This window comes from Carassius carassius, chromosome 25 (genome assembly GCF_963082965.1).
Source record: "Carassius carassius chromosome 25, fCarCar2.1, whole genome shotgun sequence".
NCBI lineage: Eukaryota > Metazoa > Chordata > Actinopteri > Cypriniformes > Cyprinidae > Carassius > Carassius carassius.
Window position 1 is genome coordinate 20,251,970 of NC_081779.1, and position 119,055 is coordinate 20,371,024.

General features: G+C 39.0%; 6 protein-coding genes and 2 long non-coding RNA genes across 10 annotated transcripts; 2 read left to right on the forward strand and 6 right to left on the reverse strand.

Moving 5' to 3' along the window:
* Positions 1 to 705: 705 nt before the first annotated feature.
* LOC132104743 (homeobox protein MOX-2-like) lies at positions 706 to 7,988 on the reverse strand. Its single transcript, XM_059510295.1, has 3 exons — positions 7,181 to 7,988; positions 3,914 to 4,086; positions 706 to 1,390 (listed from the first exon to the last, which is right to left on the reverse strand). The coding sequence occupies exons 1-3, from the start codon at positions 7,668 to 7,670 to the stop codon at positions 1,169 to 1,171; spliced, it is 885 nt and encodes a 294-aa protein (XP_059366278.1). The 5' UTR covers positions 7,671 to 7,988; the 3' UTR covers positions 706 to 1,168.
* A 43,340-nt stretch (positions 7,989 to 51,328) lies between these two features.
* On the reverse strand, positions 51,329 to 52,718 carry LOC132104744 (sclerostin domain-containing protein 1-like). 2 transcript variants are annotated; one of them, XM_059510297.1, is made up of 3 exons: positions 52,638 to 52,718; positions 52,386 to 52,522; positions 51,329 to 51,923 (listed from the first exon to the last, which is right to left on the reverse strand). In XM_059510297.1, the coding sequence occupies exons 1-3, from the start codon at positions 52,646 to 52,648 to the stop codon at positions 51,511 to 51,513; spliced, it is 561 nt and encodes a 186-aa protein (XP_059366280.1). In that variant the 5' UTR covers positions 52,649 to 52,718; the 3' UTR covers positions 51,329 to 51,510. The 2 variants fall into 2 exon arrangements, with proteins under 2 accessions (XP_059366280.1, XP_059366279.1); XM_059510296.1 differs by lacking the exon at positions 52,638 to 52,718 and having other exon boundaries at positions 52,386 to 52,629.
* Positions 52,719 to 54,641: 1,923 nt separating this feature from the next.
* On the reverse strand, positions 54,642 to 55,297 carry LOC132104745 (uncharacterized). The gene is made up of 2 exons (XR_009423589.1): positions 55,124 to 55,297; positions 54,642 to 54,961 (listed from the first exon to the last, which is right to left on the reverse strand). It is a non-coding gene; the product is annotated as an uncharacterized LOC132104745 (long non-coding RNA).
* Positions 55,298 to 55,844: 547 nt separating this feature from the next.
* On the reverse strand, positions 55,845 to 57,460 carry LOC132104380 (uncharacterized). Its single transcript, XR_009423533.1, has 3 exons — positions 57,334 to 57,460; positions 56,727 to 56,857; positions 55,845 to 56,487 (listed from the first exon to the last, which is right to left on the reverse strand). It is a non-coding gene; the product is annotated as an uncharacterized LOC132104380 (long non-coding RNA).
* A 478-nt stretch (positions 57,461 to 57,938) lies between these two features.
* On the reverse strand, positions 57,939 to 59,526 carry LOC132104885 (ankyrin repeat and MYND domain-containing protein 2-like). Its single transcript, XM_059510402.1, has 3 exons — positions 59,349 to 59,526; positions 58,353 to 58,567; positions 57,939 to 57,948 (listed from the first exon to the last, which is right to left on the reverse strand). The coding sequence occupies exons 1-3, from the start codon at positions 59,373 to 59,375 to the stop codon at positions 57,939 to 57,941; spliced, it is 252 nt and encodes an 83-aa protein (XP_059366385.1). The 5' UTR covers positions 59,376 to 59,526.
* A 5,151-nt stretch (positions 59,527 to 64,677) lies between these two features.
* On the forward strand, positions 64,678 to 75,660 carry LOC132104381 (eIF5-mimic protein 1-like). 2 transcript variants are annotated; one of them, XM_059509813.1, is made up of 12 exons: positions 64,678 to 64,730; positions 67,107 to 67,177; positions 68,252 to 68,428; positions 71,378 to 71,481; positions 71,981 to 72,046; positions 72,168 to 72,303; positions 72,377 to 72,486; positions 72,673 to 72,843; positions 73,010 to 73,159; positions 74,849 to 74,984; positions 75,066 to 75,188; positions 75,275 to 75,660. In XM_059509813.1, exons 2-12 carry the CDS (start codon positions 67,114 to 67,116, stop codon positions 75,301 to 75,303), a joined length of 1,266 nt encoding a protein of 421 aa, XP_059365796.1. In that variant the 5' UTR covers positions 64,678 to 64,730; positions 67,107 to 67,113; the 3' UTR covers positions 75,304 to 75,660. The 2 variants fall into 2 exon arrangements, with proteins under 2 accessions (XP_059365796.1, XP_059365797.1); XM_059509814.1 differs by lacking the exon at positions 68,252 to 68,428.
* A 4,763-nt stretch (positions 75,661 to 80,423) lies between these two features.
* On the forward strand, positions 80,424 to 85,282 carry LOC132104382 (histone-binding protein RBBP4). Its single transcript, XM_059509815.1, has 12 exons — positions 80,424 to 80,637; positions 81,300 to 81,447; positions 82,172 to 82,317; positions 82,427 to 82,600; positions 82,969 to 83,084; positions 83,248 to 83,408; positions 83,549 to 83,675; positions 83,780 to 83,857; positions 83,941 to 84,017; positions 84,121 to 84,178; positions 84,306 to 84,416; positions 84,623 to 85,282. Exons 1-12 carry the CDS (start codon positions 80,622 to 80,624, stop codon positions 84,683 to 84,685), a joined length of 1,275 nt encoding a protein of 424 aa, XP_059365798.1. The 5' UTR covers positions 80,424 to 80,621; the 3' UTR covers positions 84,686 to 85,282.
* A 1,697-nt stretch (positions 85,283 to 86,979) lies between these two features.
* LOC132104383 (syncoilin-like) lies at positions 86,980 to 93,314 on the reverse strand. The gene is made up of 5 exons (XM_059509816.1): positions 92,937 to 93,314; positions 91,202 to 91,964; positions 90,082 to 90,501; positions 89,875 to 90,003; positions 86,980 to 87,341 (listed from the first exon to the last, which is right to left on the reverse strand). The coding sequence occupies exons 2-5, from the start codon at positions 91,949 to 91,951 to the stop codon at positions 87,288 to 87,290; spliced, it is 1,353 nt and encodes a 450-aa protein (XP_059365799.1). The 5' UTR covers positions 91,952 to 91,964; positions 92,937 to 93,314; the 3' UTR covers positions 86,980 to 87,287.
* Between the last annotated feature and the right edge of the window lie 25,741 nt (positions 93,315 to 119,055).

The following is a 119,055-nucleotide window of genomic DNA, read 5'->3' on the forward strand; positions in this document are numbered from 1 at the left end:
AAAAATATGCCATAGTGTCGCATTTATAAATATGAACACTCCCTTACAAACGTTTGGGGTCACTAAGATTTATTTATTTTTATTTATTTATTTATTTATTTATTATTGTTTTTGTTTTATTTTTTTAAATATAAATGCATACCTTTTTTCACTAATAATTAATTCAATTTATACCAAAAGTGACAGTAAAGACTTTTATAATGTTAGAAACGATACTGAAAATTCAGCTTTGCCATTACAGGAATAAATTACATTTTAAAATATATTAAGAATGGAAAACAGTTAATAATATATCATCATATAACTGTCTTTACTGTATTTTTGATCAAATAAAAAAGAGATTTCTTCAAAAATATTTGCAAAAATCTTACCAACGTTTTTGAAGTGTAGTGTAAAGTTTTTTAATCACTCCTCCTGTGATCATGGAACATTATTTCCAGTCCTTAAATACACAAGCCTTTGGCAAGGCAAGTGAAAAGATACCCATATGTTAGATTTGTATTTTATTATCCTTCTAAATTAAATGTTCATCAATATGCCAAGTAATTTCCAATCTGCTTCAATCCAAAGTACCAAAATTTCATAAAAATAAACAACAACAAAATGTCAGTCTAAAACTATTGTTTCATTATAATTTTTCAATTAATCTAAAAATAGGCTGCAATTAATGGCATCCTTTGTTTCTTAAAAAAAAAAAGACTAGGATAATCCTCATTCTGTGCTGTCACAGATTATGTCGTTGTGATTTTAATTAATGGTATTGTTATCTATGGTAAATCCGTGTCTAAATACAGTAGCAAACCGTTAGAGCAAAAATTAAAACAGTGCAAAGATCCTCTCAAAGGCACTCATGTGGAATGTTTACAACATTCAAACTTACATTTATTTACAATGTTAAAATCGGTTGAAATGCATATAGTCTCTTCAAAAATGTGGCCACTTTTAAACCCTTTTGACTATTATTTAGACTACTCTTCAAAGTTCGGTGCCACTGGGGGCTGAGCTCTGGTTTGCGACCCTGTTTGTTTCACAGTCCAAGAGTTAACCCTAACCACTCAGAATGAAATAACAAAAAGCGGCCCAGTACTAGTTGTTAAAAGCCTTCGGAGTACCAACATAGTTGATTCCTGAGGAAATAGGCAGAATGTGACCGGATGGAGTGTGGGCATCATAAATGCGCGTGCTCAGAGCTCTGGTCGCTGTCGTGACTGTCGTCCTCATTGCTGGGTGAACCGATGGGATGCTGTAGTCCAACCATGGGGGAGAACTCAGAAGGCAAGAGAGTGCCTTTCTTCACATTCACCAGTTCTTTCTCCCGCGCAGCGGCTCCCTGCTGACCTCCCTTCACTCGCTTCCACTTCATCCGTCTGTTCTGGAACCACACCTTTACCTGCAGGCAAGAGAAATACTTTTAAAGTACTCATATAAAGTATATAGAAAGCAAACGGTATGGATAATTTAATTTCAAATTTAAATTCAAGGTTATTTTTATTAGTTTATATATCTAGATTCTGAAATTCTACTTGTAAGAATAATTGTGAACAAATAAATGTTTTATACCATATTTCATTCAATTAAAAAACAAATGAATAAATAAGTGTTGTTTGCTTATTAGGAGAAATTTTTTTGGCAAAGCTATTATACAGTAGTCAATTACAATGTTTATGGGACATTATTGGTGTCTTAGCAACACAGGCGTGCAAGATCTGCTTCAGGGTAACTCAATGCCACTTTGTGGGAACGTGTGTTAGGGTGTGTGTTATGGCACTTTCCAAAAAGAGTTGTTTTGGCATGCAGACCCCCACTCTGAATCTACCATCATGCCCTCTGTATCACAACCCCTTTCAAACTGCACACGTGTATCAGATTGTATAAGCAACAGATTTAAAACTTCTACCAACACAGCACTCAGATCCCACACGCATTGACCACATACATAAGCCAACTAAAACACCTCATTTCATATGTTTTGTGGGTCCTTCCTATCTTCTTTTAATCTATAAAGCAACTGTGGATCTGGTGGACTTTTTCTTCTGGAGCAGATTGCTGGTAAGTTTGGTGGATCAGCAATATGATTGGCCCATTGGTTCTCTAGGCTATTTCCACCTGGTCAGTTATGTGCTGATGCAAAACTCCTGGTCGCACATTGGCCCAAGTTCCAGGTCCTGACTTGACACTTTGCTCTGTATTCGTGTCTCCGCTGGGATGATCAAGCTGCTGCCCAAACGGGTCGATCAGATCTGCACCAAGTGGCGGCGCCTCTCCCCCCACCTCTGGCTTGACAGGGGGATTATTTCAGGCTGAGAGAGTTATTTTAGGAAGCGCAGCGCAGGTATTTCAGAATGAGCTCTGAAATAAGTTGGCAGATTACCTTACATGACAAAAACATTTAGATGAAGTGTGATAATTTTTTTGCAATTATTTGGATTCATAACTACAGGATTTTATGTATCTGTGCATATTTCCCATTTCATTTATGTTATTTTCAAAACAGTAAGCATTTGTATACATATACAAAGTGTATGTGTGTGTGTGTGTGTGTGTGTGTATAAATATAAATATAAATAATACAGTGAAGGTGCACAGAAAGGGTTGATTTTCAGGCTTTGTTGTTTAAGGTCTGAGATCAACCCACGTCCACAGATTTATTGGATCTGTGCTGGGAGTTATTGGATTGGAAGCAATTGTGTGGAGGAGTAGCAAGGAGAAAGGGAAACAAAGCACAAAAATGCAAATCCTAAGTGGGTTGCATATACAGTAAAGCTTCTTTTTAGGTCAAGACTCAGCTGGAATGAATCAAAACTCTGGAATGGCTGTGTGGGATCGATCTATCTATCTATCTATCTATCTATCTATCTATCTATCTATCTATCTATCTATCTATCTATCTTTCTATCTATCTATCTATCTATCTATCTATCTATCTATCTATCTATCTATCTATCTATCTATCTATCTATCTATCTTTCTGTCTGTCTGTCTGTCTGTCTGTCTGTCTGTCTGTCTGTCTATCTACAGAACTTTTGTGACAAAGTGCCTCACCAACAGTGCATGTCTATGGGGCAAGTTGTCACAATGAAGTCTGCCATGAAACAGCTACTATTGTAAAATAGTAATAAAGTGTGAACAGTAAATTTATGAAATTGAAAAATGGCAAATTCTGATATTAATAAAATCAGCAGAAATTGCAATTAATACATTTCTTTCAATTTTTTTTTAAAAATAAAAATAAAAAAATACTCTAAATTTTATATAGCAACTGCGGTACTATACACCTCTGTTGCAACGAGCCCTAGTTTCCTAGTCTTATCTAATAAAAGTCATTCAAAAATGTTCTTCAATTCAAAGAGACCTATAGTATATACAGCACATAAAAAGTGTGTTCACACACATAAATAAAATATGAAGTATTTTGGAACCTGAGATTTAACATCATGGCTACAACTGACAGATTATCAGACTTCACTGTCATTATTCACATGATTCAATATGCATTTTTATTTACTGATTTTACTTATTTTTATTTTTATGTACTAGCAGTCCCTCCCTCAAGCCTAACAAATAGACTGGACCCCTCAACACAGAGCCCTGTGTAAAACACGTCACTCATTTTTAATGTTACATTTTTTTTCTAGTGAGCAGATACTGAAATATTTGGAGATTTATATCAATAAATGAGGTTTTTGTTATTTGTTGAACCCTACTAATATTAAATATTGCGTTTATCACTTTATACGACTTAATCACTTTTAGTGAAGTCAGCCTTTGCAAACCCTCACTTTTTTTTCTTTTTTTTTTTTTTTTTTTTTTTTTTTTTTTTTACAAGTCAAGCAAAGAAATATTTTCAAAGCCAATGGAAGTGCCAGTGCTATGTCTGTTGGTAACATGAAAACAGGCTCAGCATTGAACGTACTTGTCTCTCTGTGAGGTCAAGGTTGACAGCGATTTCGTAACGTCTAAGCCTTGTCAGATAGTTGTGGTGAGCAAATTCTGATTCCAGTTCTCGAATCTGTTCCTTGGTGAAGGCTGTGCGCTCCTTCCTAGGTTTACTGCTCGCGTCTGACTTATAGCTCCCATCCTGGGAATCTGAAATGAAAAACAGATCACTTTCCAGCCGCTGTAAATGCTCAGAAAAAGAGAGAAAGAAAAAAAAACATTAAGGGAAAGCAAGGGGGTGAAAAAATAAGATGGTGTGATAAACTGCAGGGCTCTGAAATAAAATAAACGAACAAAAATAAAAATGAAAGTGGAACAATTTGGCCTGCCAATCACCTTTTATTATGGCGATATGGCTCTGGTGTTTTAAGCAGGCGGAGAAGGGCCAAAGAACGGAGCACATGCTCTCAAATCTGGCCTGAATCAACAGGGCTTCGTTCACACTCTTCAACAATCAGATCCTTTTACTCTTCATTTTCCATACAAGTCTCCTTTAGCAAAAAACATGAAGCTTTCCCAAGAAACATTTCTGATTGGTCCAAAAATGATCAAATTGAACCTTAGCTGTATGTGTGTTGATTGAGGCTTGTTATAAAATATATAATAGTTAGAGTAATATATGAAGTTATTGTGCATCTATATTATTGATGTAAAATTAATCTGCATGAATAGGAATATATAGGTAAAAAAAAGTTTAATCTCATCATGTATTAGTTCATTTATTACTTTAAATACTACAGTTAAAAATAAACATTAACTTTGGTACTGACTAGCTTCTTTAAATGAACATTGAAACTGAATAGATTATGAGCAAAATATGTACATTTCAGGGCAAAAAATTTATTGTAATTTTTTTTTATTAATAATATGTTTTGTTTTTTTTGCCATGTTAGAATAGCAATTGGCTAAAGCAAACTAAATAGATAGTTTTCTTTAATGATAACAAATCACAGGTCACAACAGTGTATATGTGAACAGCAACCAATAACAGTTTTAACATTATTACACCGTTCCTTATAATTTTATGTACATTTTCTTTTAATATTTCTAATCTAAACTACTGTGAGTTTGAATTTCACATACAGCCCTTTTCTTTTCTACCCAACTAATTTTCAAATCTCAAAATGGTTCCTTTTTTATAATGTGACAAGCAGCGTAATGAAAACATCTTTTCTCAGATCATCAAATCTTTGAAGGAAAATAATATGTTTTCAATGAATATCCTTTGGCTTGCCATTCAGGGACGGGTGTGATTTAGATGTTGAATTTTTGGCTCCTTTGAAACCGGCATAAAAATACAACTGCTCTAGAAATCCAAGGTTTTTACAGAACACAAGATTATGAGCTTTGAAACTCATAATTTATATCTACGACACTTTTCAAAATAATCTTTAATCTGTTCAGCCTATAACTGCAATATCTCGTTATGTGACACGGCTATAAATGGAAACCACACTGGCTTTGATAACTGCCAACAGACTGCAGGAAACTGGATTTGGTATAAAGGCAAAGCAAGTGCCAACAGGAGCCTTCTGGAAATTTCTACCACCATTGGGTCTATTCATCAGTATGCCATCATGCCAGAAATTACAGGCATCTGGCTAAAAAGCCAGAGCATTTAGACCCCCTTCATGGTATGACTAAGCAAACAGAAAAAAATATATAACCTGGGTATTTCAGTTCAATCTACTGTAAAGGTGGAGAAAAAAAAGTGAACTCATCTTTTTAAAAACAGCAGTGACTTTTTTTTCCTGAAGACATTTTCTCTCTTCACAATTCCACTTTATACAGCAAGATCTGTTTGTTTGTGGAAAACAATACAGTTACATTTTCTGTGCAAATTTTAAATACTGTATGTCAGTGTCAAACCACTTAGATCACTAGGTGTGACATTTTCTATTGTTCTTGAAATATAAGGGTCACGTTTGATATAACAATTCTCCAGCTGCAGCTTTAACTGTTTTCCCCAGCCGTCAATAGTGTGTATGTGTTTGGGGGTATCAAAAGCGCAGCTGCGGGCAGTGTGAGCATTTAACGGCGGATTTCACCTGTGGTCTATTAAAGACCTGAGGGTAAATGCCAGAGTGACTTACACCTCTGAGACTGACGAGAGAAAGAAACAGGGCAGCCCGACAGCATCAGGCCCTGCCAGTAAAACACTACTGTGCCGTGTCTAGCCCATTCAGGATTTTAGTCCTACTTTTTGTTTAATGAACCTTAAATTTGTTCTCATATCAGGAAGCATTGTCAACCTGCTTTTGAACATATTTATAGCCACTGCTCAGTTTGATTTATTTGTAAAGTTTGCACATTCCTCTATACGGTTCATGGACAGATTAGAGTGATTTGTGTCTGTGTGGATTTGATCTAAACATTGTAAAGATTATTGACACTCTTTTGCTTACATCTTTTTTAGCAGAGGACAGTTGTATTAAATTAAGTAGTATGTAGTTAAATACACACTGAAAAAAAAAAAAAAAAAAAAACGCGGTAGGATTTTCTTTTCCACTCAGAAACTGCAAATAAATTTCACAGTTTACAAAGAAATAACAAGTAACACATTGAATTAAATGTGAAACTTTGAAGTAGAAAAACTGAAATAACTTCAGATTTGTTTTAATACAGTGCAGCAGAAATAAAATAAAATAGAATAAAAATCAAATAAAATCCAATTAGTACATATGAACCATTTTTGTTTAAATTGTCTTGATATGGACTAAACTTCATAAAAATCTTAATTGCTATTTGTAATTAAAATGTTAAAATAAAGTTTAATTCTTTGATAATTATTCCTATTTTAAATCATTTTATGTCCAGATTTAAAGGTACATTGATTATTGAATTCTTACTGAATATTGCACAATAAACTATTAAAATAAAACTAAAACATATATTAAACATATAATTTGGTGTATGGATGAATTTTACCTTAATATTTATTCAAATATATGATCACAATTAAACTCCAAATCTCAGTTCTGAGTCCAAATAGACAATACAACAAATATTATAAAAAAACATTCATTTTTGATTGATAAAAGTCTTTTACTTGTGCTATTATGAATAAATCTGATGAGAAATAAAAAAGAAAATATTCAGTTCTCGAGTCATGGAAAACACTTGAATTATTCATACTGTAATAATCACAATAAATAATCAACTATTCAAAGTTCAAAATCAAATACACACTGCCTTTTTTACTGAATGCATATTAACATGGAAGAAAATGTTTTGAGTCACATACCTGAACTGTCACTCTTTCCTTTGCTATTCCGTCGCTCCGGCTCAACAGGTGACATGGTCTGTCTCCCGTATTCTCCAGACACACACGACACCCCAGAAGGGTCACTTCCAGAGAGTGTTGGGTTACCCTCGCACAGGCCCTGCGAACCTGTTCCTCCTGCACTGCGCAGTTCTGGAGCCGCGGCATGAGGGTGCGGCAGGCAGAGGCCGTGGTGCTCACTGTCGATCGATGGCATCTGCGGCACGTGCCAGGAAGGCTGATGCTGCGAGTGGTGTAGATGCTGTGGAGCGGGATGAACTCTGACATGAGGTCCTCCGAAGCCACTCTCCTCCCCTGTGTAGCCGCAGGGCGGCGAGGGTCCCGGGAGGTCGGGGTAGGAGATGTGGTCAGAGCGACCATGCAGGGCCAGGGAGGACTGGTTGAATGCTGGGTGCAGGGCTTGGGACGGGGCATGCGGGCTCCGAAGGCATCCAAACAGAGAGTGATCCATGTCTCTTTAGTATCTACAAATCCACTTAACTCCGCGAACAGGAAACCAGGGAAGCCCCCAAAACACACAGCCTCACACCCGTGCTCACTGTAGTCCAGGAGTCAACGGCGAAAGGAAGAGGGAGCGGGCAGCGATGAAAGGCAAGGCCTCCGGTAATCCTGAGCATGCACCCCCGTTGCCAGGCCGAAAAAGAGGGTAAACACACACAGCCTGCAAGAGGAAGCTCGGGTGTCAGACGGGAGAGAGAGAGAGAGAAAGAGAGGGAAAGAGCCGCCTGGGCCCGACTGGATACAGCGCTTCTAGAGAAGTGGAGTTGGAGCGAGGAAACGAGGGAGGGGGGTTGAACGGAGGTGCTGGAGGAATGGATGTTATATATAGGGCGTAACATGAGAGGGAGGTTGGGTCGCAGGCTCCTCGCTACTGACCACATGCATACAATCTTCTTCCAGAACGGCAAGGTTCAATAAATCTGAGGCCAGCCAACTAGTTCTGGGCTCGTGAAAACTGGGGTACGATATTTTAGATCTGGGCTATCCGATCCCACAGACACTTTTTCTAAGAAATTAGTTGCATTAGCAGCCAGAAAGTGAGTGTGTAATGGATCGAAGGGGTTATGGGGGTCTTAGGGGTCTTAGGGGTGGGACGGGGAACGAGTGAGGGGTTATGGGGATCTATCCGGTGTCTATCTGTCTGCACAAAATCATCTACATTATCAGCATCATCTTGTAAAGTTATGGAATTCATTTGGAGTGTGGATAGGATCATTTTACAATAAAATGTCAGCACAAAAGCATATACAACAATATTTGACAGAACTGCTTAACTGCATGAGACAGAATAAGTTTGCATTGCTAAAAATGGCTTATATTTTAGATAAAATCTGTTAAAAGGACAATCATAAAAAGTGCAGTTGTATTTTGAATTAAATTCAATACAGACAGTCTGTCTACCCTGCAATATTACAGAAATATGTAACTAGTCCAAATGGCAAAGTGGACTTGCTGTTTCAGACATATAAAACGATGAGTGGATTTCTATAAAAGTAGACAGTGTTGCTGGTCACTTGCATAAAAAAATAAATAAATCCTTGAGAACACAGACGCTGTTCATTCTCATGTGTATTTCTCAGATGGAAAGCCATATTTCTCTCCCAGAATGCTCAGTGAAACCGAAAACTTGAAAGAGCATTTTTGCTCACAAATGTGTTTGGTTTTGAGCAAAGCATGAAAACTCATTAAATGACCTAAGCTGACAGTACAGGAAAAGTACATACATATATATATATATATATATATATATATAATGAACATGTTACAGAAAACAACAACAACTTTATTCACTTTTATTCAGTTTTCATACTGCAAAAATTCAGAACAATCAAATGAGTGTTATTGGTTGGAGGAGTAATTCATCCAACCCCCCCCCCCCCCCATGTTTTAATTTAACTTTATAGATTTCAACCACAATTAATTAACAACTCACAGCAATGCAGAGATCATAAAGGAACTCATTTCTTATGTAGTGGAAACTTGCTGAAGAAAGTGTTACTCATGAATGCACTGTAATTACAAAAATGCTGGCAAAGCAGAAAAAAAAAATTAATCTCCTTTCAATGTCTATTAAAGCTATTAAAATATAGTCTTGTGGCAAGTTCATTTTTTATCATTTCAGAATATTGTTTTGCAACTCTTCTCTATGATTAATTAGCTGTACATTTCATTAAAAATAAAAGGCATTGGAATTCTTTAGTGGATGAAAATAATACTTTTATCCCAGTTTTATTGAACCCAGTACTCACTTGGACTGGTAATTTAACACTTTTATGACTGGTGCAGCTCAGCTGGTCTAAAAATATAATAATAATACATAAAATCAAAAGTAGTTGTAGACTTTCCACACAGCAGTATTAGCTTGAAAAGGCAACAGTATTTTACACAACACAGACATTACCAGTTCTATTTTCAACCCAAACTTTGCGATTCCATAACTTATTCCTCTGTAGTTCAGAAATATTTACTGCTGTCAATCTTGTCCACACGTCCTTTACATTTAGCACTACCTCTAAATTTAGATAACTGTGGCAAACCGAACACGCACATGAGCCTGAACCCAGTGAGGAAATTGGGTTCATTTTGAGGTGAAATGACTTTAGCAGACCACCAAAATCCGATGTGGGTGTTGCCGCTCGGCTCAGAGCGACTGCTATGTCCAGTGGTCCTGTATCAAGCTTCAAAAGAAAATATAGTGTTTATTTAACAAATTAGGCCAATTAGTCGTTATGTAAAGTAATCTCCGAGAATGGCCCCTGGGTCTGTATTAATGTTCATATGGTTTCGGTTTTGCCTCAGACCCTGCGCCCCGAGGCCTCTGAGCAGTTATGTGAGTCTCCTGTCTTTCGTTCCTCGTTCTCTCCCTCGCTGCAGGTCCAAGGCCTATAATAGCTAACTGCTAATTTGACAGTTCCCTGGGGAGATGGGATTTTCTGCAGGTGAGTCCTCTCACCTGGTGGTCAATTGTTGAATGTGTGTGTGACACAAGGGTGAGCTTGTCTGACAGGCTAATGCTTATTAGAGTTTGCTGGATTTTGAAGAGGCCTCTCCAGTCTGTCGGAGTCAATCAGACATGTATGAGAGTAAAACCAGACAGATGGTTGTTAAGTCAGAGTGGCAATGCTTTCTGGGATTTTATTTTTGTTGTTTTGAAAGCAAACTGGAAGTCTGAGTGATAATAATTTAGTGATTCGCTGTTTCATATAGTCATTTGTACGGTAGTCTTTAAGATTGCATCAGTTTGTCATTCTATACATTATAATTTTTGTGTCACTCTGTTTGGTGCGTTTTTAAAACACATTCTATTTTTAAAAGGCCTCGTGACGTTCATTAGCTGAGTGGAAAAGTAGCTCAGAGATGAAACTAACTCTGGTATCTGTTAATGCCAGACCTCAGACAGACATTTCCAATAGGACACTTTAAGTGGCTTTAGTGTAATGTGCGCTGCTTTGTAATGAGAGGATGAAAGGAGTCGAAGGAGGAGGAAGTGATGCGTTTCATATTAACACATAAAGACTGAGAAACTATAGATTCTTCAGAAATCCCTGCTATGCTTGAGTCACTTTATGAGAAACTGTGTAGCAACTATACTGCTATTAAAAAATATATTTTCTTTTTGTGTATGATCCACCAAAATCCATTCTTAAAAACTTATTGTTAACACTGATATTATTTTTAGACATTGTATATATATTGTTTGTGTGTATATAAAATAATTTAATGTCTAAAATTAATGCTATTATAAGGTAGCGCTAAATCTTTAAATATTATTCAAACCCTCCAATCACAAATGCTAAATGGAGAAATTGGCAAAAATAAATAAATTAATTAATTAATCGCAAAAGAAAAAAAATCTTTAAATATTCACAGATATCAAATACGTATGCAACTGAGAATTATTTTTAAATGTTCATTTGAAATTAACATGATAAAATCATGTTATAATGATTTTTAAAAATCCCATTAATAGGACACATTAACAAAATGTAAATTTCAGTTATATTTTATGTGTATTTACATGACAGAAATTGTGACTTTATTTTATAACAGAAGGAATCATCTCTCAGAGGGTGCATACACTTAAATACCGTTGAATCTAGTGTTAACTTAAAAAATGAAGTTGAAATTAAAACAATTTCATAATTTAATGAAAAAACAAATGTTGGCATTACCTATTGATGACATAATGCTTTTTTTTTTTACATTACCATCTAATAATTTATTAACCAACCCATTTATTAAATAATTGGTTTACACTTTAGTTACCGAACTTCTTACTGAAGCATTTGCAATGGCCACTGTGCTACGATAATCACAATCTTAAATTAAAATGAAACATGAAAGAAAAAAATAACTTTAATGAAAAATATATATATATATCCAATCAGAGTTGATCTGAAACTCACTGTGTTTTAAAGAGCCTGAAACGCACATAACAGCTGAGGGTATATGTTTCCTTAGCCAGACTATCTGATTGAGTCTGTAGAGTCAATGGGTCTGCGCTCATGACACGAGCTGAGACTAATGCATTCCACTTCAGCGATGCCTTTTAAAACTGAATTTGTTTCTGGTGGCCGCAGAGAAGGAATTCTAGCATATGTAAGCAACTTAAAATGAAAAAAATGAACTCTGATTTACTTTGCCTATGGGTTTTGTATCACTATAACCTTTTTTTTTTTCATCTCCAAACTTTTTAGTCACAGAACTGATGCTAATGATTTTCAAACATGTGACTTTAACAGGCGCAATCTCAGAATTTTCTTTACTGGGATTCTGCTGCCATAGCATCGATCTCAGTTCAAGGCTATGTGCCTTGATCATTCTTGTTCATTACTAAAATACAGCCACCAGGACTCACATAGCAAACCATGAAAGACACATTACCTCACTTGCCTGTCAAAAATACTGCTAACTGTGAAGGACAATCACTGTCAAACTGCTGATTATTAGGCCTGGGGCTGTCATTAATATTTTTATCATAATTTGACATTAACTGTAAAAATGAAAAAAAAAAAGTTGTTTTTAAGAAGTCTTTAAGGCTACATTTATGTAGTCAAAAATAGAGTAAAAACTGAAATATTGTGAAATATTATTACTTTTCTTTATTATTTACCATTTTAACTATTGAACTATTCAATATTTTCTAGAACATATAATGTATTGCTGTTATTGTAAAGCTGATTTTCAGCATTATTACTCTAGTCTTCAATATGGAGGGTTTCCACCACTGAATAAAAAAAATAAAACAAAGTAATTGTGACCTTTTTATCTTGCAGTTTCTTGCAACTGGGTTTACATCGTGCAATTCTGACTTTTTTTCTCAGAATTGTGAATACTTGCGAGTTATACAGTCAGAATTGCATTATATAAACTCACAATTGTGACAAAAAAAATGTCATCTTGAATTTATATCTCATAATTTACATTTTATAACTTGCAATTATGAATTTGCATCTCACATTTCTGACTTTTTTATTAGATTTTTGTATTGTGTGATAAAAAGTCACAATATTATTTATTTATTTATTTATTCAGTTGAGGAAACAGGCTTCTATACTTTAGTGTCACGTGATCCCTCAAAAATTCTTCAAATATACTGCTCAAGAAACATTTTTTCTTATTATCAATTTTGAAAACAGTTGTGTTAAATATTATTTTGGAAACTTTGGAAACTGTGACACACTTCAAAATTCTTTGATTAATTTAAAGATCAAAAGAACAGCATTTATCCGAAATAGAAATGTAACATTAAAGGGATAGTTCACCCAAAAATGAAAATGTGATGTTTATCTGCTTACCCCCAGGGCATCCGAGATGCAGGTGACAGTTTCCTCAGTAGAACACAGACAAAGATTTTTAATCCAAACCGTTGCAGTCTGTCAGTCTTATAATGGATGTGGATGGGAATCACAGCTAGAACATACAATAAAAAAAAAAAAAAAAAAATACACAAACAAAATCTAAATTGAGATTATAGATATAGTGTCAATGGTCCTTTTTTAGAGATATGTGGCGGTAATGCACTTACAAGTCTGTGATCCACCGTAAAGCAAGAAGAAGAAGACACCTCACGCAGGCTGTGTTTTAAGGAGGCTCTCACAGTTCAGACAGTTCAGGCATTTTATTTTATTTTATTTTATTTTATTTTATTTTATAGCTGTGATTCCCATTCACTTCAATTATAAGACTGATAGACTGCAACGGTTTGAGTTAAAAATCTTGGTTTGTGTTCTACTGAGGAAACAAAGTCACCTGCATCTTGGATGCCCGGGGATAAGCAGATAAACATCACATTTTCATTTTTGATGAACTATCTCTTTAAAATGTCAATTTCCTGCATCCTTTGCTCAATTAAAAAAAAAATGTTTAATAAAAAAATTCAGGCAAATTAAATTAAATTAAATATTATTATTAAATAAAATAAATTAAGTTCCACAAAATGTTTCCGTTATGATGGTGTTATTGAGGCTCAAATTACAGGAAGCTAAAATATACTGTACTTTTACTGTGTGATTCATGTAAATTAATGGGGAAGCACTTTGGTTGTTATTCCTTTTACAGTCTCAGAAAATCCTTCAGCCTATAACAAATTTCTTGTCAAACTATTATTTATAAATATTTAACAAAGATAAACTGTTAAAATGTTTAAAACCAGAACAAAATGTCTCCCATGAAAATTGCTAATCTATTCGACACATTGACAAACTGATCATGTATCTCTAGTGAAAGAAAACTAGCAGGAGGTAACAACGACAGACGGTTTCCTCATCCAGCAACAAGTGTTTAAATGTTAAAGTTTTGGTAATCATGCCTTTTCAAACAGCGTACCAACATAAGCTGAATGCTTCATTCGTCCAGCTAATGACTGCTTGCATTTCTTTACCACATGTTCAGTTGTTCTGTAATCAGGCCGTAATTTACTATTTTAGCCCTCTGAGCACTAATTCTGTCGAAAGATTAAGTGTAAACATTATTTGCGGCTGGCACCATCCTTCTGCAGTGATGCTGGGGCCTGTAAATATGTGAGCTCTTAACAGAAAGCCACAATCACATTGCTGTGAATACACCATTTTCTTTGCTAATGAGCCGTGTCACACCACCATGCCATGTTTACGTGGAAAAGGGTTCACCTCTTGTGGTCGCTGATTAATCTGGAAGAAAAAAGAGGAAAGAGCAAACCACTAGTGTAACACACGCTCCATCTCTGTCTTTTTTTACACTGTATACAAACAGTCTCTATCTGCCATTGCCTTCTCCATACACTTTGTAAGAATCTGTCAATGCAAGTACAATTAGTTACAGACACAAACACACATGCTTACACCAGATAAAGCTAGATTAACCTGATGATCTGTTTACATGACAGAAATCTGAATAGCTGAACAGGAGAAAATCTACATGATGTTACATAAAACACTATATCACGTACGCTTTTTATGTCTGTTTTGTTTAAAAGCTTCAAAGAACGTCACACACAGTGGCGTGTCGGCAGTCAATGAATCACTATTTTTGAAAAAATCTTTCAAATGAATGAATGAATTACATTTTTTTTTTTATTTGCAGGATGTATGATCGCTCTTTTGGTAGTCTCTTGGGATATTTGTATACACATATTTTAATAAAGGATGTTGAATATGCTTTATATTATTGAATATCACATCTCTAGTTTTTTTTACTAATTGGTTGACTGGATGATTCAATGAATCACTTGAGAAGAAATGCAGAACATTTATATAACCAAGAAAAACATTTTAAAAATGTACATTTTGAACATTCCGAGAACATTCTGAAATAAAGAAGGGTATTTATAACTATAAAAATGTAATCTGCAGAAAAGTCAGTAAATTAATATGAACAAATCTTTTTGGTAAATTAATTCATGAAAATCATGTCGCTAAGATTAATTAAATTTCCAGCTAATCACATAGAATTTCTATTTATATAGAATATAATTCTTTTACATGCAAATAAACAAACAAACAAGCATTTTTGCAATATTAAAGCCATACATGGAATAGAATTACCTCTGAAAATGGGCTGGTTTTTGCATATACATAACGGCATAATTCACTGCACAGCCCCCAGTCAGAACACCTCAGACTTGATTTTGTGGTAGGCAAATATCATGATTTATACATAGATTTTTTTTTTTCACAGTGAAAAAGAAATAGCCCAAGCATGTAAATGGAAAATACAGAATTGTAATTCTGAAAATAATATGTCAATGATTTAGAAACCCCTCGCTGGCCCCTCCCTGTCAGAGCATATTTTTCATGCAGAGACTGAGGGCTAGATTTTATTACACATTTAATGAGACATTTGATTCATGTGCAATGAGGGGAGTACAGTTGTCTTGAGCCTTTAGGTCTGAAATATTCCAAAAAACATGTTTATAATTATGAATGAGGTTTCCTTTAATATTATAATCCAAAACATCATAAATGTTCTGAATTGCTTGAGCTCTAGAATTGCACCCAGACTGTAGCTCTAGGTTGCACAGCACTACCAAAGCCATTCATTTTCCCAGAGTGCAAATATTAAATTCATGATTGACATAATGCCGTTAATGATCCAGGGAGTCCCAACCAACAGAGCAAACAATCAAAAACACAGAACAACAAACTGGTTTGTCACTGATAATTTTTTACAAGGCAATGTAATTTTCCCCATAATCAAGTCCATGTCTACAAATATATCTCAGTGCCTAAATGTATCAGGTTTATGTGACCACAATTCCCCATGCTTCTTTATTCTTGGTTAAATCCAAAGCATGTCTATGTAAGTTTGCTTAGTGGACTTTTCAGTTGTGGATTTGACACTCAGGGCTGTATTTGTTGCACAATACTTTGTTAAATTTCTGTTAAATGCAGAACAAACATATAATTCACTGAACAAGTATATCCAACTTTCACTGAATTTTATTCCACTGAGGTATATTTAAACCTATGAGGGATGTGATGAAAAATACTCAGACAAAGCTGAGTCTAACAGCCAACACTGCTTACAACAAAATTTATTTACATTTTTTTTTTTACAGCTGGAGTGAATATAAGAATACGCCAGCCTCTGGCCCTATGATGTATCCACAGTTCAGTCTTAATTCTCCATCTCACAGTCCTTCTTTCTGGTCCATGGATAGTGGAAGCAGTAAAAATATGTTTGCTGAATACTGCTGCAGTGCTGTTATAAGCCTCAGAACCCACAGTCAGTTCACTCTTCTGAGAACAAACAATAGATTGTCATGATTGAACAACATCTGTTTAATAATTTAAGATGTTTAAACACTGCAAAAATGCTTGAAAACACTTTATTAACAGTGATACTACCAAAAAAAAAATATATATAAAAAAAACCTTTGAAACCTAACTGCTTCTTTGGAGGAGCTGGGTGGTTATATTTTGTTAAAGATAAACAGTACATTGAAAATAATTATAAGAATATTAATATACTAATAATATTAATAAATAATATACTTGAAAAAAAAATCTACACTTCATTTGAATAAGTGGTAAAAATATTAAAACTAAACCAAATAATAATAATAGTAAACTTAAACTAAAGGGTACAAAACTGTCACTGGGGCAGTGTGGCCAAAAACTTTTAATAATTAACATTTTTAAAAGTCCCTTATGCTCACCAAGGCGGCTTTATTTATTTATTTATAAAACACAGTAATAACAATAATATCAAGAAATACTATAGCAATTTAAAATTGCTGTTTTCTATTTAAATATTTTTAAATGTAATTTATTGTGATGTCAAAACTGGATTTTCAGCATTATTACTCCAGTATCCAGTGATCTTTCAGAAATCATTCTAATATGTTGATTTGATTCTCAATTATTATGATAGTTGATTATTAATAATAGTTCTTATCATCGATACTGAAAGCACTTTTTGCTGCTTAATATTTTGGGGTAAACTGTGATACTTTGATGAATAGAAAGTTCGTCGAGCAGCATTTATTTGAAATATAAATCTTTTGTAATATTATTAGTATCTTACTGTCACTTTTAATTAATCTTATAAATTCATATCCCAAACTTTTGGTAGCTTAAAACAGTTTCCATTAAAATATTAAAGCTGCAGTCGGTAACTTTTGACGCTCTAGCGGTTAATAAACAGAACTGCTTGCGTCTTGCGGAAGAACATTGTAGCCGGAGCTACTTCTCTCTGTTTATGTGTATAACGAATCACAAAGATACTGGGTTACTCTCGGTACCACCGAAGCAATCTAAAATAGTCCGAATATAAACACTTATTATAGGTGTATCCTAGTGATACAGGACAGGCTAAAAACAAGGTTTGGAAAATGGATTCATGGTGTACTCGCTTATTATATACATTTTGTAAATTTTGAAAACTGCAGCTTTAAACTGCAATAAACTGTTTTCAACATTGATAATAATAAGCAATGTTTCCTGAACAGCAAATCGGCATATTAGTATGATTTCTGGAGGATAATTCTTTCAAAAAAAATGTATTTATATAAACTTTTTTATTTTAATTTCATTTTATATTTTAAATATAATAGTAACTACATTATGTTTTATTATGGCCACCAGTGTAAATGCAAAAATTGCTTTTAGATTATATTCCACTCATATTCAGGGCACTTGTTTTAGTCATAGAATGTTACAGAATAATTTTTTAGCTAATACGGTGGTGCTGAATCCTGTGACATGATCAGAATAGATTCACACAAAAGACACTCACACACTGATACAGTCCTTCTTTCCTCCTACATGTCCTTAAATTTCTCCACAGCTTTCTCTCTTGGCTCTCCCCCCTCTCTCTCTCTCTCTCTCTCTCTCTCTCTCTCTCTCTCTGTTTCTCACTTTGCATGCTGTGGTAAATCTGGGAGGCCTTAGGCCTACTAGAAGCTTACTTGTGTCCCTCAACGGGCCTCTTTACCCAGTCTGTAATTAGACCTGGCCATACATACACACACACACACACACACACACACACACACACACAGAGAGAGAGTGAGCCAACTTCATATATCCAAATGTACCTCAAACCAGGATATGACATCAGTGTCTGTTAAAAAAAAAAAATACCTCAACCAAACAAAGCAAAGGCCTGGCATTTCTGTGATGTAGAAGAGAACAAATTCTGAGCCTATAGATTTATGGCACACGTCCCACCCCAGACATCTGTGGTAGAGCACACACAGCCTTGACAAGCTGCCCGTTGGCACCACAAGGTCAGCCTACTGTTAATCAACACTGCAGCAGTTAGACATCAATTACCGATACTGTGGATCATAGACGCTTGGTCAAGGTCAGGTTTGCAGGTATAATTAGTAGTATGATTCATTGTGAAGTGGGTTAGAAAGGTGGATATGGACAAATGATAAAACAAGAAATAAAGGTGTTTTACAGCAGATCTATCTAAATCGTAATGTCTAGTGGCAGTGAAATTTCTCAGAAACACACTGTAATCTGCTCTTGGAATGCCATTCATCTCACTAGCTGCCCCAAAGCCATATGGATGATGTTGTGGATTTGCAGCATATTTTTAATTTAATGATCTACATTGGTATTTGAGCTGTTTTGGCCTATTTTGTCTCATACTCCTCAGAATATTAATGAAGTCAAAAAATAAAACATCCCACTTTACAGTTGGTTAACGCTTATATGCAAAATCTAATTGATAAATTATTTTAATAAAATTTAAATAAACTAATAAAAATAAATAAAAATAATGCACATGCATAGTAGAATTTAAATAATGGCTAAAATGTTTGCCATTATTTAAAAAAAGAAAAGAATATTGTTTTCTAATTTAATTTAATTTGACCACACTGAGCTGGAAAACACTTCATTGCGTTTGTTTAGATTGCCACCTGCTGTTTAAACCGAACACTGCTTAAGTCTGAAACATATTGCAATAACTAAGTATCACGCCAGGTGTCACCCTTATGATATGACTCAAATTATGTCGGTCACCTTTGAGGGTTTGACCTGAAAACAGTGCCGTTAACTTAGAGAAGAAGGAAACATGGGGACAGAAATGTCCTAATGGCTTTGAATCAGACTTGCACCATGCCCCGATTCAACAAAGACCCCCCAAAACGGTAAATAAAATAAAAATGGTTTAGTGGGCACAATAATGTGCAAACAGTTAAAATTTTAAGTTTATGCTCTATGCCGACTGAAACTAATGAGGGTTTAAGTTCTCACTATTGTAGTTTCCGGAAGTACTATCCCCTAATGCAGAGCAAATTAGTCTGCCAAAGGTCCAGAAATATTTTGATTAAAATTCCTTAATGTGCCAGACATTGTGACCACTGATTGGCTCAAATGACAAATTAACCTACATTCACTCCGTGTTATATAATCATTTGTTTGAAAGTTTTCAATTTTTAGAACCTCTGATGATCTTAAATACACTGAAACCAAACCAGGGCTAATGCATTTGGGTCATTAAGCAGATAAATAAACAACAATACAATTACAATAAAATAAATAAATAAACAAATATATAAAAATGGCAAATTAGGCTATGACCAATCACATGCTATTTCCCACTTTATTTATTTATTTATTTATTTTTTGACCATAATTTTATTGACTATAGTAAAATGAATAATAATGTAGATTGGAACAATATCCAGCATTATGAATTAGAATGAACACATTTCTGGTTTGGTGTTGATGAAAGAGTGTTTGATCTTTACTGATGGAAGTATGAGGAAGAACTACACTAATTGATTGCATTATTCACTTATTAGAGATGATCATTTTATTGGGTTATTAGACAAACCCACACTAAGCTGTTCCAGGGAATATAAATAGCTTTAGTAAATAGCACTTAAACACACACAATGACTGTAGAAACACCCAGTGTGCTCACCTGTTATTGCTCGCACTTGTGAATTATTCCAAATGTTTGTGCAAAATGGTCTTCAGTTGCTAGGAGACATGCATTCCTAATTACATTAATTACATAGCAACGAAAATTTTTCCACAGTTCTGCTTTGATTTGACTGATGGCACATATCAATATATCAGCACAGAATAGAGATATCAAATATATAATTTGTACACCAATTAAGTGTGGCTTTCATTTATGTGCACATTTTAAATTAGTTGAAAAATGAGTTTTTATCCTTCTTTGACCCTTCAGACCACTGGAAAACTCCCTAGGGCCTAAGTACTATCTAGTTTAATACAATTAATACCACTAATACTAATACTAAGGATTACATAGTGATATTTAAAGATTTAAAGTTGAACACAACATGTTCATGCTCTTGGAAATGTAAAGGAATGTTTATTAAATAGCTCCATCACACTTGAGGTGTTGACAGTAACCATGACGGTTTTAAGGGCATGAAATATACAGTCTGTCTGGCAATGATAATGGAGCCCTCTCATTTTATATAGCCTTACATATAAGGATTGGAAGTGGATTTGATTCTGACGCAACCTTTGATATTAATTACTGAACTTGGTCAGAGCTGGCATACTTTATGTTTTTGCGTCATTGTGTTTTTACACAGTATTTGGAGAAGTCAGCTGTATAAAGAAACCCTGAGGAATAAACACAGTGAAACAACCACACACAACCTTGCTGGGGTGCATAGGCATATTGCAAAAAAAGTGTGCATTACTTTGCCAAAACATTTTACCAATTTATTTTCAGCAAAACAATGGAAAACAAAATCAACAATAAACAGCTGACTGAAGTAGATAAAAATAATTTAGCAATACATATACAAAATGGTCCACACTATGGGAATGGACCTCAAAAAACGACAACGAGCTCTGACCAAGTCTAGCAATTAACTAACAACAGACATCACCACCTTTATCCTGGTATCGGGACTGAGCATGCTCAGAAAACACTGCCATATTTAAGGACTTTGAACTTCAAGCACACCAAGAAGATCTAAAAGACAGATAACATGCTCAGAATGGAAGGTTTTTAATGTCAGATTTATTTATTTTCCACTAACTGTAACCAAAGAGACATGGACATGTTTGTTTTGAGTTTGAGGTGTTATTATAGTCAATTTGATTGGGGGAAAAAAAGGTTTGAGTTGTAAAGGACTTCCCAAATTATTGAACAACAAGTACTATTAAATAAAACTGAACAGAAAAAAACAGCTGCAGTTCAGTTGTGTTTATTTATTTATTCCCCACTTTATTTATAGAATTTTCCACAAATTACAAAATATCAAACACTTTTAAATACTGTTGTACATTTTAACATATGTGTTACAAACACGCCAGGTTCCACCTCCACACAATCTCAGCGCACACCCTCACCTGAAAATTAGATCGCCTCCACCTGCTCCTCATCACCCACTCATCAGCGCTGCACTACAAAAGCCACACACGCACTCGGTCATTGTCCGGTCACGTTCGCGACAAGATCATTCCTGTATGCTTACTATAAGGACTAACTCCTCTTCTACTCTCTCCAGAAGATTCTCTCCTACGAATCCAGTTCCCCGAAGTGTGCGTGTGTGTGGTTCCCCGTCCCTTCAAGAAGTCACAGCTTAACCTGCACGGATCCAAACTCCTCCTCACTTCCTGCTCCTCTGCTTGTGTCTTATAAAATACATATCTTCATCTGTTACCTCCTTAGCTTCCGGAGTGATCCGTAACAGATGACCGGACCAAGACCGACAGGCACAAGCATGAGGCTCACAGACCCATTCCGAGATCTGGTAGATGCACTCCGTCGAACACTCATGGCAGTCCCAGCATCTCCTCCACCAGCGAGCACTTCCGCCGACCCTGTCATCACTTCCTCACCTGCCGTGCACGCCATGCCCATGGCCAGGCCGGCGCCCTACTCTGGTTCGGCGGAGGAATGCAGCGGATTTCTCCTTCAGTGTTCACTGGTCCTGGAGATGCAACCGCACATGTATCCAACGGACCACTCTAAGGTAGCCTTTATCATTTCCCAATTACAAGGCAAAGCACTACTGTGGGCAGATTCACTCTGGACTAAAAATAACCCAGTTATCACCGGCAGGCCGTTAAGCAAGAAGTATGTACGTCATTGTGTTGGTCCCGTCTCCCTCAGAACTGGACTTCTGCACCATGAGGAGATCCATCTGCTGGTTCTGGAGGAATCCACCGCTGACGTTATCTTAGGGCGCCCATGGTTGGAGCAGCACAACCCTTTGATTTCCTGGAGAACCGGCGAGATCCTGAAGTGGGGCGAAGCCTGTTTCCAATCATGCATCTCCGGCTGTCCCATTCCTGTTGAGCACCCCCCTGAACCACTACCAGTCTACTCCACCTCTATCGAGAGCCCGATCGAGCACCAGTCTATCACCATTCCTCAATGCTACGCCCCCTTCAGCGACATCTTCTGCCCTAAGCCTGAGGGACTACCAGCTCTATCTCAAAACCGAGAAATGTTCCTTCCATCAACATTCCTTCCTTGGATACACCATCGACCGCAGTGGCATCCGGATGGACGAGGGGAAGGTGAGCGCAGTCAGGGACTGGCCCATTCCTACCACAATCAAGGAGCTGCAATGATTCCTGGGCTTTGCAAATTTCTATAGACGATTCATACACAATTTCAGTTCTATCACCAGCCCTCTTACCAACCTTCTCCGCCAAAAGCCCAAATCTCTCTCCTGGACTCAAACAGCCACAGAAGCCTTCCAAGCCCTCAAACAAGCCTTTACGACCGCCCCACTCCTAGTACACCCGGACCCCGATCGACCTTTCGTAGTGGAAGTGGACGCCTCAACCACCGGAGTGGAAACGGTCCTTTCCCAGCAGCAGGGGAATCCCAGTCGCCTCCATCCATGTGCCTTCTTCTCCCGGAAACTCAACCCGGCGGAGGTAAACTACGACATCGGGAATCGGGAATTGCTAGCCATTAAACTTGCCCTGGAGGAATGGAGGCATTGGCTAGAGGGAGCCCAACACCCATTTCAAGTACTAACTGACCACAAGATCCTTGAATATCTTCGAGCAGCTAAGAGACTCAACCCCAGACAGGCCCGCTGGGCGTTATTCTTCAGCCGCTTCCAGTTTACCATATATTACCTCCCAGGGGTAAAGAACGTTAAGGCTGAAGCTCTGTCTAGATGTTATGCTCCCGAAGAGAAAACAGAAGATCCTGTACCCATCCTCCCGGACGAGATCATCGTCGCTCCAATCACTTGGTCAGCCGAGACTCTTCCACCAGCCGAACCTCCTAATAATACCCCGCCGGGTTGCCCACCGGATCACCTTTACATCCCCAGGACACGGCGCACCCCACTCATCCACTCGACACATACATCACTTGGCACTGGCCTCGGATGTCAGAAGGTACGTGAGTGGATGTACCAGCTGCGCCATGTCCAAGAGCCCTCGCCACCTACCATCAGGCAAACTCCTTCCTCTGCCCATCCCTAACCGCCCGTGGTCACACCTAGGGGTGGATTTTATTTTATCGTGTCAGATCGAGGCCCCCAGTTCATCTCCCGGGTGTGGAGAGCATTCCATTCCCTCCTAGGTGTGGCCATCAGCCTCTCCTCTGGCTATCACCCCCAGTCAAACGGGCAGACGGAAAGGAAGGTCCAGGAGATCGGACGCTTCCTCCGTACCTTCTGCCACGGCCACCAGAACTCCTGGAACCAATTCCTGGGGTGGGCCGAGTACACACAAAACTACCTCCGTCAACCCACCACCGGACTCACCCCCTTCCAGTTTATACACGGCTACCAACCACCTCTGTTCACCTGGTCTGGAGAGCCCTCGGATGTCCCTGCCGTCAACTACTGGTTCCGGGAGAGCGAGAGGGTCTGGGACGCGGCTCATCACCAATTTCAGCGGGCACTTCGCAGACGCAGGACGACAGCCGACCTTCGCCAGTCTGAGGCTCCCCACTACCAGCCCGGTCAGAAGGTCTGGCTGTCCACCCGGGACATCCGCCTGCGTCTACCCTGCCGCAAGCTCAGTCCCAGATTCATTGGCCCATTCACCATCACCCAGCAGATAAATCCGGTCATGTATAAACTCCAGCTTCCTCCTGAGTACCGGATTCACCCCACATTCCATGTATCACTCCTTAAACCTCACCATCCTTCTGTTTCTCCCTCCACAGAACCTGGCGAGACGGATGCCCCCCCTCCTTTCCTCCTAGATGACGGTGCAGCTTATACAGTCAAGGACATCCTGGACTCCCGGCGGCGTGGTGGGCAACTGGAATATCTAGTGGACTGGGAAGGATACGGTCCAGAGGAACGTTACTGGGTCCCACGCAACGACATCTTGGATCCCGCCTTACTGGATACCTTCCATTCATCCCAATCGACCAGCTCCCAGGGGAAGAGGATGCCCACCACGTCGTCGGGGTCCCCGGCCCTCAGGAGCAGGCCATGGGGAGGGGGGTACTGTTACAAACACGCCAGGTTCCACCTCCACACAATCTCAGCGCACACCCTCACCTGAATATTAGATCGCCTCCACCTGCTCCTCATCAGCGCTGCACTACAAAAGCCACACACACTCACTCAGTCATTGTCCGGTCACGTTCGCGACAAGATCATTCCTGTATGCTTATTATAAGGACTAACTCCTCTTCTACTCTCTCCAAAAGATTCTCTCCTACGAATCCAGTTCCCCAAAGTGTGCGTGTGTGTGGTTCCCCGTCCATTCAAGAAGTCACAGCCTTACCTGCACGGATCCAAACTCCTTCTCACTCCTCACTTCCTGCTCCTCTGCTTGTGTCTTATAAAATAAACATCTTCATCTGTTACCTCCTCAGCTTCCCGAGTGATCCGTAACAATATGTAGAAAGAAAGAAAATAATCAGGGTGTTCAAGATGACTGGAACAATTATTGACCCCAAAAATATATATTATAAAATAATAATAATTAATATACCATAAGGAGTAGGTGGAGCAGATGACTTCCAATGCAGTAAAATCTAGCGTTTGGCCATTATTTAATTTTTTAAAGAGGACTTTACCTACATTAAAAAGAAGTACATAATTTTTTTAGAAGAGTGATCATTAATATTGTAATGTAACAGGATATACATGAGTGCAAACTGGATGTAAAGTTTTCAGACACTTACTTGCATGTTAATTGCAATTAAACAAAAATATACTTAAATGTAATTTCCATTTTATGTTGTGTTTTTTATATTTTTAGTACACATTTGTGATGAAGCAGCAATTTAGAACATTTAAAATATATAAACTTTAAATGTAATATTGAATAACCAACAGTTACAGTTAAAATTATAATCGAGCAGCCATGTGTTTAAGTATGTAAAATCATGTGCTTTATTATGTAAATCAACACATCAAAATAAGTGTACTTTTTAAAGCATGACTAAAACCAAAAGATTATTAAAACAATTTAAAGTAACAAAGTAACATTTTAATTAGACTTTATTAAAAAGTATAATACATTTTTTTTTCACAGACATGGAAATATCCAAATGATGTGTCATTGTTATTTTTTGGAAAATGTTTTATGGCTGGTCACAATTGTGACTGGTGGGCAGTGTTGGGAAGGTTACTTTGGAAATGTAATAGGTTACAGATTACAAGTTACCCTGTTTAAAATGTAATAGTAGTGTAACTTTTTCAATTACTTTATTAAAGTAATGTAACTAATTACTTTTGAGTTTTTTTTTATTACTTTTCTAAATTTGTGAAAATTAAAGAATAATAAATAAAAGCATATACATCAACTCAAATACAGTTATCTAATAAGCATGTGTCGTATTCTGTGTAATAAACTCCTGAAACATTGGTGTTTTTTTTAAACTGCTGTCTCTTTGTATATGATGATAGTTTTCTCAAAATAAGTAAAATGCACATGAAGTGACACAGAACAGTTCTAGAAATTATGTGCTCGTGTACTCCTATATTGAGGCAGCAGAGGTTGAAAACACTGCGAGCTTCAGTAGGCCTATGTGTAGTAAATGAAACCATGTCTTTGCCATTAATTTACAGGAGGGGCGGACTGGGAAAAAAATCAGACTGGAAAATTCTAACTCATACAAACAAATTCATGGACAAAACTATTTTTGGTATGGACCTGAGATAAAAAAAAAAGGTTTAAATCTTTAATTTGGGGACATGCTAAATAATTAAAAGTTCTCTCCTGAACTGCACCTTCACTTCCATTTTTCTCTTCAGTCTCTTTATTTTGCCCTGTTATCCATCTCTCTCATGACTTTAATACTCAAGATTGAACAAAACTATACTTTACAATACAATACTCTACAATACTGCAATATCTTTATAGAAAAATCCTGATACTGTACACGAGTCATGTTTTTCCCTTACAAAAATTGTCCATGCTTTTTTTTAGCCTATATACAATAACCTTGTTTTGTTTTGTTTTTTTCAAATGGATTTGTATTTATTTTTAAATAACTCAATTTGTAAAATCATTTTAAATTTTTGGTTACCACAGTTAAACAATAGTAACTATTTTCTCTGGATTTATAGTAATATATTAAAACGTTAATTTTCGTAAGGGTTGTGTTGTTGTCTGTTGTAGCTCCACCTAAACCTATAAAAAAAAATCTGATTGTTTTTCAGCTAAATTACTACTGTAACATTACTACAGATAATAATGATGTCCTTTTTATAGTATTTTGAGTGATGACTGATGAGCAACGTGCTGCTGCTTGATTAAATAAATAAAATTAAAAAAACTTGCATCTTTACAGATGAAACTGACCTGAAACCCTGAACAGGAGTTCTGCTTCTCTGCTCCAGCTGTCCACTGTATTCTCTCTCTCTCTCTCTCTCTCTCTCTCTCTCTCTCTCTCTCTCTCTCTCTCTCGCATTGATTACTCTGAGTCTGATCCAAACCGTTTGGCGGAGGCGCGGAGAGCGCGCGAGTCATGGCATGACTTATTAGAGATTTAATTATCAAATGGCGGATTCGCAAATGATCGCTTTAGTACATTCGGCAGGCAATTATACAATAATGATATTAAAATAGCGGGCAAAATTGGCTGCCAGGCCACCGGGAATTGTCCCGGTTCTCCCGGTGTCCAGTCCGCGCCGGATTTCCACAGACACGCAGAACGTGCAGGAGTCATATATTGCATTTTTGGGGCTTAATATTCACAGACACTAGTCCATGTCATGTTTTTATTCAAGTGTACTGACCTACTTTTGATTTAGTCATCCAAAATGTGGCATATTCCGTCCGCGTCAGGCATTCCGTTTTTATGACTGGATTCTACAAACTAGACTTGTGTTTCCGCATCCCGGAAATTATTAGGGCGGTATGTCTCAGAATAGTCAGTGCAATTTGGGAAAGAAATCAGTTAAATCTGTATGTGGATGTGTGTAAATATTCAAATGTAATCCACTTTGTAATCGTTCAAAATTTCATAAGTAACTGTAATTTAATTACTCATTTTTTCTTAGTAACTGTAACTAATTACAGTTACATTAATTTTGTAATTAAATTACGTAACGCCGTTACATGTAACTAGTTACTCCCCAACACTCCTGGTGGGATAATGTTTATACTGAATCAACATATTTCTGCATATTTTCAACATATTTTCTTCAATTCCTTTTCAAAAAGATAATTTTTTTACCATAGGAGGGCGGGCAAGCAAGCTATAGGTGTCTGGAAAATCTAACAAAATAATTCTGAGGGAAATTTTGAAATACACAGTCAGAAAAAAAAATTTATTTCCCTTTTTGTACGAGATGATTTAGAAAACAATATTTCTACCAGATGGTTCCCAAACCTTATTGAATGCTCCTTGACATGGACATTTGAAAATGATCAATATGATTTACAATTTTTTTTTAGAGCAAAGTGATTTAGTGTTCTCAAAGAGACAAAATCATATATGAGATCACTGACACTTTAAGAAAATAAAAATTGACAAAAGATCAGCCAAAGTGTCCTTGCAAATCTCTTCTCATCTGCTTCTAGGAAAGTAGTGGACCAAGACACAGAAATCCTATCCATGACCTCTGTGGGTAGCCACAGCTCTTGAAAAGAGGAGATCCAGCCAGGAGATCACATAGTGGTCACAAAGTGTGTACCAATCACATATAAACCACATGTAATCAAACACATATTTTCAGACCTTTCAGTTAAAGATTTGTTTTCAGAACGTTCCAAAATGCTTTGCCATGATTTCCTAATAATAAAGTTTGGAAATGATTATCTTCCCAGTCCATGACGTGCTGAGAACATTAAAAGCACATTTTATCTTAACAAACAAATTAGAAAACGACAAAGTACTACTGTATGTTTAATTAAAATACTACAAATAATGTAGAGTTTGGCTTTGAAATCCAAAAAAAAAAAATATATATATATATATACATACTGTGAATCTTTAAAACCATTCCCAACCTTTAAAAAAACATCTTAATTAAGTGTTAGGGTTCACTGCTATGGAGAGGTCACTGGGGCAGCTTTAGTTTCTGTCTGCATCCTTTCAGTGTGGATAGCAAGGGTGGGTGAGGTGAGTGGGTCAGTTGACCACAGATCCATCTGTAACCAGAGGCTCTTCTAACAGATCAGGTTTAAGGTGTTTTATCTTAACCATTTGACCAGCTAAAAGTGTCAGGCATGTAAACCACAGCTTTTCACTTCATGGTTCAAAAAGTTCAATGGTTCAATATCTATTCAAAAAGGCCTGGTATATATGGTTTTGACCTGGTATATAGATCTGTGGTCAACCAAGACACGTCACTGTTTACACCTGATAGTAACTTGCATCTCCTGTGACCACTTGTGAACAGATTTCTAAAGGATGGTCTCTGATTTCTTGACCACATGCATCACTCACTACACCAATATGTTATTTAAAGAGCAAGAAAGCAAGGTGCAAATCACGAAAAAAATAAATAAAATCAAGGCAATATTTTGCGCTGAATTCTTGATTATTTTTAAGTATCAAACAGAACTTTACAATCACAGTTTTTATTTATTTTAATAATTTATTATTATTAAGTCTATAGCGTTTTTAAAGGTTAATTTTTTTTTAAAACTAACTTTTTTAATTTGACAAAATGTGGCACTCAGATATAAAATATGCAAGACGCTGTGCAATGGTCAAAGTCAAGTCATGTCACCTTTATAGCGCTTTTAACAATACAGATTGTGTCAAAGCAACTGAAAAGCATTAAATAGGAAAATAGTGTGTCATTAATGCAAAAAGGTGGTTCATCATTGCATTCAGTGATGTCATCATCCAGCTCAGTTCAGTTTAAATAGTATCTGTGCAATCAAGTCGACGATATCGCTGGAAATTAAGTGTCCCCAACTAAGCAAGCCAGAGGCAACAGCGCTCTTGTCCCGGTGGCCGTCTATCAGACAAGGTCTTGACTGTGGATCTGTATCTGGGGCTCATCTAGTTGTCCTTGTCTCCGCTGACATTCAGAGCTGTAGAGGTCCTTTCTAGGTGCTGATCCATCATCTGAGCTGGAAACATACTGGATCTGTGTGACTGCAGTGACCATCTGATCTGGATACAGACTGGATCTGGTGGCTATGGCGACTTCAGAATAACAGAGAAACAGACTAATATTAGCGTAGATTCCATTTTTCTAATGATGTAGCAAGTACATTAATTAATGTAGCCTAAGAATCCTTTAATATTAGAAATGTGATCGTGTGTTATTTGTAAGCCAGGTTAAAGAGATGGGTCTTTAATCTAGATTTAAACTGACAGAGTGTGTCTGCCTCCCGAAAAATGTTTATTTCAGAGTATGGGAGCTAAATAGGAAAAGGATCTGATATTCTAGGCATGATCAAATTGCCTGAGTTTTGAGAACACAGCGAACATGGAGAACTATAGTGCAATAAGAGCTTGTTCAAATAATGAGGTGCTAAACCATTCAGGGCTTTATGTAAGGGCTTTTAAGTATGATTTGAACCATGCTAATGCACTTTCATTAATACCAGCAAAGTTTTCTAGTCTATACAAAAGAATGTTGTGGTCAATAGTGTCCAACGCAGCACTAAGATCCAATAGCATTAATAGAGAAATACAACCACGATCAGATGATAAGAGAAGGTCATTTGTTACTCTAACACATTTAGCAGGTTTACATGGAATTACAATAGAAAAGCAGAGCAGTGGAATGCAAAACAACAGTGTCTATGTAAACAGGCTCTAAGCCAGGCTTGTTTTAAACTACAGTAAACGTATTGAAAGCAACCAACAAATACGAAAACTCACAGAAAAGCACTTACCACAGGTTATCTCAAGTGAAAACAGCCTTTTTTCTGTTTTATAAATTTGCTAAAACAAGGTCGTGAAGAACATCTCTTGTGATGTTCATGCTCCAATTACATATGTGTTTATGAATGTGTTCATATTACAGCATGCTAGAAGACTTTGGCAAAGACTGCAAGATTTCATCCACTAAAATAACAATTTGATTGGATGATAAATCTGATAATCAGAAATTAGGATAAGTTTTTTTCCTATAGCAAAAAGTCTGCACATAGACAGAATCTGGGATAGAATGTGATTTAATATACATTGGTAAATCACAATGAAATAGAAAAGAACTTACTGATTTATTCTAAGACCTGTAACAGAAGGCATTGCTGGATTTCGAGAGTTCGCCACTGACATTAGGGATGTTCACTTTTACAGCAAACATAGAATGTTTTCCTAATGTTAGTTCATATTTTATTATTTTGGGAGGCATTTCCAAACATTCAAGAATGTTCTTTTTAGGTTTATTGTACAGAACCATAAACTAAATGGCCGGCCAAAATCCTGCCACCATCACTACCAAATACTAAAATCACAACTGTCAAGCCACAAGATGTCTTTACTGGCAGAGGGAAGAGCGACAGATTTCTCTCACCTCTAAAGAGCAAGTATGACAAAGCTTAATACCCGTTTTTACAAAAAAGAAAAAAGACAAAAAAAAAAAAGACAAAAAAAAGAAGCAAGAAAAGAGCCACAGTCTCTTTGTGGTGTGATCCCATTCAGGCAGGTTTCAGAATGTGATGCAATACAGAAAACCAAAGAAAGGCATGGCTCCAAACATGAGGTCACAGGCCGAGGAACAGTGGTATCATGTGGTTCCATACACACAGTGCTGACACATAATGCTTAATGAGGAACAAATAGTGCTGTTTTTTAACTGCATTTCCTCTCTTCCTGGATCAAATGTCTCCACCAACAAAAACAGTCTCGTGCATTTGCCTTGATGAGTAGTCTCATCATTACCCAAAATACAGAGGACCAGTGCATTTGAAGCACTTAAAAGCAGTCCATCAAAACAGTAAATAGACTTTAGCAATGACTGTGGGGCACCGTGACTGTACAATGGGAAGAGTACTTTTTTTACAAACAGATGTGCTACATAATGCCTGTTTTACTTTTACGATTATGCATTTACGATTACGATTATGCATTATGATTATATTAATAATGAATGAATATCAACAGTCTCAATGTGGCTAAAATTTACAGAATTGCCATTTGAGGGGTTTCGGGTTTTATTTTCGGGAAGGGGGGGAGGGGTTGCGTCTAATCATAGATCTGTGTCAGCTGAACTGCTCAGTCATGCGATTGAAGTTCAAGATGCTCACCAATAAGCATATCGTATCACAAATCAGATCCGAGGACTGGTTTGTCGCGATAGATCTCAAAAACGCATACATTCCACGTCTCCATCCTTCCCCAACACAGGAAGTTTCTGAGGTTACCAATATGGAGTACTTCTGTTCAGCCTTGCTCTCTCACCCCGCACATTTACAAAGTGTGTGGATGCTGCTCTGGCTCCACTGTGACTCCAGGGCAACCACATAATAAATTATATCAAGGATTGGCTGATTTTAGCTCAATCAGAGCAGATGGTGGTTCGACATCGAGATGTCGTTCTTAACCACATGGGGGAACTGGGTTTGAGACTGAACGCCAAGAAAAGTGTGCTTTCTCCTTTACCACCTATCTAGGTGTGATGTGGGATTCGACCACGATGCAGGCACATCTGTCCCCTGCTCGTATTGAGTCAAACCTCACCTCAGTCAAGAGAGTCAGAGAAGGCCAGTCACACACTGTCAAGTAGTTTCAGAGATTGCTGGGTCTGATGACAGCTGCGTCCAACGTGATACCTCTTGGCCCGCACATGAGGCCCCTACAGTGGCGGCTTAAGACCAAGGGATTTTCCCCAACTATTAAGGTCACGCGGTGATGCCTCTGTGCCTTAGACATGTGGAAGAAACCTTGGTTCTTGAATCAGAGCCCGGTCCTGGGATCTCCTTGTTGCCATGTAACGCTAGCAATGGATGTGTCCCTCACCTGCTGAGGTGTGGTCATGAGTGGCCACCCTGCCAGCGCTCTGTGGAGTGGTTGCATCTGACATGGCTTATCAATTGTCTGGAGATGCTGGCTGTGTATCAAGCATTAAAACTCTTCCTCCTAGACCTGAGAGGTCACCATGTGTTGGTGTGCACCAACAACACATCAGTGGTCTCTTGCATCAACTACCAGGGAGGTCTGTGTTCATGACCCTTGTACAAGCTGGCACACCAAATCCTTATGTGTTCTCAGGACAAACTTCTCTTACTCAGAGCAGTATACATTCCTGGATTTCTGAGGCCCAGGGAATGGATGCCCCGAAGTGGTGAAGCAGATATGGAGAGTTTTTGGCCAGGCTCAGGTGGACCTCTTTGCGACTCAGGAGACATTGCAATGTCCCCTCTGGTTCTCTCTAGTTTATCCAGCTCCCATGGGATGGCTATGGTGCAGACATGGCCCAGGCTTCGTCTGTATGATTTTCCCCCCGATCACTCTGCTCACGGAAGTTCTGGCGAGAGTATACCGGGACTGGGTTCGGCTGTTATTAGTAGCCCCATTCTGGCCGGGCTGAGTATGGTTCTCAAATCTGACCTAGCTCCTCAACGGCTCTCCATGGGAGATTCCAGTCAGGAGAGATCTACTCTCACAGGCGCTGGGTATTATAATTCACCCCCACCCAGAGTTGTGGAAACTGTCGGAGTGGTCCCTGAGGGGGCACAGCTCATAGCATCCAGTCTCTCAACCGAGGTTGTTGAGACCATCCTCCAATCCAGAGCTCCCTCAACGAGGAACTGAACACCATGAGGTGGAAACTCTTCACATCATGGTGCAGAGACCGCCAGCTTGACCCAGCTAACTGCCCAGTTTGTAAAGTTCTCGAGTTTTTACAAACCAGGTTCTCTGCAGGGTTGACCCATTCCACCTTAAAAGTTTATGTGGTGGCCATTGCGGCCTACCACGTCCCCCTTGTTGGCCAGTCAGTGTGCAGACACCCCCTAGTAACATGTTTCCCCGGGGGTGTGCTGGGGCTGAGGTCTCCAGTATGGTCCCGTGTTCCCCCGGGACTTGGTTGTGGTGTTAAAGACTCTCTGTAAAGCTCCATTCGAGCCAGTTCAGGAGATATCAGATCGTCATCAGACTATAAAGATTGCCTTCTTGTTGGCGATAACTTCTCTAAAGAGAGTCAGAGACCTTCAGGCCCTCTCAGTGGCCCCTACTCATCACGACTTTGCGCCGGCTGATTTTAGCTCAATCAGAGCAGATGGTGGTTCGACATCGAGATGTCGTTCTTGACCACATGGGGGAACTGGGTTTGAGACTGAACGCCAAGAAAAGTGTGCTTTCTCCTTTACCACCTATCTAGGTGTGATGTGAGATTCGACCACGATGCAGGCACATCTGTCCCCTGCTCGCATTGAGTCAAACCTCACCTCAGTCAAGAGAGTCAGAGAAGGCCAGTCACACACTGTCAAGTAGTTTCAGAGATTGCTGGGTCTGATGACAGCTGCGTCCAACGTGATACCTCTTGGCCCGCACATGAGGCCCCTACAGTGGCGGCTTAAGACCAAGGGATTTTCCCCAACTATTAAGGTCACGCGGTGATGCCTCTGTGCCTTAGACATGTGGAAGAAACCTTGGTTCTTGAATCAGAGCCCGGTCCTGGGATCTCCTTGTTGCGATGTAACGCTACCAATGGATGTGTCCCTCACCTGCTGAGGTGTGGTCATGAGTGGCCACCCTGCCAGCGCTCTGTGGAGTGGTTGCATCTGACATGGCTTATCAATTGTCTGGAGATGCTGGCTGTGTATCGAGCATTAAAACTCTTCCTCCTAGACCTGAGAGGTCACCATGTGTTGGTGTGCACCAACAACACATCAGTGGTCTCTTGCATCAACTACCAGGGAGGTCTGTGTTCATGACCCTTGTACAAGCTGGCACACCAAATCCTTATGTGTTCTCAGGACAAACTTCTCTTACTCAGAGCAGTATACATTCCTGGATATCTGAGGCCCAGGGAATGGATGCTTCACCCCGAAGTGGTGAAGCAGATATGGAGAGTTTTTGGCCAGGCTCAGGTGGACCTCTTTGCGACTCAGGAGACATTGCAATGTCCCCTCTGGTTCTCTCTAGTTTATCCAGCTCCCATGGGATGGCTATGGTGCAGACATGGCCCAGGCTTCGTCTGTATGATTTTCCCCCCGATCACTCTGCTCACGGAAGTTCTGGCAAGAGTATACCGGGACTGGGTTCGGCTGTTATTAGTAGCCCCATTCTGGCCGGGCTGAGTATGGTTCTCAAATCTGACCTAGCTCCTCAACGGCTCTCCATGGGAGATTCCAGTCAGGAGAGATCTACTCTCACAGGCGCTGGGTACTATAATTCACCCCCACCCAGAGTTGTGGAAACTGTGGGAGTGGTCCCTGAGGGGGCACAGCTCATAGCATCCAGTCTCTCAACCGAGGTTGTTGAGACCATCCTCCAATCCAGAGCTCCCTCAACGAGGAACTGTACACCATGAAGTGGAAACTCTTCACATCATGGTGCAGAGACCGCCAGCTTGACCCAGCTAACTGCCCAGTTTGTAAAGTTCTCGAGTTTTTACAAACCAGGTTCTCTGCAGGGTTGACCCATTCCACTTTAAAAGTTTATGTGGTGGCCATTGCGGCCTACCACGTCCCCCTTGTTGGCCAGTCAGTGTGCAGACACCCCCTAGTAACATGTTTCCCCGGGGGTGTGCTGGGGCTGAGGCCTCCAGTATGGTCCCGTGTTCCCCCGGGACTTGGTTGGGGTGTTAAAGACTCTCTGTAAAGTTCCATTCGAGCCAGTTCAGGAGATATCAGATCGTCATCAGACTATAAAGATTGCCTTCTTGTTGGCGATAACTTCTCTAAAGAGAGTCAGAGACCTTCAGGCCCTCTCAGTGGCCCCTACTCATCTCGACTTTGCGCCGGGTATGGCCAAAGCATTTTTATACCCTCAAGCAGGTTATGTTCCGAAGGTTCCCTCTGTCACACCACAACCAATAGTGCTGCAGGCTTTCTGTCCTCCTCCCTTCCGGGAGCCTGACCAGAAGAAGCTTAATTGTATTGCCGTGTTTCCACCGAAATTACCCGGAACATTTGTACCTGGAACTTTTTTCCCCAAGAACTTTTTCCCCCCAGACCTGTTGCTTCCTGTGTTTCCACCGCAGTGTAAAGTACCGGGAATATTAGGCAAATAGTCCTCGGTAGTTCGATCTTTGCTCATTCAACTCAGGAGTGAGGTCTCCGCGACGACGCGAATCCGGTAACTGTATATTTACAATAAAACAAATTATGATGTCAAATACCACTGCCTCCTTTCGTTTTCATTTAAACATAATAACTGTAACGGATATGCAGGTCATCGATTCATGGGTTCTGAACTAATGAATCATGGTTCGTTGAATCTAAAACAATGCAAACCCAAAGCTTGTAGATTTTGAATTCAGGCATATAAACCCAACTCTTTATAAGCTAAATGCCTGGCCTGGCGCCAGCCTGGCTGGATTTAAATTATTTACGACAAGACATTCCACAGTCACGTGCGAGCCTCAAAGGAGAAACGAAACACATTCCACAAGACTCACACACACATAAGCACACACACACAAACAAACTTTTCTTTATGCTCTTTATGTAAGTCCTTAATAATATGTATCTTGAATAGGTTTGTGTTGCATAAAATGATTAATCCTTGTTATGCGAGGATTATAAATTGCTGATTTGTAAATGGGAAATGTTTCTCCTAATTTTAATGTTCTCAAATAGAATCATGAGTTGTAACCCTACCCCCTTAGCAGGTCGTAAAACTTTATGACCTAACAAACAGGACAGGAAAAAGCCAGCTCACTGGCACCTTTTCTCAATGTATTCTAAATGTATTAAGTATTGCTTTTTGGTGCATTAGATGTTTTCCATAATCAAAAATTGGAGTATCTACAATTTTATCGTGTGTTAATCTTTAAATGTGTGTAATTCTGCATATGAATGTAACGTCATGTTTCTATCAGTTATATATGTAATTTTTGGTATCTTTGGAATTGTCATGTTGTGACCCAACTATCCACCTATATGGAAGGTGTGTAAAATGTATTAATCTGGAATTACAAACTTGTTAGAATATCACTGCTGAAATCTGATAAGCCAGAACTTATTAGAGTGGGTGTTTCCCCAGAGACAAAGGAACTTTTTCCCGCTTCAGATCGGGGACGTACATTGGTTGTTCACGCGAACAGAGGCGTGAACCAGTCGAGCTATAAGGACTGACCCAGGAAGTTCCTCCCTCTCTTACTCTTACTTACTCTCTTACGCTCTTCTCATCTCCTCTTGTCCCTGTCTGGTCCCTCTCAGCACGGCGGCTGAGAGAACAGCCGTTCTCATGGCTCCTTTGGGAGCTTTCATCTCTGTTGTTTTCGTTTCTTTTCATTACTAAGTTTATTCACCTGTTCGCCTCTCCACACGAGGAAGACGAATTCTGAAACATTGCTTTGTTGAACCTTTCAAATATACCGTGCGATTCCGCATCAGCACTGGAAGACACGAGAGAACACGCCTAGCTACAAAGGACCAGCTCACACGCACGCTTGTCTGGCGAGTCACAAAGGACCAGCTCACACGCACGCTTGTCTGGCGAGTCACAAAAAGACACATGCAAGTATCATTCTCTATGGAGATTTAAATGCTGCTTAAAGTTTGTCTATGATTTGATTCGTTGTTGTCTTTCAAGGGTTACTGTCTGTGAGTTTGCATAACTGAGCTTATTCTGTGATCACGCCTAACTCTCCTCCTCTCTCACTCATTCTCTCTCTCTCTCTCTCTCTCTCTCTCTCTCCCTCATTTGGATTCCGTTATGTCTTGTACAAAGTTTACTGTCTGTATTGTCGTACGCGTATTTACTCTGTGTGATTTGTAGTTTGATGTTTTATTAGTTCAATTATTAAAAACCGATATATATTCATGATTGCCTCTAAAACGCTCACATTACGAGTCAATGAAATGTCTGATCTTTAGCTGCAAGCTTTTACTTTTAGTAACGAAATTTCATAATGATAGGATAATGTTTTCATGGCCAGAGAATATTTTTCCTTGAATTATAAGAAGTGATAACTTCATTGAAAATTGATAAGTTACTCTTACAGCCGTTTGCTGGACAAACCACTGTTTGATTTGCGGTAATTTACAGTAAGAGATATCACTATAATTGATATGAAGAAAGGAATATTGACATATTAATGAGTAAATTACAGTGCCTTGTAATGAGTTATTGATATATGCAATTGAGCTATTTTTCATCTTCAATAATTTTAATGTAATTGTCATATGAGATATATATATATTAATCATATTCCTGATTAATTATTCCAAATCCCTATATATCATTTGAGTTAATTATTATGTACAACCCAGTGCGGCTACATAACAGCAGCAGAAATGTACTTAGTTTAGGGATATGTGTCTATATACAGCAATTACAAATAAATTAAATATTATATCAGTTTGCCTTTTTTATTTTAACATATAGATAAATTGAATACAGACCAAAGTTTACCTGTTAGATTTACCCAAAACAAATGATATTTTATGTTCAACCACTAAAGAGACATCAGAGCCAGCGGCACACATCAGAAGGTCTAGCCGAGGAGAGGCTGCTCTCGGCGGGTACATGATTACTGAGCTCTCGCTGATCGCGTGGAGCTCACGTCTCTGAGATTGGCGAAACACATTTTTAAATAGGCGCTGTCTTTATAAATAAACCGCAGATTTGAGTTTTAAACAACTACATTCTTGACTGAAATACTTTTAAAATTACATTTCATGACACAATAACAGTCATATTTTGAAAATGATCCGAATAAATGGTGGTCGAAATCACAATGCTGCGTGAACTCAACCAATCAGGATGTTTAGCGCCCAAGTCCCGCCCCCAAAAGTTCCAGAACTTTGAAAAAGTACTACCTCGCCAGCAGGGACTTTCTGAGGGGCATTTTTTTACCCGGAACTTTATTTAGTTCCTGGTTCCTGCGGTGGAAACACACCGAGTACCAGCCCAAAGTCCCTAGTTCCTGGGTAAAGTTCCTGCAGTGGAAACGCGGCTTATGTGTCCAGTTATGGACACATACGTTCACAGAGGTGCCCTGTGAAGAAAGAAGGATGGACCAACTGCTCGTGTACCATTGCCCTGCCAAAAAGGGTCTCCCTGCAACTAAGCAGAGACTCAGCCAGTGGATAGTTGAGGCTATCAACCTGCCCTATGAGTCCTCTGACCTCCCCTCACTGATGGCTCACTCCACATGGGGTATGGTGGCCTCCAAGGCCTTTTTAGCAGGTGTGTTGATACAGGACATCTGCTCGTTACAGGATGGTCCACGCCCTCCACCTTTGTGAGGTTCTATGGCCTTGATATGCCAGGTGCTCTGGGCTCTTCTGTTCTCTCGCCTTAGCTGTGCTCTTCGGATACACACTAGGAAGTCTGGTGGCATGGGCACCTTGTTCCCCATAGCGTTCGACACTCAAGTTCCTGAATAGGAACGTCTCAGGTTACGCATGTAACCATGGTTTCTCGAGGGAACGAGGCTATAAGCTTTAAATTCTGGTTAAGCCTTTATTCTGAAAGAGACTATTTAATATTACGATTGCAGTAAGTAAATTCAGAATCAAATACATCATTTTTTTCTAGAAATACTGGAGATAGTTGGTCTTGACGTTTATTTTGCTGATTTCTATATGACTTAATGTTCAGTTACAGTGAAAATTCTGAATAATGTGGATAAAGTGGTAAATTATTCAGAATTTTCAGATAACTATTCCAGATATTCAGTTTTAGATTTCTAGAAAATACTGCCTTACAGCAAGGTTAATCTATTTTACGTGATGCTTACATAATTGCATTATAATCAAATTCTGATTAATATTGGTTTATTCTTGTGCTAGTGAATGCAGTCATTGTAACAAAAATCTTTAAATAAATATTATTGTGGCAGGGGGGGCGTGGTTTAGCGAAGTCTGCAGCGGGGGAGAGAATCAGGAGACGAGCAGTAAGTGAGTGGTTTGGGCAAAAACTATCAGCACCTGTTTCTCATTTCAGTAATTGGCGCGGAGAGAGTATAAAACGCCAGGAGAGACAGAAGCAGTCGAGAGAGAGACGGACTGCTGACCCAAACCGGAAACGAAAACCTGAAGGAGTAAACCGAAAGTGTTGTGCGAACGTGTCAGAGTAAAAGTCACCATTTGGTGTTTGTGAAGTTTCAGTTATTTTAAGTTAATAAATACGTCAGCAGTCCAGCCGACCCCTTTGTCCTCTTCCTTTCCACCCACGAACATACTACACTTGTGCCGAAACCAGGGAAGGAAAAGGGCCGCTGCCACCGCCATGCAAAGCCCGTCCTCCACGCCGCTTGCGGACATCATCGCCTCTCTCGCGGTCCTGCACCGCGAACAACACCAGGCCCTGCTGGACTGATCAGGAGAGGTGCTTCCAAGCCATCGTTCAGGCCCAGCAGGAGGACCGCAAGAGGTTCCGGAGCTGGATCGATCAGGAGAGGTGCTTCCAAGCCATCGTTCAGGCCCAGCAGGAGGACCGCGAGAGGTTCTGGAGCTGGATCGATCGGGAGGTTCGTGCCGAGGCTGCCGGGCCGCCCGCCGCGCCCATGCACCTGCCATTACACAAGATGGGGCCCCAGGATGATCCGGAGGCCTTCCTGGAGCTCTTCCAGAAGTCGGCGGAGGCGTGCGGGTGGCCCCGCGAGCAGTGGCCGGTGCGCCTCATTCCCCTGTTGGCCACGCAACAACTTCCGGTGGCGAACCTCCTGGTCTTCAACGACCTGAAGAGGGCCATCATCCAGCGGGTCGGCCGGTTGCCCGAGCAACATCGCCAGCGCTTCCGGTCCCTGGACTTGGGCGAAGCCAGTCGGCCCTTCGCGATGGCCCAACAGCTCCGGGACTCCTGCCGCAAGTGGCTATTGGCCGAGGGAAGTGATGTGGAGCATGTCATCGACCTGGTGGTGCTGGAGCAGTTCATCGCTCTGCTACCCAAGAAGACGGCCTAGTGGGTCTAGTGCCACCGCCCCACGTCGCTGGACTCGGCCATTCATCTGGCGGAGGACCACATTGTGGCGTGCCCAGGGGCCGGCGAACCCCTGCCCTCTAACTCTCTCTCTCCTTTGGCCCACGAATTGGCCCGCGTTTACGGTTTTATTGGGGTCATTATGTGCGGATGCCTCTTGGGGAAATAAGGCACGGAAGGAGACAGCGCGGGTACAGGTGGGAGAAACTGAGCCAGGACCGCTGGGTTCTGCTTCAGGGGAACCGAAAGAAATTGGGAGACTGATTCTCTCGGAGCGTGATGACTTCCCTCTGGAGCAGTCTCAGGATGAGACATTAAAACATGCGTTTCAACAGGTCCGCTCCATCGATGGCCAGCCTCTCCAACCTGCCCTCCCGCTCACCTATCCGTATTTTGCCATTTTAAAAGACCGGTTGTATCGAGTGACCCAAGATGCTTGGACAAAAGTGAATACAACCCAATTGTTAATTACGAAGAGCCGCAGGGAAATGCTTTTCCATGCGGCTCATTCTAATCCTATGGCAGGCCATTTGGGACAGGCAGCAACACTGAATCGCCTCATGACCTGTTTCTTTTGGCCGGGCATTCATGACAACGTGCGCAGGTGGTGCGCATCTTGTCCGGAATGTCAGTTGGTGAACCCACCGGCCACCCCAAAAGCGCCTTTGCGCCCTCTTCCCTTAATGCAGGTCCCCTTCGAGAGAATTGGTATGGACCTCATCGGGCCATTAGAGTGATCGGCACGAGGACATCGCTTTGCATTAGTCATAGTTGATTATGCAACGCGATATCCTGAAGCGGTGGCCCTCCGCAACATTTCCGCTAAAAGTGTTGCGGATGCCCTGTTTCGTCTTATCTCCCGGGTGGGGGTTCCAAAAGAAATCCTCACCGATCAGGGCACGGCGTTTATGTCACGTACGCTACGTGAACTGTACGGATTGTTGGGCATTAAATCGATTCGAACTAGCGTCTATCACCCACAAACCGACGGCCTGGTCGAACGGTTTAATCGCACACTTAAATCCATGATCCGTCAGTTCGTTCAGGAAGACGCCAAAAATTGGGATAGGTGGCTAGAGCCATCGTTGTTCGCTGTGCGAGAGGTCTCACAAGCCTCCTTTGAGCTTCTCTATGGACGCCAGCCCCGAGGGATGCTCGACGTACTGAGAGAAACTTGGGAGGAGGGACCATCTCAGAGCAAAAATGAAATTCAGTATGTGCTGGACTTGAGAACAAAACTCCACACATTGGGGCGGCTATCAATGGAGAATTTGTTACAAGCCCAGGACCGCCAGAGCCATCTGTATAACAGGGGAACTAGATTACGCAAATTTGCACCGGGAGAGAAAGTACTTGTATTACTCCCAACGTCGAGCTCTAAATTAATGGCTAAGTGGCAGGGACCGTTTGAGGTCGCACGACAAGTCGGAGATCTCGATTATGAGGTAATACGGTCTGATAGGAATGGATCCCGTCAGATCTATCACCTCAACCTCCTAAAAAAATGGAATGAGGCGGAATCAGTGATGTTGGCAATGGTGATTGGGGGGGAGGATGATCTCGGACCAGAGGCGAATATCAAACCACAATCTCTCACCCTGGCTCCAGGTGGAGATCACCTCTCGCCGTCCCTACTCACTGATTTAACGAAATTACAGGCAGAGTTTGCTGACGTCTTCTCGCTCCTACCGGGCCGTACTAACCTGATTCAGCACCATATTGAGACCGAGCCGGGCGTGGTAGTTCGCAGCCGGCCGTATCGCTTACCTGAGCACAAGAAAAAAGTAGTTCAGGCTGAATTAGGCGCTATGCTTGACATGGGGGTAATAGAAGAATCCTATAGTAACTGGGCGAGCCCGATAGTTTTAGTTCCGAAAACGGACGGCTCCGTCCGGTTCTGTGTGGATTACCGCAAGGTGAATGCTGGGTCGAAATTCGACGCGTATCCAATGCCTCGGGTTGACGAGTTGCTTGATCGGCTAGGCACGGCTCGTTTTTATTCGACATTGGACTTAACAAAGGGCTATTGGCAGATCCCCTTGTCTCCATTATCCAGAGAAAAGACAGCTTTCACAACGCCGTTTGGATTACACCAGTTTGTTACCCTTCCGTTTGGCTTGTTCAGGGCAACAGCTACCTTTCAGCGCCTCATGGATAAGATTCTGCGGCCCCATGCTGCATATGCGGCTGCCTACCTGGATGATATCATTATATTTAGTAATGATTGGCAGTGGCATATGCAGCATCTGAGGGCTGTCCTGAGGTCGCTGAGGGGAGCGGGGCTCACGGGCAACCCAAAGAAGTGTGCGATTGGGCGTGTGGAAGTAAGGTATCTGGGCTTCCACTTGGGGCATGGACAGGTGCGTCCCCAAATTGATAAGACAGCCTCTATTGCGACCTGCCCACGTCCCAAGACCAAAAAGGAGGTAAGGCAGTTCTTGGGGCTGGCGGGATATTATAGACGGTTTATTCCTAATTATTTGGACCTCACCAGCCCTTTGACTGACCTTACTAAAAAGGAGGTGCCAGATACGGTCCAGTGGACGGAGCCGTGTCAGCAGGCCTTTACCCAGGTCAAGGCTGCTCTGTGTGGTGGGCTGTTGTTACACTCTCCTGATTTTTCTCTCCCTTTTCTGTTGCAGACAGACGCGTCGGACAGGGGGCTGGGGGCAGTCCTGTCCCTGGAGATAGAAGGGGAGGAACGGCCGGTGCTGTACATTAGCCGGAAGCTCTCGAAGAGAGAGGCTAAGTACAGCACCATAGAGAAAGAGTGCCTTGCCATCAGATGGGCCGTCCTCACCCTCCGCTATTATCTCCTGGGACGGGAGTTCACCCTTACCGGAAGGAGTAAACCGAAAGTGTTGTGTGAACGTGTCAGAGTAAAAGTCACCATTTGGTGTTTGTGAAGTTTCAGTTATTTTAAGTTAATAAATACGTCAGCAGTCCAGCCGACCCCTTTGTCCTCTTCCTTTCCACCCACGAACATACTACAATTATCTATTTACCTTTTAATGGAATCTGTTTTGAAATGATTATACTAAGTACACCAAACCCGTAGACCAGTTTTTACAAAGTAAACTATCAGGCATGTGTCCAATTCTAGAACAGTCTGTCTTCAAAATTAACATTTTGAGAGAAAAGTAATGATTAACCATGCATGAAAAAATGCTAAAGATATCAACTGATAATGTATATGATATATTTGTCCATGAAAAAGAAGAAGAGAGAAAATTATGAGAAAGAAAAGAGAGAAGAAAGATGAAAAGAGTCCTGGAAGCTCTCTTGCTGCAGATGTTGGCCTAGTCCGGCCCACCCACATTGGCCCCAGTGATCTTTAATGGCAATCATGATGTTACAAGAGCTCAGGCCAGAAGACGAGGAAAAAGCTTATCATCACTGATGCAACAAAGTGTAACGTGAACACACACACACACACTCATGCTGTATATAGGTGCATCCATATCCTAAACCAACAAACGGAAACAATACACAAACACACTCAGGAAAAAGTTAAGCTTTTTGCATGGGCAAAACTAGAAGAGCCATGAATTTTAAATTAAACAAGCATTACATTTTAAGGTTATAGAAGGTTATTAGGACCCAAAGTAGAGTGCATGGCATAATTATGCAAATATAGTACAAAATCTTTTGCATTTCGTTAACATTAACGTGGCATTTTAAGTCAGATGCATGGCAAAGGTAAATGAAAGTGACATTCAGCCAAGTATGGTGACCCATACTCAGAATTCATGCTCTGCATTTGACCCATCCAAAGTGCACACACACAGCAGTGAACACACATCCGGACCAGTGGGCAGCCATTTATGCTGCAGCACCCAGGGAGCAGTTGGGGGTTCAGTGCCTTGCTCAAGGGCACCTCAGTTATGGTAGTGCCGGCCTGAGTAAAACTCTCTAACCACTAGGCCACGACTTCCATGTATAAGTAGTTTACACAAATATAAAAAATATATAATTAAAACTATATTAATATTACAAAATATTCAAGAAAATGCTTCACTATGAGGACTGTTTAAGGAGTCATGCTGAAACTTGCATAATTGCATTATTAGTAAAGTAAAAGTCCAGCCTGTACAATATTTACATGGGTGGTCAAGTTTACCAGTTTATTTATTCTTTTTCTTTGTCTCAACTAAAATGTCTGCAGTATGCTGTGGTATTTAAAAATCAAAACAACAAACTTTGGATGTCCTGCTTTGTCATTATGTCCCAAATTTGTAATTTCCAAAATATAACAACTTTTAAATTTCACTCTCTGGGAATTACCACAGGAATGATTACAAAGCCTCAGAGCCATGAAGAAAATACGACATAAATGTTTTTAAAAGTTCATAAAAGTTTTCCATACTGGGAGATTTTGCTTTGCTTATTTCTGCAATGATTTTTTGGGTAAAAATAAATAAATAAATAATTCTAATCGTAATAATAAATAATCCGAACCATGATGCAGGGTTATTATGTCCAATTCTGCGACCACAGCAAAGCGTCTGATATTCATTTGTTAACAGCTATGAGCGGCTTATAAATCCTACTCTGGTGCCTTTCTTGGATCTTCACAAATGTTCCAGGGATGGCGTTTTCACTGCCAGCTGAAAGAAATACACAGCACCACCTCAAAATAGTCTCAAAGGAAAGCAATATATTCATGTGTCATTTTCTTTTCCCAGAAAAATTACTGCCAACTGTCATACACACTGCGTTCTGTATATCCCTCAATACTACTGCCAGCTGCCATAAACTCCAAGTCATATTTCTCAAATGAAGTGACAGAACCAACACGTCTTTTAATGATGGAAAAATACACCATTTTGCCTAAATCTAGGCATCGAAGGAACTGATCATCAACTCTGCATTAATAACAAGGATTAAGTGTGTGCACAGTCTCTGCTGTCATGAAGATGATGAATGAAACAGAAATAGCAGCTGGGGAGAGAGTACACTGATTATAGTGCCAGGTAGTACTAATATAAGGCTTAAAAGGTTAAAGACATAAGAAGCCTTAGTTGTAAGGTACAGAAATTATGATTTTTCTAAGTGCACGTGTTAACACAGGCAAAAAAGAAATAGGCCTACATCTGGGGTGTCTAGTAAAAAGAACTGCAGTAAATATTAGCTACACAAATATGCATTTTATTATATTATTAGGAGTTATTATTATTCTTAAAGCAATATAAAAGTTTGGAAATTGAATATATCTGATGATTTGACTTTGTGGTTTTCATAAATAGCAGGCTATTGTGAAATATATTAGTTGCTTCATCTTGCTTGTTGATGGTTGAGGTAAATGTTGTTAAACCCCAAAAACGTTTTAAACATCAAATGTAACATAAATGTATATCAGACTAAAAGAATCCAAACCCAAAAAGAGGGAACTTTGCCAAGTCCACAAAGGAAGAGAGTGAAAGTGCTCACCAAACGAATATGTGGTTGATCTAACTTTATAGTCCTACCTGTGTATAATAGCTTCCACTTAGAAAAAAGTCATATTATTATTAACCCTGAAGTCCTCTAAGAAGTTTGCAAAGGGACAGTTAGTTACTCTAACCTAATTGTGATTTATCTGATTAATTAGTATGTCATATAATTAAAATGTTTATTGATTTATAGCCCTATAAATTACTAAATAAATCAGGGGAAAGGGGGGTTTTGGTCTGTTGTATGAAGCGGCTTTCAAAAAAAATCTGAGATATGCATAGGACACAACCATTAAGATTAATTGTTTAATATGTCACACAGCTCAGACATTAGCATTCAGCAGGTTTGTTCTTATCCTCTCGGCTGAGACATGTCTGTGAAAATATAAACAGATCAAACAATGAAAAGAGCAGGAAAAACACAGTGGAATGTAGCATCATCGCATGCCAAATTAAATAAAATCACTGTACACTAAATCTTTAGTTCATGTTGTACTTTCCTTAACAAGCTTACCTGTTTTGCCATATTAGCCATTACTTTGCCAAACAGCGTACAGTATTTCTAAGACCAGTCCAGTCTCCAGTTCATTGTTTACTCAGATTTCGCATCTCAGTGCTTAACATTCCAACTGTCATTTTTACTTCATTCTGTTTCTGCTCCTACAAAGCCAAATTCAAAAACAGTAACAGTTTCATAATTGGATGTATTAACATAGGAACCAGGGGCCCCAGAAACACTGAGGGTCTTTGTTTTACACAAGATGGGCTGTAGCTGAAGGATGAAACCATCTCTCAGGAGCATCTTGGTTGAATGAGAAACAGGTGTGATGGCGTTCGGACGCTTTTCCTCTCATGTCTGTGAATGGATGGGCTAAGCTGCATCAGCTGCTCTTAAATATGATACAATGCAAGCAACATTCACTGCGTTGACCTCTGCATGAAAAGCTCTGCAGATAGTGGTGCAAGTGTGATGTTACAAGGCTGCTATGGTTACACAAATGTGGGAAGTATAAGTAAACACTGAACAGAAAAAAAGTCTTGACAATGGCCTTGAGACATCTAAGAAAATGTGTGATCTAAAAAGACATGAGGCAAAATAATCAACCAACTTAGGTAAAGACCTGTCATTGCAACTCATAGCTGTGGGCTATGCTGTAGCTTTTAATGTTGCTTGTGCGTGTTGTATATGTGGTTGTCTTATTCAGCCCAGTTCTACAGCAGATTTCCTTACTTTCACACACAGTACAAACTGACACTTTATTGGAGCTCTTGTTTGGATTTTACCAGGCTAGTTAAAAAGGATTAGTATTGTAAGTGAACTTTCCTCCCTGAGATCCTGCCTGGCCCTCTTCCTGGTTATAACTAGGGAGTTTATCATGATTAATTGTGCATCATTACTCTGAGAATTGTTACCACATGCATAGAGCCAGAGCTGAGAGGAAGAGTCAAATATACCTTCATTAGCCATTTCACAGGTGTGCTCTGCTGGGTTAAATCATGAAAACATCAGCCTTGTGAGTTTTTATTCTCACACACTATTTTGAATTTAACAAAAGGCAAAGTGAAATTACCAAATATAGTGCACCTTAAAATGTTTCATGGATAATCCATGATTTTCAGCTTCTTCACTTTTACATTCAAAATATACTACAGACCACATGCTCAAGTCCATGTACAACATTTCCCGGAATTCACTGTTGCATGAATAAATAATGCGGATTGAGGCATGATTCATTTCAAGAACAATAACTATAACGATAACTATAACAAGTTTTAATATATTTAATTATATTTTATGAGAATAGTGAAGTCAAATTTCTCCAAATCTTTTGTGATGAAGAAATAAACTCATCTACGTCTTGGATGACCAAAATTTTTTTTGGGTGAACTATATTCCTTTAAAGAGCTCAAGCATTTAATGCAGCAGACAGACCGCATTACTGCAATGCATGCTCAAAATAATCAGAACATTATTGTGTTTAGACAAACATTATTCAGTTCAAATACTGATTTAACTCATCAGCTGTAAAATATACTATATGCTCAATTTAGTAGTTACATTTTTTGTCCAGCTATATATTCTGTTTAACTAACTTCCATTTCAAGTAGAACCCACATAAACATTTTACACCAGCACTGACACTTAAATTTGGTTTTAGATTTTTTTTTTTTTTTTTTTTTGCAGTAAAGTTATGTGAGGTTGCTGTGTTGTTTATGGTAATGGTCCAAACCGTAGGTGAGGTGGAGTTATGGTACAGTAGGCTATTTTGGCACATTGTACTGTGTTGACAGAATTAGCTATACTTCACTTGCTGCAGGAATTAGCTAAAGTTAAGCGCTGCTCAGGCCTGTATATGGTATATTATTCTAAATGTATGTTTTAAACAATGACAATTGAGGCCTGACAGTTGTTGTGAAATGATGCACAGCAATATAAAACTATAGCGAGTGATGAAGCTTTTTGTAAATTACCAAGATTTAGTTGCTGTTTTTTCTTAAACTTTGAATGAAATAAACAGTTGAATTATGAGAACTATAAGATTTGTTTTGTGCATCAAGGGTAAATACAGAATGATAGAAAGAAAGATTTATGCATCATCCATACTTGTATTTTATATGTCAGTGTGTCATCATGTACATTTATGGGATTTTCAATGTCCACTAATCACAGGATACAGATAAATGTGATTGTTAAATAGCATGGTGTTATTTAAAATACCCAGAATTGGGTTTCTCTAACTGTGGTTATGTAAATATATAAATAAAATCACTTAAGGGTTAGACGCAAAAAGGAAAATTTGGTCATCTTTACTCACACTCATGTTGTTTTAAACCTGGACGAATTTCTCTCCTCTGTTGAACACAAAAGTCATTTTATGAAAGTCAATGGGAATCAGCAACTGTTTCGTTACAGACATTCTTTCAAATATCTTCTTTTGTGTTCAAAAGAAGAAAGAAATACAGCTTTGGATCAACATAAGGGTGAGTAAATGCTGACATTCCTTTTTGAGTAAACTATCTCCTTACTAAAAAAGATACAAATATTGTAAAATATTTGTTTACCTGCATATGTGATGTGACCATTAACTGACATCAGAGAACCATAAACATGAAAATGTGCTTTAGGTCAAATGAGATTGGCGTAAAAAATAGTGTTGCAATCCCTGCTATAGTCAACAGAATATGTATCAAAAAACAGTAACAGAAACTGGTTGTACAGGAAAATGTGTGTAGATACTGTGATCCAAGTTTCTGCCGAAGTAATTCATTCTGATCATTACACTCAAAGCAAAACAAACAGTTCTACTTGTGAATGTGAATTCACCCCAACATACATACATACATGTGTGTGTGTGTGTGTGTGTGTGTGTTTTGACCTAGTAATGTTAAAACAAAGTGTCTCAACATGATCTGAACGGCAGACTTCTCTCTTAAACCCCAAACTCACGTTCATCTGCTTCTGTTTTCATATTGAAAAATCCAATCAACAAACCAAGTCTCTACTCTATATGCAACTTTACAGACTAACCTTGCAAACTTTGGCAAAACCAATGAAGTGTGTTCTGAGCTAATAATCCTGAGGAAACAAATAACACATTACCAAGGCAAAGTGTGTGTTTGAATATCACAGTATGTTGGGAGTATGCTGAGTTTTGTGCGTCAGAGCAACCCTCTCTTTATAGGGAATGTATTTGGCAATTGAGCTTATAAATAACAGCAGGTGGTCCTTGCATCTCAAACTCTCTGGGGGCGAATCTGTTGTCAGGATTAATTATAGAGATGGAGAATCAGTACAGACAAAAGCACCCGTTTCTGACTGCACCTGTCAACACACCAGAGACATCTGACAGAAGTCTTCCGTTAAACACATGATATTACCTGCCTTCGTTTCTCAACCTTATTTTGTCTCAGGCAACACACCCAAGACCGCCCATAGTCTGTTTGCTGACCTTCTGATACATCTCGCATACAAAACTGGAAAGTATTTTCCTGATTACTCAAATTTTGTTTCATACTTCTTTTTATTGCTGTTTTTACAGGATCCACAAAGTATCTCATCCTCCAGTGACTTGCAGTGTAACCTGTGCAGTGTCACCTTCCTCTGGATTCCTGGATTCATAACACGATGAATCTGATTCATAATTTGGGAATATAACCTCATGCATGGCAACATGACTTTCAGAATGGCAGAATGAAAGGATATGGGATACAATGAAGCCGCTTTAACATGTTGCTGCCAAAAAGTAGCTGATGTGCCTGCAGGTGAGGGCAGCCCTTCACAACAATGCAGCGTAGAGTTACGAACACAGTGAGAAAGAACTCGCTTTTTAAACTAATTTCTCATTTGTTACATAGTTTCTGTCGGTCTGTGAAATTCTACAACCTGCCTTTAGCTACGGTAACAACGTAAACAAAATGATACACACCAGCATATGTAAACTACTTAATTTATTGTATAAATGTGTATTTAACTATGCAAATGTCAACTTGGAAGAATATTCATAAAACAACAATAAAATAAAAATAGAAAACGTAATTTTATTAAAAAACCACTACATATAAAATGCAAAGATTTACATAGCTGCAGTAATGAGTCATTTTTTAAAGGGACAGTTCACCTAAAAAGAAAATTGTCATTATTTACATTAGCCACATTCTTTAAAATATATTATGTTCAACAGAAGAAAGAAATTCATACAGGTTTAGAACAACTTGAGGGTGAGTAAATGATAGCAATTTCACTTTTGCGCGAACTATCCCTTAACTTTCATCTTTCATTCGTAATAGGATACATAATTGCTTTATGTAATAAGGTTATTAATACTTAAGAGATAATGCATGGCTAGTTGTGCATTAAACAATTTTAATGCATGATGTGGAAGCCAAGATCCCGGTTGCTAGCCATGCATTATCCCACTTACACTATGGTCATTTGCCAGCACTGACAAGTTAAAGCTGTTAATGATGTTTGCAGTGCCATATTTAACCAGATGGGTAAAAATAATGGTTATTTTTGTCAGTTACAGTTGTTAGCTCTAGCATTCTGCCCGCTTCAAATAAGACACAGAGGTAAGACCACATCTATTTGAATGAATTATAGCATTTATTTGAATTAATTATCGATAGAGAGAGATGACAGTTGTGTTTGTCTGTCTGCAAATTATGTGTGTTTGTGTGCATCAATTAAAGCAGCGCATTAATATAGAACTGTGATTAAACTGACTTGGAACTACCTGTGCATTAAACGGTTTTAATGCATACCTGCCAGCCAATCAGAATTGAGTATTCAGACAGACCAAGGTATAAAAACATTAACCATATTACACTCAAAAGGTGCACAGTGCACACACACACAGTCATAAAATAATCTACATCTGAACATATAAAGAAAAACAGCTGTAGGCCTACATCTCATTGCAGTCCAAGTCAGTGTCATTGTAGTTCAAAGTCACTTTCCTTCCATGAGTAGGGCTGTGTTGGTCAAATCTGCACCAGTATGGCTCACCCTCAATAAATGAGAGGCTCTCGTATCTACTCATTTTTAGGATCAAGCTTGGAGTTTTTATTTTTGCTTTTTTTCTTCTTGGGGTTCTGCAGTGGTTGATCCTTTGAGGGACTCTGAGGCGCATGAGAGGACTCGTTGTTTTGGCGCGTGTATCTCTTGCAGGTGCAGGATGTAACGGCGGTGATCTTGTAGGTGCGTGTGCTGCCGTCCTGGCACTGGAGTTTAATGCGCTGGAAGCGGGTGCGTTCAGTGACACAGCGCCACTCCTGGGCGTCCCGTCTGCTCCAGTAGTGCCCTCCACCGATCCAGTTGGGCAGCAGGTGGGTGGGTAGACATTCTCCAGCACACACCAACTCCTTCATGGGATTCAGGCTGGTGCACTGGCCATCAGATATATATTTAGTGGACCTCAGCTCCCTGCAACCAACCTGGTGCTGTTCTGCAAAATTAAATGTCATGCTTTAAAAATCAGTGAATGGAAAAGGAATTGTATGATACACAATACTTGGACTAATACAATAGCCTGAAAGACTTAAATAGTTTTAAAATTTTTAAATTTAAAGGTTAAACAAACATAGACAGACAGACAGATAGACGGATAGACAGATAGATAGATAGATAGATAGATAGATAGATAGATAGATAGATAGATAGATAGATAGATAGATAGATAGATAGATAGATAGATAGATAGATAGATAGATAGATAGATAGATAGATAGATAGATCGATAGACATGTTGAAAATAGGCTATCACTTAACCTAAAGCAAAATATGACTGGAGTTATAAAATTATGTAAATGATTGCGAACAACTGTATAGATTTGTAAATTGTAATATTTCAATATATATGAATCCTACAAAACACACGAGTAAACACGTAGGCTATATAAACACGTACCGGTTTGGTCTCGGCTATCCGTTCGTCTTCCTCCGCTGTGCGCTCGATTTAAGGAGGCATTATTTGGAGTCTGATGAGATGATGCGACCATGTGCCCATTAAACTCTTCATTGGCGTCATTTTTGAAAGCATGACAGCTTTTTATCAGAAAACAGAGCAGAAAGAGCAGCTGGTATTCACATGTGTTGAGGGGCATTGCAAAAGAGTTCTGTTTGGTGTCTCTTTGAAAACTCAGAGAATGATCATACCTACCTGTTTCTCATCCATGTTTATATACCCGCCCATTCTTGAACAGCAGCAGTGAGTGGAATGCTGAAGTGTGCTGGAAATGGGCGTGTCCTCGCGATGTAGTACACGCCCACCTATAGTAACCGTATTCTGCACACATGGAAAATGTGCGCTAATCGTCGCAGAAACATGACATGAAATTATTTTAAGTAAATCGGACAAAAAAAAAAACAACAACAAAAAAACATTATAAATATTGTATCCAGACGATTATATTTATTAACTGTAATATTTATGATTATGAAATACAATAAAAATACGTTATTAAAATACATTTGGTCTAAAACTATAACACTAAAAGAAGAAACAGTAAATACCAAAACGCCCTTTTTGTGAAAAATAAGTTTTTTAATTTATTTTACTCTGATTCTGTTCAGTCTGATTTACTTTTAACTGTTACTTTCATTCTAACATAATCATATTACATGTTATATGAAGTCAAAATAATAATGATAATAGTTATTATTATTATTATTATTATTATTAATAAATAGACTTTATATCACATTAATATGAATATATATATATATATATATATATATATATATATATATATATATTACAACTCATCTTTTATTGTTATTGTAGTGCTGGTGTTAGAAAAGTAGAAAACATCTATTGTGTAGCTCAGTTGATACATGTAAGCGAACACTGCATTGCAACACTCTCAAACAGAGAGACGCTGTGCTGAGGATGTTGCGCTCTCAGATGTAAACAAGTTTTCAAGCGCATTTAGATCCTCTACATGTGAACCTGGTGCATTGAGCTCTAGTGAGTGCTGTGAAGTACGGCATGCATGACAAAACCCATGAAACAGGATAGCCCTGGATTATTTTACCCCAAAATTATCCAAACAGGTGCCTCCGATGAGCTCACCAAATGAATGTGCATAACACAAACGACATGGAGGAAACACAAAAGCCCAATGCTCGCTTTCTTCCACCGAAAACGTGTTCCTTAAAAGTGTCTAGTTTCACTCTCTCCTCAGGCATTTACGATAAATTCATTCCGCTTGCCCCCAGGTAGGCTACACTTCTTTGATTCGGACGAAAAAACACTTAAATATCGTGCTTTTTTTCTTTTTTTTTTTAAAGAAAAATATATATATATTTCAAAAGCCTCTGCTTTCAAAATGATCTCTTATTACCTAAAAAGCACTGTTAGTCATATTGGTAAAGGGGGGGGGGGGGGGGTTATTGGGATCACTGAATATGCAACCTCAGGGCTTGAAAGAGGAATATCAAAGGCCTGCGATACGATGCGGCATTCGCTAATTTCTGCATCTCAAAAACCGGATATTTGAGATAGTTCTTTCATGCACCTGTAATGACCGTGACATGCTCATAGATGGAGACAGGACAGGGATGAATCTCAGGGCAAACAGAGAGGTTACGGCACTGAGTTATGAGTATACTGACATGCGACGTGACAACTGTGTGCTAAATAGACCCTCGTTTGGCCCACAGGGTGAGATAGTCCCCTGAGATGAGGGGATGTGGAGACTGGGAACAAAGCGCTAAGGAACAGACAGAGCCGTCTATAGAATTCTGAGCGAGTGCCTTAGGATGTGTGCAACAGGACCAAGTGTGGGAAAGTCCACGGAGGAGATCCATGCTCTCTCAAAACTCATCGTGTACTGCAGTTACGCCACTGCAGATTAAACTGGACATTTTTCTAACATATTTTGAGAATATGTTAATAGTATATTCTGATTGATGATTATGATGATGATGCAAATTTATTTAAAAATGTTTCATTTTTGTTTCATTAGGTGATCATTATTGAAATCTAATTTTTTATAGATGTTTATGTTGTTATAAACACGGTGATTCTACTAAATGAAGTATGTAATACATTCTAAGAAGTAAATAGTTTACATCCTGCTGATGCTAAAATTGAGCTCACTCTTGACCTTCAGAGGATGGAAGCTGCCCTCTAGTGGAAAACTACTGAATTAAAATATATGCATTACAAGGCTATATTTCTTTATTTGATCAGTTTAGATAAAAATAAGCCTTCGTTATGAGCTATTTTAGAGGATCTACTTGAAAAGCAAATTATGTTGGAAATAAGAAGCAGAATTTAAAAATCTGATGTTATGAAACAAGCAAAAATAGAAACAAAAGGGTGAAAATCTCAAAAACACTTAAAGGAATGGTTTACCCCAAAATGAAAATTTGCTGAATATTTACTCAGCTTCTGGTCATCCAAGATGTAGATGAATTTGGTTCTTCATTGAAACAGATTTGGATAAATTTAGCACTACATCATTTGCTCATCAGTGGATCCTCTGCAGTGAATGGGTGCCGTTGGAATGAGATTTCAAACAGCTGATAAAAACATCACAATAATCCACAAGTACTCTGCATGATTCCAGTCCATCAGTAAATTAATTGTGAAGCAAAAAGCTTTGTGTTTGTAAGAAACAAATCTATCATTATATTTTTAACTACAGTCTATAATCCCTAATAATGCTTTCTCCAGTGAAAAACTTCATCCCCTTTTGTCCTTTCACATAAAAATCCACCTATTTATTTGTTTAGAACTATTTTAGTTTAGTTTTCACTTGTAAACGGTGCTTGATCATTACTTATGTCTCTCCTGATTCAGATGAGATGACTTTTTCATTGGAGAAAGCAATATTATGGATAGAGGACTCGTATTTTAACCCAGAAACAGTCATTGGAGTTTTTACAAACATATCTTTTCACTTCACAAAATGGATTGAATTGATGGATTGGAGTTGTGGATTATTTGTGAATTGTTTCATCAGCTGTTTTTCGAGTTTTTTGACCAGAGCCAATTGAATGAAAGCTACAAATAAAAAAGAATATTCAGTATTCAGTGAATAAAAAAATATCAGTAAACAATTTATTTGTTTATTACTTTATTTTAGTGAGCAGAGTTAGGGCTAAATTATTTTTAACCAATGTTTTTAAAAATAAGATCTATTCTCTCTGACTTTGCAAATCTCAGAGTATTGCGTGAGTGGACTCTCTTCTCGTTCTGTTCCCGCTTTAGTCTGCAGAGATATGCAAAATGGACAAAATTGATGTTCCTTGTTTTTTTAATAAACCCATAACCTAAAATAGTGGAGAAAATGATATATATGGTACGTAAAAAAAAAAAAAAAAACAGAGCTCGTGGTCTGCCAGTATGTACCTCCCCCCAGGGCAAAAATATGAAACTCTGCCTTTAGCTGTTTGGACTCTTTTGGGACGGCACCCATTCACTGCAGATGATCCACTGGTGAGCAATTGATGTAATGCTACATTTCTTTAAATTGGTTCACATGAAGAAACAAAATCTACATCACAAATGGCCTGAGAGTGAGTAAATTTTCAGCAAATTTGATTTTTTTGGGTAAATGATTCCTTTAAAGTGGAAGAGAAAAATCTCAAAGCTTTTCTCTATGTCAACAGTTGCCCACAGTCAAAATAGGATGTCCATTGGTTAGAAGTTTGTCATGTTCTCTACATATCCAGTTTTCTGTGTGCTACTTACACAGCTTAGAATAAGTATACAATCCAACACTTCTGTATCATGGTTTACAGTTTTCTATAAAATGCAGAGCACCAATCACAGCACAGCACGCTGAGGCTGAACTGTATTCCCAGTGGAATTCAAATGTACAAAGAAAAAAACTACCAAAATTTTTCTGTTTCTCAGTCCTTTCCAGCGTGAGGAGGATCTTCACAGGCCTCGGAGGTTTCACAGTAGTCATCAGAAAGACTGTGCTGAAGTGCACACTCTGACAACCCCAGACAAAGAGCCAGCATGGAGCCGGCGGCGTTCACTACATCACTGTCATCAGCTGAGAGGAAACAGAAAGCACAGATGAAATAAGCTTCATACTTCACTTTTGAAACTCTTATAACGTAAAATAAAATGACAAAGAACAAAGCTTCTGTTGTATTGACCTTGGTTTTATCATCAGTCCTTAGTCCTTCACTGTCATGACCAAATCCACTGATAAGATCCAGTAAGATCTAACTCAAGCAAATCAAGCATTCCGTAACTAACCAATGACTTGCTAATATGCTAACACTTTACCATTGCTAGAGAGTTCCCTCTGTTTGGGTTGGCGGTTGAGTTGAGCATCTCTCTGTGGCACAGGGGTTTTTGCACTGCCTCTTATGGGTGAACCAGTGCAGCCTCTGACACGTCTTCCCACAGTAGACCACCTGCAAAGAGATGAGAGCATTATGGGAAAACAGTGTTTCAGCAACATGTGAAACTCCAACATAATGAGAAAAGAGCTTACTTAACAATACAAAACAATTATCCTCATATAATGTAACTCAACAGTGCATTTTAAATTCACTTTTGAAGCTACAGATATCTTTTAATTTTAATTGCACTGCATTTCTGACATCAAAAGAAAAATTGGATTAGGTTGGTATAGCCAAATTATCAATGATCTGGGCTTCTTAATTTAAATGCTATAGGTACAGGATGTGGAAAGTTATGTGCCTGAAGAGAAACCACATACTAAATAGCAACTTAAAATCATTAGTATACCTTGTAGATGGTCAGTATGCGTGATTAACTGTAAAAAATTGTAAGTTTGGCTTCAAAATGATAAAAAATGTCAATATTAACTGAATAAATTGTTGATGGCAAGTCATGATTATTTAAGGAAAGAGGAAGCACATTATACCATTTTACAGAAGAAGCACTTCTTGTCAGCACCCCTCTCTCCACATGTAGCACAGTACTCCATGTCCATAAGCACCATCTGGCCCGTCAATGCCTGGGTCAGAACTGAGAAAGCTGTGGGGTCGTTCCCCTGGAAACAAGAGTGAGATGTTAACAATGAGTTCGCACATTTTTTACCATTTGCCATCAGTCAGCAAGCTATGAACATTTTCACTACCATTCAAATGTTTGGTTTAGTGTGAACAAAAATTTGTAAAATAAATTAATACTGTGAAATAATATTATAAATATTCTAAATAACTGTTTTTGATTTGAATATTTTGTAAAATGTAATTTATTCCTGTGTTGAAAATTCAGCTTTGCAACACAGATTAAAAAAATATACAGATTAAAAGTTTTTTTTTATTGTATGTTAGAAAAGTGTACTGACAATTTCCACGGGTGCTATAATTTGGACCAGCTGTTGCAGCAGGGTTGCCTCACAATAGGGAAACTTCTGGATACAATCGTGGATGAATTTCTCCTGGTAATGAGGGAAGCCATCACCGTCTCTTCCTTTCAGAAGGCTTGGGCAAAAGTAAAATATATGTTTCTGTGACTCCATTTTCAAGACTCTCTAAGATGAAAGAATGAAATAGTCAATAGTCAAATGATAGTGAAGTGAAATTGACATTCTGCCAAGTATGGTGACCCATACTCAGAATTTGTGCTCTGCATTTAACCCATCCGAAATGCACACACACAGAGCAGTGAACACACACACACACTGTGAGCACACACCCGGAGCAGTGGGCAGCCATTTATGCTGCGGCGCCCGGGGAGCAGTTGGGGGTTCGGTGCCTTGCTCAAGGGCACCTAAGTCATGGTATTGAAGGTGGAGAGAGAACTGTACATGCACTCCCCCCACCCACAATTCCTGCCGGCCCGGAACTCGAACTCACAACCTTTCGATTGCGAGTCCGACTCTCTAAACATTAGGCCACGACTTCCCTTAATGAAGTGAAATGAAAATGAAGCCACCTCATCAACAGGACATCCAGGTTGTCATCCCGTTCCTGCAGAAAGGCCAGACACTTCTGCAGCACGGAGCTGATGTAGTGCACCTTCATGGCCTGAACCTCATTCATGTCCTGCTGTTTCACACACTGCTCACAGAGCAGATCCAGCACACGGTAGCTCTTCTCCAGGGCCACCACATCTACCAATAAGGGGTCCTCCTTCACCAGCATCACCATCTGAAAAAGCATGATGGAAAAATGTGCCCCAAAAAATGAGAAGTGAATATAATATAGCAGAGACACTAGCTGGATGTGAGACAGCTGTGATAGCGTCCACAGGTGCCCTCCCAGATCTGCCACAAAGCACAGACTCAAGTCTATACTAGAGCAACTGTGTATTATATTACTAACACAAACCTTTGGTGTGACACTCACAGGCCTGGATCTTGAAAATACAATTTCTGATTATTAGAAAAAGGCCTAATATTACCTATTTTGATGATGCTGCATTCAAAAATATCCATAAAAATCTCTCATCTCTCAAAGTGTTAACATTTTGGCACAATTTCTGGAATCAGTACCCCAAAATCAGTAAGAAACAAGTATGAATTTCTTTCAGCAAATATGATGCTGGGCTGTGTTATTTATGCATTTCATTGCAATGTCATATGCAAACGTTATTCAATTTTTCATATAGTATGCAATACTAGGGAAGGTTGTTTATCAGAGCTGTAGTTATAACAGATATTCAGAATACCAAGCTTGTGTTGAAATGCAGCCCATGTTTTTTCTCTGTAATATCACACGGATATATTTAGATGGAATAAAAGCGGGAGGGGTGTTGGTTAATGCAAACTGATGCTTCCTCCAGTCATGTGACCTTGTATGGTATTCTTATGGGCCCGTGTTATAAAAGCATAGGTTGCTGGGCTTCACTAACATTGTTTGGTTTGTGTGAGCATGGTGCTTTACTGCCGCTTGAAATCTGAGTTAAATAAACACACTTGGCAGTTCTTACCTTGACAGGATTGAGGTTAGTAGTCATGATGATTTTGTGTAGGGGTCCTGCTAGTTTGTGGGGTAGTTTAGGTTCTCTCTCTGAGCCCTGGGGTCTGGTGTAATATTCAAGCCTCGCACGAGAAAAGAAATTGTTGATGACTGTAACACAGTCATGCTGACCTGCACAGGGCAGAAAGAGAAAGAGAAAGAGAAAGAGAAAGAGAAAGAGAAAGAGAAAGAGAAAGAGAAAGAGAAAGAGAAAGAGGTTAGTAATTTATTAATTAGTAAGTAGTTAGTGTGCATATGTATACGAATCACTTGCCCACAAAAGCAGCCATCTGAGCAGCAGTTCGTCCTACAGAGTTGACTAGATCTGTCTCTGCTCCAGCATCTAAGATCATCTCCGTTATTTCAGCATTACCTGTGGGAATAAAAGTGACAGTAAAGACATTTCTTATATTAACATTACAAAATATTTATATTTTCAAATAAATGCTGTTCTTTCAAAGAATCCTGAAAAAATGTATCATGTTTTCCGCAGAATGATTAAACAGAACAACCATTTTCAGCATTTATTAGGATGGGATTTAGGCAATAATGAGATTAAACTTTCCTCATGAAAACAACAATGCTTCAGTCACATTGTTGTGATTAAGAGCATAATCATAGCAACTATAATCGTCATAAAATATGTGACATATGCAAATTGTAATCACAATAAACAGCCATGTGAACATCTTACTGTGATTAATTCCTTACTCGGATTATTGGAAATAATCACATTATTGGTGCACATGTAAATGTAGTGACTGATAATAAAAAGTAATGTTTCATTAGCAGCAAACCAACATATTAGAATTATTTCTGAAGGTGAATGTGACACTGAAGCAGGCACGTGCACACATAGAAATGAAAGGGGGCTTGAGCACCTGCCCTTTTTATTCCTGGAGAGAAAGTGCCCTTTTTTCTGGGATGCTTTTTTTTATTTTTGAAAAATAATATATATTTCTGTTTGCACACAGCTTCCTATCAAACAAATATATTTATTGAAATATAGTATCTAAATACCAGGTCAGGAGTACTGAAACGCTCCCTCTCCCTCTCCCTCTCCCTCTCCCTCTCCCTCTCCCTCTCCCTCTCCCTCTCCCTCTCTCTCTCCCTCTCCCTCTCTCTCTCCCTCTCCCTCTCCCTATCCCCCGATTGTTAAACCCGATTGTATTGCTTCCGCTAAAGAAAATAGTCCGCTCCGTCTCTAAGGTTAGAATCCTGTGAGTCCATAGCAACGCTCTGTTTTTCATGGCAACGGTCTGTTAAACTCCGCACAGCGGTTTGTTGGTTACAACAGACCGCATTCTACATTGGAATTCAACCAAGCCATGTAATAAAATAAGTTAATAAAATAAGCATATATCACCACCAGGTGATATGCTTTAGTTATTTTGTTTATCCTATTTACCTGCATTTCCCTGTCAATTAGATGCAAATGTGCGCATTTTAATTAGTTGACGCCTAATTTGCATACAGAACGTCCCCAGTTATTGACTTACATCAAGAGTCTTTCCCCCTGAAATTTAGAAATCTAAATTGGTGAATTTAGAAGAAATCTACAGATGCAAACAGATGGAGGATACACTCTAAAAATGTAGTAAATCTGAGTAACTGCATCTGGTACATTAATAAATAAAAGTAGAGTAGAAATAAGTTAACATTAAACTTTAAAAATAACAATATTTATAAATTAACTATTTAAGTAATTTAACTTTTTTTATTTCCTCGAAACCTTTATAAAATAGTATTTCATACCACCACAAATACATACATGACATTGGCTTTTATTTAATTTTTACTCAATTATTTTGGTAAGTTTAATTTTAAAGTGTTATGTATTCTGATAACACCAAAATAATTAAAACGATTTAGTGCCTTGTGCAAAAATAAACAAATTATTAGTAAAACACGCCCCTCTGTTTGATGCAGTTATTTAGGTTATTCTAAATATGAAGAGTTCAGATGAAAAATCCTCTAAGTGCCATCTGAAATTTCCTTCAATAATGATCATTTTTATCAAGCTTGTATGTTTATGTTCACTTATTTCACATTACTGGCAACGAAAATTACCTATTAATTGTCATTTAAGTTAAATTACTGAACTTAAATACGAGCTTGAAAAAAAAAACTCATGAGAAAATTTCAGATGGCACTTAGAGGCTTTTGCATCTGAACTCTTCATATATACTTGAAACTAGTAGCATAGAAAATGTTTCTGTTTTCAAAACATGCACATTGTGGAATGGTTTCCTTTGCTGCTCTATAAACCTAGTGAATACTAAGGAGACCATGGTTTCTGTGAACTGATTATTTTGTAGACATCTTTTGAAAATGAAACAATTGCGTGAGTTTGAGGAAGATAAAATTAATTAACTTTTTAAATTATTTTTTTTTAAAAGGAAGTCAGAGTTGCGTTAAAATATATATATATATATACTTTTTTGTTTAAAAAAAAAAAACCTAATTATGAGAAATGCCCTTTATTTCACTTGAGCCCCTGCCCCTCAAAATGTCTGTGCACGTCCCTGCACTGAAGACTGGAGTAATGATGCTGAAAATTCGGTTTCAATTCAGGTGCAAAAAAGGTATCATGTCAGTGAAAGTTTTGTATCTTTAAACGTTAGATAAAATGAAACATGACATGAGTTTACCTGAGAGGCCTGTGAACATGAGCCCAGTATAACCATACTCATGCTCATTACAGTTGACATCAGCTCTGTGCTGCAGCAACAGTCTGCACATGTCTGCTTTGCCCTTATAAGCCGCATGCATGAGAGGGGTCATGCCATACTGAAACGACATGAAATGGCTTTCACCAATTTTTTCATCCAAGAAATGTGTCTGTAGTGTGGAGATTCTGGCAAAACACTGCCACTTCCTGAGAGTGACATGAGCTGGGTGAGTCATAATCTTTGTTGCTCCTTGGATGAATTCGAAAGACTGCGTTGGTGGCAGAGCGAACAAGCAGCACATCTGATTTTGACAGGTGGGATACACTTATTAACTGCTGTTTCCAATCATTCTGGCCCAAAAAGGGCCTCAAGAAGTCTGTAGGTTACATCTAGTGGCATGTCTCCATTATCACACCTCTTTAAGGACCACCTCCGCCACTCAAGGGTCTCTGCCATATGCCTGAATATCAATGCATAACATATGCCATCACCTCACCAGCCCACCAGCCACTCCACTTGTTTACATAAGGGCTGATTGTCACAAAACAAATAAATAACACAATATTTACAGGGTAAGCCCTGTATATATAGTCAGGCTGCAGTAAAATAGCATAAACATAAAGAAAAGTAACAATAAGTATGGGTTGTGTTTGGCCAGCCGCCCTATGTCTGATTTCATGTTTTGTTGTGTTCCAGCTTGGTGAACCCCAATGAGCCATAACTGGTGCTTAAATGGCCTGTAAATTACTACCCATATTCATCAACTTTATGATCTTACCTCATCCAGACAGTTAACACGCACGCTTGGATTGCGGAGGAGCTGGGTGGCCTCTTGTACATCACCTTTTGAGAAAACACAGAGTAGAGTTTACAATCTAAACATTAGGGATCATGGACAAAATATGATGATCCACCATTTTATTTCCATGGATGGTCTACATTCCCAACTGCACTTTATATAAAGACAGTTAAAGTATATTGAGGGCATTTTTAAGTCAAGATTATGCAAGGATTCCGTAAAATACAGTACTGAAACAAACAGAAAGTTTAACTAAATTGGTTAGTTTATAGATGTGAATTACGTGAATGAATCTTACATCTAATATCAAAGTCTCTATAACGTGAAATGGGTACTTGGATATATTTTGTCATGTTTTTGAAAGAAGTCTCAGCAAGGCTACATTTATTTGATAAAAAATACAGTAAACACAGTAACATTGTGAAATATTTAAAATAACTGTTTTCTATCAGAATACATTTTAAAATGTAATGTATTCCTGTGATGCCAAGATGAATTCTTCTCAGCATCAGTACTTCAGTCTTCAGTCACATGATCCTTCAGAAATCATTCTAATTTGCTGATTTGCTGCTTAAGATTTTTTTCTGATTATTGTCATTTTTGAAAACAGCTGCTTAATATTTTTTTGTGGAATTTGTGTATGTATTTAGGCATTTTTTTTCGGGATTCTTTGATTAATAGAAAGTTTCAAAACAGTATTAATTTTAAGCATAAATATTAAGTAATAAATGTTTACTGTGCCACTTTTGATCAATGTAATGTGTTTTGCTGAATAAAAGCATTTAAAAAAAAATTATTTTGACCCAAATTCTTGACCCAAAACAGGTCATAATATCAGGAAAGGCCTTGTAACTAAACAAAAAGAGAACAAATAAATAAACATCCAACCAATTGGATCCAACCAAGGCTAATATATATATATATATATATATATATATATATATAGAGAGAGAGAGAGAGAGAGAGAGAGAGAGAGAGAGAGTACACACACACACACACACACATTTGTTTTTGTGAAAAGTGGGGACATCCCATAGGCGTAATGGTTTTTATACTGTAGAAACTGTATATTCTATTGCCCTACACTTAACCCTAACCCTCACAGGAAACTTTGTGCATTTTTACTTTCTCAAAAAAACTAATTTCTTATGATTTATAAGCGTTTTGAAAAATGGGGACATGGGTTATGTCCTCATAAGTCACCCTCTCCTTGTAATACCTGTGTCATACCCATGTCATTATACAGAGTTGTGTCCTGAATCCTGATATGTCACAAAAACAAGAGCACACACACACACACACACACACACACACACAGAAAAACTGAACTTCCAGTACCTGCAGCAGCTACCTGTAACATCATTCTCTCTTCAGCTGTCAGATCACCTTTCCATGCAGGGGTCAGACTCGTCATATTGTCACCGGACATTTGTTATTATTGTTAAGGTTAAATAGTATATGGATATGAAAAATGCTTCCTCAGAATAAATACCTTATAATACAGAACACAAAGTAAAAAAGGTAAAAAAAAAAAAAAAAAAAAAGTAAAAAAAAAAAAAAAGAAAAAAAGAAAGCATTCTTGGTTCATACCACTTAGAAGGGGAGGGTGGAAATCGGAGTGACACGACGTGAAATAGCCGTAAAGAATATTTTAGGATATAAACCTCTATTTCATTTTTAAAAACTCTATTGTAAATCCATGTTATTACTTTTTCTTTTAAAGAAATAATTCATGTCGCGAGAATTATCCCCTTCTCACGAGTAGATCAGTCCAGCTGGACCACGGCTGTAGCCTACTTAACTTGCCTGCTCGAACCGTCGCGTCACGTGAGATACTGTGCGAAGCGGTGCTCGAGCTCATCACAGACAGAGTCACAGACAGGTAAATGCAATCACAGGATGCGCAATGTACTGTTCGTGGCTTTCGTGCTTCTTCTGAGCCTTTACTAATTTTGGTCTCGAAAACGGTATTATTGATTTCAGAAAACAGATAATCACATGTGCAAAATGATACATTTGTAAGCAGACGGAGGCATTTAACTAGTGATTAAGTCTTGGTTATTTATGAAACCTTGTTGTAAGTAATTTTAAGTAACGTAACTTGTCTAAACAGGTCGATAGCTTGTGCTTTACACGAGCGCCCAAAAAGTATTTAATACTTCAGGTGATCAAATAAAAAATATGCACTATATGCACTTGAATTATATGCGTTAAGTATAGGGCAATATAGCGTAATTTTTATAGTAAAATATTATAGTGTATATATAATATTTATATCCTGTCAAAGCTTCCGTCCTGTGTTGCGTCCCAGCAACTCGTTCTGACTTTGAAACCAGGTTGCATTCTCTTTCAGGAATGTCATAGTCTGTGTGTTATTCTTGGCACTTACTGAAGCACTTATAAATTTGGACCTGCGACACTAGCACACAAAGACATAAGTGTATGTCATGAAACATAAACCTTCAGATATATGGCAGCACACACAAGTCTGCAAGAACATGATCTTGTGGTTGCCAAGTGCAGTGTGATGTTTGTCCTTGTTTAATTGGTTTTATGACAAGGAGAAAAGTGTAGAAATCAAAGAGAGCTGTGTACTGTAGAATCAACAGTGTTAACTGGAGAGTGAATGGGAGTGATTCTGATGGTTTGTAAGCCACACTCCGTCCTCAGGGACGGTTGTAATCTAATTAAAACCTGACTCTGACTTTTGACTCTGGAGTTTCTCACTGTGTTTCTCGTTTTCCAGCGACACTGGTACTAAGCGGTACTGTGGGGTGTTGTGCTCTGGACATCCTCCACTTGAGCTGATCTAAGAGCAGTTTACTGCATTGTCTGTTGTAATGGATTAGGGTTTGGTGACAATCAGCTAAATCATCCCCTTGTAGGCTCATCCCTGGTGAACGTGGTTGTTGATATCATTTATAAATCACACTGGACTTGCACATGAGTACATATTGTTCAGAGCTGCGGGAAAGGACTCAATGTTAGAAAAACACTGAGCCATGATGTACAATGCTGTATAAAAACAATTGTTCTGATTTCAATGAAATATCACTGTGAGTCACAAGTTCATGCAGCTTTGAGGACAAATCAAGGCTATTCTTTGTGTGTTATGAAATATAAAATATGCTCTGTTTAAAAGGAGGACCTTTATATCTACAATACCTGTTATTGTAGAGTAGCATTACACAGCATAGGTGAGAATACTCACCTCATCTGAATGCTTCTTTAGAAAAATATACCTTTTATATATAACTTTATTTAGAAATTAATGTCCCAATAATCTATCTGACCTGAGAAATACTCCTTGGAGTTTTTTTTTCTTTCTTTTTTTTTTACTTTAAATCATTTAAAATTAGATTTATTTAATATTTAAATCAGTCTAATTATTTTATTATATTATATTATATTATATTATATTATATTATATTATATTATATTATATTATATTATATTATATTATATTATATAATATTATATTATATTATATTATATTATATTATATTATATTATATTGTATTGTTTTATATTGTATTGTATTGTATTATATTATTAGAACATAAAGGAATAAAGGACATCAAGGAACTTTTTGTTGTTATACAGAGCTCATAACAACTGCCTTTATTTACCCCATATTTTTTGTAGATTCTTATCACAAGGTTACGCTTCTTAACCCTCACTCTGTCACTCTGAGCGTCAATAAGTTGTTGCAGCAGTTGATGGAAAATTATGATTTTGTTTGTGTATGTGTTTGCACGTGTGTATAGTTTGTAAGTCTGCTTGTATTCATACACACACACACACACACACACACACACACACACACACACACAGAAGGCTGTAAGCTGTGATCAGACATTTCCTTGCTGTAATGCTACACGTGTCCCAGGCCTGAGTGACTGAAGTTTACACTGTCTGGGATGAGCCCCTCTATATTTAGCACAGGGCAGCGAAAGGCTTGCCGGAGCACTGGCTTTCTGCTGGAGCACTCACTGCATGGAGAGGACCTCTCAGCTGATGAGCTTTTAGATTGCAAGCTTTTTTTTCCCTCCCTAGTACAGTGCGCTATTATAAACGAGGTGTGTGAGAGGAGGGTGTAGTGTTGGGTAAAACACAGATTACGTGGTCGGGAGTTATTTCATTGTTTTGTCTTGTGGGGCTTTTTTAATAATGGCTCTGTCATAGCATACAAAATGTGTCATCTATGTTTTTGTTGCTGATTTGTATATATTTTATGTCTGTTTCTTTGCATGTGAAGGACTTTTATGAATACCAGTAAGCCACAGAAGCCAGTGCTTACAGGCCAGCGGTTTAAGACCAGAAAAAGGGGTGAGTCACTTTTTATCCCAGTATTATACATTACCTCATAAAAAATAATTGTGGGCCTTACAAAGGATCTTCTTTAAATTACATAGACCTTCTTTAACACCATTATTTAACTTAATTGTTAATACTCCAGGTAAAATGTGATTAGCATGATTGATTACTACTACAAAAAAAAAAAAACACTCACATACAGAGATACACACACACACACACCTTAGATGTGCACACATGTTGCAGACAATTAAAAAAAAAATCTTTTGTAACATATCTTTTCTTTTATAGTATTACATTACTTATATAGTCCACTTTAGATGTTCTGCTGACTATACGTCTTGCAGCTACAGTACGTCAACTAGCAGTCATCAGAGTATTAGTAGACATCTGATTAATATCTACTAAAACTTTATTTTGATGGTCCCCAACAGACATTCTACTGACTAGAAGTAACTTTGCAGGAACACATCAAGTTATTTTACTAACCCTAACCCTAACCTAACAGTCTATTAATACTCTGATGAGAGTTCGTTGACATGTAGTTGCAAGTCACTAATTGTTATTGAAATATTACTGCTATAAAAATAACAATTTAAATAAAGTGTAACCATTTTTCCTGTCACTTTTGGTTAGGGTTGTTATGATACAGTTGAAAGGTGAACAACGTTAGACATTACGGACCGCTTAGGAATTTTACTTAATAGCTTTTGACTGTGACAAATGTGGAAGTGTTTTCAACAGGACATTAGAGTTACGCTTCAATGGCTTGTGTGGTAGGTGTGACTGGCTCTTCAAATGTGAGATCTCACAGGAAGACGCTCAACATGCTCTTTAGTGTGTGCTAGAATCAGAATTCCTAGCCAGCCGCGAGCCAAGAGAACTAATTTACATAATGGTAGGTATAAGTGCGGCTTGCATATTTCTGTTTGCGTAATCAAGTGTTCTACACAGATGGATACAAATCAAGGATCAACTCTAAATCATTTCAAGCATTATATTCAACATCATAAGTGGATAATGTGAATCCTGTATCTCTGCTGGGGTAACCTTGACTGAGAGTCTTGTTTATTTTTTTGCTCTCAGATGAAAAGGAGAAGTTTGAGCCTACGGTTTTCCGAGACACTATTGTTCAAGGCCTCAACGAAGCAGGTGGTGATCTTGATGCTGTAGCCAAGTTTCTGGATGTCACTGGGTCAAGACTAGACTACCGCCGCTATGCCGACACCCTGTTTGATGTCCTTATGGCTGGGAGCATGCTTGGTAAGAAGGTCCAAAACTTTGTGCATAATTTGGAATATGGTTTCAATATGGCATCGTTATTGTTCTGTTGGGTTGTGACTGCTGATACCTCATGACATATGCTTTCTCATGATTTTAAGTATGCTATTTTTTTATTTTCTTTTTATTTTTATTTCAGAGGTGCAGATAACAATCTCCCAAACTGTCTGTCATGATTAAGTTGCAATGAGATATGTGTATATATATATATATAAATATATTATATTATATATATATATATATATATATATATATATATATATATATATATATATATAATTTCGACCAATAATCTTTTTTTCTTCTTCTTTGCTTCAGATAATGCTAAAAAACTTTTTTTTCAGACTAGTCCAACTAATGTTCTTTTGAGCATTTAAAGTCTGCATGAAAAAAAAATTCACCCTATCTATTTTCTAAAGACATGTTAATGCCCTTATTATAAACTATTCATCCATGTGCATGTTTGATTTAAAAAAAAATAATAATAATAATCGAGTCCCTGTCCTACATTTTTCTTAAATTATCCATTTCATTTGAATGTACATTACAATACAGCAGTGTTGTAGTACTTGAGACCAGACAAAAAAAGTGTGACATGAATCACTGACAGAACATTTGGGTGTAGATGTATATCTTACAGTTTGACATAAAATACTGTTGTCACCTCATCTTTTACCCAAGACGTCACTGAGGTCATGCTGTACATTCTGACAAACAACATTCGTAAAGGACAGAAAATCACTTGGTGGATCCTTGGAGGATGTAGAGCCATCCTTTGTGCCACTAGCTCACGCAGACACTGGCGTCTTTAGCAGATTAACCGAATGAGAGGTCATTAGCTCACACCCCGTGACAACAGGCTGTTACTCCAATACTTTCAGCACCTCTCTGGATCAAAGTGTTTCTTGCAGTACCTCCAGGCCATCAACTTACAAAACCCATTGATGGTTAAAGATAAGGACAGGAGGGAATAAACATCACAATTTTACCCTATCATAGTCGTCTCCTAGCTGTCACAGCCAGTTGGAAATCTTCAGATCTTTTGCACATAAGCAGGCTGAGAGAGTGAGTAGGCGGCTTCACTGTGGGGCAGAAGCAGAGTGTTAAATTTGTTTGGAGCCGATATGGGAAGGCAGTGTAAAGAATGGCATATTATAAGGATTTTTGGAGTTGAATATGCATTTTGTGGGTTTAGAATGATATGCGTGTAAAGAATTGTAAAGCACATTTGCTGGTAAATCAGACGGCACATAATTAGATTATAGCAGTTTAACTTTAATTGAGTATTGAGCCATGTTACTCACATAATGTTACATTAATATAGAATTTAACATTATATAGAAATTTGATCATCCCCTTGCAAAGGACTCTTGCTGTTCGAAAAAGGATATGTTAAAAATATCTGTATATACCTCTGGATAAATCCAGTACAATGCATTAAATGGAAACATTTATGTAAAAAAATGAAATCCCTTTCAGAATGTTTCAAATAACTGCTGTTCACTTAAAAATATTAAGCAGCACATCTGTTTTCAACATTGATCATAATAATAATAATGTTTCTTGAGCAGCAAATCAGCATATTAGAATGATTTCTGAAGGCTGAAGACTGGAATAATGAGGCTGAAAAATATTTTAAAATATATTCAAATAGAAAACATTGTGTGATAATTGTAAAAATATTTCAATTTGACTGTAAGCATAATAAACTTGCAATATTATTTTCAAATAATAATAACAAATTCATAATATATATTTCAGTGCTTTTTAGGGCTATATTAAAATATGAAATATAAAAATATATGCAATATTTTTATGAAAATAGACAAGCTGAAAAACACTTTTCTATAGTATTAAGCCTCGAATGTGTAATATACATTGGATTGGTTTCTTCTTTAAATTATAAAAAAGTAAAAATATAAATTGTATTATAATGTTAACTAAAATTAATACAATGGAAAAACACTTAAGATTAAATTTAGAAAGAAAAAAATCTTAAGCACGCAGAGTAACTATGTGGACTTTGAAAGATTAATTGCTGCTTTGAACTATTATGTACATGTAATTGTGGCTTCTGTAATTGTAATTCGCGATTAGAATTTTGATTAGTTGTGCAGCACTAGTGCTTTTGCATTTATTCGCAAACCTTTTGCATTCCCCTGAAAACAAGGTGTTTTTGCAAGTTTCTCTGGAGAATATTTTATGAATGAACACAGAACTGGAAATAATATGAGGAGGGAGTTAAAACTATATTTCAGAACACAAAGGTTTGCGAATGCTAAAGAGTTAGAATTTTTCTTCAATTCTTATATTTTTTCCATCATGTCTTCTTAGGTGCTCTGTAGAAAATACATTTTAGTGTTTTTTTGTTGCTGTTGTTGTTGTTTTTTTAATGGTAAGATGGGAAGCATTACATTGACCGATCAGTGGCTCAACACTGTAATCCAGAACAAATCTCTCAAGGGGATCTGAAGTTAACTGTGTGTGGTATTAACCCGGACACCTGTGGATTACTCCGTGAAACCATGACCTATTTTGGGGTGGAAGCAATGCTGTGGTTCAATTTCATTCCTTATTTGTTTAAATGGTTTTGAAATGTATCTACTCTGTAGTACAAAGGTTAATGCTTTATGAACTTGACCTGCACTACATCACTTCTCTTTATACATAAAGCTGTACAGCATAATACTGCACATAATGCATTATACATAAATAAACATTGCAAACATAGAATATGATGTATATGTAATGATATATTGTATTGTATTGATATAATTGTTGTGTTGTTGAATAGCTGATTGCTGTGACGTCTGTCTCTATCATAGCTGTGCAGTAGGCGGTGACATTTTCTCAGAAGAGGTTAACAATGACAGCACTGTGCTCTCAAAGGATTTACAGCATTAACCTGTAACCTCACTTTCCCTCTCTCAGCTCCTGGGGGAACGCGCATTGATGATGGGGACAAGACCAAGGTGACAGAGCACTGTATGTTCAAGATGGAGGAAAACCACACTGCTGTCCGCAGCTATGCTCAGGTGAACAATGAGATGCTTTTGTGTATGAAAAGTGAGCAGCTGATACCAAAGTGGGGGAAGGCAGGGGAATCCTGTTTCAAAATTGCATTAGATGTACTTATTCCTAAATCCTCTGGGTGGAACCTGTATGTCACTCATACTGTGTCATTTTGAAATAATCCCATGGATTACAGTGTCTCTCCATCACCAGAGTTTCTTGTGTCCAGGATTTTGCTTTTGTCATACCTTGAGGAATCAAATTTGAATTTAATTTAGTTTTAGAGGAGTTTGATTTATTAGGCTATGATTAGCGATCTAAATAATAATAATAATAATAAGTATTATTTTTATATTTTATTGTTATATCATGCATTATCACATATTTTGATGTCTTAGTTATTTTGTTATATCTAAAAAATATTAAGGTTTTTTAAGGTTGTTGTTGTATCATACAATATTATATGCCCCCTTTAAAAAAACCTTGATGCTGTGACTCATAAATGATTATGTCTATGTACAGGTGTTAAATAAACTTATCAGAAGGTACAAATATCTGGAGAAGTCTTTTGAGGAAGAAATCAAAAAGGTAAATAATGTTGCTGCTATTCCTGCTATTATCATTAACGTGTTTTACTGTGGAGGGTGTTCCACATAGGTTGATATTGATATACTGTCTGTTCTGATCCATATGTCTTCTTCCCTCTTAGCTTCTTCTCTTCCTGAAGGCCTTCACTGAGTCTGAGCAGACCAAACTAGCCATGCTAACAGGCATCCTGTTGGCCAACGGCACATTGCCACCATCTATCCTCACCAGCCTCTTCAGTGATAACCTTGTCAAAGAAGGTTTGTGCCAAGGGGGGGGGGGTGTATGTGTATGTTTGAGTATGTGCTTTTTTCCCCAATAACTGCTTTGTAGGAATATCAGCTTCTTTTGCAGTGAAGATGTTTAAAGCTTGGATAGCAGAGAAGGATGCCAATGCAGTGACATCGGCCCTTAGAAAAGCCAACCTGGATAAAAAACTCCTGGTATGACGGTTGATGCTCATTTGTTGTGTTACAGTCTAGATCAGCACTTCTCAAAGTCAATCTGGGAAATGAGTGTTTTAAGTATTTAGAAATCGCACTATTGACACACTTCACCTTCTTAATCTTAAAGGTTCTTCCGAGGTTCTCCTGTAGTTAATCTGATTGTGTAATCTGCCGTGACTTCAGGAACTCTTTCCTGCCAATAAGCAGAATGTGGAGCACTTCTCAACGTACTTCACTGAGGCAGGACTGAAAGAGCTGTCAGACTTCCAGCGCACACAGCAGTCTCTGGGCACACGCAAGGAACTTCAGAAAGAGCTTCAGGAGCGCCTGTCACAGCAGTGTCCCATCAGAGAGGTGAATCATTCACACGTTAAACATTATAGAGAAGTGCTTATTAACTGCTTTTGCTTCCAGACTGAGACTGTATAATGGTCTTTATCGACAGACACAGTACCAACATCATGTATTGTACAATAAGTCCTTAAAATGTTTCATATGCTCTGATGTGAATTGTGCTTAGATTGTGGTGTATGTGAAAGAGGAGATGAAGAAGAATGATCTTCAGGAGCAGGCTGTGATTGGCTTACTGTGGAGCTGCCTCATGAATGCTGTTGAATGGAATAAGAAAGAGGAGCTGGTCACTGAACAGGCCCTCAAACACCTGAAGGCACTGTACACCTAGACTTTATAATATCACATCGATATCAGTAATGCTTATATTCTCTATATTATTTCAGTAATTAGATTCTTTTGCCATGTCTGCTGTTCTGTCATCAGTAAATCACTTCAGTTATAGTTGAAGCTGTCTAAACTTGAAGAGTCTGTTAAAACGGTTGACAGCATGTTGACAGATACCCCATTTCTATTTTTGATGCACTGCAGAGCTACTATATATATAGACCTTTTTTTTGTAATATTTAAAAAATAGTCAAACTGAAGTCAAGTCAAAAGTTTTTTAATTAAATTTGAGAATGAGAACACTGTTGTATAAATGAACAGTATCACTTGAGTAGACGTGCGATATGGCTGTATGTATCAGCACAGCTGTGATGCAGCTGTAGGAGATCACAACTTATCAATATACAGCCATCTCTCACATCTTCGAGTGTGATATTGCGTTTGTACAACAGTTTGATGGCACAAATGTGTAATTATATAAGAAAAACAACAACGGAGTGTACTTAAAAACCCTCCTTTGTGCGGAACTACTTACTTTCCTCCACAGATTCAAATCTTAGCTTGACAGTTTAACAGCTGAGCAATAATGTGAGAAATACGGCAAAAGGAGTGATACAAATTGTAAAAGTGCATTCCTATAGCGATACCAGGAATATATCTCATGCTTCTAAACCAAATCAGATTTGAGAACCAGAACTAACTATATATATATATATATATATATATATATATATATATATATATATATATATATATATATATATATATATATATATACACTTAAGTGTCAATTTTTCGAAATTGAGTTTTATACAACATCTGAAAACTGAATAAATAAGTTTTCCATTGATGTATGGTTCATTAGGATTGGACAATATTTGGCCGAGATACAACTATTTGAAAATCTGGAATATGAGGGTGCAAAAAAATCTAAATATTGAGAAAATCACCTTTGAAGTTGTTCAAATGAATTCTGAGCAATGCATATTACTAAACAAAAATTAAGTTTTGATATATTTACAGTAGGAAATTTACAAAATATCTTTATGGAACATGATCTTTACTTAATATCCTAATGATTTTTGGCATAAAAGAAAAATCATAAATTTTGACCCATACAATGTTGTTTTGGTTATAGCTGAATATATACCCCAGCGACTTAGTTTTGTGGTCCAGGGTCACACATATATCTGTGTGTGTGTACACGCAACACAAATGATGTTAATATTTATAATATCTTAATATCTTTTAAGCCTTAAAAATCAAGTAGTTAAGATTTGCAATGTATTAATAAAGTATATATAAAGCTGTGCGATAATATAATTGAATATTTTTGGATGGATGATGTATCAATCAAGATTGAGATTTTAGTTTTTAATTCGTCATGTGGTGATATTGAGAATAATAAAACCTGTGAGGTTCTTTTGTTATATAAAGACATATTTCTACTACTGCATTTCTGTTGACAGTAAAATTGTTTGTTTTGAAAGGATTCAGTTTTTTCAAGTTTCTGCTGCTGAAGTGTAGTATTTGTAGCTGATTGGTCTATGATTATGTAGGCAGCCTCAAGCCATTGCAGCTTAACACATCACAATATATCATGTGCTTCCAGTGTAGATCTTTGTTAGAGAGCGAGACAGTGATGCTGGAAGGATAATGATTATTGTTTCTCCTGCAGCACTATGCACCTCTCCTGGCTGTGTTCAGTACTCAGGGCCAATCAGAGCTGGTCTTACTGCTCAAGATTCAGGAGTACTGCTATGATAACATTCACTTCATGAAATCCTTCTCCAAAATAGTGGTGCTCTTCTACAAAGGTACCCATGTCCCACCTGATCAGTGTTTTAATGATATATTATATGCAATGTAAGATATGGTGTGTGTTTCTCACTCCACAGCTGATGTCCTTAGTGAGGAAGCTATTTTGAAATGGTACAAAGATGCCCACGCTGCCAAAGGAAAAAGTGTATTTCTGGAGCAAATGAAGAAATTTGTGGAGTGGCTTCACAACGCGGAGGAAGGTGAGGAATTACTTCGAATAAAAGTATTCTCTGCCAAACAAAATGTAAATCTCAAGCACATTATATCTTACTTCTCTCTCCCACAGAGTCTGAATCAGAGGGGGAAGATGACTAATATTTTGAGGATCCTGAAGATTTTATGGATTTTACACTGTCAGGTCTCTGTGGCCAGCTTTTTAGTGCATATTTAGGCTTTTTGTCATTGCATTTGTGTCCAGAGGGAAGAGTCGTATACTGTACACTGAAGCCCAATCCAGGGAAAAGCTTCTGAGCTCTATATAAAGAGTGCAGGGAGCTACATATAGACAGCCTTTAATAACAAACACTTTAACGTGGATTTTATATTAATGCTGTTCAGGTACTGAGTTCGCACACAGCAGTTTCCTGCAACTGATTTTCATTTGACACGTGTATATGTCGTATGGGACTGCTTTGAATCTTTTTATGAATAAAAGGTGTTTTATATTTTCTGAATCATCTTTATCTCTTTATATTCTTTATACTGTAAGTCACTTTAGATACAGGTGTCTTCCAAATCAATAAATCGAAATGTCTTATGCAGACCTGCCTTTTTATGTTGATTATGACTCTATTAATTCCTTTTAGTTCTGCAAATTACTCTCACTCACATATTGATTCGCGTGTTTTCAACATTAACATGAAGAGAAGAACTTTAATTTCATTATAGAGTTAGATATTTAATTGACTTTATAAATAAAGTCAAAAGAAAGAAATATATATTGTAATTTGAGGGCTAATTAGAATTGGTATTTTTCCCCAAATAAGAACATTCCCTTCAGTGGTCAAATGACCAGAAGGTTGTTGTTAACAGAGGTGTAAAGTTTTTTAATAATTGCAGCGGTGTGCAAAGGAAAACAAAGATGTCCTAAGTGTGGAGGTGATCAGAGATTTTAAAATTGTGAAGAGAGTGCACAGGACAAGTGCTGTAATTGTGGTGGGCAACATCGGGTAACATACAATGGATGTAACGTGAGAAAGAGAGCCGTGGAAATTGAGCAAGTAAAAGTTGTAAATAACCTAAGCTATGCAGAAGCAATAAAGAACGTACAAGAGCAAAGGAGAAGTGATGATACTGACAAAGACATGTCAAGTCAAGAGATTGGGCGAACAGAAGAAAGTGGTACAACACTGACAGTGGATAGACTAATTTTGTTTGTGGCATATGTAATTAATTGCACGGACCAAGTTAGACAAAAAACAGAGAAAATAAAAATAATTGTGAAGGGAGCTGAAAAGTTTTTGGGTATAAACAATATATCCTGGGAAAACATCAATAAAAGACTGGAAGGAGATGGGAAGTCAGGAGGTGCAGGTGATAAGACAACTTGAATATTGTGCAATGGAATGCAAGAAGCTTGTTAGCGAATGGTCAAGAGTTTAAAGGTTTTATAAAAGAGCTTAGAAAGAAACCAGAAATCGTATGCATACAGGAAACCTGGCTTAAGCCAGTGTTGGATTTTAATATTAAAGGGTATGATTGTGTACGTAGAGATAGAGAGGAAGATATTGGGGGAGGGTGTATAATATTTGTAAAACAAGGAGTACAGTGTAGTGTTATAGGAAAATGAATAATGTTGGAGTTTATAGTAATAGAAATTTTAGGGGAAAAAGGAAATGTTAAAATTCTAAATTTTTATAATCCTTGTAAAAGACTATCACTAGAGGTGTTGGGTGAACTAATTGTACACTTAGAAGGAAAAGTTATATGTTGCGGAGATTTTAATGCTCATAGCACACTATGGGACAATTGCAATGATGGAAACGGAATAGTGATTGAAGAATTAATTGAGTTAAAGGAATTAGTATGTTTAAATGATGGTGGGGGAACAAGGGTTAATGTGAGAACAGGAGTAGAATCAGCTATTGACCTTACACTTGTGTCAAGTTCACTAGCGGGTATATGCGTATGGGAGGTGATTAGAGAAACAACTATAGGGAGTGATCATTACCCTATAACAATTGAGGTAAATCTAAGTTTAGAAAAATGTGATACAAGAGGAGTAGACAAATGGTTCTTTGAAAATGCAGATTGGGAGAAATTTAGGAGTATAAGTGAACAAGAAATGAAAAACATTAAAGTTAAAGAAGGGATTGATGAGGTTAATAATGATATTTGTAATGCTATATTGATATCAGCAAGTCAGTCTATTCCAAGGAAGGGAGGTAGGAAAAAAAAGAAGATTGTGCCATGGTGGACAAAAGAGTGTGAGAAGGTAATTAAATCTTGAAATAAAGCTTTTAAAATGTTAAAAAAGAATCATAGTTTTCAGAACTTCATTGAATATAAAAAGATGCAAGCAAATTTTAGGAGAATCATAAAAAATACAAAAAAAGACTATTGGAGGAGGTTTTGTAACACAGTGGGAAGGAACACTGAAATTGGGCAAGTATGGAATATGATAAAAAGAATGAATGGGATAAAAAGAGAATTTGGGTATCCAGTATTAAAAGATGGTGATACAATAGCAATAAAAGATGAAGAGAAAGCAGAAATGCTTGCAAAAAGTTTTGTTAAAACACATAAATCAGATAATAGTAGTAAGGAGGGTAAAAGAGGAAGGGAAAGGACATTGGAACAGTTTAAAGACTTAATACAGAATGAGGAATTTAATAATGAACAATTAAATATGATATTTACAAAGGCAGAGTTAAATCGAGCTCTTAGAAAAACCAAGAATTCAGCTCCAGGTATAGATCAGATTTGCTATTTAATGCTAAGACATCTCAGTGAAGTATCTAAGGAAGTTTTATTAAATGTGTACAATAAATCATGGGAAGAAGGAAAATTACCACAAAGGTGGAAGGAGGCAGTGATAGTACCAATACGTAAACCGGGGAAGGATAGTACAAATCCAGGAAATTATAGACCTATTGCGTTGACATCTAATATTGGTAAAATAATGGAAAAAATGGTGAATGAAAGGTTAACGTATCATGTAGAAATGAATAAATTCTTATCCAAATATCAGAGTGGTTTTAGGAGAGGGAGAAATACAATGGATCCGGCGGTGTGTTTAGAACATGAGATAAGAAAAGCACAAATAAATAGAGAAAGTGTAGTGGCTGTCTTTTTCGACAGAGAGAAAGCTTATGACATGATGTGGAAAGAAGAATGTTAATTAAACTGTATAAGTTAGGTATCAAAGGTCAAATGTTTAGATGGATCAAGGATTTTTTATCAGACAGAACACTAAAAGTGAGAATAGGAAACAGTTATTCAGAAAAATTCACAATTGAAAATGGTACTCCACAAGGAAGTATAATAAGTCCTTTATTATTTTCCATTATGATAAATGATGTGTTTGAAGATTTGGATAATGGGCTGGGCCTCTCACTCTTCGCTGATGATGGGGCAATCTGGAAAAGGGGAAGGAATATTGATTTCATTGTGAAAAAATTACAGGAGGCTATTACAATAGTTGAAGAATGGTCATATAAATGGGGTTTTAAATTCTCAGTTGATAAAACAAAAATAATGTTGTTTACAAGGAAGAAAGTGGGAAGTGGGGTGAAACTAAAATTATATAATCAAGAACTGGAAAGAGTAAAATATTTTAAGTTTTTGGGGATATGGTTTGATGAAAGAGTTACGTGGGCGGTGCATATTCAGAATATAATAAATAAATGTAAGAAAATAATAAATACAATGAGATGTTTAGTTGGTAGTGAGTGGGGAGCAGATAGGATGGCATTAAAGGCCATGTATAATGGATTGATTAGATCTGTGTTAGATTATGGGTGTGTGGTTTATGGATCAGCTGCAGAAACATCTCTTAAAAAGTTAGATAATATACAGAATCAGGTATTTAGACTATGTACAGGAGCTATAAAAACTACTCCAATTACAGCGCTACAGGTGGAAATGGGGGAAATGTCTTTAGAAATGAGAAGGGTACAGCTATCATTGAATTACTGGGTTAATTTACAAGGCCATAGTCAAGAGCATCTTACACTAGACACGTTAAAGCCATGTTGGGAGAAAGAGAGGAGGAAAACTAAAAGTTTTGGATGGACTGTGATACAGAAAGCCACAGAACTTAAAATTAATCAATTAAATGTTAGTCCTACTGTTCCATTACCAGTAATAAAACCTTGGGTACTTCCAGATGCTATAGTTGATTTTACATTGTTAGAACAGAGAAACAAGGGTGAGGAATGTAATTTATATAATGTACAGACATATATTAATGAGTACTACAGTTATGTTCAGATATACACAGATGCATCAAAGAGTTCAGACAACAAGATAGGAGTAGCATTTACTGTCCCAGAGTTTCATTTATCAATAAGGAAAAGGATCAGTGATGAGCTATCTGTTTATACAGGGGAAATGGTTGCATTAATATTAGCAATACAGTGGATAGAAGAAATAAGACCTGTGAAATCAGTTATATGTTCAGACTCATGTTCATCATTGGCTAGTTTACAATACAGTCATTCAGAAAGTAGACCAGATATTTTAATGGAGATAATGCAAACAATATACAGAATTCAAATGATGGGGATTACAGTAGTATTTTTGTGGGTGCCTGCACATGTTGGTGTCCAAGGAAATGAAATTGCAGATAAAGAAGCAAAAGAAGTAGTTAAAAACAATGACATTAATTTAATTGTTAATTTAAGTAAGAATGAAATAAAGAGTATAATCAAGAAGAGACTAAAGGAAAGGTGGCAAAAACAGTGGGGCAAGGAGAAAAAAAGTCGGTGGTTCTATAGAATTCAAAGGAAAGTGGGAGAGATGAGAATTGCAGGGAAAAACAGGAGAGAAGAAATTGTAATATCAAGGATGAGATTTGGACACACAAGATTAAATAGTACACTTTATAAAATGGGTAAACATGATACGGGAAGATGTGATTATTGTGGGCAAGAGGAAACAGTAGAGCATGTTTTAATGCATTGTCAGAAATATGAGAATGAAAGAAGGTTGTTAATTCATAATTTAAAAAAAATAAAAATGCAATTTATACCAAAGTATATTCTGCAAAATAACTCGAGAAATGAGTGTTATAATTTTATTCTTCAGTTTCTTGTGGAATCTAATCTGTGGGAGAGAATAAAAAAAAAAAAAGTCATCTTGATCCACACTCCATACCAGTTGATGGCGGAAATACACCATTGTGTTCTGTGTCAACCGCCAATAAAATCCAAGAAGAAGAAGAAGAAGAAATCCTGCTGACAGGTTTTATTTTGTGGCGTGGTGTCAGCAGAGGGCAGTGTAGTGGCTGCATTGTGTGAGCGGCTCTTCTTCTCCTCTCCGCGCGTGCTCTGCTTCGTGTGTCGGTCCGTGTTGGCGCGAACGTGCACGCCGGCGCGAGACAAAGAGCCTCCTGACTTACACTCCAGTGGAAACTACACTGGTCTCCTATTATCGGCAACGTTTACGAGCTGAAAGCTGTATTTCGAGTCGTTATGGCTGATAAAGAAGGTGAGTGTGGTTTCACGGCACTCGGCGTGCTCTGGTTTAGCGGCTGCTGAGGCAGTTGTTGATGTGAATTCAGCGCAGGCCGAGTCCCGCCATAACGACACAATCCTGCTAACGTTAACTACATCAGTAACTTACAGTTTACACATTCGAGCTTATTATGACCACAGATTAGCTGTTTTTCGACCTGAATGTATTATTTTTATGATGGAAATATTTAGTAAGTATCTAAACTATTAAGTTATTTAGTTAAATTAGCGCCGAATCAGCTGCGGCTAGTTTGTTTGGCTTTTAAGTTGAAGCGTGTGAATGTGGGACGCGTCGTTTTATTTCAGGAAGCTTTCAGTATTGTTTTGGATTTTTATTTTTTGTGTGTTGCTAACTGATAATAAATGAAAATATTTGTCAGTTGGCACCTAATTTTGAGTTGAAGGTTTTTTAAAACATATTCGGCAATATTGGTTGCATCCTTATCTTTCAATAGATTTAACGTTTAATGTAACTAAAATTATAGATTAGACGGAAATGCATTTATTGTTGTACAGCAGTTGTGGAGAAAAAAAAACTTCCTGGTCTTACATATTTAAGCTGTTTTTTTTTTAAGTACCTTTATTGAAGGCTTTTTGACAGATCTCATCTCGTTTTCCCGCCCCTTTTTGTTAAAGCTGCATTTGATGACGCAGTGGAGGAAAGGGTCATAAATGAAGAATATAAAATATGGAAGAAAAACACACCGTTTCTATACGATCTGGTGATGACCCACGCGCTGGAGTGGCCCAGTCTTACTGCCCAGTGGTTGCCAGATGTCACCAGGTAACACCTTCACATTTACAGTACAGACATCAGCTTTGAAATGGGACTGAGTTGAATGATTGTTTGATAATCGATTCATTGAAAGAGAAATCCAAGATTGCTTATTAAAAATATTTTGGAATTCATAAATTATTTACAAATTTGTTGTTCCACATCCTGCCCAATGTTGTATCCTTACAAATAAGGATACAACCTTTAAAAAAATGGCACAAACGTGTCAAACTACATTGCAAGTGTGTAACTGTAAGCTTTAGTTTGAATCACTTAATATAATGCATTCTCATGTTTAGGATAAGTTGGGTTCTCCAGTTTTACCGCAGCAGCTAACTGTGTCCTCAGCTGTTTTCCAGATATGTTTTATCCCTAAAAATGCTTTATTCACTGCTGTAAAGTGGCGTGACTTATATGATTAACAATAAGCAAATTTTTGGTCAATTATTTTCATTACTGATTATGATTAGCTGTTGCAGTCCTACTTTGAAGCCTTTAATTTATTGATTCAGTAGGTGTGGTTCTAAATGATCTTTTCAACATGTTTAATAGGCTTTTTCAAGCGTCCCTTTTCAACTTTTTTTTTTTTAGTTTGTGATGTCATGATAATGGAATCAGGTTTGCTGCTTTAAAAATGCAGGCTGAATATTGTATGGATAGTGATTGTTTCATCAGAGTTGTAGATTTTTATAAAGGTCAGTGTAAATAAGCACACTTGTCATCTGTTTCACAGACCTGAAGGGAAGGATTTTAGCGTGCACCGCCTGGTTCTCGGCACTCATACCTCTGATGAGCAGAATCACCTGGTTATCGCCAGTGTCCAGCTGCCCAATGATGACGCCCAGTTTGATGCCTCACATTATGACAGCGAAAAAGGAGGTGAGTGGCTTATATATGATGTTCTGATCATAAACTAAATTGCGACTGCATCGTCTCCACCTGTGTACTTATCTCATGTTGTCACACCTGATTCTCTGGTTGTTCACAGAATTTGGTGGTTTTGGCTCAGTGAGTGGCAAGATCGAGATTGAGATCAAGATTAATCATGAGGGAGAAGTGAACAGGGCTCGCTACATGCCACAGAACCCCTGCATCATTGCCACCAAGACCCCCACTAGTGATGTGCTGGTCTTTGACTACACCAAACACCCCTCCAAACCTGGTATGAGCAATTCTGGGAACGTTGTCACTTGCAGCTCAATGTATCTAGCAGCATTGCTTGAAAAGCGATTAGTTTTTAAGACGGGTTTTATTTTTTTTACTTTAAGCATTTTAAAGTAAAAAAAAAACATGCAAACATAATAGCTGAAATATTGCACACTGCTTAAAATACTGCACCACAAATAAATTACAGGTTTTTAACCACACAAGTCAACTAGCTGTTCAAGTGTAGTTAAACATGATATAAAGGGAGACTTAACTTTTCATTTCCAAGCTACTTGCCGACTCAATGTTTGTGTAAAGGTGTCATATGTTGATAAGTTTTCCCTCTAAATTTATGCTCCGTGTTCCCCTCCTGTGCTACTGGAGACCCCTCTGGAGAGTGCACTCCTGACCTGCGACTGAGGGGACATCAGAAAGAAGGATATGGTCTGTCCTGGAACCCCAACCTGAGTGGCTGTCTACTGAGTGCATCTGATGATCACGTAAGAAATTTGTACAATCGTTATCATTGACCTAATTATATGGAGACCACAGCTCTATATTTTCAAACATGCTGAGGTTTCAGGTGTTAATTTTTTTTTTACCCTACATTTTTTTTTTAATTCAGCCAACACTAAATGTTCAAGTTCTTCTGTTTTTCTGCAGACAATCTGTCTGTGGGACATCAGCACAGTGCCAAAGGAGGGAAAAATAGTGGACGCTAAGACCATTTTCACTGGTCACACTGCTGTAGTGGAGGACGTGTCTTGGCATCTGCTTCACGAGTCTCTCTTTGGGTCTGTTGCAGATGACCAGAAGCTTATGATGTAAGTACTTTGTCTTCCTGTGTGTTTTTGTAATCTGAATGTCTTTAGCACAACATGTCACTTAACAAGGCATGTAGCGTCTGTAACTGTGGGTATGTAATGTGAGCAATATTTTAATCTGCTATTTCCCCTTCCTTTAGCTGGGACACACGCTCCAATAACACATCTAAACCCAGTCATGCAGTAGATGCCCACACTGCAGAGGTCAACTGTTTGTCCTTCAACCCCTACAGCGAGTTCATTCTGGCCACCGGTTCTGCTGACAAGGTGAGAACTACACTGAGCAACTGTTTCTGTTACACCTGTGAACACTTATTAAATTTGCTTCTATATTTAGACCTCTGAATTGCGCTTTTGTTTTTCTCCCACAGACTGTTGCATTGTGGGATTTGCGAAACCTGAAGCTGAAACTTCACTCATTTGAATCGCACAAAGATGAAATCTTCCAGGTACCGAATCCCTTCCTGCCATGATTGTGGATGAAATTAAAGATAAAAGAGTGTGATTACATGAACTTTAAATGTGACCACAGGTTCAGTGGTCACCCCATAATGAGACCATCCTGGCCTCTAGTGGAACAGACAGGCGACTCAATGTCTGGGACCTCAGGTGGGTTCTCATTTATATTTTACTCGCTACTACCGCTGAAATGTCAAATACTTTATAAGTAGTATCTTTTCACATTCATGAGAATTCCTTGTTTTTCCTGCAGTAAAATCGGTGAGGAACAGTCACCAGAAGATGCAGAGGATGGACCTCCAGAGCTACTGGTGAGTAGTCATGGTGTACAGTTTTAAATTTAATTATATGTACATGTATGTATTTAGAGAAAATATTGTGCTTTTCTCTGTGGTCATGGTTTTCACATTTTATAAAAAAAAAAAAAAAAAAACACAGTTTATCCATGGAGGCCATACAGCCAAGATTTCTGACTTCTCCTGGAATCCAAATGAACCGTGGGTGATTTGCTCCGTGTCTGAGGACAACATCATGCAAGTCTGGCAGATGGTAAGGACACTCAGCTTTTAAGCCTATTTCTTAAAATTTTGATTTTTCTGTCCGCTCCTCTGCATTAAATAAACATCAGCTCACTCGTGATGCAGCCTGATTTATTTCCTTTAAGTGTGACCAATAAATGTAGTTGTTGGATGAAAAATTCGTTTGTACAAAAATTTGCTCAGTTTTACATGCATACTTTTTATCTATTTCTTTAGGCAGAGAACATCTACAATGACGAGGACCCAGAGGGGGCAGCAGACACTGAGGTTCAGGGATAAAATGACTCTTTACACCACCCCACTCTCAGCATAAGACAAAACTCTTCTAAAAACTGTCTGTCTACACTCAAGTGAAGAACATAAGTGCTCTACCCTAAGTAATGTAAATGGAATAATTGAATATTTCCCCACCAGGCATTTTCTACTGTTAATAGAGTATTTTTCTAAGAAAAATGTCAGTTAATCTTTGATCAGTATCAGAATGTGAGACAAATGACCCTTCTCATCCGTTGCCACCATTGTCTCCTGAGGATTTCCATGCAGTTTAAGTATACTTAAAGTATAACTTAATCATAAAAGTATATACAGGTGGGTAGTATGTTGTGACCAGAGTGCAGTGGTACAATATTGATGTTAAGTAGATTTTTTTTTTTTTTTTACTTGTCCTACAAATGCAATTTCCATTCAAATATCCATTTATTTCATTACTAGATGTATTGATAACTTAAGCTCTTATGTACTCTTTTTTTCTTTGAGCCTCATGTATCAGTCAGGTGGTGTTTAATGTCTTTTTAATATTGTGACTTTTCAATGTTTTTCTCCTGTATGTCCATACCGTTGTACATAACATTATGAATAAACCGTTTTTGTTGATAATATTGTTGACACAGCTTTGGTAAGATTTATTTTATTTTAAAAACGGTATAGATCTTTTATATAAATTATCAAGTCCCAAAATATGAGAAACTATGCTTAAACTAAGCAGCAGAAAGTGTTTTTTACCGTGGCCCACTTTATCTCCGAAACTGCAGCTCTTGTGGGGTGTTCCCGGTCTGCAGTAGTGCGTATCTATCAAAAGTGCTCCAAAGAAGGAACAGTGGTGAACCATCAACAGGGTCATGGGTGGTCAAGGCTCATTGATGCATGTGGGGCACAAAGGCTGGCCCGTGGTACGATCCAACTGACAAGCTACTCTATCTCAAATTGCTCAAGAAGTTAATGGTGGTTCTGATGGAAATGTGCATCACTGTTTGTTGCATATGGGTCTGCATAGCTTCAGATCAGTCGTAGTGCCAATGCTGACCTCTGTCCACCACCGAAAGCACCGACAGTGGGCAAGTAAGTGTCAGAACCAGACCGCTGAGCAATGGAAGAAGGTGGCCTATCTGATGAATCTAGTTTTTTCTTTTACATCACGTGGATGGCTGGGTGCATGTGTGTCGCTTACCTGGGGAACACATGGCACCAGGTTGCACTATGGGAAGAAGGCAAGCGAGCCGAGGCAGTGTTATGCTTTGAGCAATGTTCTGCTGGGAAACTTTTGGTCCTGCCATTCATATGGATGTTATTTTGAAACGTAACTACCTAAGCAGTGTTTCAGACCATGTACATGGAAACTGTATTTCCTTATGGCTATGGTCTCTTTCAGCAGGATAATGTGCCCTGCCACAAAATGAAAATGGTTCAGGAATGGTTGAAGGAGCAAGAGGTGGTGACTTGGCCTACAAATTCCCCAGATCTCCATCCAATCGGCCATCTGTGGGATGTGCTGAACAGATAAGTTCGATCTATGGAGGCCCCACCTCACTACATTGCTACATTTCATATGTAAAGTGCAAGTTTGTAATTTGAATGATTGCTTATAGACTGATCATCAAATTTAGTTAGTCTATCTTCAGCAATAGCTATAAATATAATATTAGCTGAACTATATCAAGCTCGAAATGAAAGCAGTAGAGATCATAGGATAAAAGATAGCAGGGACTTCAGGACGTGTCTATCATACACCCTTCCTTCTTCATGCCCATGTCCAGAACTTGCTGCAGATCCCTCGTTCTCAAAAGTGACCACAAAAAGATTAATTTGAGATTGATTTTACTACCAGATGTAGAAATGACAATAAATCTTGCCTGACCACTTGTAATTGTTTCACATGAGAAAGCCAAAAAAAGAGACTGAACAAAAGCCTCAAGAAATACCTTTTATTTTATTTTTGTCATTGCCCATATTTTATTGTTTACATTTGATTCTCCAAAATGTCTTGAAATAGCAAATTATTCAGTCTTAAAAGCAAAAAATACATGCTCCCTGTCACACTGACAAGAGTGTGCATCTATTCACAACTAGGTACGACTCCTATAAACAATTTCAAATTCTTAGTTGTTTATCTCTGATTGTATTAACAAGACACATCAAATCAACAAAGCACTTATTTAATTTTCTTAGTCCGTCTAAATGTTATCACCATCATGCTGTAGGGATGTTTATATAGCTCTCCTACAGTGCCCATAGAAGTCCTTGTTTTGCTCACTTTCCTTACTCATAAAAGAAAGCACTTAGTTCACAAGCACCACTTGATATATGAGCTTTATTCCCTCTTATACACACAAAACAGTATTTTAAGAACATTCTGAGCTATGAAATTTCTTAGATAAAGATCGGAATATCTGACACAATTGGTCCTTGCTGTTCAGAGTGCTCTTTTAAATCTAATTTGACCTTTGCAAAAGAAGAAACCTGTTGTGCATCTTCAGTAAATTGAGGATACTGTTTTGGCGATTGACTATTAATGAAAAAGAAGACAAGCAGTTTCTTAAACTATGAAAATATATCAAAATAATTTTACATAAACTAATAAGACAATAAAACCAACATTATTTAATTAGGTTTTTTCCACCTCCACACTGTTCTCTTGCTTGCAGGAGCCCTCTACATGCTCTCTGTAAAACAGTAAAGGCATAAAATAAATACAGATGTGCAGTCCAGGGCTGGCACAAGCTCAACTGCCAGTCTAGGCAAAACACTTCATAGTCACAATTAAACACAATCTAGGAGCACGTGAAAGACTGAAGATTTAGCTTATTGATACATTTGCACTTACATAAAAAACATACACAACCATTTCACACGGGAGCTGCACTATGGAGCAAAGATCATTTATTACAAAAATTAACGGACTGATAACTTGTCGATATGAGTGCAATAATTCCAAATGAATGTCCAATAAAATAAAAATAAAAAATTCAGCTGTCTACTGCCTAGTTTGACTATAGCAATTTGTAGAAGTAAATTGTCTGTCCACACTGAAAGTGGAAATCCGGTTCAATCAGGCCAATAGCGGGCGATGTCACTTTGTAAAGAAACAACATGCCTTTCATCTGAAATGTAAATTTGTTCTGAATTATATACAGGCATATGGATATTTACATATTTAACTGACCATATTTTAATTAAAGAATTGTCATAACATGCTTTCACTGAAGTACAGGTGCCAGGCATATAATTAGAATATCATCAAAAAGTTGATTTCACTAATTCCATTCAAAAAGTGAAACTTGTATATTATATTAATTCATTACACACAGGCTGATATATTTCAAATGTTTATTTCTTGTAATTTTGATGATTATAACTGACAACTAAGAAAAATCTCAAATTCAGTATCTCAGAAAATTAGAATATTGTGAAAAGGTTCAGTATTGAAGAAACCTGGTGCAACACTCTAATCAGCTAATTAACTCAAAACACCTGCAAAGGCCTTTAAATGGTCTCTCAGTCTAGTTCTGTAAGCTACACAATCATGGGGAAGACTGCTGACTTGACAGTTGTCCAAAAGAGGACCATTGACACCTTGCACAAGGAGGGCAAGACACAAAAGGTCATTGCAAAAGAGGCTGGCTGTTCACAGAGCTCTGTGTCCAAGCACATTAATAGAGAGGCAAAGGGAAGGAAAAGATGTGGTAGAAAAAAAGTGTACAAGCAATAGGGATAACCGCACCCTGGAGAGGATTGTGAAACAAAACCCATTCAAAAATGTGGGGGAGATTCACAAAGAGTGGACTGCAGCTGGAGTTAGTGCTTCAAGAACCACTACACATGACGTATGCAAGACATGGGTTTCAGCTGTCGCATTCCTTGTGTCAAGCCACTTTTGAACAACAGACAGCGTCAGAAGTGTCTCGCTTCAAAAAGGACTGGATTGCTGCTGAGTGGTCCAAAGTTATGATCTCTGATGAAAGTAAATTTTGCATTTCCTTTGGAAATCAGGATCCCAGAGTCTGGAGGAAGAGAGGAGAGAAACACAATAAACATTGCTTGAGGTCCAGTGTAAAGTTTCCAGTCAGTGATGGTTTGGGGTGCCACGTCATCTGCTGGTGTTGGTTCACTGTGTTTTCTGAGGTCCAAGGTCAACACAGCCGTATACCAGGAAGTTTTAGAGCACTTCATGCTTCCTGCTGCTGACCAACTTTTTGGAGATGCAGATTTCATTTTCCAACAGGACTTGGCACCTGCACACAGTGCAAAAGCTACCAGTACCTGGTTTAAGGACCATGGTATCCCTGTTCTTAATTGGCCAGCAAACTCGCCTGACCTTAACCCCATAGAAAATCTATGGAGTATTGTAAAGAGGAAGATACGATATGTCAGACCCAAGAATGCAGAAGAGCTGAAGGCCACTATCAGAGCAACCTGGTTTCTCATAACACCTGAGCAGTGCCACAGACTGATCGACTCCATGCCACACCGCATTGCTGCAGTATTTCAGGCAAAAGAAGCCCTAACTAAGTATTGAGTGCTGTACATGCTCATACTTTTCATGTTCATACTTTTCAGTTGGTCAAGATTTCTAAAAATCCTTTCTTTGTATCGGTCTTAAGTAATATTCTAATTTTCTGAGATACAGAATTTGGGATTTTCCTTAGTTGTCAGTTATAAACATCAAAATGAAAAGAAATAAACATTTGAAATATGTCAGTCTGTGTGTAATGAATGAATATAATATAAAAGTTTCACTTTTTGAATGGAATTAGTGAAATAAATCAACTTTACGATGATATTCTAATTATATGACCAGCACCTGTAGCTTATTGGTTTTTAATGAAAAGTGAAGATGTACATCTATTTAATTGAATTACTGAATAATAACCATAATGAGTTACAGTAAATAATAGATAAAAATGGGGGGTCATTTTACCCCAGGGGAATCTTTGCCCTTTTTAGCCTATATTATTTTTTAATATTTAGTATAGTAAACTTTTGGACCAATGACATATCATTGTGGGTGCGGCAATCCTATATAGTGCTAGAAATCTTGCAACTTGTTGCAGCTGGTTAGGGCGAGGATGCATTAACATAGACATTTTATTTAACAAATATTTTTTATCACTTGATACACGCATGGTGTTATAGTATTTTCTCCTTAAATTACTTTGCAGTGTCAAAAAACATTTTTGAAGAAGTGTCTGCACTCGCCTGTAGAAGAACAGCTCTTCGGCCATGTTATTTTTCAGCATATCCAACTCTTCTGTCTTCTTTATCTGGACCTTGAGCTCAGTTTTCAGTTCTCTTATGTTCTCCTCAAAGGCATCAACTGTCTCCTGAAAATAAAAAAAAAGAACATTAAACTCCAATAACTTGAAATCTAAAATTATCTAAAATCAGTGAACATTACTCACCCGATATTGTTCCACATTTTCCTTCCTCTGTCTCTCCATTAGTCGGATCCTCTCCTCCAGACAAGACCTCTGGAGTCTCAGCATCTGCTCCTCTTCTCTCAGTGGGCCTAACTGGGCCCTCTGCTCCTGGCATTGCCCTTTAGCCTTACTGAGGGAATCCATGGTGGCCTCCCGTCTCTTCAGCAGAGACACTAACCGGGGCTCGTAAAACTCTTCCAGAGCTTTGATCCCACCCTGCAGGTACTGCTGGAGGTCACAAGAAGCCCGGCGTCCTTGAGTCACATAAGAGCGGTTCTTCCTCTTGCTGGATTCTTGAGTGGCGTTCAGTTGCTTTTGCAGTTCTTGCAGGTTGCTTTGGTGATGTGAATGGATGTTGGCTATCTCCTCAGTCAGCTTATCAGCAAGAGCCTTCAGCTCCTCCTGAGCCAGAGGGTTTTAAATATAGTTAGAGTGGATTTAACACCCATTTATCACAACTGATGTTAGATGAACAACAGGGACTGAGTAACTTAAACCATATGATTATCTATGACATTTGTTTTACAAAAGTTTGATTTGATTTGGTTTGAATTTATTAGCTATCCAAAATAATCTGATTAACAAATTTTGTTTGTCAGAAAAACAATCAAAACCAATGTTTCCCCAAGTATACTATAATTTTGCACTCTGAAAAAAAATGGTGTAGAAACTTAGAAACAATTAATTACAAAGAATAAAATGTGGAATAAAATTGTGTATATCATGTTTTATTTATTTTATTATATATTATATAATAATAATTATTATATATTATTGAGTTTTCTGTACAATTTCCAATAATGGCTGAAATTTTCTAAGGAAAATGTAATGAAAAAATATGTAAGATAAATTTATACTGAGCGAGATAGAGAACATTAAAGAATTAAATTCATAAAAAAAGATCACATTTTTGTTTTAGGGCCACTGAGAATGTTAACAGAGAAAATATCTACTGGCCATCTACTGCTACACAGTTCTAAACTACTTTTGTAAATCCTCTTTGTAATCGGTTTAAAAAAATCTTGCTAAAGTTGAACAGAACAAACCTTTAGCAGGATTTTACATCTTTTTTGTTTCAATGTACTTGTTCACTTGACACTACCTGAGCTTGGTTGAGCTGCTCCACCTGTTTCTGTTGTAATTCAAGCTGCACTTGTCTCTGTGCACCGTCTCGGGCCGCTGTAAACAGGTGTCTCTTAGTTTTTTGAGTCTCCTCCTGCAGGCTCTGTCTTTCCAGACTGACTTTGGACAGGAGGCGATGTTCTTCCCCCAGAGCCTCCCTCACAGTTTGCAGCTCTTGGGCCATGGGCTCCTCGAGCTCCAGAAGCTCCTGAACCAACTCATCCCTTCTGCGCTCCAACTGGCCCACTTCCTCAATACAGCTCTCGAATGCTTCTCTGAGTTTTTGTATTTCCATGGTGGCAGACAACTCAGGCCTTGCCTCGACAGGGCTGGGAACAGCGCAATCTTCGACCTCCAATACAGCTTGCTCTTTCTCAGGAATGCACGTCTCTCCGAACTTATTTGTTTTTGTGAATCCGTTCTTGTCCAACTTGTTTTCTGTTTCTGAAAATAACTCCAGTGGTGCAGTAGTTGGATGGGTGGCATCAAAAACATCTAATTGTGCCAACATCTGTTGCATAAGTCCATTAAACTCGGCTTGAAAAGCTTCTCTGCATTTTACTGAATAAGGCATGGATTCTCCAGGAAGAGTTAGAGCAGCCTCAATCTCTTCCAAGCAATCTTCAAAGTAGTCTTCATCTTCCTCCTCAATAAATAAGGGTTCAAACGTTTCATCTTTCTCAGATAGAGATCCATAAGCTTGCTCAAAGTTCATTTCTTGATCATCCATTTTATATGTTGACCTATGGGGTGAACATTGTTTGAATAATCAGAATTAAACTACAGCATGTGAACGCATTGATCACTATTATTAACACATCTTGTGGTTAGCCATCAAGTTCATTTTATAGTTTATGTCTGTTATGCAGTGTGAACTGTGATTCCTGAGGGACCAAAAGATGATGAGAAGAAATCTGAAGCGAATGCGTCAGTGAGGGACAGCTGCATAAACAGCTGACTGATCATGAACACACTCATACACAGTGTTCATTTGAAAAGCTTAGATAAACATCTGCGAGTGGTCCTTTGATCAATTATAAAGAACATGTACACATTGGTACATACATGCTCTTGCATGTTGCAAACATGAAGTGAATAAAATGTAAAAGTTTCTACAGATGAATTGTCTGCATCTTCATCAAAATGCTGTCAATCACCAAAAAGAGGAACAAAAAAAAATGTTTGGACATAAACTTGCCTGAACCCTGTGATTTAAGTATCTAGAAATGTCCATCTACTGTCTTTCTTTTAGACCGGGCTGGTATTTCTTATGCCAGTCTCAATGGGACACAGAGCAGCTGTTGAACTGGCAGCAAGTACAGACAGAAAACATTCCACCAGTGGCAGTGATCTCAAAATCCCCATCATGAACAACTGCTCATTCCTTCAACATGTTTACTTAAGCATGCTAAATGACATATTAGCAGTTTCACAAGTTGTTTTGAAGTAACTAATAACTGTAATCAAGTGAAAATAAATGTACATTTGTCTTCAGTTAACTAATTTCCTCCGACTTTCCTTTCCAGAAATCCTCGCCAAAAGTAGAAACAGAGTGAGAAATAATAACCACAAAACACTGCAGTGACTGAGTAGGTAGTGATATGACAAGTCTAAAGATGTATCTAGAGCTAGGATTCTGTGCCCATGTAAATATTCTAAAATCAAAAGCATCTGAGAAAATAACTGTTAGCCTAAATATAAATGCATCAACCCACCTCAACTCAGATAACAAGGTTCCAGGACAACCATGAAGTGAACCCAAAGCAAAGAGCTGGTAGCCAACTGAACATGAGATTTAGGACAGTGGTAGTCTGGCCTTTCTCTGACTATGCCTCTGGTCTCTCAGGCAACGTTTAATCTGTTTACATTTATTAATAAACAGAAGGGGTAAGAAATATGAGCTTGTACAACACAGGCACCAACTCAAGCTAATCAGGAATCATGAGGTCCTCTGGGAGGCGTGACCTGCTCTCAGGAACCAATAGGACAGCAAAGAGCAAATTTTATGCAAATAGCTATAATCAGTATCCAGTGGGAGGGAAGTGTAGGGTCTGCAGATGGACATGACAGCAAAAGAATCCAAGCAGGGTGGCCGCCCTAGTGAAAAAATAGTATACTTAAGCACAATTTATTTGTATGTACTTTAGTTTAACTAAATGTATTTGTGGCACACTGTAAATTGGTGTACTTAAAGTCTGTTAAATTAGAACAACTAATTTTGTACTAAATGCATTTTAGTTATGCCAAACCAGTGCACTCGCTTTATCAGATGCGATCATGAAATAAATATATTTTAAATACAATGAAGTATTTTTATTTTTCATTTGGCGCACAAGAGTGGCATGCAGTCACCAACAGGGGCACAGGGAGATGCTTGTGAAAAGTTGTCAATACTTTTGTGGTTTCCTTAATGACACTGACCTACATTCAGGAACTACCTGAAAGTCGGGCTCTCACCAAGCATGGACAAGATTGAAATCAATTGGGAACTGAATGCTCCAAGAGAGCCATTTTAGACAGCGAGATATGAGGAGTAAGTGTTTGTTTAGAAGAGCCAACAGCTCCAAATTCCCACCATGCCTGCTCATTTTCTTAGCTGCTATAAATAGACATTGCAGATCTAAATAGATGTTTCACAGATCAGTAAAGTTGATACAAGGTAGATATTTTGAGGCAGCTAGTTTCAACAAATTAATAGATTGGTGCTGTATTAAGGCTTAACAATATTAGTTTATTCCAAATTAATCTCCTGGGGTTTTTAAAACAATAAATCTGAGAAAGCTATGAAGTGGGCAACACTTTAGAAAACTGTTCTGTCATTAATTAATAACTAAACAAGAACAAATGACTAATGCACTGTTAACATTCTAGTACCTTATATTAATAGCAAGAAACTGAAATGAATTAGTTTAGCTTAGCTACTCAGTACTGTTTTCATTTTTTTATATCTCCCAGAAAACTACTCAGAACGACTGTATACAGGTTCATAATTAATGCAAATAATGCAAAATGTATAATTAATTCTAAAGTGAAGGTCATGGTAACCCACTAGTGATGCCTCAAGTGTTACCAAATCCTTCAGAGGGGATTGCTAATTTTTTCGATCAGTATTCTAAAATGAAAATTATGATAACTCTTTAATTTTAACTGAAGTCATTGTAAGGTTTTGAGATATTTGTAAGGCTTTGATTCAAGTGTTACTACATCTTTCTGAATGAATTACTAATTATTTGGATCAGTATTCTAAATTGAAGATCATGATAAATAAATAAAATAAATAAATAAATAAATAAAAAAGTACAAAAGCTGTCACTGGGGCAGTACCTTTTCAAAAGGTACACTTTTGTACCTTTTAGGTACCGATATGTACTCTTTAGGTACAAAGTTGTGCCTTTTGAAAAGGTACTGCCCCAGTGGCAGATTTTGTACCTTTTTTCTCAGAGTGCACAGTAGTTCTTAGTAGTTTTCTGGGAGGTATGAAAAATGGTAGTTACTGATTTGCATATAGTGAACTGCAACATCTGTGGAAATGGCCATGTCTTCTGAAAAAAAGCAAATAAATAAAATGCAGAGGACTGTTAGCGATTGACATTTTAACACTCAGTAAACTTTACGTACCATGTAGAAATCTGTGTCTAAATTTAGTTTATGTCTGGTTATGCATAGAATTAAAAACATTACTCGGATTACGGATTATTGTGAAAGCCCCTAAAACATAAAAAGGAGATCTTGGAGTGGTGAAAAAGATTTCTGTAGTGACTGGTCCGCTTAGTTAAATGGGATACATGTCAAGGGGCTTTCCTGTAATTGAACGCTTACATTTTAAAACTCTGTTTCTCTTAGAACCACAAGGAGGCGCTATACAACCTCTTTTCCTAAGTTGACAGTGTATTTGCATTTTCTTTATGAATGTTGTCTTGGCTAGAATTAGTCATCTGATTAGAAATGATTAGAACATAACAATTCTAAACATTACATCTAGAAGCTTTTTCGAACTATGTTGATGCCCATAAACTCAAGGCTCTCTCTTACAGAAATACAGGGTAACAATAATAAACCCCCTCTTAGGAATGCGGAGGTACTTGGGTAATAAAGCAGTGCTGAGTGATGCCTGAGCTGACTGAACTTGGTAATGACCATTCAAAATAGTGTCCATCAGCTTCATTCACTCTGAATAGATCAGCTTCTTAAATTTATTTGTTAAAAAAAAGAGTAATCCCTAAGTATTGGCCTTAATTGGATTACACCATTTCTTCTAGCTTTTCAATAAGGTGGTTAGGTTTCTACAATGTTAACAATACAATAGTGAATCATAATAATGAAGCTACCCTTAGCAAACACTGCTAATAATTCCAAATAGTGTAAAAATAATCCCAAGAATTTCCCTGTGTGGCTTTGAATTACAGGTTTGCTCGGCAAATAAGTGATTAAACACTGTTACAATTGGGGTTGGATTCTGCCATTCACATACTTCCACACAAGAGAAAGACTTTAACCAATTATTCACCTATAAACTCTATGTATGGTTTTGATTGTATTTTGCAGCTATTTCAGTAACTACTCACCTGTTTTTCATCAATAATTTCCCTTTTTTTTTTGTTATGAAACCGGAAAGGATGGCTGTGAGCCTCTGGTCTAGGGGTGTTCTGGAAAGTTAAATATTTTGGTATGCCGCTTCACATCCAGTGTTCGACTAAAAGGTCACTTACTGCTCTACAGGGCTTTGCTGCGTCAATATGTGTAACTAAGTACATACAGTAAGGTTTAAAGGTCTGAGACCAAACAGAATTACACATGGTCAGTTTTTCCAATTTGGACAAATGATTAGAGACAACTTAGAAATAATGCAGAATCATTATTTGTTTTACATTATAGTTACATTATATTACATTATAATAAATCCTTTATTTTCTTTTGGACTTTTAGAAGTATTGTTTCATACCGCTTCTGAATAAAGTTTCACAGTTTTACAAAATATACCCAACTTGCCAGGCTTTATCTTGCTCAGAAGACCTGGATGGAAGATTTAATCCCAAAGCTCCATTATAATGATGACTGTGATCTGTATTTTAAAGCTATAGAGGATTTTTGAAGTATACTGTATTGTTTTACTTGGTATTTGCATTACTACTTTTTCTGCTGTTCACATCTCAGCTCAGTGTATTCAGTTCAATTCACATGTATTTGCATAACACAAATATTCTTGTAAATATTCGCTAGTGGTGGGCTGGGGACTATAATGTTGTCATCAACCAGTCAGTGTTTCCATGACATCATCTTCATTGAGCAACTCCCAATACAACAAAATGTCATCGGTTAACTTCACTGTAGGCCTCATATATCCAGTCCAGTAGAAGGCAAAAAGCACGTTAAAATAGAAATATTACTTGTCCATGCTTAGCCGGTTGAACAATGCTGTATTAAATGAAATTAACAACCCGTGACTTATTTTGAATTCCGTGAGTGCATTTTTTATTTTTGGTCAGAGTTTCATTATCATGAAAGGCTTTGGAGAGCTATAACTCTCGGGAATATCTGCCTGTGGTGCCAGATGAGAACTGTGATTTTCTTAGATTGTGTTGTTAATGGAAACTCTAAGTTTGTTCTAAAAAGACCATCTTAAAGAAAATATCTGCTTACATCAAAGAACATTTTAAGATCGACTGACACTGCGTGATCAAAACATGCTTTTCACAAGGACATGTATCATTCTATGGCTCTTTAAAACAACGTTGACGCTTTAGTATCACATGAAAAGGAAAGATGGTTGTGATAAACGGCCTTCATTGTCTGAAAATAACAACCTGAACTGCCACGACAACATTCTCAAACATCAGATAACTCTCTCACGATAATGTTTTGTGTGGGATAAAACTGAAACAAATCCAACTGCCAAGTAAATGACCCTACATAGTGTTCTTTTTAAGCTTCACATATCATTTTGATCTAAAAAAATTATCACAAAAACACATCTGCCAGAGCACTGGGTTTTATGATGAGGACAATAGTGCATTAAATGCAGACATATAATTTAAGTTATATTAAAAATATTGAAATACTTTCGGTCTCAGTAATAGAAAAGCATGGCAGGCTAAAAAGCTCAGCTGGTAAGTAACCATAAATGGACCCAGAGTTTTTGAAAGTCAAAGAATGTTGCAGAAGAGCAGATCAGATGTTCTCTGTCTCTGCTTTCAACTGGTCTTCTCAATTTATTTCAGTGGATGTGGATGAGGTCATCTCTCCTGTTGGTCAGCTATGATCAAAAACTATCTGCTAGGATTTTAGTGCAGCTGTTTTCATTGCAGTAATAAAATGGCTCATGACGACTGATGTTTTTTCTGCCTTGATAGTGATTGTGTAAGAGTGAATTCGATAGAAAGGGTCAGTCAGATCAGCCCCCTGACACCTGAATCAGAAAGAGGAGTATCAAATGAGATGAAAGATTTTAACTAAAATGAAAAGAGAGCTTAGAGTTGATGGGATTTTTTTAAAACAGCAGACACTTAACATTCCACACACTTGATATGAAAGATGCTGAGTTGATAATGACGTGTTTTTGACTTTGAAATTCTCAAACAGTTGTATATAACACATTTGCACTTGGGCATCTTTGTAAATGTGAATTATACTACTTATCCGTGTGTAGGGAAAGTGAACTGCGTAAGCTTAGAGAATATTGTACACACAGCTGTCCATTTGTGAGAAATAAACACAGCAGCATCTAAGGTCAAACAAATAGCTCCTCTGACTGGGATGACAATCAACTGTTCAGAGACTGAACAAAAAAAAAAAACTGTTAGACTCCTGTTTATATGTTGACAGTTTTCCATGGATCTTGATTTCACAGCAATAGCTGCTTGTCTGAATTGCGTGGAAATTATTTTTAATTTAGTAATGGTTTCTAAAAAGGGTCTTCATGCACCAAAACAATATACTCATGTCCATCACAGATCTCCTTAATCATGTACATTTATTCAGTTCAATGTGGCTACAAATACAGATGATGTTCAAACACAAATACTAAAACTAAAGAAAATGTATTGCTCTTTCAATGGTTCAGAAATTAACTGATGTGCACTAGCTTACAAGAGGGTTTAGACTACAAAAGTGGTCTATAACATAAACACAGAATTGGCAAATGAAGCAGTAGTCTGCAAACTACTGCAAAGCAAACTATCCTTTCAGACTCCTGACCTCTGGATGTACATGTAACACTCAACGATTGGGTAACTGTGTAATGTATGTATGTATATATGAGATTCCAACAAACCTACAAGATAAAATTATTTAAATGATCAGTATTTCATATCATAAGTGGAGGTTATGTGCAGTCATTATTGCAAAATCCAAAACCAAACCATGGGATTATTTCAGGCAACCAGCATATGGATCCAGCAAAGCACAAATGAATAACAGAATGGAAAGAGTGACAAACAGATGTGTCCAAGTGTTTACTGGGATGCTCAACCACATAATGCACAGAGGAGCAATGAAAAGTCAAAGCCTGGGAATATTCTATCCACTTTCTCCCTAGATTTTGTGCATCTGCATACTGACAACTCCAAGCTGACTTGTCATAGACCTCCAGTGTTTAAAAGAACATACTGTATGTTCAAAATTCTTTAGTGCAGGCCGTAATTAAACTCTCCAAAACTCTGCACATTTTTCCAGGCTCTTATTTTTAGGTCTGAGAAGAAACACTGACATAAAAACAATGATTGCTATCCTTTCTTGGTTTTTGTTGTTGTTGTTGTTGTTGTTGTTTTATTTTGTTTTTGTGCAAAAGGAGCAAAGTCCAGGAATTTGGGGATATTTTGCCTATCTTAAATAGAGTTGGAAAAAAGAGAGAGACCAAACATCATGTCTGGACCTGTGCCTGTGTCTGAACAGAGCGAACAGGACGAAAAGATAATGAATTAGCTTATCTGACCTCTCTCGAAGACCGTAAACTCAGCAAATGGCAGGCAAGAAAGAAGAAGACAAATGAACAATAAATATTTATTGTCAATAATATCTCTGTAATAGTTTCAAGGCTGAATGTATCTGTGCAGTTCCAGCTTTTTTGTCTTTAGTAGACATTGATTTCAGACACATATTTCTGATTGTCTGCTGTGGCAGATGTTATGAATAGAGTGGCGTTATGAAGCTCTTTTGTGTTCTGCCTTCAAGCAGTGGTTTCTCATCACAGCTACATTTCTGTGAGTCATTGGTTTGGACTCTACAGGCATATACCGCCTCAGACTCGGAGCATCCAGCCAGATGTACTCTTCCAACCTGAAAGTGGTCGGAAGGCTTGAAATCTTGCTTGCACATGCTTGTGAACATGGAAGTTGTTCCCAATATGCTTTGCAGATCATTATCCTATTACCGTTTTGGCCAAATGAATTTTATGTTGCTGTAGCTTTCATTAAAATTTTGACAAGAGTATCAGTTGTTAGGGACTTTTTTTAAGTCTCAAAAAAGTTAAACAGTTGGAATATTTTATTCTTTTTCTTACTAAAGTTAAATAAAGGAGATAATTTCACATTTCAGTGTTTAAAGGGTGCAAGTTAAAAGCTACTATACAGGATTTTGTCCCCTAACAGAATACTAAACTCCTTCGACCACATAAGAAATATTGTGTCTGTTCAAAAACATGTACATAGTATCATGATATCTTCTAACCAATCAAAATGCCGTTATCTATTAGCAGTTAGAAATATTGTAATAAAAAAAATGTGGTTGGGGGGTTTAAAACATCTGCTAAACACATAAATGTAAGCTAGCAGACTTATTGTCTAGCAAAGGGTAACCATACATCCTCTTTTTCCCAGACATGTCCTGAGTGGTGTCTTTTGGATTTGCTTTCCTATTGACGTGCTCTCTACATGGTCCTCGTACATTATGTATGTGTATTTGCATTATTTGCAACTCAGTGATTTGTTATTCAGTTTAGCAAGTTAATTTACAAGACTGAAAATGAAAATGATAAAAGCAAGAAAGTAAGTCAACATGGCACAGACAAAAGGCTGGTCTAATGTTACACCATCTTACCTGATATTCATCATCCCTTATGGAAAAGAAGTGTGCTATTAGTATACTTCTTTTAACCTAAAACAAAAAAACAAAAAAAAAAACATTAAAGTATACTTTCAGTCTACTTTTTATGTACATCTCAGAAATATATTTAAAATGACATACTAGATGACTTATATTTGAGCTATACTTGTGATCCAGGAATCCATGTTCTCTTACGAGAGCTCTCTCGTACTGCGTCTTAGCTAAGACGCTACGGGAAAAGTCTCTTTTCACGAAATACTGAAGCAAAAAATTATCCTTAATTTTGTATTTTTGTAAAGCGCATTTGCAGCAGTACACAGCCATAGGCGAGACGGCTCGTTCGCTCATTTGCTTGTTCTGCGGCAACTGCACAGCCTATCGAGCGCAGGTTGATGCAACATACGACCAATATTAGACCAAAATTGGTCTAAAATTGGAAGTAGCAAGCAAAAAATTATCCTTAATTTTGTATTGCAACATTAGACCAATTTTCTTGCTACTTCCCGTCGAAACAGGTGTGGCCCAACCTATAAAAGGAGCTCGAAAAGGCTGACTCACCTGATTTTTCATCTCTTCAGCGAAGCTCACGCATCGCTGGATCACGGAGGAAGCAAGCGCTGTCTGAAAGAGCATATCAGCAGGACGAGCCATTCTGAAGCTGCTGGCATCACCGCCTTCCACTGCCGTTCCTGCTGCGCTATCCGGCGCCCATATCCTTTACATCCTTTATCTGTTATATCCTGTGTGTGTGTTCGACCTGCGATGCACATTCACAAAAGAGCTGCGTCTTTTTAAAGATACCCTCGTGCGGCTCGTGCAGAGCCCCGCTCAGCGAAGGAGATCGTCACGTCATCTGCGTCTCCTGTCTGGGTGAGGACCATGCAGCGCTCGCGCTCGCTGACGGCGGATGCCCTCATTGCGAGTTAATGCCTATGGTGACTCTGAGGACTCGCCTGGCATCCTTCTCGAAGCCTGCATCATCCGCTGCGCCGCAGCACCGTAAGAAGTGCCGCTCGCAGCGCCTACCAGATCCGCCTCCAGCTCGGCCGAGCTCGCCGGTTCCCTCCGCTTCACCGGCCTCCCCTGCATCGCTTCCCGATGTTCAGCGTCAGCTGCTTGCGACGCGTCATCTGAGGAAGTGGATCTCAGGCCCGCGTCGGAGGAAGAAGACACGTGCTCTCTGCTTGCTTCGGGCAGTGAAGGTTGGGCGAGCTCCGTGGATCTCGCGCCCGCTGCTCAGAGGCCCAGCAGACGGGGGGATATCGATAAGGAGCTGATGCGTGTATTCTCGCTGGCCGCGGCGAGCCTCGGCCTCGAGTGGTCTGCACCAGCGCCCCCTTCACGTTCCCGGCTGGATGGTAGCTATCTTCCGGATGAGCGCTCTTCCTCAAGCTCAAAGCACGCCCCTTTTCTTCCTGAGCTTCACAAAGAAGTGGCGAAAGCTTGGGACGCTCCATTCTCGGCGAGAATCCGCTCATCTGTTTCGCCAGCATTCTCCACACTGGACGGTGCTAAGAACAGAGGCTACCTGTCACTTCCGCCGGTGGAACAGGCTATAGCAGCGCACCTTTGCCCGCCCTCTGCTAGACGGCGGACTAAAGCGGCGTTGCCATCCAAAGCCTGCCGCATGACGTCATCGCTGCTCGCACGGATATTCTCTGCTGCTGGGCAGGCAGCGTCTGCGCTACACACCATAGCTATGCTACAGATTTTCCAGGGCGATCTCCTCCGCAAGCTGGATGAGATGGGACCTGAAGCGATCTGTCTCGCGGATCTGAGGAATGCTTCGGATCTCTCCCTCCGCGCTACTAAGTCCGCTGCACAGGCCATGGGACGGGTTATGGCTTCCGCTACGGTGGCTGAGAGGCATTTGTGGCTGACGCTTTCTGACATCAAGGAGTCTGAGCGCGCTGCGTTCCTTGACGCGCCGCTAACTCCTGCCAGCCTCTTCCGATCTTCCGTCAATGAGTTTGTGGAGAGATTCGCCAAGGACCAGAAAGCTTCGCAGGCATTCAAGCACTTCTTGCCGAAGCGCTCCAGTTCTGCAGCTAGCCGCTCTAGACCGGCCCCACACAGCTCTCAGTCACGCCCACCGCCTCCTGCTGCGTCATCGCGACAGCGTCAGCAATGCAGCTCGGGACCCCGTTCTCGCTCTTCAAGCCGTCGCCCCGTGCTGCGGGAGCCGCGGCAGAGGATTGCGGTGAAGCCAGAAGCCCCAAAAGCATCCTAGCACTGCTGGGAAAACGCCGGTGTTCGAGTTCCGCTGCGGCCGAGCTCTCACGCAAGCGCGCCGCTGTTGCAGTTCCAAGAGCTGTGACTGCCTCAGTGTCCTCTGCAATGCGCAAGCCTGCACGAGTGCCCGCTTGCCTGCACACAAAAGCCGTTATCACGGCTACCCAGATGTTTCACAAAAAGAGTGTTTTTTCTGGTGTTCCGGCCACGGCCGATGGTGCTATAAATGTAGTGACGATGCCCACTCCTCAGTGCCCATCTCCTCATGTAAGCACAGCCCTGCACACAGGGCCTGCGCCCATAATGACGACTCAAGTCGGTCGCGCACACTGCATAGTAAGCGTGCCAACCCCTCAGTGCCCACAATTACTATGTCACACGCATCATGTGGTTTCTGTAAAAACGAAACCCGTGCACGCTCGTCCGGCCACAGCTGATGCTGCTATAAATGCAGTGACGATGCCCACTACTCAGTGCCCATCTCCACATGTAAGCACAGCCCTGCACACAGGGCTAGCGCACATAAGATCGACACAGATCGGTGTGGGGCTTCTGTAAAAACGAGGCCCGTGCACGTACATTCTGCACAGGCAGACAGCGAGTTGGAAGTGGTAAATGCGCACACATGCAGCCCACGGTTACTCGCAGATATATCGAGTCCCACGGGCCCGCTCAGCCTCCCCCCAGTCGGTTAAGCGCCGGGACGGGGTCGAGGAAGAGCGATCTGCCCGCTGTGATCAGCGCGCTCCCCGCCTCAGATGCGCAGCACACTCGAGCGCTGCCGTTGCCCAGTCAACAGAGCGCGCTTCGCATCCAGCCCTTAGCCATTCATGCAGATGCATGTTCAGCGCTTCCAGGGGTTTCAGATTGGGTGCTAGGCATTATAAAGAGAGGCTACTCGCTACAGTTTTCTCGACGCCCACCGCGCTTTTCAGCGCGCGTCGAAACTACGGTCAAAACAGAAGTAGCACACATACTTCGGGCCGAAATATCAAAACTGTTGAGCAAAGGGGCTGTAGAGCCTGTGTCTCAAGCTCAAAGCGAGGGGGGGCTGTACAGCAGATACTTTCTGGTGCCCAAGAGAGACGGGGGTCTCAGGCCCATACTGGATCTAAGACAGCCGAACAAGGCATTGATGAAACGCAGTTTCAAAATGCTCACGACCAGGAAGCTCCTCGCGCAGATTCGCAGAGGGGACTGGTTCATGTCAATAGATCTGAAGGACGCGTATTTTCAAATACAGATAGCGTCAAACCACAGGCAATATTTGAGATTCACCTTCGAGGGCCAGGCATACCCGTTTACAGTCCTGCCATTCGGCTTGTCCGTAGCTCCTCGTACATTTACGAGGTGCATGGATGCAGCGCTCGCTCCTCTCAGACTCAGAGGCATACGAGTGCTGAATTATTTGGACGACTGGCTGGTTCTGGCCCAATCACGAGCGGAGCTCGTGGACCACAGGGACGTTTTACTCGATCACCTCGAGAAGCTCGGCCTCAGTGTCAATTGGGCGAAGAGTTCGCTGAACCCCAGTCAGACGATCCTGTTTCTGGGTATAGTTCTGAACTCGTGTTCCATGACGGCGCGGCTGTCACCACAGCGTGTGATGGGCATTCAGCGCGCAGCGAGTTCTTTCCGCTGCGGCGCGACCGTGTCGCTCAAACACTGTCAAAAGATGTTGGGCCTCATGGCCTCAGCATCTCCGGCTCTGCAGCTGGGCCTGCTCCGCATGCGCCCCCTGCAGTTCTGGCTGAAGGTTCGGGTGCCGCGCAGAGCGTGGGCGTCTCGCCGGCTGCATTTCAAGGTCGATCAGAGCTGTGTTGCGGCTCTAGCACCTTGGACAGCGAATGGCTGGTACCGATCAGGTGTAAGCCTGGGGACTTCCCCGAATGTGAAGATGGTGTCGACGGATGCCTCCACTTCGGGATGGGGAGCGCTGCTCGAGGGCAGACCGTCCTTTGGCCTATGGTCAGAACGGGAAAAGCTCCATCATATTAACTGCCTGGAAATGCTGGCAGTGGAGAACGCGCTGACGCGCTTTTGTCCTTATATCAAGGATCACCACGTCGTAGTCCGTTCAGACAACATGTCCGTGGTCTCAAAACCTGTGCAGGCTGATGGAACGCCTCCTGGTTTGGGCTCAGCGCAACGTGCGCTCGCTGAGAGCAGTGCATGTGCCTGGGCTGAAGAATCTGGGTCCAGACAGGCTGTCCAGAGGCAATGTTCCTACGGGCGAATGGTCTCTACACCCGCAAACAGTCTGGCTGTTGTGGGAGAGATTTGGCAGGGCGGAGGTGGACCTCTTCGCGTCCCACGAAAACGCTCACTGCCCCGCATTCTTTTCCAAGAACGATAGCGCGCTGTCACGGAGATGGCCGTGCTGCCCGATTTATGCTTTCCCTTCCGTCTCCCTCCTTCCGCAGGTGATAGAACGGGTGAGAGAAACGAGATGTTCGTCCGGTCAGTCAATTAGAAGGAACGATTTAGTCATCCGGTTCCTCAGAGGAGCTAGGAGGCTGAATCCTCCCAGACCTCCGTCAGTCCCTATGTGGGACCTCGCGGCGGTTTTGGATGCCTTGAAGGGTCCCCCTTTTGAGCCTATCCAATCGGTTAGCCTTCAGCATCTGTCGTTCAAGACAGTATTCTTGTTGGCTCTCGCTTCGGTGAAGCGTGTGGGTTATTTGCACGCGCTCTCGGTGAGCCAGTCGTGCTTGGAGTTTGGGCCCAATGACTCAAGGGTCATACTCAAACCTAGGCATGGTTATGTGCCGAAATCCCTCAACACACCGTTTCGGGCTCAGGTTATTGCCCTGTCTGCCCTGCCGGTGTCAGGGGAGGATGGAGACTCGAGTCTTCTTTGCCCTGTCAGGGTTTTAAGAGCTTATGTGTCTCGCTCTGCTGCCTTTCGGCAGACGGAGCAGCTGTTTGTCTCGTTCGGTGGACGTTCCAAGGGAATGGCTGTTTCGAGACAGACTCTATCCAGATGGATAGTTGACGCCATAGCGTTAGCTTACGCTTCCAGGGGCCTTCAGTGCCCAATGGGCGTCAGAGCACACTCCACAAGAGGCGTCGCCTCGTCGTGGTTTACTGGGACCTCCTTTTAGGATATATGTATGGCGGCAGGTTGGGCCTCGGTATAGTCGAATCAGGGCCCTGAGGGGAATTCTGAGTTCACGAGCGCTATGCGCTGCCGACTGTTATATGGGCAGTATTGCGTAAGACCCGCATTGCCACATTGGTCAGGCCTTGCCTCGGCTGTGTGATGTCATATTGCCGCATCTACGGATGCTGCTAGATATAGGACGGAGGGCTTTTTCCCGTTTCTGTCCTGGACTCTCTGTGAGTCCCTCAGGTGACTGCGCACTGTAAATCCTGGGCGTTGCTTCAGGTTTATTGGTGTGTGATCCCTGCGCGCACGGCGTTTTACATTGGGTTCCCGTAGCGTCTTAGCTAAGACGCAGTACGAGAGAGCTCTCGTAAGAGAACGTACTCAGTTACTAAACGTAACCTCGGTTCTCTCTAGAAGAGCGAACGAGTACTGCGTTCTCTGCCGTGCGTACGATTCACTCTGGTTCGCTTCGGCGATGAAATAAATCAGGTGAGTCAGCCTTTTCGAGCTCCTTTTATAGGTTGGGCCACACCCGTTTCGGCGGGAAGTGGCAAGAAGGGCGCGAAGCGCCCTTATTGGTCTGATGTTGCATCAGCCTGCGCTCGATAGGCTGTGCAGTTGCCGCAGAACAAGCCAATGAGCGAACGAGCCGTCTCGCCTATGGCTGTGTACTGCTGCAAATGCGCTTTACAAAAATACAAAATTAAGGATAATTTTTTGCTTCAGTATTTCGTGAAAAGAGACTTTTCCCGTAGCGTCTTAGCTAAGACGCAGTACTCGTTCGCTCTTCTAGAGAGAACCGAGGTTACGTTTAGTAACCGAGTACGTTTTCATTGTTATCCGGTAGGGGGCACTGTTACATATCTTCTGTACAGAATTTCCAAAACACAAGCGAAGAAGAAAAACCAAAACAACAGATGCTTCCACATGTCATCTTACAAGATCATCTGACATAAAACAACATCAAAACCGTGTTATGGAATAAAATCTCATCCCATGAAGAGGTAATGACTGCTGATTGACTCCATCTACATTTGATAATCATTTTGAATCAAATTCATAGTCTTTTTTTTTCAAAGTGTTGTTTTTCTTTATTTTTTATTAAACTTTATTAAACTTTATTACACAGATTTAAGTGTTTATAAAAAAGAATGCATGAAGCTAGAATACAATTTTTGTTGTTGTTTACAAGCAGATACTGTCACGGTTCATGAATGCACTGTTTCCTGATCGTCTCATGTTACGTCATGTTGATTGTTTCATGTGGGTGTTAACGCTCATCATCTTGATCAGCGGCAGCTGCAGCTCATTACACCAGCCTACTTAATGCCCTGTCTTTCATCTCTTGTTTGTCAGATCATTGTTTGAGGTCCTCCATGGTTCTTGTCCATGTCCCATCTGCTCAGCATACTCCTTGTGTCTTGTTCCTGTTCGGTCGTTGTGGATATACCATTCATCTGACAGATCCCTCATCATCACCCACCCGCGCACTCAATCACCCTCTCACCAGTCTGTGCTACCATCGAGGTCCCTGCATCACCCACCACCAACCCAGCCTGACCTTACGTCTTCAATAAAGGATTGTTAACTTGCAACTTGCTTCCTGTCCTTTATACGATCGTGACAGAACGATCTGACCACCCATGGAAGCAGCGAGTAACCCATCTTCGGCGTTGGAAGAGTTCCTCAGCGCCAGTGCTCGAAGGATGGACTCCCAGGAACGGAATCTTAACGACACTGGTCGCGCTGTCCAGGCTTTGGTGGCGCAGGTGTCCGAGCTTACCCAAAAATTACAACTTCTGCAAGCCCCCACTGTGCCACTCACACCGTCCATTCCTCCCACACCACCGGAGACCCCCTCCCAGCCGGAACCACGCCTTCCAGATCCAATGCTCACTGGGAGGGCAGCATTATGGGGAACAGCGGTGTGGGAGAATCAAGATCCATGCTGCACCTCGTTCCAGACACTCGCCGCGGAGATGAGGTGAGTGTTCGATCGGGCCGCCGCCGGGAGAGAGGTGGCTAGGAGGCTAGCCGAATTACGACAAGGAGAGGGATCAGTATCGGATTTCTCTATCGTGTTCCGTACCCTGGCGGTGGAGTGTCAATGGAACGAGGAGGCACAGTGGGACATGTTCCTGCATGGGCTGGCTGATCGCGTCACGAAGGAGATCTACGCCCTGGACCTTCCGACCTCACTTAATGGACTCATTGAGCTGGCACTAAGGGTAGATGCACGACTGACACGAGTGGAACAACGTAACCTACCCAATCTCACACCGAGAGCTCATACGGGGACCCGAGTCAGCGGCGGGGACGCGGCCAGCCCCTCCTACGATCAGGAGCCCATGCAGGTAGGGCAAGCTCGGCTTTCCCAGGAGGAGAAGGAGAGGCGGAGATCCCTGGGCCTTTGCCTCTACTGCGGTGGACCCGGTCATCACGCCTACATCTGTCCGGTAAAAGGGCCAAGCCCGGTAGTAAGTATGAGGCTACTATTGGGTGGGATCTCCGCCGAGAAGACCTCATCATCATCTACGCTCCTCCCGGTAAGACTGAGATGGTCAGCAGGATTTCACGACTGTCAAGCACTTCTGGACTCTGGGGATGAAGGTAATTTCATGAAACATGCACTTGCACGCAAACTTCAAATTCCCCTCAGACCCCTCACTCACCAGATCACGGTTCACGCCCTCAATGGACAAAGACTGCCGGTCATCTCGCTCACCACTGGAAACATTACCCTCATCACATCAGGCAACAACTCAGAAGGAGTAATAAATGTCATGAGTCTTGTCTAGTGTCTGCTTGTCCGTCTGTTTCTATGTCTATGTTTCAGGAGGAAGCAGTGGATTTGTCTAACGTCCCCTCGGAGTACCTCCACCTGAAGGAAGTGTTCAGTAAGTCTCATGCTGCTTCTGTCCCTCTGCATCGTCCCTATGACTGTGCCATAGATTTACTGTCAGGTAAGTCTCCGCCTAAAGGCAAATTTTATACACTTTCTGTTCCAGAAAGGGAGGCTATGGAGAAATATATTTCTGATTCTCTAGCTTCGGGGTTCATCCGCCCTTCCTCTTCTCCAGCGGGGGCGGGGTTCTTTTTTGTGGGGAAGAAAGACGAGTCTCTGCAACCTTGTATTGATTACTGGGGACTGAACAACATCACGATAAAGAATACATACCCTTTACCGTTGATGTCTTCAGCCTTCGAGAGATTGCAGGGAGCGTCGATCTTCACGAAATTGGACTTACATAATGCTTATCATTTGGTTCGTATTAGGGAGGGGGATAAATGGAAGACCGCTTTTAACACCCCCAGGGGGCACTTTGAATACTTGGTCATGCCCTTCGGGCTGTCCAGCTCCCCAGTGGTCTTCCAGGCACTCGTCAACGACGTGCTGCGAGATATGGTCGATCAATTCATATATGTCTACCTGGATGACATATTGATTTTTTCCTCTTCTCTCCAGGAACATGTGCAGCACGTTCGACGAGTGCTTCAGAGGTTGCTAGAGAATGGGCTTTTTGTCAAGGCGGAGAAATGCGCTTTTCATGCACAGTCGGTTCCGTTTCTTGGATATATCGTGTCGACTGAGGGAATACGCATGGATCCCGAGAGATTAAGGCTGTGGTAGAGTGGCCAAGTCCAGATTCCTATAAGGCCCTACAGAGGTTTCTGGGGTTCGCCAACTTCTACCGGCGTTTTATTCGCAACTTCAGCCAACTAGCCGCACCTCTGACCGACCGCCTTGACCTCCCCCAGAACTACGTTCAGGTGGTCCAAACTGAAGGGCTGCTTCATTTCTGCCCCTATCTTAATCACCCCTGATCCATCACGTCAGTTTGTGGTGGAAGTTGATGCATCAGAGGTGGGTGTAGGTACCGCCCGGGTTCCAACAACATCAAACCCGATTCTTTGTTGCGCATTTTTGACCGTTCTGAACGCCCGTCTACTCCCGAGTGTATTTTACCTGAGACATTAGTGATCTCCACACTCACATGGGAGGTCGAATCGAAGGTCAAGACGGCCTTAGAAGGGGTAACGCCTCCGCCCGGGTGCCCACTGAACTTATTCAGTGAGATGTTCTAATGTGGCTTGTCATCCAGGGGTTAACCGTACTAAATTTTTGGTCAAGCAACGATTCTGGTGGCCACTTATGGCTCGCAACATTCACAGTTTTTTTTTTGGCTTGCTCGGTTTGTGCCACTGGTAAGACTTCCAATCGACCCCCTGATGGGTTACTTCAACCGCTGCCGGTCCCTTCGAGACCCTGGTCCCATATCGCACTAGATTTTATTACCGCCCTCCCACCCTCCCAGGGCAACACGGTAGTTTTGACCGTGGTGGACCGGTTCTCGAAGGCCGCCCACTTTATTCCCTTCGTAGATCACGTCTTTCGTTTACATGGCCTTCCGACAAACGTGGTTTCCGACAGGGGACCCCAGTTTGTGTCCAAATTTTGGCGTGAGTTTTGTAGATTACTGGGAGCGACTGTAAGTCTGTCCTCAGGGTTTCATCCCCAGAGCAATGGTCAAACCAAGAGAGCCAACCAAGATTTGGAAAGGGTGTTGCGATGTCTGGTCTCCAAGAATCCTTCCTCCTGGAGCCAACAACTGTCGATGGTGGAGTATGCCCACAATACATTACCTATATCAGCTACCGGCCTATCTCCGTTCGAATGTAGTGTAGGGTACCAGCCACCCATTTTTCCCAGTCTGGAATCCGAAGTCGCGATCCCCTCCGTTCACGCCTTTATCCAGAGGTGTCACCGCACTTGGACTAGAGCCCGCCTGACTCTACTCCAAGTGGGGGCTCACACCAAGGCTAAAGCCGATCGCCACCAATCTAGGTCTCCCGTATACGTCGTGGGTCAAAAGTGTGGCTTTCTACCAAGAACATTCCTCTCCATTCCGTCTCTAATAAGCTTGCTCCCAAATTTATTGGTCCGTTCACTGTCACCAAGATCATTAGTCCGGTGGCAGTCCGCCTTAAACTTCCTCCAGCATACAGGAAAATTCATCCCGCCTTTCATGTATCTAAAATAAAGCCTGTATTTCATTCTTTGATTAATCCGCCGCGACTCGTAGATGGGGAACCTACTTATTCAGTCAATCGTATTCTGGACTCAAGAAGGAGGGGACGCGGATTTCAGTACTTGGTGGACTGGGAAGGTTATGGTCCGGAGGAGAGAAGTTGGGTGCCTGCTAGAGACATCCTGGATCACTCTCTTATCGATGATTACAATCGACAGGTTGTAACTTGCTTCCTGTCCTTTATAGCAAAATATATACAAATTAATACATAAATAGGGACTTAGTAGTATAATAAAATATGATGTAAAGTTCACTTAAAGGAAACTTACGAGTACTGTATATTTGCAGTATAAATCTACTAAACTACTAGTTTACTGAGACTATACTTCAGAGTGTACTAAAATTGTGACAAGTATTTATTTAGTAAACTATCAGTATACCTATAAGTTCACTTTAAGTATAATTGCAGTACAAATTAAAAACATAGACTTAAACTAGTTGTGTACTCAAAGTTTACTACTGTTACTTTTATATCCTAGAAAGTGGACCAATTAAGTCCCAATGAGTATTGAAATACTTGCACTTGCAAGTATACTACTAGTGCACTGATATATGTTTACTTACTACATAAAGTATACTTTAAAATATAGGCTATACTTGAAATTGACTTAAGTATACTTAATAAAATCAACTTGAAGTATACTTCTTTTTGGTAAGGGATAACTTATATTCATAATGGTAAGCAAGCACTGCTCTGTTTAAGTTTTGTATATCTGCGTAAGTCTTGTGTATACCTGTTCATGTTTCTCCTTTTAAATGACGAATATAGACTATTGATAGCTGCTGATATAGACAGTTTATTTCTTACACGCAAGTGCAGAACACTCATGCTAGTTTGCAGTTAGCTGTAGTCTGAGCGTTGTGTTCAAGCACAGCTTTTTGGTCCAGACGCAATTGACGCTAGGTGACAACCCCGTCGACTTTCATCGCTGATAGTTCTTTGAGGTCAGCTTGGTCTGTCCTGGGAATCACTTGTAGCAGCTAGCAGTGTGCAAAGCTAATCGGCTATTTTGTTAGCCTTCAAGTAAACAACAGTTTTATTTGACCATTTAAAGCTTGCATTATATAATGATAATTGTCATGATACACACAGTACATATTTGCGTGGTCACAGTTTTCAGATCAGCCTATTAATATTTGTGCAAAGTATTTCTGAAACTTCAAAATGACACACTCATCTTTAACAAGGATGGAGTATTCATGCTGGACTGTTTGGGAAACAGTCTGTAGACCTGTTTTGACCAGCCACTGGAAGACTGGTGTATTAATTGAATGCTAGTAATAAAATGTTAAATCTGTGATGCTCTGGTAGCTTGGCACATCAGTGCCTTATTACAGACAGAGGCATGAAGGCACGGAAACCTCTAAATCAAAGTCTTCATCAGAGGCCAGAATGCATAATTGAAACTCTCCATGCGTTTCATTCTGGAGCACGGCTTGATGAAGGAGATAAAAAAAAAAAAAAATGGGGACACTTGCCAAGATGTACTTTTACCATGATTCTTGTGATAATGAGTGTGCACTGAAACTAGTCTCTTTAGGGTTAACGCTGTGGAACTAGAGCACCCACGTGGAGCCTGCTGGGGTTTTGCTGGACTGCTTATGTGTAACAAAAGATTACAATACATTATAGTTTATTGTCTGTACTTTCACTGTTGTTTATGTCTTAAACTAAAAAATTTAAATCTGTCACAGAATCACAGCTTTCTTTTATCCGTGGAACAACACAAAAGTTGTGGAATATTTTAGAATATTTTAAAGAATACCGCTTCAGCGTTTGGTCACTGTATTATTTTGCTATGGAAAAGAGCAGCATGAACATTCTTCAAAGTATCTAATTTTGTGTCCCACAAAAATAATTGTGTAACAATATAAAGATGAGTAAATAACACAACTAATTTTGTGTGTTTGGATTATTATGTCATTGTTATTGTACAGCTTGGATTATGTTGTTCTATGTTATGTCCTCTGCTCATATGTGATCGGTTTGTGCAATTGTGTGCAGCTTGGTGGTACAGAAGGAAATCCAGTTTGCAAAGGATAAAGATAGCGAGAAAGGGATAATAGAATGCAGGGAGGGGAGGGCTTAACCCAGTCTACAGGCGGGACTTCCTGACTGTTGCCTCAGCTCACATCCATGAAAATGGTGGAATATTTACGGAAAGCACGCCTGTAAAAGGGGCTTTTTTGTTGTTGTAATTGCATATATGCTAGAGGGATTTAAGGGAAAATGACAATATAAAACGGGTGCCAAATATAAATTTTTCAGGTTTAAATAACTTATTTTGATGATTTTGTTGTTTTGATAATCTATAACTGTTGGCTGTTTTATGTTTAATGAATTACTGTTATATGCGAAGCTCATATTTTTTCAAAGCATTTACATGAATTCTTTAGCAAAATATTTCTTAATGTAGCTGTACATAATTTTTTCAGTTCGATTAACTTTTGGATATGTGCTACCAACATATTTCTCTGGATGGAGTTTGCTCCATGTAAAAAAATAAATAAATAAATAAAAAAATAAAAAACTTTACGTCACATCCTTTCTTGCAAACTCATTTGACCAATTGGATTAAAAAGGTGAATCATTTGCAAATCTGGCATCACTACTTCTGATTGACTTGATTGTTTAAATATTATCAAAAAATAAAATAAAATAAAATAAAAAAAACATTATGATAATCTTCATTGACATATAAGGAGTTATTAGTAATGTTTTAGTGGGGCACAGCGGTATTTTTACTGTGGCTCATTCAAGATTATAACATTTTTATTAAGTTTGGTTATTCTAAGTTTTATATAAGTTTTAAAGTTTTACAGCTTTTAAATATTTTAATCTTCATCACATCAACTTTGCAGCCTGAGAAGACACGGAAGGAGGAAAATAACTGTAAATAAGGCCTTTAAAAACCCAGAACAACCACAAATGCTGGCTGGTTTGCAGACAGTGTCCAACTGTGCTATACTTGTTAGGATATTCATCACAGATGGTTGATGATTACAGCAGCCAGGACAGGAACCCGAGGGAAGTGTTTGATTCCTAGTTAAACAATAAATCTCAACAGTCTCAATCGCAATTCGCAAGTATTTTACATTTTGGTAAATTGGTGGCTAATTTGTATGAATTTGTATGGTTATGTTTAGGGGTGGACTTTCTTATATACTTTTTTTTTTCTAAAAATAATATTTTTTCGTATGTTGGGGATCGTATAAATTGATACAAAATCACCACCTCATAAAATAGTTTCCCCATGACATCAGGTTGAATAACTCCCATACTGTACATCAATTTTAATGGTTTGTTCGATGGATGCTAGGTGGAAGCAAGTGTGGTTTTAGCCATACTGCATATAGCAACAAAACTAACTCATCCCTTTATATACAACAAAGCTACTAACATTATCACCTGTATGATAAATTCCTTGTGCTTTACTAATTTGAAAATAATTTTTGATTAAAACTAAAAATAACTGTTTTTCGTAATTTTTTTTTTTCAAACCTTGAGAAAGGCTTGATTTATCTAGCTGGGAATGAGGAAATGTTCCATTTTTCCAATGATCAAAGTATATGGCAAGGCTGAATTAGTGGTGAATTATTGTGTATAGTAGTATTCAAAATATGCCCACAGATTAAGCTCCATACTTTTACAAAAAAAAACAAAAAAACACTGAGGCTTTTGTGAAGGCAAGAGATTGACTGTTTTCTACGTAGTTGCTACAGCAACATTTAAACATTTCAATGTGTTCGTAGGGACTGAGTTTAAGTCTGACTTAGAGTAACCCCACCCAATCCCCTACAAGTCTTCTCTCTCTCTCTCTCTCTCTCTCTCTCTCTCTCTACAAAACAGAGGTTGCTGACAGAACATCCGTGTCATGTTTTAACCTTGCTTTAAGCAACACATGAACTCTGTGGTTCTGCAATGGTTAATAGTCATGTCTGATTGCAGTCTGTGGTTGGCTGTGAGCATGTATCTTCAGTCCATGACCCTTTATATAAGAGATCCAGATTCTGATCCCTAGATAGTGCTGATTTACTGGATCATAGCTGGTCCAACCCAGTACGAGGAAGGAGGCCTAGGGACGAAGTTCTACATCTGTGCTTTTCAAAGCAGAAAGAAAAGTTAAACACACTCTGAGAATAAGCAGTCTTGTGTCAACAGAGCATATTGAGTGGTCTGGGGACATATCCTGACACACACGTCTCCCTTATCTCTGTTTACAGTTACTAAATTTTCCTGTTAATGGCCATGGCATGGTGGAAAATACATCAACAACACATTAAACATAGTTCATGAAAGGTTGTTCCAGACAACAAGGCTTCATTTCTTTGCAGAGTCTGAAATAATACTGTCATTTTAGAGACACTCATAGTTCTCCCTTTAGGCTTCAGACAAAAGGAACTGAAAAAATTGGATCGTTTGTCAGACTGTAGAGTAAACATTGACAGAACGCTTTGACACATCTCTGAAGAATCCCACAGGACGAATCAAGAGCCCCACAGTTTCACAGTCACATATATGAATGAATCAGGTGGCAGAGCACTTTCATTCAAGACTGATATGATTAAAGCAAAGACTAAAAATATCTCATATATAGACTAAAATATAATGATATCTTTTTTTAAGTATTATAGATAAGTCAAGTCAAGTCAAGTCACCTTTATTTATATAGCGCTTTAAACAAAAAAGATTGCGTCAAAGCAACTGAACAACATTCATTAGGAAAACAGTGTGTCAATGATGCAAAATGACAGTTAAAGGCAGTTCATCAATGAGTTCAATGATGTCATCATCTCAGTTCAGTTTAAATAGTATCTGTGCAATCATTTGCAATTAAGTCAATGATATCGCTATAAATGATGTGACCCCAAATAAGCAAGCCAGAGGCAACAGCGGCAAGGAACCGAAACTCCATCGGTGACAGAATGGAGAAAAAACCTTGGGAGAAACCAGGCTCAGTTGGGGGGCCAGTTCTCCTCTGACCAGACGAAACCAACAGTTCAATTCCAGGCTGCAGCAAAGTCAGATTGTGCAGAAGATTCACCTGTTTCCTGTGGTCTTGTCCTGGTGGTCATCTGAGAAAAGGTCTTTACAGGGGATCTGTATCTGGGCCTCTAGTTGTCCTGGTCTCCACTGTCTTTTAGGACTGTAGAGGTCCTTTCTAGGTGCCGATCGACCATCTGATCTGAATACGTACTGGATTCGGGTGACTGCAGTGACCCTCTGATCTGGATACAGACTGGATCTGGTGGCTACGGTGACCTCGGAATAAGAGAGGAACAGACTAATATTAGCGTAGATGCCATTCTTCTAATGATGTAGCAAGTACATCAGGTGTTATTGGAAGTGTTTCCAGTTCCTGTTTACCTAATTAATGCAGCCTAAAATCCTTTAACGGATTTGGATATTAGAAGCATATTAGTGTGTTATGTGTAAAACAGATTAAAGAGATGGGTCTTTAATCTAGATTTAAACTGCAAGAGTGTGTCTGCCTCTCGAACAATGTAGGTTATTCCAGAGTTTAGGTGCTAAATAGGAAAAGGATCTGCCGCCCGCAGATGATTTTGATATTCTAGGTATTATCAAATTGCCTGAGTTTTGAGAATGCAGCGGACGTGGAGGACTATAATTTAACAAGAGCTCGTTCAAATACTCAGGTGCTAAACAATTCAAGGCTTTATAAATAATGAACTAGATTTTAAAATCTATACAATGTTTGATAGGGAGCCAGTGCAGTGTTGACAGCTGGGCTAATGTGGTCATACTTTCTGGTTCTAGTAAGAACTCTAGCTCTATTTTGGACTAGCTGTAGTTTGTTTACTAAGCGTGCAGAACAACCACCCAATAAAGCATTACAATAATCTAACCTTGAGGTCATAAACGCATGGATTAACATTTCTGTCTTTGACATTGAGAGCATAGGCCGTAATTTAGATATATTTTTGAAATGGAAAAATGCAGTTTTACAAATGCTAGAAACGTGGCTTTCTAAGGGAAGATTGCTATCAAATAGCATAAATAGGTTCCTAACTGATGACGAAAAATTGACAGAGCAGTATCAAGCCATCTTAGACAGCGTTCCAAGTTATTACATGCAGAGTTTTTAGGTCCTATAATTAACAACTCTGTTTTTTTAGAATTTAGCAGTAAGAAATCACATCCAGTTTTTTATATCGACTATGCATTCCATTATTTTTTCAAATTTGTATGTTTCTCCAGGCCGCAAAGAAATATAGAGCTGAGTATCATCAGCATAACAGTGAAAGTTAACACCGTGTTTACTGATGATATCTCCCAAGGGTAACATGTAAATCGTGAAGAGTAACAGCCCTAGTACTGAGCCTTGAGGTACTCCATACTGGACTTGTGATCAATATGATACCTCTTCATTCACTGCTACGAATTGATGGCGGTCATATAAGTATGATTTAAACCATGCTAATGCACTTCCATTACTGCCAAAAAAATATATATACAGTACAGACCAAAAGTTTGGACACACCTTCTCATTCAAAGAGTTTTCTTTATTTTCATGACTATGAAAATTGTATAGTCACACTGAGTCACACTATTTGACCAAGAAGGAGAGTGATGGGGTGCTGCGCCAGATGACCTGGCCTCCACAGTCACCGGACCTGAACCCAATCGAGATGGTTTAGGGGTGAGCTGGACCGCAGACTGAAGGCAAAAGGGCCAACAAGTGCTAAGCATCTCTCGGGGAACTCCTTCAAGACTGTTGGAAGACCATTTCAGGTGACTACCTCTTGAAGCTCATCAAGAGAATGCCAAGAGTGTGCAAAGCAGTAATCAAAGCAAAAGGTGTCTACTTTGAAGAACCTGGAATATGACATATTTTCAGTTGTTTCACACTTTTTTGTTATGTATATAATTCCATATATAATTCCACATGTGTTAATTCATAGTTTTGATGCCTTCAGTGTGAATCTACAATTTTCATAGTCATGAAAATATATACATTTTAAAATGTAATTTCTTCCTGTGACACAAAGCATCACTACTCCAGTCTTCAGTGCTACATGATCTTTCAGAAATCATTCTAATTTGCTGATTTTCTGCTCAAGAAATATTTATTATCAATGTCGAAACAGTAATGCTGCTTTATATTTTTGTGGAAGCTTTTTCTCAGGATTCTTAAAAACTTAAAAGAACAGAATATATTTTAAATAGACATATTTTGTAACACTATGAAGGGCATTATTGTTTTGATCATTTTAATGCATCATCACTTAATTTAAAAAGCAGAATACTCATTTGTATTTGTTGTTTCTGACTAATATATATAATCAAACATTAGAATACAGAGTTAATAAATAGGCTGCCAGACTCCATGTATTACCCATGGGAGCCTGCACAATGAACATGAAACCATTAGCAACAGACAGGAAACATCATCTCAGAAGATGTTGTCAGAGCAGCAACGTTCATATCTCTGTGTTAGCTCACCATCAGCCAGGATTTAAAATGAAACCAGATGATCCTGGTTCCCACGGGACATGACATCACTATTAGTTCTGCTATTCTTAGTCTTCTTTCTGTGGCTTTCTCTGTGCTGTGAAAGAACAAAAATAGTGAATTCACGGCAAGCAAGCCCTCAAAGTTCAAGGGAAAATTCTCTAGAGGGCGAAGCACCATCATAGTTTAAAGAAATATTCTGTACTTTAAGGAGAGTCCCTGCACATACCCTTATCTAACCATTGCCACTGGTTACCAGACCACATTTAAAGGTAGACAGGTGCCCCAAAGAATTTTGACTTTTGTAATTTGGCCACTCTCTAAAATGTATGGATTTCACTATATTAGCTACACAAAAAATATAAAAAATAACCTATATGATACAAAATATAAAAGTAGCATCTACAAAAAATGGATCGTAGACAGTTAGTTTAGTATCGGTGATACTGCTATTATACTTTTTATTAATATTTTGAATTTGAATTCAAGTTTTTTATTTTATTTCCATTTATATTTTCATTTTAAATAAAGTTGTAATAATTTTTAAAAGTCATTTTTATTAACTTATATATATATATATATATATACACAGTCTATATCATATTAATTATGTGCATGATCCATTAGCATTTCACAATCACAAAGTGTCCAGATACTTGTCTTATTTTTGAACAGTATTGTTTTATTATAAAAAATTTTTTTAATGGTTTACTAAAATGTGGCTGAAATCTCCAAATACTTCTAGGAGGCAAAAAGAGGAAATTTTTTCCATGTTTCCTTTATTTTTAGCCTCACTTTCATAGCTACTAGAGTCCACATGCCTCTAAGCCTGTCAATCATGTCAGAAGACAAGCTACATCTCAGGTGTCAGAGCCCATAAATTACCTGTT

Excerpts from the sequence above, each read along its gene's own strand:
- LOC132104744 (XM_059510296.1), bottom strand. The coding sequence starts at position 52,581 with ATGCCCCTCAACACATGTGAATACCAGCTGCTCTTTCTGCTCTGTTTT. Across the intron at positions 51,924-52,385 it reads GGATAGCCGAGACCAAACCG|AACAGCACCAGGTTGGTTGC; the intron begins GTACGTGTTTAT and ends TTAATTTTGCAG.
- LOC132104382 (XM_059509815.1), top strand. Across the intron at positions 82,318-82,426 it reads TTATGACAGCGAAAAAGGAG|AATTTGGTGGTTTTGGCTCA; the intron begins GTGAGTGGCTTA and ends GGTTGTTCACAG. Across the intron at positions 84,018-84,120 it reads CTCAATGTCTGGGACCTCAG|TAAAATCGGTGAGGAACAGT; the intron begins GTGGGTTCTCAT and ends TTTTTCCTGCAG.
- LOC132104743 (XM_059510295.1), bottom strand. The coding sequence starts at position 7,670 with ATGGATCACTCTCTGTTTGGATGCCTTCGGAGCCCGCATGCCCCGTCC. Across the intron at positions 4,087-7,180 it reads AGGAAAGAGTGACAGTTCAG|ATTCCCAGGATGGGAGCTAT; the intron begins GTATGTGACTCA and ends TTTTCATTTCAG. Across the intron at positions 1,391-3,913 it reads TTGACCTCACAGAGAGACAA|GTAAAGGTGTGGTTCCAGAA; the intron begins GTACGTTCAATG and ends TCTTGCCTGCAG.
- LOC132104885 (XM_059510402.1), bottom strand. The coding sequence starts at position 59,375 with ATGACTACTAACCTCAATCCTGTCAAG. Across the intron at positions 58,568-59,348 it reads CTAACCTCAATCCTGTCAAG|ATGGTGATGCTGGTGAAGGA; the intron begins GTAAGAACTGCC and ends ATGCTTTTTCAG.
- LOC132104383 (XM_059509816.1), bottom strand. The coding sequence starts at position 91,951 with ATGGATGATCAAGAAATGAACTTTGAGCAAGCTTATGGATCTCTATCT. Across the intron at positions 90,004-90,081 it reads AAAATGTGGAACAATATCGG|GAGACAGTTGATGCCTTTGA; the intron begins GTGAGTAATGTT and ends TTTTATTTTCAG. Across the intron at positions 87,342-89,874 it reads AGCTGTTCTTCTACAGGCGA|CATGTAGAGGGCTCCTGCAA; the intron begins GTGCAGACACTT and ends TTTTACAGAGAG.
- LOC132104381 (XM_059509813.1), top strand. The coding sequence starts at position 67,114 with ATGAATACCAGTAAGCCACAGAAGCCAGTGCTTACAGGCCAGCGGTTT. Across the intron at positions 73,160-74,848 it reads CCCTCAAACACCTGAAGGCA|TATGCACCTCTCCTGGCTGT; the intron begins CTGTACACCTAG and ends CTCCTGCAGCAC. Across the intron at positions 75,189-75,274 it reads GCTTCACAACGCGGAGGAAG|AGTCTGAATCAGAGGGGGAA; the intron begins GTGAGGAATTAC and ends TCTCTCCCACAG.